The sequence below is a fragment of the Protopterus annectens genome, chromosome 12.part0 (genome assembly GCF_019279795.1).
Source record: "Protopterus annectens isolate FY-2018-M chromosome 12.part0, PAN1.0, whole genome shotgun sequence".
Classification (NCBI taxonomy): Eukaryota; Metazoa; Chordata; order Ceratodontiformes; family Protopteridae; genus Protopterus; species Protopterus annectens.
In genome coordinates, this window is record NC_056746.1 from 1,077,145,092 (window position 1) to 1,077,289,270 (window position 144,179).

A 144,179-nucleotide genomic window follows, 5' to 3' on the forward strand; every position below is an offset into this window, starting at 1 on the left:
CGTATGATGGAAGGCAAGTAATTCTTCCACATTACTTTTCCACAAAAGGAAAAGGTCATCGACAAAACGTCGATAAAACTTTAGACTTAAACTCCTTAGTATCAAACAAAACAGTATTCTCCCAGTGTGCCAAAAACATGTTAGCATAGCTGTTCGCGCAAGGGGTTCCCATAGTGACCCCATCACACTGGGAGAAAAAGTCATTATTGAATATAAAGATATTATTCTCTAATACTAATTCTAAAAAAAGTGTAATTAGATCTATTTGAACTGAAGACAAATCACTACGCTGCTGTAAATATTTTTGCACAAAGTGAATACCAAGTTCATTAGGTATCACTGTAAATAAAGATTGTACATCTAAAGTTACGAACAGGATACCTTCTAAATCATTAAGACCCTTAACATAATCATAAAGGTTGATTAAAAATTGCTTAGAGTCACTAAGTATAAATTCATTAGAGTTAATCACTGGCCTTAAATATTTTTCTACATAAACAGAAAGGGGTTCAGTTACCCAACCACCACCCGCTACAATGGGTCTTATAGGTGGGTCAGTTGGATTTTTGTGCACTTTAGGTAGCCCCTGAATTATAGGAATAAGTGGATTCATGACAACAAGATATTCATAGGTTTCTGTAATGTCTCTTTTGTAAATTTTTCTTCTCTCTGTAAACTTATGGAGTTTTTCTCCCCAGGACTTCGCTGAAAACGAACACTTGTTGTCCAGTAGGACTATCCTGGAAAACAAATGTTAAATAAATAAATAAAATGTGTTGTAGGCTGGTATGAGCCTGGCAGCATATTACCATTACTAATGATGATACCACAATATAAGCAAAAACATGATTTCAGCAACTGGCTGTTTTTCTGGTGTTGTTTGTCATTCTAAGGGGATTCAATATTTGTAAGCTTGGGAGGACATGGTCAGCAGACCATGTTGCTTTGCCAAGGATGGTCTGCACCTTTCCCATCTAGGCATTTGAATACTGCTTAAGTGTTTATCCACTCCCATAGTGCCTTTTTTAGGCAATGCCAAACTGACAAACCTACTGACATAACAAAATCAACTCAACAGAACCTCAAGGTGTTACTGCTCAATGCCAGGAGCCTAAATAAAAAAAAATTACACTACCTCCAAGCCCACATCACACTTGAGAATATAGATGTCTTTGCAGTTACTTTGACATGGTTTAAAGCTGCAGTGAGTACCCCAGCAGTGCAAGGTTACAGTGGCTTCCACACGTTTAAACCGGTAGCTGCACAGACAAGAGTTAAAAGTGGAGGTGCCTCAGTATACATCAATAACAAGAATACCTCTAGGGTGGTCAGACAGAATGATGTCTTGGAGTTCCTCCACATGCAGATCACTATAGATAAAATCCCATACCATATCCTAGCCAGCTACAGGTCACCTTCCATGTTCCAAAAAGCTCACAATGCATACTTGGACCTCCTGGAGACACTTACCATCCAACCCTAATCATGGGAGATTTTAATTATCCCTCTATAGAGTAGAAATTCTACATAGGCTCAAATCTACAGGCACAGAGATTCCTGGACTTTGTAAATACAAACACCCTTGACCAAATAGTGAATATGCCCAGTGGAGCCTCCAACATACTGGACCTCGTGCTCACAAATATGAGAGAATGCCGAATGTCCACCAATGTGTCTTCCTCCATGGTAAGATTCAACCATAAATTTGTGTCCTTTGAAATCAAAATCAACTCTATAATCCCATTAAAAACAGTTACAGTTAGGAATTATTCCAAGGCAAACTACCTGCAATTATGTTATGGTTTGTCAAAATTCAATGCTCCCAGACCCTGAGAACACACCAGACTATGATGAATTGTTATCAGAAACTCTGTACAGCCATGTCAATAGCTGTATAGCAGCTGCTGTACTTACCAGAAGTAAGTCCAGAACTAGCCCTGGCAACAAACCATCCTGGTGGCATCCCAAATTAAACAGAATATACAACAAAAGGAAAAAAGATACGGAAAAAATCAGGAAGAGTAATTCCCATAAAGATAAAAACTCCCTCATCAAGGTAAATAGGCAACACAGAGGGCTAATTAGGTCAAGCAATGCCTTTTTTGAGGTTAAGATATCCTCCCAGGTGAATGATTACCATAAGGCCTTCTACAGCTATATCAGAAACCTCAAGGGCAGTACAAAGCAATTGCTGAACTGGTGGTTAATGGTGACATACTCACTGAGTCTGTTGATATAGCGAACTTGTTATTGGACAAATTAAGTTCCAGCTTTATTCCCCCTTTCACCCCCAACTATTCCCCGATAATACCCTCAAACAACCCCTCCAACAGTAACCACGGAGCATGTACTGGCTGCACTCACTAAAACCAAGAATAAGGCTTTAATGGGCCCTGATAACATCCCAGGATGCCTCCTGAATAATCTAAAATATGACGTATCAGGATCCATGGAGTCATTATTTAAGTAAATTGTTAAAACAGGCTTTGTGCCACATGAAAGGAGTACTGTGAAGTCAACCCCCTTCATAAGGAAGGATCTTTAACAGATCCTGGAAACTGCAGACCCATTAATATGACTAGTCTTATTTGCAAAGCCATGGAAAGAATTATGGAAATTATCAACAAGGACATAAAAGACCTCCAAATACTGGATCCATCCCAGTTTACTTTTGTCAACGGAAGGTCATGCTTACTGAATCTGGTGGACTTCTTTGAAAAGATTGATAAGGCAATGGGTAAGGGGAAAACTGTTCATACTGTATACCAAGATCTGGCTAAGGCATTTGATAAAATACCTCACTTGGGCATTGTCAACAAACTTACAGAACTAGATAGAAATCAGTTTATAACATCCTGGATAGCTAGCTGGCTCAATGATAGGACTCAAGAGGTTAGAATCAGTGAGGCCACCTCCACAAAGAGTCTGGTCACCAGTGGAGTTTCCCAGGGCTCTATGCTAGGCCTAGTTTTTGGATGTCAAAGCCAATGTCAGAGGTTTCTGGATAACAAAGTTTGCAATGTTTGCAAACTGGAAGCAGTCACTGAATCCCCCCAAGATAAGAACACATTTCAGGAAGTTCTAATACAGACAAATACTTGGTGCCAAAGCCATGGACTAAAACTCATTACCAAAAAATGCATTACAGCACCTTTGGGGAAATATGCCACTATGGGTAACTACATCATCATTAAAATACCCTTAAAAGTTGATTCACTAATCAGGGATCTAGGAACTCATGTAAATAGTAACCTAGCCCTTGACCAACATGTGTCCAAAGTAGCAAGAAAATCCTTCTGTGTTGCTCAACTTATAAGCAAAGACATGGTATCTAGGTCCAGAGAGGTCAAATACCATTATACTCGGCCCTCATCAGGCCCATCATAGAATATAATGTCCCCTTTGGTATGTGCCTGACACATGCAGCAACTGGAATGTCCACAAGGATTCCTTCCAAAAAGAATACAGGTAGTAAATATAATGGCCTATGCTGATATCCTCAAAGCCCGGTCACTTTATTCAATAACAAGCAGACATCTGAGAGGTAATCTTTGCCTGGCATGAGATGCATCCCTGGATGCTGTTTAGATGAATCTTTTGCACATCTGAAAAACAAACAACGTCAGAATGGTTTACTATTGAAATGTCAACGTCGGAATGTACGCCTATGAATTATTTGAACTACAGATGTTGGAATAGTTCATATGTGTACATGCTAAATGTTCGAATGTTATATTTGCGAATGTACTGTGCATTCGCAAATATAAACATTCGAAGGGATGTGCAGAGATTGTGGTACAGTGCAGTTAGGGAAGTACATCTCTTTCCTCAGTGTAGTGCGATCTCGGAGTTGGAATATATAGTTAGGGGGGTGTGGGAGGTCCCTGCAAACATGGGATGTTAGATGTAGGAGTTCAGAATTTACGGCAAGGGTGGAATTGTCGTTAATTGTCATAAAATGTCGAATTCGACATTTTTGAAAATTACTGCACTTTTACGACTAACTGAACAGCCATAAATCTGCAGTTTCGATATTTATTGTCAACATTTAGTACAAGATTTATGTAAACCCATCAGGACTGTTAGATTAAAATACCTACATTTGTTTGCAACATAAATAGGACATATTGTAGAGACAGACATGTTTCTCAGAAAATTCCCATTCTCTGTAACAAGCTCCTCATCCATGTGAAACAGAGTTTCTCCTTATCCCTATTTAAGTACAACTGGAACTAATGGATGGGTAATCAGATATTCACCCTTGGTCTGGCTCCTATACCTCTGATGGACAGAGACAGTCAGTAAATCACCACTATAAATTAAATATAAGTTAAATGTCTGGGTCATTTTGGGGTTGCACAGCCAGGATTTTAAGGGCCCTAGTGATCATTAGTCTAGTATACACCTATGAACCTATGAACTTATGAATACCATCTAAATTAATTTCAGGGTATGAAGTTACCTGGATGTTACTAGCAAAATTTATGAAGAACTAACAGTATCAGGCAAGAACATGGACACACCAGGAGTTTCAACACTGACACCTTTAATAACCCAAATGTATCAGATTTATGTAAAAGCAACTAGTAAAAATGTTTTTGTCTTGTTAACAATGTAGGATTTCCTCAGAATCATTCTACATTAAATTAGAATACTTTAAATAAGGCAATCACAATCATGTGTAATGTAAATAGCTCTTAGAAAATAATGGCTTCCTGTAGATGTTGGAAGTAAAACCACTCTTATTCTTAAAAACATAAACATTCATATAATTTATTTTATCATTATTATAAGAGTGGGTGAAGCTGAAAAATCAGTAGAATTGTTTAAGTATTCCACAAATTCTGATATTACTGCTTCATAACTTTTCCATATGATGAAAACATCATCTAAATACCTTAAATATAAATGCCAATTTAATTGGAATTTTGAATTCAAAATAAAATTATTCTTCCAGCTCTACATTACTTGGGGGGGGGGGGGCTCATTGCTACTCCCTTTTTCTGTGTGAAAAAATAATCTTCAAAGTATATTAAATTATTGTCTAAGATAATTTCCATCAAAACCATTGATAAATTAATCTTTAAAGCCGACAAAAACTTACAAGGTATAAGGGCATCATGAAATCATCTCAACATCTTTTTGGGATACTAAAAAACAAATATACAATCTCCTGGATTCTCAAAAACTTGCACGGCATGCAAGATCGGTGCAGGAGCTCAAGCAGGCAATATGTCTGCTGTGCGATCCAGGAATAGCTTACAGAGGCATGCATGAGCGTTCCTGCACTAATCCTGCATGGACAAAGCCCTTGTATGCAAATCACCCCATTTGCAGAAGAAATCCATTTAAATGAGGTGAATTTGTAATCCAGGAAGCTTGCAACCATCCATGCAGGACTAGTGCAATCAGCAGAAATGTACTTGGTTAGTAACCGAGTACATTTCTGCAAAATCCAAAATGGAGCTATGCTAGCTCCAAATAAAGGCTGCATATCATGTAGTAAGCAAGCCAATGGCCAAGTATAAGGCCACTGGCATTGCAAACAATACAATTTTTTTTAAAAATCAACTTTTTACTTCATACTGGGCATGCCCATACACTTAAACACATGAAGGCCATGTCTGCAAACACCAGTGGACCAGACATATCTGGCAGTCGCAGTTGTTAGTGCAGACACTCATCAGTATGCACCACTCATGCCTTACACACACAGTGGATAGGAATACAGACATATATGTAAGGACAACACACTATAACAAGCCAAAGGTAGATGGACATAGATGTGTGGAAGAGGGTGACTATGACAAGGAGCCATCCAAGCCTGTCCCACCCAGCACACAGCCAAAGAGCCCCAAACACATGAGGTGCAGATGCCACTCACTGCAGATACTAGCCACCAGTATCGGTCAGCATCACAGACTATGTGGTGCACGTGCCAGCTGTGCAACATGACTGTACAAGGACGCTGCCATCTAGCAACTGTATACACGTATGTGTGAAATATGACCCTGTGTGTGCCCGCATGTGGTTTGTCAACCCCTAGATGAATGGGAAATGGCCCATGCACACAGAGTGCCCTCCCCATAGCCCTACTATGACAAGCCTGCTGAGGTCATCTAATGTGAAATACACCTTTGGGAGAGTTATAGCCTAGTAATCTACATGGCTCATCCCATAACTGCATACTGCTGTAGTATGATAAGCTAGTTAGGTAGGTGTTCAAATCCCAGACTTAGCAACTGTGTGTGTCTGTCTGACTGTGAAGAGAGCAATGCTCTTTAGGGTAGCCACACTCCAAACACTTTAAATACTCAACCTTGGCAAGGCTGCTGATGTCATCCACCTAGAAATACATCTCTGGGAAGATTGTAGCCTAGTAATCTCTATAGCATGTCCTGTAACTGCATACTGCTGTCATGTGATAAAGTAGTTAGATAGGTGTTCTAATCCTAGACATGACAAATGTGTGTCTGTGTAGAGAGCAATACTTTTGTTGGGTACTCACACTGCCTACAAGTCATATAATCAACTTTGGCAAGGCAGCTGATGTCATTCACCTAGAAATACACCTCTGGAAAGGTTATAGCCCAGTAATCTCCATAGCACATCCTGTAACTGCATACTGCTGTAGTGTGATAAAGTAGTTAGGTAGGTGTTCTATTCCCAGACATACCAGGTGTGTGTGTGTGTGTGCCTGTCTGTGGAGAGAGCAATTCTTTTTAGGCTAGTCACACTCCCTACAATTCAAATGCTCAACCTTTGCAAGGCTGCTGATGTCATCCACCTAGTAATACACCACTGGGAAATTGTAGCCGAGTAATCTCCATAGCATGTCCTCTAACTGCATACTGCTGGAGTGTGATAAACTAATTAGATAAGAGTTCTATTCCCAGACATGACGTGTGTGTGTGTGTGTGTGTGTGTGTGTGTGTGTGCAGGGAGCAATGCTTTTGAGTCCATTCACAGACACTACAACCTCCAATGGTACCCTTTGACAAGTGTGCTGAAGGGACAGGCCAGTAATCTCTGTGGCACGTGCCATAACTGTGTACTGCTGTAGCATGATAAACTAGTAAAGTAAACATTCTAACCCCAGCCTTGGAAACTGCATGTGTCTGTCTGACTCTGTGTAGGAGGCAATGCTTTTTAGGGTAGGCACACCCCCTACAATTTAAATGCTTTACATTGGTAAGGCTGCTGATGTCATCCACCCCAAAATGCACTTCTGGGAAGGTTGTAGTCCAGTAATCTCAGTAGCTCATGCCATAACTGCGTACTGCTGTAGTGTGATTTAGAACTCCGGTAGGGTTCTATACCCACCTATGATAGTTTTGGATGTTTTGTGTGTGTTTCGATGTCTGTGTAGGGAGCTATGCATTAGAGGCTAGTCACACTCAATACATTTCAAATGTCGTACTTTGGCAACCTGCTGATGTCAGCCAATCTGTTATACACCTTTGGGGAATGAGTCCTCTAGTAATCGCCGTGGTGCATCCTATAACAGCTCCATGCTGTAGTGTGTTATAGATGCCTGTTAGGGGTTCTATATCCACACATGTTGGTTGTGGATGTTTTCTGTGTGTTCCACTGTCTGTGTAGGAAGCAATGCAGGCTAGTCACACTCAGTACATGTGAAATACCCTACTTTGGCAATCCTGCTGATGTCAGCCAATGTGATATACACCTTTGAGGAAGAAGTACTGCAGTAATCACCATGGCGTGTACTATAACTGCATAGTGCTGTAGTGTAATAAACTAGTTAGGTAGGGGTTCTACTCCTGGACATGACAGGTGTGTGTCTGTGTGCTTGTACCTCATATCCTGTGTGGAGGTGGGTGTGTGTGTGCGACACCTGGGCCCAATGTGCAGCGGGTTTTGCAAATTTCTTATATGGTGGCCCTAGTACATATCACAATGTCCACTGTACAGGGATAACAGCTGTGAAATAGCCGAGAGGCTAGGGTGCATACATATCCATACCCATACATGTGGCATCAAGGCCAGGCATCCCCAGTATTACCCAGAGCATACTCTCAACCCATGTGTCATACACACACACACATGCTGAGGCAACAGCCAATATGTGTATAGTACACTGCATATTGGTGACTGATAGCAACTATGGTATGAATGCAGTGGCCTACAGAGGACATGGCACCCTGTCCATCAGTATGACAGGCACATAACTGCAGACAGTGCGCCTTCAGTATGTTTCCCACTGGATGCCTGCAACAACTGTGGTTCCATCAAATGTGATCCAAAAAGGACATACCATGCCTTACACAAATGCTCTGCATGGACAGATGCCACTGACACAAGGGAATACTTGTAGCATGCTATCAATGTAGGTGCAGGGTCAACCTGCTGTCCAGTACCTGGCCCCACCACATGAGGGCGGGACTGTCACATCTGATGATAATATTCTGTGTACACAACATGGACAAGACAAACCAGGTACACTTCCACATGCCACTGTACATGAATATGGGATGTGTGCACATTCCAAACATCATCCATGTCATGGCATATAGAACACATACATGGCAAGCATTGCACAGCACTGGCCATGCACAATAGTAACCCAGGTGACTGGATGGTGAATACTATACCTGCCTGTGTGGGCCATTCCAGACACATCCCTTATCCATAATGCAGACCATTCTCATGTAGCCTGATGCCAAGATATACCCCTCACCTACCCTTGTACAGCTGTCTGGCACCATCAACCACTACACACCCATGAAACAATGCACACATGCATGCCAGTACTAGCACCCTGTGTCTGTGTGTGTGGTGTATGATGCTTCCGACCACAATCACACCCAGTACCACCCCCATTGGCATACTGAAGCATGCTCTCTAATGTCAGACACTATCATGTACCCTTTGACCATAGAACCTCAGGATAACCCCTGTGGGCCAATTGATACATATGCATTACTGTATTGTGGCAAAGTAACTGGTTAGGAAGTGTAATTGCTACTCTGCCAAGTATGGCAATGTGTATGAGTCCCTTAGAGAGTGTGGCTGTGTTGATGTTGACACCTGTTCATGTGGACAGGCTGGTGTGCTACACCTACTGTATCGCAACAGTGTTGCAGATGTCACTCACCAGCACATATACGTCTGGACAGCTCACCAACATGTAAGCTATGTGGCGCATGCAATAACTGCATACACATGTGATAGTTATGCATAATCAGTCAGGTGTTTGAAACCCTGTACTGGTAGGTGTGTGACACAAACATGCATAGGTTTTACTCACCCACACCTTCCCTGACATACTTTGTCTATGTCTGTCCCTCTCACACCCTTTCCAGTGGATGTGGGATGTACACCTGCTTTGCTAGGCAGCAGCTTGTGTTTTGTAAGTGATGGTCATGATCAGCTGATGGTCTTTGCACCAATTGCAGTCTTCCTATAGCTGTGTTCATGTGGAACAGCTGTGGTAACATTCCCATAGCCAATTGCATGGAACACACTCCAATATCTAGGAACATCATGTTGGTTTTGGCCCTTTACATTCACTGTGGGCAGGAACTAGATCTGTTGTTTGGTCAACAGCACCTCAGATGGATTGTGGATTCACCTCTAACAACATACATTGTGGAAACAGGGCAACACACAGGAGAGGGATGTGCCTGACCTGACTACAGACTGTAACTGCTGCTATACTGCATGTGGAGTAATGTTGGTTTAACAGTGTGTGTGTGGATATGGCTGTCCTACATGTTGTAATACCTGCCATGTCAGTTCTATGTTTATGAGGAATCTGCATCTGCAGGGTCGTTTGCAGACTGGGCAGTGTGTTGTGCCCTTGGTGTCATGAGTTTCCCACAGAGCACGTAACTGCGAACTGCAGAAGGTAGTGTGAGGATTGCAGTCTGTAGATGGTGAAAGTCGCGACAGTTACTGACTTCATATCCCTCATAGGACACATGTTGCAACAAACCCTGTTATGACAGTACACGTATGAGGTTATCACAGCAACATGTCAATATTGGCTCAGTGTATGTGCTTCCAGCCACAACTTTGTCATCCTTTGTACATATAACTGCAAAAACAGGAATGCAGGCAAGAGGGCTTGAGGCATGCACACAGTAGTAGTTTCCAAAGTTTATTCTTCAGACTTCACTTCAAACAAACAATAAAAACAATAAAAAAAAAGTAACCATAAAGCACTACTGTGTGCAGTACATATTTGTTTTATTTGTTTTACAAGAAGTCGGATTTTTAAAGAAGCATACAATGGGTTAATTGTTATTTCCTGCTTACCTTGGAGGCGGGCTTGTCTTTTGCTTAGAGGAAGTTGATGTGGTTTAAATTTGTATTTACTGTTTGAAACATTCTTGTTGCAACTGTCTGATGAAGTCTCACTAAGGGGTGAGATGAAAAGTGCTTTATGGTTACTGTTTTTTATTGTTTTTATCATTTGTTTGAAGTAAAGTCTGAAGAATAAACTTTGGAAACTACTACTGTGTGTGTGCCTCAAGTCCTCTTGCTTGCATTCCTGTTTTTGCAGTTACCTGTTTCGGTATTCCAAGTTAACCTTTGTACGTATGTCGTGCATTAAGAGGTGCATATGTGCTGTGCACCATCATTAGTATCATCATATCTGATAGCAAGCCAGTGAGATATGAGACTGCTACACATGTTATGTACAGTACGGGTAATATTTGATGACATTACCAGGACATTCCATGGTCGTTTGTACAGTACTAAGGTCTGTGTAACTTTGGTGAATGTCGACAGTGTGTGTATTGTTAACATGTTCTTTAGCCTGTGTACATACTGTGGTAGATGTCATTTTTATAGGTCCTGCCCTATCTGATGTTACATGCTGCTCCACTGTATATTACCATAGTGGTTTACATGTTTGTAGGGCCACACACACACATGTCCCATACCACAGACAGACAGCAGACCACACCGTGTAGCAGCCCAGTATATGTATGGTTAGTCTGTGAGTGGCACATATGAGGATGGTGTTGAACAGATAGTCCATATACTGTACTTTTATGCTAGCTTACCATATGTGGCTGTGTTCACATTGGATGTGATTATGCACCTTCACACAGGTGTATCTTACCCTGTGCTGTAACATGCATGCAGAGTCTGCTATATATGCAGGTACATGTGCATTCCCCCATAGGAAATGTTGGCCAGTGTTGAGCCAGTCTGCCTGTAGCCTGCACAGTGCATTGTAACATGTCTAGCAGCTTAGTGTACTTATCCAGTGAGATGTCATGTGGAGATACTTGCTGGATGTATTGCTGCCGGGTCTCCCTTAACGGTCATGTATGTCAAACAGAGCAGTGGGATGCTGTACAGATGTATGTCAATATCTAGTGGGTAGTATGTGGCCATGGCACCCCTGTACCAGTGGTTATGTGTCAGGCCAGACAGGGGTGTGTAAATGCATAAGCTATGGTGGTATATGTATACCAGTCATTATGTGTTATACCCATTTACATGGCTGTTAACATCCATATTGTCATGCATGGTACACATGTTAAGCACTAAGGGGTTCTCTGTATACCTCTGGACTGTAAAGTGTGATATAGAATGTCCACATATATTGGCCAATATCTGTGCTGCAGTCCACAGGGGCATTACGTGCTAGCATTGGTACCTTAATTAGGATGTCCTTAGGATGTCTGTCAGTAGCCAATGGCACACAAATGGAAACCAGATGTGACCTCCCACACACACCATGTCTGTAAAGCCATGTCTGTGAAGACAATCCCAATTACATTAGCAATAGTCTACCAATTTACCTGCTAGACATACCAGACATCCACTTGCACTACGATGTTGGGACTGTAGGGGCTGGGGTAGGTCTACACTCCATGTCCAGGACATATGGTGACAATATCTGTACATATAATCATCCAGATATATATATATATATATATATATATATATATATATATATATATATATATGATTACACATATACATATCGACATATATAGATGAGTATGTATATGTACATAGATATACATATACACACCCAGATATATACATATACAGAGTATTATATGTCTGCACATATTCAGATAGTGATACATGTGCACATATATGTATGGATATCTACAGATATATCGACAGTAGTAGGTATATCGGTATAGATATGTATGCACATATAGTCATATATATATATATATATATATATATATATATATATATATATATATATATACCAACATAACTAGGCATATCTGTAAACATAGGATGTGCATACATATATAGCTATATACACATATATATATATGTACATATATGCATACCTATATATACACATATGTATAGATACATATATGTATAGATATGTATAGATATGTACATATGAAGAGATGTACACATGGCCATATATATGTAGCACTATACAGGTGTGTATACAGACATATGTATGTGTATACCTGTTTATGTACATATAGACATAAATACACCTATATGTATACAAACATATACCTGTCATGAGTAAACGTCATGGTTGCATATACCCTCCCACATGTATCCCACCGTATGTATCTGCTATGCATACATTATGATAAAACAACATATGTGATACAACAGTCATATTAATGACAAGGACTACACAATCTAGGATGTAAAGGCAAGTGTTCACTACCACTCAATTTGGGTAATGACAGCTGTATTGGTAACACAACAGCTGTCCCCACAGTGGTCATGGCATAGTGGTCATGTGTTGTGACTTCAGTGTAAAGGGCCCTGAGTTCATGACCTGTAAGGGCTGCTCATTATGTTGCTGGGCAGAACAAGGTCTGTTGGATACAGAGTGGTTAAGGCAGTGTATGTGCAATGTAGGCCACACACGTCAGTATCATGACATTGCTAGGTAGGGGTCCAGTCCCATTGTTGGCAAGTAACAGTGTGCATGTATGTGGATGGGTCTACATCCGGTTTCAGGGTATACACGCCTCAGCGGGCCAGCTGTCCATGTGGCACAGGCAATACCCGGTATAGTAACCTGTGACATGTGTTTGACTGTACCCCAGATATGTCACTGCCATGGTGTCAGCACAGTGACATACCCCATTGTGCAATATGACCACAGACCATCCTCGTGCTGAAATATGTACACCTACAACACAATTGCATATCAGTTTAGAGACCACAACCAAGCAGTGTTACTAACAGCTAGATGCCATCATTGCTGGATAGCTACACTACCTGCCAAATATGCCTCACACTCTACACCCTACAACATGTTACACTGCAGGACTGTGGTACACTGGTGTACAGTCACCATGTGCATCAGAACCATATCAGCCTGTCCCTGAATTGATGGTATGGATGATAGGGATGGGGCACAGGTATCATCATATGCACAGGGTGTGGTGTTGGTCTGCCAGAGGCTGAGGGTGGGCCATACATTTGACACCATGTGTGTGGATGAGGGGTGTACTCTGGTGAGCTGGCTGAGGTGATGTGGTGTATGTAGGTACGAGGTTGCCCTAGGTGTGTTTGCATAGTGTGTGGGTATGCATGCACACAGTTCTGCCTTGTGGTTGCCCTACATAGGTGTTTATGGATAGCTGCAGACTATACCTGGCAGGGTATGCAGTTCAATGCCTCTGGCCACAGACACGTGGACTGTGCCTGCCAGGGGTTCTGTAGGCACATGCAGGTACAGGCGTTGAAGGGATATTCTCACCTGCTGATGACATTTGTCCGCTGGTACCACATCCCTCCTGGGATTGGCCAGGACCACATGCACGTGGCCTGCTATGGTGTGGTGTGGTGTGGACAGCACACTCCCCACACTGCCAGGGCTGCTACTGCCACTACGGGAGCCCCTTGGTGTCCTAGCACATCCACACTGAGTGCCAGCTAAAAAGAGGAAACAAAGCTGAGCCAAACCACCATGGCTGCAAAATCTTCAGTTTAATGTATAAAACACACAGGAAGAATAAGCACTTTCATGATCTCACTGACCGCTTCATCATACTGAATGTATCAAACACAACAACCTTCTTTTAAGCACATAATTAATCACACATTAATCAATTAAACAATTAACAAAATAGTCATGAATTTATATACATAATATATACATACATATATATATATATATATATATATATATGTATATATATATATATATATATATATATATATATATATATATATATATATATATATATATATATAGCATAAAGATATGTTAAGTGCCCTGGCTTTCAGAAAAGGCTTAAGTGAGGCAGTCTCATTAATCTCTGGTGGTGTATGAGCATTTAGCCTAAGAATCCACCTCTGTTCTGCTAATTCCATTCTATTTTTGATATCCCCCCTCTTATTCCTTCATCTAAAATTTCTAATACAAGGAATTTGAGACAATGTGATATTCCTTCAGTCTCAACATGTTTAGCCAGAGCACTAGTTTCCTTCTTATTCTGGATGTCCCTAACATGTTCCTGAATGCGCTCCTTTAGCATTCTGTTGGTCTTCCCAACATAGAAGACTTTACAAATGTATACAATTTATACAATTCCTTTAGCTCCTTTTTCAATTCCCCTTCTTACGGCACAAAGAAATCAATGAGTAAACTCATATAGTCATAACTCAGTTGTAAGTTCAATTGTTTAATTGATTAATGTGTGATTAATTATGTGCTTAAAAGAAGGTTGCTGTGTTTGATACATTCAGTCTGATGAAGCGGTCAGTGAGATCATGAAAGCGCTTACACTTCCTGTGTGTTTTATACATTAAACTGAAAATTTTGCAGCCGTGGTGGTTTGGCGCAGCTTTGTTTGCTCTTTTTATCTTGTTTCTAGCTGAAAGCCGTATCCTTGGTCAGATATCTGGTTTTATTTTTACTTTCTTCGTTCAAATTTGTGATTACCAGACCTGAACATGGCTGAAGGTTCTGATTTAGAAGTGGAGCATGTATTAGCTGGCAGTGTTGTTCTACAAACACAAGCTGAATGGCTTGACCGGATTTTATGTATGGAGGTGAATCCGTTGGTGAACCAACCTGTGTTTGCTGAAGACAAAAGAGGGAATATGGATGTAGATTTACAGATGCGCTTTAGAGAACACTTCAGAGAATATGAGAACAAACTATACAAATTCAAGCACTGCCAGTGGCAAAGGTTCCACTTGGAAGCTTCTCTACATTATAAAATTGTTCCTAGAGGGTTACGTGTATTGACAATGCCTACATATGGTGATTCATTCCCCGACTTGTTAAAGAAATGGCAACAAATGAACTTACAACTGAGTTATGACTATATGAGTTTACTCATTGATTTCTTTGTGCCACAAGAAAGGGAATTGAAAAAGGAGCTAAAGGAATTGTATATGCGCCTGCAAGCTACATATCCTGCTGACATCATTTTAGATAAAGTGGATGTGCTGCATGAACAGATTTTTAGTTATGAAAAAGTCTTCAAAATGGGAAAATGAAGAAATTGCAATGGGACATGAATGATTTTCAAAGTGGGAGGGTCTTTGCTTGGCCTAGACTGCCTGCCATGAGTATTAGCCAATCGAATGAGCAGCCTGTTACTCAGCAACCAATCGTGAATGCAGGGGAGGAGGAGGAAGTGATTTCACATGTAAATATGACCATTACAGAGATGGCATCTACCTCAGATACTGCACAGAGTGCTGCTAAGAAGGGACAACATAAGGCCAGTAATATCAACGAAGCAAGAAATAAATGAGAACATAATATACAAACAAATCCTTTTTCCGAGGATTCGAGTGGAAAAAAGGGGACATCAATTATACTGTTCCAACTACAGAAAGCGTTACTCATCAAAGAAAGGTCAAGGAGCCGAGGGAGAAGGGGAAGAGCTCCACAACTGCAAGAAGTGATGGGAACACAGCAGAGGGTTACAAGGAGCCAAAATTCAAAGGTTTGGTCCTGAACATTTCTAGCATATCTTTGACTGATGCACAGTTACTATTACTAGGCAAAGGATTGTCTTTTATTCCGTGCAAAAGATTGAATTAACTGACATTTTGCAGGAATTAAGATTATTTGGTAGAACTCTAACTTTGAAAACTATTTTTAAAAATACTAATAATGATTGTTTTAACTTTGCTAAGCCTAGTACGTTTGTCCTTAAGATGCATCCGACTGTTAATACTTTCATTACAATTTGTGATAATGAGATTAGAAAGATCTTTGATAAAGGTACAACACCTAACTATTTTAATATGGGTAAAGATGAAAGTGATGCATTACTTGAGTTGAAATCTTTACAGTCTATTGAGATTAGGCCTGCATACAAGGGGGAGGTGTTGTAGTCCTTGATAAAGATCTTTATGTGACCCAGATGCATTTATTGTTGTATGATACAGCCACATATCAGCGAATAATACGATTGCAAGGAAAGGTCATTATCGATAGGATTTTTGTCATGATATTTGACCTATTTATCAATGGAATGATCTCTGAAGAATTATTTAAATACCTTACTGTGGATACTCCCTTATATCCGACAATTTATGGACTGCCTAAGGTACATACAAATTTAAAGAATCCACTTATGAGGCCAATTGTCTCTAGTAAAGGATGGGCTACTGAACCCTTGTCAATTTATGTAGAAAAATGCCTACACCCAGTACTAGAAACCTGTGAAAATATACTTAAAGACACCAAGTCATTCTTCCAGGAATTATATAATAAGACCAGGGGAATTTAATGTGATTTTTTATTTGTTACTTATATAAACATATTTTGTGATGTTTTCAAGAAAAATTGGAATATCCTGAATACAGTTAAAGAATTAGAGGGGATACTAGACGATGCACCTAATTTCTATTGTATCATTATTCACTGTCATCCCTAATAGTTGGGGTATTGAAAACATCCGAAGTGTATTGAATGGTAAACAGTATTATATTAATGACAAAGTGAACCTGATATGCTCACTACTGGAGATTATTTTAGAGAATAACATTTTTATCTTTAGGGAACAGTACTAACTCCAAATGACTGGCGTAGCGATGGGCACACCTTGTACCAACAGCTACGCCAATCTTGCGTTAGTTGAGTGGGAATGTGAGTCATTCTTAATGAATGAAGAGTATAAGAAAAACTTGATTTGGTATACTCATTTTGTGGATGACATGTTCTTTTTGTGGGGGGGCATGCAAGGAGAACTTGATTTGTTCTTGGAATATTTACATTCGACCACTAGGTTTCTAAAGTTTACCTGCAATGTTTCAACAGATGAAATTGAGTTTTTGGACATGAGGGTGAAGAAATCAGATATCCTTGGAATACAAACTAGTTTGTATAGGAAACCTACTAGAAGAAACACATTGCTCCATAGAAACAGCATGCACCTGCATTTTATTGGGAAGAATGTAGTGAAAGGACAGATCATAAGGGTAATGAGATTACATAATGATGAAGCACAAATGAAATCGGCAGTGGATACACTTAGAGTAGATTTCTCAGAGAGAGGTTATCCTACACATATATTTGATGATTATGTGGCTGTAAGAGGAAGGCATATTTTTAACATAGGGAAGATAGTATGCCTCAGATTAAAAGAGAAGGAAGGAATAAACTCAGGTTTCCACTCACTTATGCTAGTGATATAAACATATTTTGTGATGTTTTCAAGAAAAATTGGAATATCCTGAATACAGTTAAAGAATTAGAGGGGATACTAGACGATACATCTAATTTCTACTTTAAGAATAAGAAATCCTTAAAACGTCAACTTTGTTATAGAGCCCCAGGATGTAGATTAAGTATCCTTTCTCAGAGAAAGGGTACTTATGTTTGTAGGAATTGCTCTGCATGTAAATATCTCTATTCTTGTACAACTTTTGTGCATCCGCATTCACACTTTGAGATACATGCTAGACACTATGCTGACTGTAGAACAAGGAATATAGTCTACCTTGCATTTTGTGAAGTTTGTAAAGTCTTCTACATTGGGAAGACCAACAGAATGCTAAAGGAGCGCATTCAGGAACATGTTACGGAAATCCAGAATAAGAAGGAAACTAGTGCTCTGGCTAAACATGTTGAGACTGAAGGAATATCACATTGTCTCAAATTCCTTGTATTAGAAATTTTAGATGAAGGAATAAGGGGGGGATATCAAAAATAGAACAGAATTAGCAGAACAGAGGTGAATTCTTAGGCTAAATGCTCGTACACCACTGAGGATTAATGAGACTGCCTCACTTAAGCTTTTTCTGAAAGCCGGGGCACTTAAACACTAGGTTTAGCAGAAGAGAAGCATTATTTTACATCATTTTTAACAAATATCCTTATGCAATATATATATTTTTTATATTATGTATATAAATTCATGACAGTTTTGCTAATTGTTTAATTGATTAATGTGTGATTAAATGAGTATGTGCTTAAAAGAAGGTTGTTGTGTTTGATACATTCAGTCTGATGAAGCGATCAGTGAGATCATAAAAGTGCTTACTCTTCTTGTGTGTGTTATACATTAAACTGAAGATTTTGTAGCCATGGTGGTTTGGCTCAGCTTTGTTTGCTCTTTTTATCTTGTTTCTAGCTGAGAGGCATATCCTTTGTCAGGTATCTGGTTTTATTTTTATTCTCTTTGTCAAAATTGAGTGCCAGCTGCTGGTGTTGCTGGCCCACGTCCATGCAGGCATCATTGAGGGCCATCATCTCATCATGTCATCTATCTGCTTGCTCGTTAGAAGCACGGATGGCAGCCGCCACTTCATGGAGGTTGTCACCTATAGCTGCGAGTGCAGTCCTCTGCAGCCTAAGGCCCTGTCTGGTGTAATGCTCAATACGTGCCTGTGCCACCATTACAGCCTGGAACATGCTTCTGCTGTTTGCAGCTATGTTTCCTATGCCAGGGGCATAATGTCCAGCAGCCCTATCACGAGCATCCTGGGACATCTGCCTATATGGCAGCCTGCCGGACATCCGGCTATGCCTGCTGTGACTGGACACAGTAGGCATGGCTACCACACTTTCCCGTGCACTGCCACTGAACGCCAGCTGTCCCTCTGCTATGGCCTCTGGTGGTGGGGTGTGTATAGGCACTGTAACTGTGTGTGGGAGTGGAGTGGCTAAAAGGGGGATGTCAAATGTTGGTGCATTGTCGGTCCCTGACAACCCCACCTGTGCCTCACCATTATCATCATCATCATCATCGGTGTCTGTATGGACACCTACATCAGACTGGGTGCAGGAGGGACCCTAACCCACCTCGCCATCTGTGGGGGAAAACAATAACTGCACTTTAAAACCTGTACAGCATTGCTTAACAGTATACACACACACACACACACACACACACACACACACACACACACACACACACACACACACACACACACACACACACACACACACACACACACATCTCCATACTACCTACCTGTCCATGGATTTACAAGCAGCCTCACGTATATGTCCATGTGTTACCCCATCCTGCATCACACTTGTTAACACACACACATTGCTACCACTCATTAACCTCACAGTCCTCTAAATGCCCACACAAGCGGCCAAAACACAAGGCCTGTTGCTACATTACCTGCCTGACCTGTGTGTAGTGGAGTAACACCGCCTCAATGCTGTCATTCAGTATGCACCCTCTGTATGGCCGGAATGATGTGCATGGCCCCTATTTGTGTGGGCTACTATGTTGTACCCATAATAGCTCCCACTGGTGTGTCATGTGTATGTAATGCTCAGTACATGCCAGATATGCTGCTCTGTCGGCCCATCATATGTCAGCTGTAATATGTGGATACACTCCTTGGTGTTGGCTATTACTTCCTCAATGCATCTGTAGAGCTGCATATGTGGGCTGTAGGTGACCTCTCCGCTGATAGCAATATTAAGTGTGTACCTGGAGTCTACCTGCCCTTTGGATGCCTGATCTAAGCTGCATGCCATATTATACTCTTTGCTGTCTGTGAGTACATGAGGAACTCCATGTCCATGTACTGCATGGTCCCAAAGGGGGGTACAGCCATATGAACAGCCCACAATCACACATGTGCATACATGGCCACACACACAAACACACACATGCACACACACACATCATACATGCATCTACCTCCCACCACTTCACCAGAGTGACCCTGCAGGCAAACTAACTAACCACCAGGATGCGCGCGCACACACACACACACACACACACACACACACACACACACACACAGGTGAGGTTGCGCAATGATCGTACACACAGTCCTCCAATTACCCATCTGCCAATATGCAGAACATATGGTACAGAACAGCATGCAGTTCAGCTATATTCACACCATGCTAGCAATGATATACATGTGTATGATGCATGTGTTGTGACTAGGCGATGCCCCTTCCCCTGGATACCTCTGCACCCATGTACACATAATTGCTGTGCACCTGTTCTGCACTCTGCCATATATTGTGCACCCCAACTCACAGGTTCCCAACCCATTGCGGAATGTGTAGTACCATGTCAGTTATGCGAGCTGTACCTCTCAGCAACACATACCTGGGATGATATGTGGACTGTTGTCATTGGTGAATCCCGGATGCCTGATTTACAGCTGTCAACATCAACAGACCATGTATAGCCAATGCAGAAATGCTTACACTGTACTACCATACATCAATCGTAAATTCACACAATACTACTACATCTGGACATCTGTTTATCACTACAATGCAGCAACACAATATTTGTATGACATATCAGATATGCATGATCTACCTGTACCACTGCGGATATTTACACAACAGTGGTCTATTGATGTGCCCTGTGTCTTTACCTGCACGGTCCTCAGCTGTTGTGTGGGTGACACTCACCTCCACGAAGGGGTCCAGTGGTTGATGGTGTTCTAGACGGGCAGGTGCCATGAGGCTGGCCAGGAGATCCTCCACATGTGTCAGGGGGGGATGAATGGCATGGCCCCCCTGTGGCAAGGTGATCCCCCTGGACTGCGGCAGCACGCCGACGGGAATTGCGAAGAAGGTTGCTGCAATGATGCTGGACCTGCTCATAACTGAGGTTATACAGGCCAACATCATTGATCCTGTGGATGAGATTGTTCCACAGGGCGGTCCACTCCTGCTGTTCTTGTGTTGTCCTGCCAAATAGGACCTGGTAGTGCAGAACCAGGTGGTTTATGATGACATCATTCTCCTCCGCAGAATATGCCGGCAGCCTGATGTCTGCCATCTTGCCTGAAAAAACATGAGGATGGGAACAGGCCTGAGTTACTCATATGGCAAGGTTACCACAGTTCATAATACATATCTATGTCACCCCCCCCCCACCATATCTGCTTCAACAGACTATACACACAACTCATTAGGTATGGCTACAGCTTAACTACCATTTGGACAGATTGTGTAGTATACCAAACCTTCTGCTATATGATTGTAGCCATGTCCCCTGTGTGGACACTAACATTGCTCATTGCTGGCCTGTTACAGACTATTCACTTACATGTCATTGTCAGGGCCACTATGGTTACATATATGCCAGTGGTAGGGCTGCTCTGATTGCTGCACATCTGACAGTCTGTGTTGTAGGGGGCTTCTATGCATGCTGTTGGATATGTACCAGGATTGTGTAGACTATTAATACCAACATATGTACTATGACAGTGAAACAATAACATGTATATGTTCCATTGGCCAGGTGATCCACCTCTCCACACCCATCTGACCAGGTTACCTGGCCACATCACATGTGTGTGCCAACCTGGGGCCTCCTCGTGTACTGTTACAGCTATACCATCAGGTGGAGCCACCCAGGGGATGTTGGCCCCCCCCCCCCAGGGCACTCACCAACACGTTCTTGTCCTCTGAGCTCAGGTCTAGGGTCTGTTCCATACCAGGCTCCACAGACACATGAGGGATGTGCTACATCAGTCTGAGGCACCCAGCACACATTCACACGAACAACATACTCCTCCTGTTCAGCCATCAGACCTGGCACCTTCAGGATGTGGATTGCTGTTGTAAGTGGCAGTTGGTGGGAGCCTTATTCCCATTCATATTGGGGACTATGGGGCATCCACATCACGGACCACACACACTATCCACGGTGTTTACCCACCACATGTGTCACATACCACCCCTGTAGACTGTCCTCTATGTCTACAAATCCTGACCACCTCCAAGTGTGTATTTGCCATACTTCCCCATATTCCCATTGCATACTTCACAGACGGGGGCATTGTGGTGCTAGGACAGGACTAACATGTGACATACCTGTCCATGGTGCACACACTGCCAGCTGTAGATATCTGTGTGTATTGCTATGTGTGCTGCTGCCTCACACATAGCACACATCACTGTGGTAGTGATATAGGGAACATGTCTTTCCACACATAACTGTTTGTGTGTGTGTTTGTACAGATGTAGACATTTGCATATTGGTATTTATCTATATGTGTGTAGATATATGTGACTTCATATATATGTGCACACATATATATGTCTACACATGGGTATATGTATATTTCTGGACATACATGGTGATATACATTTATCCTTAGATATTAAATCTGTGACATATGTACACATATGCATAACTATATGTGGGGTACATTCAGACATCAGCTCCACAATCTCACGACACCTCCCTGCACAGCTGCACTGTTCTGCCTTGCTACAACACAGACAGGTGCCACATATGAACATGGCCTGACATTGGTGGGGTATATGTGGGACCTGTTTGCAGGTAACTCTATTACACACCTATGGCATTCTGGCATGCTACATTACAGATTCACCTGGCTATCCTGCCAGTGGCGGTCCATGGCTCCCACATGTCCATCATACTGGCATTACTTCCAACACTGGCTATTGGCCACGTCATATGCATATTTCCCATTACACAACACACACTATGATGGCTTATGTCCTGTCTGATACTGCTGACCTGCACAGTTAACAACTACGGCCCACTACCCACAGGGACAAACACTATTGTCCATAGCAGTTGTTCAGTTGACCATCATCACAACAACACCTGCTGGCATATATAACACATTCCACATCATCTGTCACAGTACTATGGACCAGGTACTACATTCTAATACATGTACATATACTTCACATACCTGTTGTGGGAAATATGTATTACTGACTGTCAGCTGCATAGCTGGCTGCGTTTTCAGCTGTAAATGTTCTTTGCGTTTTTTTATTCCTGTTTTTTTTTTTTTTTTTTCTTGCTTGCTTTCTCTTTCCTGTGACTGGATTGAGCTGTTTGGGGTAGACTGCAGCCTGGCTTTAGTAGGTAATGCACTTGATCAGGTGATGGCCTCTGAACCAGTCAGTGTCCTACACTTGCTAACTGCATGCAGCTTGCTGTGTAGTACTTCCAATTGCCATTGTAATGGCAACCAGCTACTATATATACCTACATCATGTGGGCATGGTCCCTTTACCTTTCCTGTGTGATGGGCATCCTTCCTGTGTGTGCACATCAGTGTTGCAGACATCAGGTAGCAGTACCTCTTCCAGGGGAACCTGCACACTTAGGTCAGCTACATATTTGTAGGAGGATCCAGAACTACAGACAGAGTGTGAGTAGAGTTGTGTTATGCTTTGTATAGTGCTGGTGTTACAGGGTGTGTGTGTACATACTGGTTTACCTTGGAATGCAGTCTGTCTGCATAGCTCTCAACTGTGGACCTATCCTATTGGTGGCCAGAGGTGTGTCTATCATGTTTTTTTCTGTCCACCACACTGGTCCTCTGTCAGGTATATCTTTGGCAGTGTGTGTGTTGAGTGCTATGAGTACATGGCTACATCCATTTATGTTTCTAACCTCAATTCCCTGGTTAAGGGTATGTTGCAGACTATCCTGTAAGCAACTTGCTTAGTGTATGGTAACAGTTTCCCACATATGGGCCTGTGTTCCAGCCTCTGTCCTCCACCTACATACCATGCTTTCCACATATGACATGATGTCAGGGGTTGTTCTGTAATGGGCTGTGTGTATATCACACTGCCATTGCTACCATCAGTCCACTGCTGTTGTATCCCCCACACATACAGTGGTGCTGGGGCCATATATTTGTGGGCTTCACCTACACAATACATGTGTGTCCTTATGCACTCCAGAGGCCAGTCTATGTAACAGTGGTATATGGGCCTGTATTATTGAGTCTAGGGGGGATGCACCATAAATTACCTAGGCTGTTACAAAATGTGGTGTATCAGGGGTGAGCTGCCTTAAGGTATCTGTATGTACAGTACCATATACTTCACCTATATTTACATTGCTCACATATATTGGGTTAATGCAGGCCTATTGCCTCCTGCCATACAAGACTGTTCTGTTTGTCAGTGTGCTTGTGATGGTGTCAGTTATGCCTTGTTATGTAACAGTTACATCCCATTTGGTCAACTGAAGTCTTCAACACCATAGTGAGTTTGTACAGAGTGTAGATGGAGGCTGCTGAAATATACACCTGTATTACATACTGTTGATTATTTGGTATCCTGTGGCCCAATCTGTCTTTTCTATTGTACAATATGAAGACACTTGACTGGACAGCAACAGTTGTGAACCTTTCCAGACTACTGTATTAGTATCACTGTTTCACATTTGCATTACTCTGATTTTATGGATATCAGTGTCTGCACAGCTATATGACATGGCATGTAGAACTGTAATAGTACACAAATAAAGGTTTTCTATTTCTGCAAAGCTGTGGGGGGTGTTTTTCCTATGATCTCTCTGCAGGTATATGTTGCAGGTGAAGATTGTAATTGTATGGGTGGCCCATACAGTGTCCAGTTGTTCAGGTGTGAACTGTAGGCATAGTGGCTGTTCCATATTGTGTTCACCTTCTACATATGTATCTTACTCTACATATCTATGTGTGTGTCTTTGTAGTCACATGTATAAATATATCTTTGTGTGTGCGTGTGTGCGTGTGTGTGTGTGTGTGTGTGTGTGTGTGTGTGTGTGTGTGTGTGTGTGTGTGTGTGTGTGTATATATATATATATATATATATATATATATATATATATATACGTATATCTGTATCTGCATATATGTGTCTGTGTATATGTATCCTGGGGATGTTGATAGCTTCCATATTTTACATTTCCTATGTGATCCACACTGTACTGCATGATATATTACCAATACCAGCCTGACAGCATACAGGTGGGTTGTAGTACTGTTTACATGTTGTGCACATGTCATGTCAGGTCCTGCTTATGGGATCTGTAACACTTTAGTGTATTGCAGGGCAGACGTGTTTGACTGTGGTGGGGGAGTATGCCTATTTGTACATGGCGTATATTGTTTGGGGCATCTCAACCCCATTAATGGTGCATGCGGACATATTTGTATTTATCAATCTACCATTGCTATCTACAGATGTGTGGCCATATATATATATATGTATATATTTCTATGGCAATATATACATATATATATATATATATATATATATATATATATATATATATATGTCTATGGATATATTTCTATGGATATATATATATATATATATATATATATATATATATATATATATATATATATATAGATAGATAGATAGATATCTACTTCTATTGATATGTTGTATCTGTTTAGATATTAATATATTTACTCACACACATACATTTACATGTTGGAATATATTCTCTGTACTGCTGAATGACTGGGCTGGTTGATATGTTTGGAATACATCAGGGTTATGTATATCTAACATGGCTTAGTGGTAAATCACTTTGGCAATGGTGTATGGGATTTTGTGTTCAAGCCTAGCAGAGGCTGTTTATTTTGTTGCTGGGCAGAACAAGGGCTGTTGGATACAGAGTGGTTAAGGCACTGTTAAGCAGTTGTTAGTGGGTTTGGGTGGAGGTAAGCAATGCTAACCTGCTGTTACATCTGCTTACAGGGTGTTAGCTTCAGATTTGCTTAACCAGTGTAGGCATTGCTTACTGCCATGCAAACAGGCTTAAGTCCGCTTACTAGTGCTTACATGTGCTTACTATTGCTTATTTGTGCTTAAACTTGCTTACTAGTGCCATATTCATTCTGACACTGATACTTCACATGTGCATTTCTTGCAGGACTCCAGTTCATAAATATATGTTATTTAGCAGGTTTTGCAACAAAACCCTTGGTTATAACATGCTTTGCCATGTAAAATAGACTGTGCTCCAATGGAACTCGAACCGGGAATGCCTACTCATTGGGCGGATGCTCTGTCCACTACACTATTGCTGTGCTGCTTCATTTGCATATATCTTCCATAATGTCATACCCATGGTTCCTTCCCCTGCTCCCCGAGCTCCACGTACACAGCAACCATCCATTCTCAAGTTGCTAGCCCAACCATACCACACCTCCACACACTGGCCTCTCTCCACATCTTGGTACTCATCCAGTATACTGTCTCAACCCAAGTTTCTTCAGGCTCTTCATCCATTTAGTCCATGTACCTATGAGCCTTCCCTTGTTCATCTTTCAAGACACATGTAAACATCAGAGTGACTCACAATTTTTGGTTCGTCCTGCCAGGGACAGACCTGCTTTTGTGTCAAGATTAGACTTAGCTGATCTACACTGTTTCTCCCACTGGTAGCATCCTGCCAGGGGTTTGAGAATCAGAGGTTTGCTCACACAGCTGCCCAGACTCATCTCCCAGTTCTGCGGAACCGACGACCCAGGTTTGACATTCTGAGCATGAAGCATGCCCACACGCCCCCTTGACGTGCACCGCTTTTTATTATTCTCTTAAGTATTATGCAAGACTACTGTTCTCGCAGTATGATTGGACAGGCACTGTTTTTATGATACACATAGACTGCTCAAAATACTGTATTTGAGCAATGAACAAATGGTTCCTTGTATTAATCTACATAATTACATACATTTCCTATACTGTTGAATGACTGTGCTGGATAACATGTTTGTGATAGCAGCTGTATGTGTATCTGCCATGGCTTAGCGGTATCTCACTTTGACTATAGTGTGCAGGGTCTGGGGTTTGTAACTTAGGATCGCAGATTATTTTGTTGATGGGCAGGATGAGAGCTGTTGGATACAGAGTGAGTAAGGCACTTTTAAGCAATTGTAAGCGGGTTTGCACTGGTTTGCGTGAGGGTAAGCAATGCTAACCTTCGGTTACAGCTTCTTACACTCAGCTTCTACATTGTTAACCAGCGTAGGCATTGCTTACCACTGTGCAAACAGACTTAAACCCGCTTACTGCTGCTTAAAAGTGCTTACTCCCGCTTACCCCCATGCTAATTTCCTTAACAGAAAAGAAAAAGGGGTTGATAGGTAAGTGGTGAAAAAAGGGGCACAAAGAGGGAAAGACAGTAGGGGAAATAGCCAGGGATGTGCAGGAAGGCTGATAGGAAGGTCCATAGCTGGCCATTTCTTCTACAGCAACAGCTGTGCATATACACTGAATTTGGAGGTAGGTTTGGGCACTCAAACCCCTAGGTGGGGGTGAGGACAACAATAATAGGTTGTGATGCCAATTAGACCGGATTACATGCCTACAGTAGGGAGCTGCTACCATGTGTTATTTGGTGTTATTTAATGGGTTTTGCAACAACAAAACTGGCTATAATGTGCTTTTCCAGCTAAAATAGACTGTGCTGCAGTGGGACTCGAACCGGGAATGCCTGCTTGTTCGGTGAATGCTCTGCTCAGTTCACACTATTGCTTACATCCATGAGGTGGTCCAATTAGAACCGCTCCATCCAACATCTGCATGCCTCGACCCATAATTTCATACCCATCATTCCCCCCGCTCCTCCTCCACAGCAATCATCCTTTCTCTGGATGCAGGTCGGGTCTAACCACACCATTACACACTGTCCACTATCCACTTATTGGGACCCATCACGTACATTGTCTCGACCCATGGATCATCTGGCTTTCTCAACCTTGTAGTCCGAGAACATATGTGCCCTGCCATTGCAGATCTGTGTAATGGCAGGAACCCAAATAGCTATCAATTTTTGGGTTGTCCCACAAGAGACGTTCCTGTCTTTGTTCCAAGATTAGACTTAGCGGGTCCACAATGTTTCTCCCACTGGTTGTATCCTGCCTGTGGTTTGGGAAGCAGCGGTTTGTTTACTTTGTGTGTTTGTTTGTATGTCTCACCTGTTTGGCTGTGGGGGGGTATTGGTACATGTAACATGTATGTTGATTGAGACCCCTCACCCCCACTGGCGGTGCCTGTGGTCATATATGTCATTCTTATGTGCTGTATCATATCATAGATATATATCTGTGTATACACACACACTCGCACACACACACACACACACACACACACACACACACACACACACACACACACACACACACACACACACATATATATATACAACAAACTAATGGGCACAGTATTTTTTCATATAAGGGGTGGCGTAAGCCACAAAAATTTGGGCTAGGCTTATAAATGCCTTAGGGCAGATAGCCTAGTATAAACCTATGAACCTATGAACCTATATATATATATATATATCTATGTGTATGCATACATATATATATATATATATATATATATATATATATATATATATATATATATATATAAAACGACATATAGATGTATGGATGTCTGCATATGTATAGATCTATATGTGGATATTTATATATATATATATATATATATATATATATATATATATATATATATATATATATATATATACATATGTAATACAGAGAGGGAGAGGTATATATCTATTTAGTTATAGATATGTATGCACACACGATACATCTACATATTTAGCTACATGTCCTGTAATGTTGAATGGTATTGCTGGATGCTATGTTTGTGGACACATCAGGGTTATGTATATCTGCAGTGGCTTAGTGGTATATCACATTGGCTGTGGTGTGTAGGCTCCTGGGTTCGAGCCTTTCAGGGACTGTTTAATTTGTTGCTGGCCAGAACAAAGCCCATTGGATGTGGAGTGGTTGAAGCACTTTTACGCAGTTGTCAGCGGGTTTGCACAATGGTAAGCACTGCTAACTTCCAGTGACATCCGCTTACACATGGTTAGCCTCATTATTGCTTACTCTGTGTAAGCACTGCTTACTGTCGTGCAAACAGACTTGCACCTGCTGACTCGTGCTTATTTATTCTTACTACTGCTATATTTTAGACAGTAATAGTCTACTGGTTCTTGGGGTGGTGGCGAATTTGGCAAGTGTATGGGGTTATCATTCATTACACAGCTTACTACTCCTGTTCACACATATATGTTATTTATTAGGTTACACAACCAAATATATTGATCATAACAGTGACATGACACGGAAATGGAATGTACTGCAGTGAGACTCGAACTGGGATTAACTGCTCGTGAGGGGAACACTCTGCCCACTACAATATTGCTGTACTGCTTCATTTGCACATATCCTGCTTTTTATCCTCCTTTTGCTATTTCAGCTACATTAACCATAGATAAGCGATGGGCATGCCCGCACACCTATGGTTAGCTTTAATTGGATTTTTAAAGACATAAAGGGGTTTCTTCTTTTAATTTATATGTCCTGTTGCTGTTGTACACATGGGGGTCTGTTGGTGGGTATATGAGGACACCTATGAGCGATCTTGCTCATTTCTTAACAGCTTCTGCTGTTCGACATTACAGGGGTGTGTTTATTCTGAGAGCTCTGCTCTCAGACACGCCTCCTGCAGTCGTACACACTCTGTGTAAGCCTAGGAGCTCGGCCAGCACACCTTCATTACTATGCATGGCATACTGCCATCCTGCTCCTAAATGAGCGCTTCCATGCAGGACTAAGCTAGTCCAGCATGGGAGGTTAGTGAATCTGGGGGAATGTCTGATAAGAAAACCGACTTATCATATACTCCATTGTGAATCTTACCCAAAAAATCCCATGAATCTTTCAAAATACAGAAGGGATAATTGAAAATAGGTTAAAGTGTTCTGTCAACAAAACTGCCACTGGATGTGTTTTTGAATCCTGTGCAGCAACTATAGGGCAAAAAGGTGATACTTGTATACTTGTATGCACCTTAGGAATACCAAAAACACTAGGGACATGGGGGTTGTTGTTCTTTAACTAATTATGCATTATTGGGGTAGTAGTACCCTTTAATAATAAGTCATTCAATAATATATCTTTCTATATGCACATTGATTTCATTAATTATTGCCACAGACTATTTCTCACTATTGTGCAAGATCATAAAAATCTCTGAAATGTAATCAATATTGTCAAATATAACCATTCCCCTACCGTTGTCCAGTCTCATAACTCTTTTGGAAGGGCTCTGGGAGAGAGATAATAAAATGTCTTTTTCCACTTTTGATAAATTGGTTTAATACTATCCTTTATGATTATAAATATGTTTATAAATGTCATTATCACAAGCTTTTTTGAAGGCTTGTACCAAGGGATTGGCACTGGGAATGAAAATACTTTTCTTTTTAAATTTTTCAAACTGTATACTTACCAACTCTTGGCTATCCCTATAGTTGTAGACCAAATTAAGTTTTCTAGTAAAAATTTTTAGTTCAACCAAACAATCCCTTACATCAATCCACTTAGTTGGAATGAAAGTAAAACTTTTTTCAAAAAGACGAAAATGGTTTACCCTGAGCTCTGTATGGCTATAGGTAAAAATATTACAGCAATTATGTCTCAACAGCATAACATCCATCATGTTCTTTGAAGATGGAAGAGTAGGTTCATTTTTTTCCTCTCCCCTGCCTCCCCTTTCATAGCCGACCCTTGACTCCTCTGTATCCTTACATAGGAAGTTGTTTAACCTTTCCCCAAACTCCGACCAAGATATTGTTCGCCCTGTTATCTGGATATAAGTTTTGTAATCTGTCTGATTTCCTTGGGGGAATGCTAAAGGGTAATTTAAATCATAGTCACTCTCTTTGTCATTTGCTATGGTTGGTTCCCGTAACCCTGTTTCATCAGATACAACAAGTGTACTTACATTATCAAGGCAATTAGCATTCATCTTAGATTTCAACACATATGCTTTATTTTCAGCATAATCCTTCTCATACCTATCATGTTTTTTTTTGTGAGCTTTAATGGCATTGCATTGTTTATTCAACCTAATAATAACCAAGTCATAATTTTGTTTATAGTTATAAAATAATAAATATTCAGTAATTTAAGAATTAAGTAGCTTAATGTTGTGTACCATGCTAGCCATTTGTTGTTCATTGTATTTAATGAGAAACTGCATGTGTTCTAAACCATTTCTTTTAAAATATTACCAAGCTGAATATAACAATTAGATTCAGGTTGAATATCATTATGAAAACAATTACGTCTTAAACCCTTGGGTAGTCTATGTGCACATATAGAGTCTTGAAAAAAGGAAAGAAAAATACATGGTCAAGTTGGAAAATGCAGTTTTTGCAGATAAATAAAGAATGGGTTAATATATATCTATATATATATATATATATATATATATATATATATATATATATATATATATATATATATATATATACAGTAAAATCCCCATTATCCGGGACTCAAGCAGCTGGGACTGTCAAGCAACCTGCATTTGATTGGCTCGTATGCCGGCATATGGGCCAATCAAAAATTGCAAAGCAGTGCCACTTCTACTCAGTGCAGAACAGTTCTGCATTGAGTAGAAGTAGCTACGCTTTGGGATTTTTGGTTGTCTCGTATACAGGCATACGATCCAATAAAAAATCCAAAAGGGGAGCCTCTTCTGTTCAATGTGGAACAAAGGGCTGTTCAACACTGAACAGAAGATGCTCTGCTTTGTGATTTTTAATTGGGTCTTATGCCGTTATATGAGCCAATCAAAAATCACAAAGTATATCTCAAACAGCCGGAACATATACTTAACTGGCATCTACCAATCCTCATGGGTGTCGGTTAAGTGAGACTTCACTGTATTTCTTAAAATATATTCTTAATATTACAAAATATTTTTTAAATAATTATTTTATATATATATATATATATATATATATATATATATATATATACATATATATATATATATATATATATATATATATATATATATATATATATATATATATATATATATATATATATATATATATGTTTTGTATTATTGCTATATTTATTTGTTCAAAAAATTTATAAAGTTTTTTCCTGATCTTATCTCACACTATGTTTAATCTGTTTAGTTTGTTTATTCCAGTTTTCAAATTATAGTTCAACCTCATTTCCATTTTTTATATGTTTTATCTCTCACCTTAGTTAAGTACTTATGGAAATATATCCCCTAGTCCTCATGTGTCAAGATCTTGGTGATAAACATTTTTTTTCATCTTTTGCATTCAAACAATTTCCCTTTCAAAACATTGTCTCATTCTTTCTGCAGTTTTTTCATTGAATGCATCACTGCAATTAGTTTTACATAGTGACTATTTTGCTTATTTATAGTCTGTTATTAATCTTCAGTGCACTGATTTATATATAGTTTGGCAGAATTATCTAGCATTAACTTCACTTTTATAACCCTGTTATCACTGCACAGAAACAGTAGTAAAACCTGACATGAAGTAACAGTCATTTTCTTGGGAACATAAGCAACGTCCTGTATGTTCTGTTCCCTGGTAGGATGAAGTGATTTTTATTATAGCAGAAGCAAAACAGAAGTAAAAGCAAATTATTAGAAAAAAATCGCACATTATACTGTACAATACACCAGATTTCCTTGTCTTTTTACCTGACACGCAAACATGTGCATTTTATATCAATATATATATGTGTGTGTGTGTGTGTGTGTGTGTGTGTGTGTGTGTGTGTAGTACATTGAGTGACGCCAATATTCACTGAAAAACTTGATAAAGATGTCCCTAGCAAAAGACACAACCTTAACAGTGCTAAGGGTGCTTAATAAAAATGTGTCCAGCACACCTAAGTGCTGTTACAGTCAGGTACTATGCTAAGGAATGATAGCAGACAGTGGTGGCTGACAAAGAATAGTGACTGGAGAAGCTTCGGTCTGCTACACCTATGAACAAAAGGTACAGCATCTTATTTTTAGCCACACTTATAAACAAAAAGTAGAGCAGAAAGAAGTGTCTGATACCTATGAAAGCTATCAGTTGTAGAGATGGCTACTATGCCTGCTGTCTATTTGACAATGCTACGTGTTTACCAGCTTTCAAAGACTTTTAAAGCCAATAAAACAATTTGCACTCCTCCTTTTTGTTTTTTAACTGGTAGTCTATAGAGCAGACAAGGCTCCATGTACTACAAAGAATTTACATCATGTCTCTAATTGTAACTAGAACCGGATCACGGTCAAAAGAATTTACATCATGTCTCTAATTGTAACTAGAACTGGATCACGGTCAAAAGAATTTACATCATGTCTCTAACTGTAACTAGAACCGGATCATGGTCAAAAGAATTTACATCATGTCTCTAATTGTAACTAGAACCGGATCACAGCCAAATTGGGCATTTAAGAAGGTAATGAACCAATCCCTCCATACCTATTCTATGACTTGGCTATCCCTCCCCAGTTACCATAAACACTGCTGAAACCTGTGAATGTGGACACTATTTTCTTCTTTACTTTTACTCCTACAGTGATTGCAGATGTTTGGATTTAATTTAAAACATTTATTTCAAATTCTATAGCGCAAAAGTTGATAGCTATTTGCTAAAGAAAATAATATAGTCTCACAATGAAAACAGACTTAGCACGAGCAACAGAACTCTTCTCTGGCTTGAAACATACATTCATTGAAACTACATTGAAACCCACATTCTTAGACAATACATCTGGGCAGTGACGGAGTAAGTGTAGGTTTTGGGCTGTTTTCAGACATTGGACCCCACCTGTACACATTTTTAGGACTATGCATACATTTCTTTTATTCACCTTCCTGATTGCATTAAATGATATTCTTTGTGTAATATAACACCACTTGTTAGAGTGTGTTTTAAATTTGTAGTTCTGAACATTTTTCCAGTAAACAGTGAAACAAAACATATGAAACAATAATGACAAAATTACTCATTTGATAACATTTCAACCATGAATGTCCACTGAAACTGCTGTCATTATTAAAGATGACATTAGTAGATGACATATAAAGATGACATTAGGGCAACATGCTAACAATGAGGTTTGAGGCTTGCTGTCTTTGCAGAAATCTCCTGCGAGGTCCTAAAGCCCTGCTGTATTTATTGAAGTCTAATGCTGGAGCTTGTTTTATTTAAAGAAGATTTTTTTTTTGTTTTATATTTTATAGTAAATCTGTCCCCAGCCAACATGGACCCCCCCCCCCCCAGATAACACAGACCCTAGGCAGCTGCCTAGGTCATCCAGTGCTGAATCTGGCTCTGAATTCATAACCAGCTTTGTGTGTTCTCAATATAGATGGCAAGATTCACCTCTAGAAAATTACTCTTGAGGTGAAGTTTTTGGCATTCAGGTCTCAAACACATAGTAAGCTTGCTATGATCAGAGACCAGATCATAATTCCTTCTGTCCGTCTCTCTCTCTCTCTCTCTCTCTGTCTATGTTCAGGTTTCCTATAAATACTTCATGAACTTTAGTTAGTTAGTTAGTTAGTTAGTTAGTTAGTTAGTTAGTTAGTTAGTTAGTTAGTTAGTTAGTTAGTTATTGATCCATCGTTAACCAGTTTTGTCACATTTTGTGATATTTAAACTGTTACTTCAGACTACATCATAACCCAAACTGAAAAGCATTGTAACAAACAGCTTGAATCATTGTCAGATCTCTAGAAGTTAAGCAAGATGTCCATGTTGAAGAAGACATAGATTCTACAGCTTTAGCGATAAACTATGTAGGAGTCACAGAGGAAAGACTGATGTGGGTATGATGCATGGATATATGGATATGAATGTTGTCTTTCAGCATGCAAAAGAAAAGAGATGATTTTCTTTATTTTGCTATGGACACTGGTTGGCATTGACTATTACACCCAGCAGTGAAGCTAGCACTGGAAAACTGGACAGTTTTAACATTGTCTTTTAGTGTAATTCATAGGCAGACTGCAAACATGGTTTGCACAACAGCATTTGTGTTTCAGTTTAAGTATGCAACACTGCTGGATTGAGCCACTGCCAATGTCTCAAGGTGGAGAAGGTGGTTGACACTTGAAGGCTCGAGACACCCTCAGTATCTTATCACATGGATGTGGAGCTTGACTGGCTGTTTATCTGTGGACTATGTGGAGTTTATGAACAGAGTTTTTTACAAGTATTGTAAATGCATTTCACTAGTGACAAACTCATTTACCCTGCATGGTAGTTTCCTGAGGATGGGTATATTCAATGGGAGAATTGGGTGTGATCTTTTTATATGGAAACTCTTGCACTTCTGTTTTGATGAATCTGAGATGACATTAAAAGTAGGGTAATGAATGTCCACTTTACAGTGGCTGTATTAACAACAGTTATAACTTAAGAGTATGGATCACTGACTCATATTAGTGGTATCCAGAGTACAGATAGGGAGATTTTGGACACACCTACATAGGGATGCTGCCAGGAATTTTACTGCCCCCACACACATACATACAGAATTCCTGGCAGCATCCCTATATAAGAATGCTGCTAGGAATTATGTGCATATATATGTGAGGGAGCAGAAAGATAAAGTGAAAATCAAACTATGTCAATAGGCAAGTACTAGGAAATCAGTCTGCAGACTATTAAAAACCTAGCCAAAACCCCTATTCAAAATTTCAAAAAGTTTCCTCCAGTCTCAAGGACAGCAAGACAAGATAGACCAGGGGAGAATTTGAAGCTGCCTGTCCCATTATCTAAGTTTACCTTGAAGATGTTAATGGGGCTTCTCTGCTTGACGTATTGTAGAAGTTTATCCCAGACTGGGATACACCGGGATATGAATCCATCCCAACAATGTGTATTATTTATCTGTTGATGAAGGTTTAGTTCCTTTAACTGACTATTTGAAGTATGATTATTTCTGTGAAGGAATAGGAGGCGCAATCAGGTTGGATCTTTCCTGGCTTGAAAGGCCAGACATTGATCTCCACAGAGGAGTCTGTAAGATACTGAGTACAGAGACAGACCAACAGGCCAAGCAGTCAGTCCTAATAACTAAGATTTGTGAGGCCACTGATCATTTTAATAATGAGTCTCTGAGGTCTCTCACATTGAGTGATATGTTTAGATAAACAACTACTGAAAGGTGCATCATATTCAATCTTGGATCTGATGAGATATAAATAAAGGGAAATTAAAACTTCTTCCCATCTAGTGCAGATATCTTTGGAAATTAGAAGAGCCAGGTAGAAGGCTTTATGAACTACTGCAGAGAAATGATGGTCAAACAATAAGGAATTATCAACAACAGTACCCAGATACCTTATGGCAATGTCTAATTTGAGGGGTGCGTCATGTGTATGGTATGTGAAAATGTTTTGTTTACCAAAATGAACTATGCATCAGTGCACTTCCTCACATTTATTTTGAGACTATTGTCCTTACACCAGCTGTTAGCATTGTCTATCCCATGCTGGAGCAGCTATGAGTTAGTGGAAGATTCACAGTTATCTGCAAACTTTGATAATTGTAGGCCAGGAATGTTAGACTAAATGTCTGAAAACTAGATGCTAAATAGGAGAAGGCCCAAACACTGAGCCTTGTGGTGCACTGCTACTAACCATTTTGCTTTCAGAGGTGACACCTGCAACTGTAATCACATGAATTTTGTCAGACAGCCAGTTAGCTATCCACTGTACAACATAAGGCTTTATATACTGATTTACAAATCTGTCAATAATTCCTGCAACTGGAATAGTGTCAGATGTCTTGGCCAGGTCTAGATATAGCATAACTGCTATTCACTGTTTTGGTTCCTTTTTCAAAGAAATTAATATGGTTAAAGAGATAGGACCTTACTTTGATAAAGCCAAATTGATGAGTATCCAGAATAAAGAAATTTTCAATGTCTGAATAATGAAGTCTGATATACTATGCTCTGTATAGAGCTATTGATACTGATATGTCTGTAGTTACCAAGGTCTCTGGTTGGTCCACCTTTGTGTAACAGCATTACAATGGTTGTTTTCCAGGTTTCAGGAATGTAGCCAGACAAAAGGATTCAATTACAGCGGTTAAGTAGGGGTTCATATAGGGCTTATTTGGCATTGATAATCAGCCAGCGGTAGCATTGTCACCTCACAGCAAGAGGTTCTCCCGTTCAATTCTCGGTTGGAGCGCCTTCTGTGTGGAGTCTGCATGTCCTCCCCATGGTCGAGTGGCATTCGAAAGACATGCGTGAATGAGCGTGCATTTGTTGAAGGTTGGGCATCGGGCTGGCACTCCAGCACCATAAAAATCTACTGCCAATCATTAGCGGACCAGAGTTCCGCTGTGGCAACCCCTAACCGAGAAAAGCCGAAAGAAGAAGAACAGCAACAATCAGCCAACCTGGTATATTATCAGGGCCCATGGATGAGGTGTTCTTAGCTTTTGATTGGGCTGAGTGAACTTATTCCACAGTAATAACAAGGGGTGGCTGGGATTTTGGAATCTGTGGAATAGCTATAACTGCAATAAAATTGTCAGCTAGGATGACATTAACTATTTCCTTTGGGTCAGAATATGCAATATTATTGTGGACTACCATCAAACATTTTTGGATGTTAGTACTTAACTTCCTGACACAGGTAAAGTAAGATTTGCAGTTATTTTTGTTTTTAGGGGCTATTTTAATTTCATACTCAACTCTGAGCTTTCTGATAGTTCCCTTAAACTATTTACTAGTTTCCTTAAGTGTATTCTTAGGGTAGGTAAAATGAGATTTTCTCTTGCTATATCATTTGTCTGTATGAGTATTCCATATACAGGTTTGTTTTTAAATGTCTCATTATATTTGTTGCAGACAGTGGATGCCTTATCAATACAATTATTTAAGTGGCAGTAGAAGACAGAGGCACAGGTAATGTTATCCATCACAGCAAGATTGCAGAAGAATTTATTCAGGCTGTCAAGTGACTGAAGAAGATATTTTTTTGAGACGTCTCTAGACACAGACGTATTTAAATGGGAACTACAACTAGTCTTAAAGGAAAAGGTCGCTAATCTGCAGTTTGATTTAACAAGACAGGATGAAACGTATAGAGATGTACAAGAACTGGCCATATTTGTGAGGACTAGATCAAGGATACTGGAGTTTGTAGTAGGATGGTTAACTATTTGTAAAGGAGAGATAGCATTTATAATGTCAAGGAAGCATTGGGCATGCTGACCATAGCCAGTTTATTACTGGATAGTTGAAGTCCCCCTGTGTAAAAGTGTTAGGTTTAATGGGAACTTCAGCAAATGAGCTAACTCTTTCAAGCCTTTAGCACCTTTTTTGTATACTTCCAATTCACAGTCATGCCTCCTTATAGCATCCAGAACTTTTTGAAGTCTGCCTTCATTTACTAAGTGACTTATCAACTAATAACAGGCAATATTAGGAAGTTCAAGGCATTATTAACAAAATGACACCAAGAATGTCAATCTAAGATGTCCCACAGTAGAGCAATTAACTACTGTCCATCACTTACTCTTATATTTTCATACTTGTGTTCATAGTTTTATAATTGAGAGGCCTATATGTTATTGTGGGGTATGGTCTGATATGCCATGGTAGGAGACATGAACATTCGTTGTCAATGTCCATTTATATGACACTGTACCTGACATATTGCTAGTTGTTTGTTAGTAGTTATGAAAATAAACAATATTTCTACATGTACTTAATAGTTCAAAAACAACTGACTTACAAACTGTTGCGTGACATCAGACAAAACCTTGGATGTTGTTGAATTAAACATTGTTTCACATTTCCACTGTAAATTGCAAACATTGAGAGATATTTATTGTTATTTATACTGCTAATTATATGATTACACGTGTTTTCATATGATTACACGTGTTTTCATACTTCTGTAAATATCTCAATAAATATGCACTCACAGAGGAATTTTTTCTTGTCATGTAAAAACTTAAGTCTGGTCTGGTTAAAAAAAAACATTCTAACAATATATGTCTATGTTATATAGTTTTCAAGATATGACAAATTGTGAAAGTTTAGCAAAAAATATAATTTTGGGTTTGTGTGCATTATCATATAGTATAGTACTTATTGAAAGTCTATGAATGCACTTACTATTAACACGGTGAAGAATACTTACTGATAACATTGTAATTTGTACATTTTTAATAGGTTTTATTGTTCACAAAATATTTACTTTTGTTTATCTTATCCTTTTTAAGTTGACTTTTCATAAAATGCTCTGGGATGCAAGATGTGTGTAGGCTGCTAGAGGAGTGACATTCCACACCACGTTTGTGTTAATGAGCTAAGATAGCTGTTGTGCTTAGAAGGGCACATAGAAGGCGCTCTGTAACCAGCTATTAAGTGGTAATTAGTCTTGTTGATGGTTAGTTGGGTATCTAAGAGCACACATATGGTGTTTTGAGGAATTTGTCTTGAGGTAATAGTATTCTTGCGAAATAGAGCTATTCCCCATACAATTTCCAATTCCAGTGGATTTAAGACATGATAGACACTATACTCAGGAATGGAAGGAGTACTTTTGGTGCTCTGAAACCATTTCTCTAACTACATATATAAACTGCAGGACAGCCTCAAGTTATGGCATTTTTTTTCTTTTGGTAAGACTCCTGCATTGATCAGAGCTACATTAATGTGTTTAAAATTAGAATGTACTAGGTTGGAAAGACTTTCAGATGAATACTGCTTAAAAAAGGCTGCATGGGGGCAGCAAATACTTTAGCCAGTAGAGATAAAGGGGTTTATAGGTTCATAGGTGTTTACTAGGCTAACGACCACAAGGGCCATTTTAGGCCTAGCCATGCAGCCCAAATCTCTGACAAGTTCTGATACTCTTGATAAGTGTAAACAGGGGCTTAGGAGATAAAACATTTACAAGCTAGGGCCTGGGAAGAGCCATTTACAGACTGTCTGTGTCCATTATAAACATAGGTGCCAAACCAGGGATGAATTTCCTGTTCCCCATCCAGATGTCCAGGTTGTGCTTGATTTGGATTAGGGAGGAACTCTGCTTCACATGGATAGGGAGCCTGTTCCTGAGACAGGATAATCTCTGAGATACATACCTGCCTCTCCAGGAGGTCCTATTTATATCACAGGCAAGGTTTAAGTGTTTAGAATGGGTAATTCTGGTGTTGTTTGTTTTGTGGATATGCAGGAGGTCCATCAGAGTAGGGTCTGACAATGCCCTGTATATCAGGCATAGATCTCCCCTCAAAAGCCTGCAGGAGACAGAATACAGGGATAGAGCCTTGAGGTGGTCTTCACAGGACATTTTACTTAAGCTCTGTATTCTTTTAGTGAGGAACCTTTGTGGACATTTCATTTGTTGGATATGCCTGGTTAGGTGCTCACCAAAGGGGGCATTGTATTCAATGATAGGTCTGATGAATTCCAAATATACTGGAAGAAATTACTTCCTTGAACTTAGGTGCCATACCTTTGTTTATAAGTTGCACAGCATAGAATGATTTCCTCACAGCTGTAGACATGTGATGTTCAAAGGCCAGATTACTATCTATGTGTGTCCCTAAGTTCCTGACTACTGAGTCAACTCTAAAGGGTTTATTGTCAATCCGATAGTTACCAGGGCTAGATGACTTCCCAAAGGATACTATTATGCATTTCTTGGCATTTAGTTTTATTCCAAAGCTCTGACAACAGTTGTTTGTCTGTGTCAGCCCCTCCTGGAGAAAATTTGTGTCAGTGTGGGGTTCAATGAGAGCTCATAATTTGCAATCACATCTGCAATCATATAACAAAACAATACAGGTTAATAACTTACACTTGGTATAAGGCAGAGGGAATTAATTAACTGGACTAGAAAAAGGTGATACTATAGGATATGGTTAAAGGCTAAAAGAATATGAGTTCTGAATGCAATACAATAGTATTAACAAGAGCCAATATATATATATATATATATATATATATATATATATATATATATATATATATATATATATAAAAGTTACAGAAATATGTAGAATCAGTAGGGTGATCAGTAATAAGTGGCAAATTTGAGTCAAATGGCTTTACCCAGTAAGCTAAGATAGTCTCTACCTAACTAGTAAAAGCAATGAGCAAAAGTTACAATTAAATGTATGTTTGTGTTAATAAATTATGATGACATCACATTTTCATAGTACAAAATCTATAGTATGAGTCAATTTTAGCTTTTTGGTATGAAGGTGCAATGAAAACGAAAATATTGTAGAGTCTGTTAATGACTTGGATGAATATTCAGTCTGGAGTCCTTCATAAAATATATGACGATTATAGGCACAAATGTATTACATCTTAAACATATAACATTTAGTTATAAGGAGGGCATTGGTTTACATGGTCAGACTTCACAGTTAGGCCAAATTAGAAAAACTTAGATTCCTCTAGGCTAGACTATAATTAACTGCAAGATGGCTTTTTCTGAAGAAGCTAAACTTAACCTTCACTTCCAACATTCTGCAGTATTCAGACTGACTGAACTCTCACAGGGTTAATGAAATGTCTCTGATGTGAATAGTTACCTGACCCTGTTAATACTTTTTACTGCTTTAAAGTTGCCCACTTTAGTGCTTTTTGTAGCTTGACAGTTACTGAGCAATTAAAGAACTTTCTTTTTTTCCCTTAGTTATAGAAATCCTACAACAGATCTTCTTCTTTCAGCTTTTCCCAGTTAGGGGTCACCACAGCGGATCTCCTGTCCACTCATGATTGGCAGTGAAGTTTTGCGGTGTTGAGTTGCCAGCCCAGCGCCCAAACTTCCACGGAAGGCACATACATGCATGCACTCACACCTAGGGCCAATTTAGAGTGTCCAATTCACCTACAGCATGTCTTTGGGATGTGGGAGGAAACCGGAGCACCCGGAGGAAACCCACGCGACCAAAGGGAGTACATACAGACTCCGTACAGAAGGCACCCCAGCCAAGGATTGAACTGGAGAACCTCTTGCTGTGAGGTGGCTTTGTACTGCATGGAAACTAGAACTTTATCTCAATTCCAATGCATACTTTAAAATCGTTATAAAAGATTAAAATGCATCCTTTATAACCTCATTAGCACACACAAAAGTTTTTGGTTCATTGTGTCTCTAGAAAAGTGAACTTTTTATTTATTTGTTTATCTTCATATATATTCCACACATACAAGCATTTGCACACTACCCACCCACAACCTCACACACACACACAAACACACACACACACACACACACACACACACACACACACACACACACACACACACACACACACACACAGACACAGACACACACGCACACACGCACACACGCACACACACACACACACACACACACACACACACACACACACACACACACACACACATATACACACACACAGACAAGCACACACACACCAACACTTTATAAAATAAAAATCAATAAGATTTTCTGGTGATGGTGGGGCAGCAAGGTGGCTCATTTTCTGAACAAAATAACCTGAATATGTATCTTGTCCAAATTTAAGAAATCTTGATCTCAGTTGAAGTCAACATTTTAAACCATGAAGCACAAAGCTGAGAAAGGTTCTCTTAAGGTTAGATGGTATTAATAAAATAACATTAGAGTAGGCTGAAACCATAACTATAGATAAAATTGCATATTTATACTGTAAACAGTACATCATATAACATACTGGCATGCCTTAGTAAAATTTTGAAACAAAATTATGACTATTGTGAGATCAGAAGCATAGAGAATTTACTTGATAGCAATACATTCTTCTGTGTTTTATGAGCAGTGGATTACTTTCTCTCTCTCTCTCTTACTGCTGTAGAAACTCTGAGTTTAGGGTTTCTTAGTCTACTGAATGGCAGGGCTGGTGCTAGCATTTTGGGTGCCTCCTGTGCACTTCCCTTCTAAGTATCACTCTGTCACTGCCACCCCCATCCATCCTTTTAGTTAATGCTGGAAACCTTTAGGAGTAGTATGCACAGGCTGACCTGTAGCTACAATGCCTGTGTACAGCGCTATGTTGGCTCATCTTACAAAGGGACATTCACAGTCACTGGCATTTAGATGCAACACTGATACATTACAACAACACTATGTACTGGGCCAGACATAGGTGAAATAGCACCCTAGACACTGCCTACTGTTTCAGCCCCCCCAAAAAAATACACATCCTGCATGCTCCCCACTGTTTCTCCCCATCTTGGGTTCCCTACACCATGCATGTTATTTTGTTTTATTCTGTTTCTCACATTGTACCTTTCTCTTCAGCTTTATCAAGAAGCCATAATGTTATATATCCTCTGAATTGCTTTTTAAGTTTTTTTTTTTTTTTTTTATTTTACTCAGCCTTTTCATCCAATGATGGCCTGAATATAAATTATGATTAAAGAAAGAAATTCAGTGTTGCTTTTCAGCTTTAGTTTTTCCTTGCATCCTTTCAACAGACATTTCCTGACCAAGACAGCACATTAATAACCATTTAGGAAATAACTCATGCTGGGAGCCCCAGAAGCCATAAGGGTTATAGATGCTCTAGAATGTATTTTAGAACATTTCCCAACCTTTCAATCCAACAGTGGCATAAACAAAAACCATGTGTAAGAAAAATAAGTTCAGTCTTATGTTTTTCTTTCAATGAAAACATAATGTGTGCCCAAGGCTTAATATTCAAAGTTGACAAAATAGTAGCTCACAGTAAACTAACAAGACAGTTGTTATGAGGATACATAGATCCTGTCTGGAAATACTGCCTGCCTCCTTCATCCCCCCTAAAAAATAGTCACTGCCTGTGCATCCCTCTAGTATTAGACTGGAATGAAAGCACAGACTCAAATAGTCAGTCACGTATTTCAAGTGACTGCTCACATACATATACATGCCTCTGCACTCCTCATCCCAACCCCCAAAGGCAGCCACCTGCACACATGCCTGATGTCTGGTTGTGAGAAAAGTGAAAAAATAATGTTCGCAGTAATGTATTCTACTTTGTTGTTCCCAGACAGTACACTGCCCCAACAGGAGCTAAAGTAGCTTTCTTTGTACTTCTCTGGGGTCTGTGAGAAAAGCAAAGGAAACAATGACCACACAATCTCCATCCCTCCACATAACCTACAGCAACTTTCTGTCCACACACATCTGAGCAGGGCTGGTTTTAGTACAGGTGTCATTGACAGCAGAGACCATTATCAGTTTTATCATAACAGTATCCTATCACAGCTCTTTTCAGGTTAAAGGTGTAATCAGAAAATTAAAGTGTTTTTTTTCTCCTCATTTTCCCCAACTAGAAACAGCTTTTGTGGGGCCTCTATGCAGTCAAGGATGAAGAAGAGAGCACCTCTCTATCCAGTTATACAGTCTGGGAAGTGAGAGCTACCAGATTCCTAGAAGTTCTAAGTGTCTGAATGTCTTTTGATATATGCTGTGCCTTACTTTTGAAATATAATTACTTGTTAGCTGCAGTTTTTACTGACGTGTTTTACCCACATGTGTGTCCTGGCATTATTGGATATGTGCACTGATAAAAATCAGTGATATTTTTTACACATACACACACACACACACACACACACACACACACACACACACACACACACACACACACACACACACACACACACACACACACACACACACACACACACACACACACACACACACACACAAGCATATGTCACAGCAATACTAGATTTCTACTTATTTCAGCAAATAATACATTGTGCAACACTGGTATTGCCATACCAGATTAATAACTGCTATTTAGCAGTCATCAAACAGCAGAGGTAACTCACTTTTATTTACCTCATTGAGGAGTAAACGGATACCTGTCACTGTCCCTGATTTCACAGATATTCCTTGATTTTGCTTCATAATTTTTCTCTGTCCTTCATAAAAAAAGTTTTATTTGCTGGTATGTAACTCATTCAAAATTACAGACAGTCAATAAATCCAGACATCATAGCTGTATACTTTTTATTGTCCAAAAAATGCAGGCTGATGCAAAATGTGTTATTCTAGTAACTTTTTAAGTGAATTAGAGTAATGTTTAAAATGTGTTCCCATTTTGAACCTTCATTCTGCTATTATTTTGGGACTGAAAATAATTCTTCAGGAAAGATGATGAGAGTTATTGTATCTGGTGTTTTGTCAGTATTTATTAAACTCCCTGAAAGAGAAACCATTCCTGAATATCAGAAGCATTAGCTCGTCTTAAAACCCAAGGTTTGCACTGAGATCAGTCACTCTGGGCTGTTGGTCTCTCTAGTGCTTACCTTGCTCATGTTCATTATCAGCTTTATCCTAAAAGCATCATATTACTGTCCTGTTCAGGTAAAGAGTGTAATCAAAACTACATTTTCTTCCTCATTTTTCCCAACCAACAGTAGCTTTTGTGGGGCCCCTACACAGTCAAGGATGATAAAAAGGCCTCTGAAGCCACTGGTACTGCAGGAACCTAAAGCTGGCTGTGTTGTTAGTTTTAATGGAGAGGATGTCCACCAGCAGGGTTTAATTAAGCCAGGGGCATTATATCAGTGGTAAAATATTTAATGGAAGTGTGAAGCCTGTCACTTGACAAAACACTGTTGCTATAACTAAATATCTTTGAATTTTGAAGGAGATGTAAATAAAAGTTATTATTATCCACCTGGTTTATTAAGCATATAAGAGTGCTGTACTAAATTTTGTTGGTTTAACAGACATGTTACAAACATATCAAGATAAGATAACTTGCTGTGGTTGGGGCCCCCAAGGACCAGGGGCCCCCCCAGCGATCGCAGGGTTTGCTGGAGCCTAAAGCCGGCTATGCTGAATGGACCAGACAACTAAAACAAAAATAGTGCTGTATATCTGCCTATGCCATACTTTCCATACATTGCTAATTTTCATCCACATTTTTCCTCCAAGTTTGAAAGTTCATTGTGCATTGTTTTATGGGCTCAAATAAAGACGGCACACTTTGTCAAAATATTTCTGATTTGGAGTCTATTCAATGATCTACTGAGAAAAGATAGCAGGGATCTGAAATCTACATACAAAAAAAAAAAATACATATACTAAACCCCTTGGAATGAGACATCTTCCTTGCTTTGAACATGACAGTTTCATTTGTGAATCAATGTTACGCAAGTATGTGATACCCCAAAAAACAGGAAGTTATAGCATTAGACAAGAACATGGTGTTTGCCAAAGTAATTTGTTAAAGGACAAATGAAGTCGTATTACATACTGTGACTAATGCTTGGGCAAATAAACAAAACAAAGCACTTTTCATATTGTGACATGCACATTAACTGCTTTAAGTAGATATGAGGTGTATTGTGTTAAACAAACTCTGGGAGCAAAATGCTATTCCAAAAAATGTTATATTATCTTTTATTTTCCACATCAATACTTGTACCTGATACAGCATGACAGAACAGGAGGTACCTGTTCAAGTTGGATGGGCACAATTCTGTTAACTCTGAGGTTGGATTTTAAATAGCTTTTCAAATGGAAGATTCATTGCCAATACCATGTGACATAATATCACAGACATATGTCCTGGAATACTATTTTAAATCCAGACTAGATCTAATATTTTTAGGTACAATAGCTATTGTGTTGTTACTTTAGAGGAATTTCTAACAGCAGACGGTATTACTCATACTAGGATTCTAAAGCTCTGTGGCCAACATCCATAGAAAACTGTCTTCAACAAGTCAAACTAGAACACCGCACATTGATGGGTCTAACACTAATGTAATCACCCATCCACTGCTTCACATTGGTAATCTGGTATTGGTATGATAACATTTCAGCACATACTGCATGCCCCTCTCTGGAATCTGGTATTGATATGATAACATTTCAGCACATACTGCATGCCCCTGTCTGGCAGTGCTGACTGCAGATTGGCAATACAGGATTTACTTTACTTTGTTACAAAAGTTATTTGTTTATCCATTCATTTGTTAATCAGGCTGATGCTCGGTCATTAGCAGGTATTTGGGAACCCACTTCCACAGGTAACTAGTGCTCCTTTGTTGCTCTTGCAGGGTACTGTATGTATAAAGTCCACATGTAAAGAATGTACCATAAATCAGGATCTTAAACCCAAATTATTCTTTGCTGAAGAGGTTTTATAGATGTTCCTTTTCCAAGCTGCTTTGTTCTGTTTCATTAATATCTGTTTCATCATATAGATCTCTGTGTAGTCTGACTAATGAATGATTTTTAACAATAAGGTCCAGTCAGTTCTGCTCTACCCACTGTCTATTTCCCTAAGGACCATGCAGTGTATAATACCACAAGTATATCACATCAGTCATATACATCCAGACTTTAGTGCAAAATTAAAGAGTGGCTGATTGTTTTTTCTGACTTAGTTCTGCGCCCCGTTGCATATTTATAAACAGCATTCCTGCAAAGATGTCCATTCTGAGCCACATTTTAATGTTTCATTTAGCAGATAAAAGCAAAGCCAGTGGTAATAGATTAGGTAAATGTCAGGTAACATGACAGGAAGTAGCTAATAGCATAAAGTTCTATAATCGACCAATGGATAACTAGGCATCATAGATTTCCCATCTTGAACTGGGCATTTTCACTTTTTTCAAGTCATGTGGAAAAGAAACTGAAAAAGAGTATCTACTATTACATGCATTACCAAAAGTCTTCAGTGTGGTAAGCTGCAAATGTGGATGTAAGTAGTCATTGCAGAGGCAATAGGAAAATTCAGGGGTCTATGAGCAGTGTATTAATATGTGTTTAGTACCAAAGATAAGACAGGTATGGGAAGAGAAAGGAGGAGGCATTGGACTTGGTATGATGGGATGACCGAACCTGTTATTCCCTAAGCGTAAATGGACCTTGTGGTATTATATGCCATGAACTGTAGGAGACATTCAAAGAGCTAGTCAGGAGGGGTTATGGTGTCACATACCTTGTCACCAGAGTACTATTTCTATCAGCCATATCTGGGAAATTATACTGAAGATACAGGAGCAGTAAGAAGAATGCAAATGAAATAGTGTCAGAACTGTAGTAACTGACTCACAAGAAAAGATCACTAGAGCTCTAGACACGTACAATGAAATACTGAACATTTAAATGTAGACTGAGCCCTTCAATTTCTCCCCTTTTAATTTGTTCAGTTTCTCCTAAAAATCCATAAGCCAAAAAAGAACAATAGGATGAAACTTATATAGCTACCCTAGCTAAGAACAAACTCCCATTGAGCATTATAAATCTTCCCTTCACGCAAAGCTTCAAAGAAGCACTAACCAAAACCTTACTAAAAATGTAGCTTTGCACATGCCAAAGCCTGAATTCTTTGCCTGTGTCTATTTCTCCACCTATCCTCACTGTCTTATCCTTACACTATCTTCTTCCTTCTATCCTTCCTGTCTTAACTCAGCTTTTCCCTCTGCTCCACCCCACTGTTTTTCTTCCTGCCACGTCTTTCATCTAACTACTTTTAACTGCTACTAGCCTCTCCTCCTCTTCCTACTGTTATAACGGTTTTGTTTGCACCACAGTCTGCAATCTTCGTAAGTTGTTTGACATGTTACTGAAATCTAACTAAGTCTGTCAATCTTGTATTTAAAAACTCTTGTATGTATGTTTAAAAACTCATGTATGTTAAAAGTCTTGTAATTGCTGCTATCCTCTGCTTGTAATTTCGAAACTGTATCAAGATGGGCTTCCCCCTGGGTCTCCACTGAAAATGGGCTCTTGCCCAGTCAGACATATCCAGTTAACGAATATCAAAATAAATAAAAAATAAATAAATTCAATCTCTTCATGGCAGAATGTAGATTGTGCCATAGTAGGGATGAGCAGCAAAGAGTAAAATACAGAAAAATGATGACAGCAGCCACGCATAGTGGATTTAGTAATATTAATTCATTTTCAAATGATGGAGATCAACCCACAAATAGAGTTATTTGCCAGTGGAAGCAAATGATAAGAACACAGCAGAAAACTCAAAGAGAGCATTCTGTTAGCTCAAGAAAAAACTGTGCAATTAGCAAGAAAATGGTATGACAGTATTTGTCTAGACAATGTACACAGGCAAAGACTAGTCATTCACCATTTTGCAGAATATAAATATCAAATGTTCCTCTTCTGATAGCAGGTTGCATGATATGGCAATGCAAGCATAACAGGAATATCACATAACTAACTGTAAGCATATGTATTTTCTTTATAATTATACACAAATGCCCATATTTGTAACATATCTGATGAAATATAGATAGCATACCTGCACATTTAAAAGTATTCAAGCATAAATATATGAGTGACTTCATGGCTAAGATTAATATGACTATTGCTTAACTACACCATCATAGTGCAGGGTGCCTGCTCATGCAGATTTACTTTTAACATTAAGACACAGTCTTAATGCAAATAGTGAATTCCAGGAACATTTGATAAACAGTAGTTGCATCCTTCTTAAAGGAATGCTGCATCTGAGCAAAATGCTGGACTGCATTCACAAACAGGCGTGCTAAAGCCAATAACATCAACAAAAAGAAGCTCATAAAATTTCAACATATTGCTTAAATAGCACGGACTCTTCATAATTCTCTTAATGGCCGGTATGTGTTCATTTTAACTAATTGAGGTGGGCTTGCAGACTGACAATGGCTAGGTTCCTTGTAGGAGGTCAGTAAAGATGCGCTAGACTGGTCATTTCCACATATTATTTACAAGGGTCATAGCATGAGGCACCTTTGGGACTAAATAAATGTTTAAAACAATATGTATGAATTGCAAATAGTAGGACGTGTCATTTCTTTAACATTAACACATTCTCAACCGAACAAAAATTCAATTCAAATTGGAATAATAAATCAATATTTCACTCCAGAAACAAAGTCACAAATACCACCTGAGTGTAGGAATAAGGGCTTCTGAGTTAAGGGTAATGTAATGCTGGTGCAAGCATTTCACTTCAGGTAGAAATGCTTGGATGTCCAGAAAAATAGGAAATAACTTCACTACAGATTCAATACTTCAATAATGGAATGCAACAAAATTTGCTTGTTAATGTTCTCTACTCAGCTAAAAAGTCCTGCTTAGAAGCATCAAATAGTAAATGTACAATGCACCTGCACATCCACAGGAAAATATTTTTATGCAGCGGACAAACATTTATCACTTCACCACTTCATTTTATACAAACATCAGGGGGATGTTGTCATGTAAACACAGCACACAGTCCAATGGAAATTACCACTGGATGATTATTTTGTAAGTAAGCTGCAGTACAAAAGTCACGAACCTGCATTTTGTCAGATGTCTAACATAAGGGAACCAGTGACTGCTCACTAATAAGGATTTTCGGAGACTTTTTATTCAGCCAAATCAAAAAGAGGCCATCTATCTTGACAAACTATTAACTAACCACTCCTAGGCCTAGCACTGGTATGGCCTATAAGGGAAGCTGTATTACAGAAAACAGGGATTCAGATATTGAACTCTGTGCCCACACAAACACATTTTTAATGGACTGAGCAAATAAGACTCCAGTCAACTAATGCTGCAGGTAAACCTTTTTGTTAGTAAATTTGTCTGTATCAGTTAAGGCAGACCCTCCCACAACTCTGATGCTTACATTAGTCTTTTTGTGGGTCCAGTCAGTGCACTAGCTAATGTAAGAAACTACCATAGGATTTAACAAGATTTTTGTACTTCTGAAGACACAACCATATCACTCAACATGTTAAAGCAACACTACATGGCTTAACTGACCTTCATGGGAGGCAAGCCACTGTTACTATATAGTTATGGTCACCTAAAGAGTTGCATAGATCTTAGACAGGCAATGCTATGACAGCCTGTCTATTTTTCCTAATTTCAGATAACAGCCAGATACCCTTTTACCCACTCAAGCAGTTCACTACCTTTTATCTCAAATAATTTAAGAAGACTAGCTGTCACTAGGGATTTTGACATGTTTATTATGTTATCATTCACTGCGTTTTTTCCTCTTTGTTTAGGACTGAAAGTGAAAATGCAGAAGCATATCCCTTTGGGTACTAATACAGAACAGTTACAATCTGGCATTCCATGGCTAGTTGTAACACTGAACAGAAGTGTGTACTTCCATCATTCTATCAACCCCCACCCCTTTGTTTTATCATTTTTTTTCCCTTTCTACAACAGAAAATAGTAACCATATTAAGTGGAGTACACGGAGGAAATTAGATTTACAGGAAGATCACATTTCAAAAGAAATAATGATGTTAGAATTTTGCTGCTGTATATATTTAAAGTATTACAAATAGAGTTTTGAGTGAAATCCGCAATTGCTTTCAAAGTCAATATCTGTGGAACGGAAGGGTTTCCATCTGCTGTCATTTGTTATGCATGCTAAGTATGTACCATATGCATGATGTTCAGTTATAAGAAGAAAAACTACAACTTGGCTTGTCTTAAACAGCTTTAAACATGAAGTTCAAGTCAGGATTTCTCATGGCAGCAGTTGTACAGTCCTCTTGAGTAACTATAGCATATAAAACAAATTAGCCCAAAATGCAGACAGACTAAGAGAGTTTTGTCGACTCAGCCCACTACCCCTGAATTATGTTTCCCTTCCTCTACCATAATGCCTTGCCATACATTATAGTATTCATTCTTTCTGCCTATACTGCTAGTTACTATCACCCAACCTTTCAGACATACATCTTGATTACTAGGTAGCACAAAGTCCTTCAAAGAACACCACTGCATCCACAAAATCAATCCTCCCATACTCTATATTAAATTGTCTTTTGGCTTTTCCCGGTTAGGGGTCATCAGAGCAGAACTCCGGTCCGCGAATGATTGGCAGTTGATTTTTACGTACCAGCTTGCCAGGCCTGACGCACAACCTTCAATGAAGGTACGCCTATTCACGCATGTCTCCACGCAGAAGACACTCTAGCTGAGAATTGAACCAGACAGCTTCTTACTGGGAGGCGCCAACACTACCGCAGCACCACCACCGCAGGTCTAATCCTTCCATACTCTATTGTGTGCTTAATAGCATTTGAGAGGAGTGCATTTTCCTACATCAGGTAGTTCTGTAGCAGGAATAGAACAAAGCAAACGTTTGCAAAGCTACTTCTGCATAATGTGCAAAAAACAAAAGGGGACACAGAGAAAGAGACTTGCTGTGGGGGGTGATCATTTCTTAATTTAGATCTTATATGAAATACTAAAATGACTTATTAAGAAAAATAAGTCAGAAAACGTGAATAGGAGAGGAAGCAAATGAATATGACAACTTAAGGTACTAAAATGTAATTTCTGAAGGGGAAGTAGAGATTAAGCAGAATTATTGCCAAAGAGTAATAGAGATTAGTACAAATGTTTTTCTTGTGCTGGATACATTAAAATCAAAGTACTATTACAAGTAATGTAGTATGATAGCTGAGGTATATAATTGAGACCAGGCCTGTCTGTACTCCAGAAAAAAATAGAACAGCTTCATTTTATATCCCCCTACTTGGGACAGAACAACAATACATGTCCTGTCTTATCACAACAAAATCAGAGGCACTGATAAGATTTTGTAGGTATAGATATGATTCTGGCCTAGATTTTAGAAAAAGAAACATATATATTTAGAGTGTGTGTATTGATAATACAAATGGAAAATATCTAATAAATGTTGCCTTTTCTAACAATATGAGTTGAGCAAATAAAATATGTTGTCAGGCTGCAACAGATGGTATTAGAAGGACTACACAGCCCCATCACATGCAGATATAGATGGTCCCTAAATTAAATGCAAACTCCAGCCTCATTTAAAGAGAAACAGCCTATATTGTTACTACTCATTTATCCTGCTTTACAGCTACCATGTACTGCTATAGGTTGACTGAACACCGGAGGGCTGTCCCACTACTTTGACAGAAAAACTTCTTCAGGAAATAACACATCGTGGTGTACTACATTTTCATGCTGATTGTATGAAGAAGCACTCATATGCTTTCAGGTAATTAAATACTTGTTTAATGTTGCCAAGACAATGGCACAGAACATGTTTAACTCAAATGCATTCTCCTGACTCTGGAGGCATTGATTTCATTCACCCCAAACATGAAATCCTCCCTTTTGTAATCACTGCACAGCAGTGAAATGAGACCGATGGTGGGGGGTACACAGTGATGCTCGGTTCTGGTCCTAGATACACTGAAAAAATGAAAATATTTGGCCAAGACACTTGGAATTGTACATTTTCTGTGCTAGAATATTGATGGCTTGGGATAGGAACTCTATTTCCAGTTATTTGTTCTGTATGACTGCAAGCCAGTTTATTAAAGGTTATACACCAATACAGCTTTCACTGACCACAGTAACCATTCTAACGTTTTGTAGACTACAACCAATATCCTTAAAAGCAGCTGTGTAGCTCCACCCAGACTTCCACAGTGTACAATTCTAAACAAACAAGCTTTCTTTCTTACTTACAAAGGACATAGTCTTGTATAGGAACACTGAAAATACATTTTTAGATGATTTATTACCTCTGTTCTAGCCATAACACTTGTCAAAATGTGAATGGCTGCCAGTTACAAGGTGTATAGAAAAATGTGACACATGGCCAAATCCACCTCTATATGATGCCATTAACAGATGGAACCTGAACATAGAACGTTTGCTGCAGAAGATGAGTAGAAGAGAAGTGATGGCATAATTGTTTCTCACCTCTGACAGGGAATTGAATCCTGTCAAGATGTTTATTTCCCCACAGTAATACTATTTGTTTTATACACCTTGCAAAGCACGTGTTCTGAAGGTTGTTGTTATTTATTTTATTTATTTGACATCTGTAGACTAGGAACGTCCAAATGAGGTAGAGTCCTTTTTCAGTGGAGGCCCAAGGAGAAAAGCTCCACAACAGCACACAAAATTGTTACAATAATAGCAATAATGAGAACAATATAGAGTGCAGTGTACAAACTGGTTACAAAATATTGCATATGATATGAATGCACATAAAAACAAAAGAGAGCATTCATCTGTGAACAATACAGAAATTTAGAGTAAAGTACTCTGATTACAGAAAGTAGCATCTGATGCAAAAGTACAGAACAAGTGAAAAAAAACTATCAAACTATTTATAGGTCGCTATCCTAATTGTTCAAATATATATATATATATATATATATATATATATATATATATATATATATATAAAATAAAAAAGTGGTAAGATTTATTACTCAAAGTCAGGGTGGAAAAAGAGACAGTATAAAAGTTAGGTGAAGAATTTGATGGAGCAGTTAAAACAAGGTGAATTACAGACTGGATAAGTGATAGGGTTCAAGCAGTAGAGTGATTAAAGGCAGAAGTTAGAGAGGACAGAGAGAGAGTAGGCATGGGGGAGTGTTGTTTAGCGCGGAAAAGTTTATACTAGGCTTTTACAGTGGGTCTATATCATATGAGCAAATCACACAAATTGCGAACGCTCATAATATTGAACGTACCGGACCTCGAACTTTCTAGCCCCCCACATCCCCCCCTAAATATATATTCCAACTCTGAGATCGCACTACAATGAGGAAAGGAAAAATATCCCATTCTTCACTGTACTGCAATCTCAGAAAAAGCACTTTGAGGTCTGGTGCATTCGATATTATGAGCGTTCCCAACTTGTGCAATTTGCTCATATAATATAGACCCTTTTACAGTGACATGTCCAGCTATTTAGCCGGTATTCTTTTGGAGCTATTTTGAATTTGTGTACCTGAGGTATTCTTCTGATGGAGAAGGGTAGTTTGTTCCAGGCTAGGCCAGGAGAGTAGCTATATAAATTTTGGCCTATTGATCTTTTGGGCTTATATATTTCCAAGTGCTGTTGGTCAGAGCTCCTGAGGGTTCTAGAGGGAGTATATAGAGAGATGAACAAGGAGATGCCTGGGCAGGAAGAGGGCTTGTTGAGGATGGAATGAATGATAAGAGGTTGAGAGAGTAGAAGCTGGTGGGGGAACTCTAACCAGTTTAAAAGTTTCAGTGAGTGTCAGTGATGGGAGTTTGAAGTCTGATTTGCCGTGAAGCTGGCTACTTTGTTGTAGTGGTTTCAAGTTTAGTTAGCAGGGAGGATTGTAGGTTAGTTAATATTTGTAAAGTGTATAAAAGGCTAGGGAGAAGGTAGGCATAGGGGAGTCTAGAGTCTTTTGTAAGGATTTTTTTTATTTCTGTGAAGTGCTTAGTTTTTGGTGTATTTTCTTTATTCAGTGGTGGACATGCAGGTCAAATTTGAATTGATTGCCAATGATAGCTCCAAGTAGTTTGGTGTGCATTTCCACATTTATAACAGTGATTGAAAAGGGAGGTTTAAGATGTGAGAGAAATTTTGTAAGGAATAGAAGAAGCTTGTTTTTTAGGGGGGATTAAGGATGAGTTGGTTATTTTGGTTATTAGAGAGACAGTTTTTGATAGAGCTGAAGGAGTTTTGTGTAAGGGTGTGCAGATCAGGGAGGGAATCACAGAGGGAGATGATTGTAGAGCCATCAGCATATTGCATGAGAGAAGACTGAGGACAGGATGTTTTGAGGTGATTAGTGAAGATGTTAAAGAATAAGGGACCAATAATTGACCTTTAGGGAACTCACATTTTGATAGTGAGAAAGGGAGAAAGTGAGGAGAGCCATTTAACAGGTTACTGTCTGTTGGAGAGATAGCTAGAAAACCAAGAAATGGATGAACTGGAAAGAGTAAGGTCGGAGAGTTTGGAGAGGACCAAGTGGTGTGAGACAGTGTCAAATGCTTTAGAAAGGTCTAGAAAGAGAAAGGAAATGAGTTTTTTGTTGTCTCCTCCTAGAGATAGAGAATGGGTAAAAGAGATAAGGGCAGTAGTAGTGCTGTGATTTGGATGGAAGCTGTGTTGGGTGGAAGTGAGTAGGTTTTCTTGGAGTAAGTGGTCCATGAGTTGCTTATGTACACATTTTTCGAGTATTTTGGAGTGGGGTGTTAGAAAAAAAACATGAGAGAGAACCAAATCCAAGCTGTGGTTTCTAGACTAGAAATCATAGCTTGGTTTTGGCTCTTTCTCATGTTTTTTGTTCTAATAGTTCTGGCATGTCTGCCAAAGTGGATCACCACCAAAAAGCATGCAAATTTTGAGGAACCAACTTTATGTAAGCCCCCTGTACTTTGAATTCTGAATTATTTTGGAGAGGGATGACGATATTGCTACTGGCCAGTAGTTAGGTAGTTCTGTGGAGTTACCTCCTTATGGATAGGTATAGTTAAAAATTGTTTCCAGTGAGGGCATACTGGATTTGTGTATAGAGTGGTTAATAAGGATGGAAATGGTGAGAGCTATGGTGTTAGCAGCTAGCTTAAGGAAGAGTAGAGGTAGGTTGTCTACAGATGGAGAGCATGGCTTAAGCTTGTGAAGGAGATTTTTATGTAGCTAATGTTCATAGGTTCATAGGTTCACAGGTAATTACTAGGCTATCAGCCCTATGGCCAATACAAGCCTAGCCAAAAGGTACTCTGGCTTTCACCACCCAAGAAAATTATTTTCCTGTGCCCCTGTTGATCAGAGCCACAGAGGTGATCCCTGGGGTGAATTTCCTATTTCCCATCCAATCATCAAGATTTTTCTTGAAGAGTGCTAATGAGGTGCTTTGTTTGATATAGATAGGTAGTTTGTTCCAAAGTATGGGAAGTCTCTGGGACAGGAATCTATTCCTCCAGCATGTTCTGTTTATTGTGGTGACAAGGTATAGGTCCCAAGAGCGTGAAGCTCAGAGGGATTGGGATTTCTTTAAGAGGAGCATGTCCAACAGTCTGGGTTTGACATAGATTTGTATGTTAGGCAGAGATCGCCTCTGAGTAGGCGATATATGATGGAGTAAAGCTGGAGTTTTTTGAGACGGTCTGCATAGGGCATCTATTTGAGGCCAGTAATCCTCTTTGTGAGGTATTTCTGTGGCCTTTCCAGTTGTTGTAGATGTCTTGTGAGGTACATACCAAAATGGGCGTTGTACTCTATAATGGGTCTAATGAGTAATGAGTAGAGGGGAACAATGATCTCTTTTTTCCTGGATGAGAAATGTTTTGTGATGAGGTGTGCCACGTAGAAGGATTTTCTGACTACTGTGGTGATGTGATTATCAAAGGAGAGACTACTGTCCACCTGTGTCCCAAGGTCTCTTATCACACTTTCGGTTCAAAAGTAGACTACCACCTATGTGGTAGCTCATGGGTACAAAGTTTTTACCAAAGGGGATGACAATGCACTTTTTGGCATTGAGCTTGAGGTCATGGCTTTGGCACCAGGCATCTTTCTCATTGAGGCCCTTTTGTAGGATGTTCACATTGTTAGGAGTTTAATTAAGGCTCCTAATTTGCAGTCATCTACAAACTCCATTAGCCAAAGACCTTCTGTGTTAGCCTGTACTTCAGAAAATTAAATACCAAACAGGAGAGGACCCAGGACTGAACCCTGTGGTACTCCACTTGTCACTGGTCTGAAGTCAGATTTGGAGTCTGCTACTTTCACAGTGTGGGTTCTGTCAGTAAGCCAGTTGACAACTCATCTTGTGACATAGAGATTTATACTTGTTTAGTGAGTTTATCTATAATTCCAGAGTGGGGGGTGGTGTCAAAAGACTTGGCGAGATCTAGATAGGCTGTGTGAACCACCTTACCCTTGTCTATGGCTTTGGTGACTGCTTCAAAGAAGTCAATCAGGTTTAGGAGACATGATCTGCTTTTTTACAAACCCAAACTGGGTGGGGTCCAGAGTTTGGATATTACCAATGTTTTTGTTTATAAGTTCCATGATGATACGTTCCATGGCCTTGCAGACCAGGCTCGTTAGGCTAATGGGGCAGTAGTTCCCGGGGTCCATGGTGGCTCCCCCTTTGTGAAATGATTTCAGAGAAAAGGAGTTGTTTTAGTTTGAGGTGATGGGAGAAGGAGTTAGACGTCTGCATACATTTACTGATAGAGTCAATGATGTAGGAGTTAAGTATAGTGGCAGTTTCTAGAGGAGTGTTATTAGGACATGGGTTAAGTGTTGTGGGGTTGCCCGGGTGAAGGATTTGATTGATAGTGTTCCAGAATTTTTTAGGGTTACAGAGATGGGTTGTCTGGGGATTTGAGTAAAAGTTTTTTTTGTCATTGCTGACTTGACTTTTGGTGAGGTTATGGAGTTCTTTTTAGGTTTGGTGGTGGATGGAGAACCTTGTCTTAATCCAGAGTTTCCAGGCATTGTCTCTTTTGAGCATGAGGGAGCAAGTGGATTGGGCTAGCCAGAGGGAGCAGAAAGATTTAACTCTAATTTTCCTTAGAGGAGCAAGAGAGTTAAATGTGTTTATAAAAATGTTGAATTTTTAAACTGCATCATCTGGAGGTAGGTATGTTAGGAAGGACCAGTTTATGGAAGAGAGCGTGTTGTTGAATATATCAGGGTGGAAGTTTGAGAGATTACAGCAGTCTTTGAATTTGTGAAACCTAGGAATGTGGGGAGGGAAACTTTGCATGCAGATTGGAGAGTGATCACTATTGGAATAAGGTAGAAATTTTGGGTGGTGGTATAGGTTAGGATTGGAAACTAGGATCCAGGAAATGGTATAACAGATGGTTGTTTTTTTAAGTGACTTGGAGTGGAGATAAGTTGTGAGAAGCTATGTAGGTTAATGCTTGACTTGGGGGAGTTGGAGGTTAGGAATAGCCAATTTATGTTGACATCTCCTAGCAGAGTGATTCTGTTGGGCATGTTGTATGTGAACCAAGAGTGTGAACCAGGAGACAATGTGTTCTAATATTGGAATATCATCACCAGGGGGTATATATGTTAAAGCTATTGTTAGTATTTTGTGATAATTAAGTTTACAATTAGCAGTTAAGAGTTCAGCAGAGTGAAACACAGTGGATAGGTTGGATGAAGGGTCCAGGTTGAGGTGTTTGGAGTATATTATAGTAACTCCTCCTCCTTTCTTATTAGGTCTGTCAAGGTGAAGGATGTTGTAGCCAGGATGAGAAATTCATTGTCTAAGATGTGAGGTTTGGGCCAAGTTTCTGTGAGTGTTATTATGTCAGGAGAATATTTGTCCATCCATGTATGAAATTAGCTGATTTGGTTAGGAATGCTGTGATTATTAATAGAAAAAAGGTTAAATGCTTAGAGGGAGAGTTTGGGTGGTGGGAGACAGGTAGTTTTAGATGTGGGGTTGGAGAGGGGGCCTGGGTTGTGGTATATTTCACCTGAAAGGAATGTGGTATTGTAGGGGTAGAGTTAAGCAGAAGGTGTGAAGAAATGGAAGTGATAATTTTTGTTTAGCTTTTATAGGGGATGGGGGTGGAAGGAAGTTATGATTTTGGGTAGAAGTGAGCTGGTGGTGAGAAACAGTGAGGGAAATATGGTGAATGAGTTATGGGTTTGTAGATCTAAGGAATTGTGAGTGGAGGTTGGTGAAAGATGTAGGGGAGTGATTGGTGAATGATAAGAGGAGAGGTAGGATAGGAGAAGAAGAAGAGGTGTGTAGAAAAAGGTGAGAAGCATGTTGGGGTTGTGGAGAGTGTTAGTGATGAGAAGATTTAGGTGTGTGGAAAGATATGGAAAAGAGAGCACAAGTGTAGAGGTCAGTGAGTGTGTTAGGTAAGAGATGAGTTAAGAGTTTTTGGTGTAGCAAGGAGGTGACTTAAAGGGGAACAGTTAGAGAAGGGAGAAATTTAACAAAGCAAGACAGTTAGACTGTCAAGAGATAGAGTGTTAATGAAAAAGGGGTGTATAGTTGGTGGCAAAGGTGGATAGAGAAGGATGTAGAGTACTGGTTGACTTGGAAGGAGAATGTAGATAGGGTGATGTGTGGAATGAAGTAAAAAAATAGTGGTTGGAATGAAGTGTGTGGGAGGAGTGTAGAGGAGATGCTTGTTTAGTGGGAGGAGTGTTTATTGATGAGTTGAGGTAGGGAGGAAGGGAGGAAGAGGAGGTGCTAAATGGGAGGGCAAAAACTTTGTTAGCTATAAATGTAATGCATTTAGGGGTGGGTGGGAATGGGGGTAGGGTAGTGGAGTGTAGTGAGCCTGAGCATAGCAAGGGTGAATGGAGTGGGCTGGAGCAAATTGCAGGAAATCTGATAGAGTACAGGAAAAAAGAAATGGAAAACAAAAACAGTCAGAGAAACAGTAGTAGGGAGAATAGGTGGTAAACCAGAAAGTTTAACTGTTCAGTAACCAGGCTAAATAAGGTGAGTGTGTGAAATTATGGGAAGAAAAGAGAATGTGGGGGCAAGGAGGGAGTATAGTGATGTTATTGTAGCTAGTGGGATAGAAAAAATACAAAATAGTTAAATGGTAAATGGAAGGGAGGAAACAGGGGAGCAGGAGGGTAGGGTTTGGTTCAGTGGTATGCTACAGCTGTAATTTAAACAGGCTAAGGTGCAGAATTATAAACAGAAGATTACTTCCATTATCAAATATGAATTATATAGTTTTAAGTAAATAAAAAATATCTCATATAAAAAATGGTCATACACTACTGCACATGTTACGCAGTCGTCCACCTCATTAGTCACAGCATTATCTGCTTTTTATACCATGCTACATTTATAAAACTGTATATGCATGAGCTAAATGCATTTGCATTGACAATCTAAATTCTCTCTATAGGGCCAAACACTTCCTGATAGATCAAGTAAGGAATACGATAGCAGCAACATACCCCTTCCTTCTCTGTTATATGCTTCTCCTATTCTTACAAATATCAAAACTACATATAAAACTAAACTAGCTTGCTGCTACTACAAAATAGCTAAATTTGCAGCCAACAAAACCTTATAAAACACTCAAACTTCCTTGCATTAAAACAATTAGCTGGCTTGAACTCCCAGACCAGTTGACATACATTGCCCACAACTTAATGTACTCTCCGAATGAATGCTCAGCATTACAAAATACTCTACTGTACTATTCACCCCCAAAAGACTTTTGCTTTAGTAATAAACTCATACTATGTATCAGTAAGACATTCAACACTGTTGGAAACTCTGTCAACTCCCATTATGTGAAAACTCTGGAATGAAATCCCCACACAGTTAAAACAGATAGAAAACATAAATAGTTTCAAACCTTTGCTTAAACAGCACCTATCCAAAGATGGCTGTGTTCTTCCTGCTCACCTGGCCAGATTTACCCAGGTTACATTTCTCCAACTCTTCAAGCCACTTTGTTTCCCAATATGTTATACCTTATCACTACTCCTCATACTGTACTAATTTCCTAAACTTTTACTATTCCTCTTTCTTTTACACTTCACCACTAACTACAATTCCTTCTCTGTCCATTTATCTTCCTCCTTATTTCCATAGGTTTTTCTTTCATATCTTTCCCTGTCATCCAATTTAAGCTGTCTGCAAATTATTGTTAACCTCAAAAACACCCCAGTTTGATCATTTCCCTGCAGCTACCATGCTATAAATCCATTAACTATTGCTGCATTTTATTTTACTATTCAATAATTAGCCAGTATATGTTAATTTATTTCTTGTTTTTTTGTGTTAAATGCTATGTTCATGTAAGAAATGCTAAAAATCATGTAAATAAGCTCATGTATAGAAGTTTTACCCTGCAATTATAAATGTGCATCATGTGTAATGTGTGACTTTAATGTGGCTCTTTTCTCCCTGAGCCTCCTCTGAAAATGGGTCTTACCCAGTCAGATGTTTCCCAGTCAACAAAGACAAATAAATAAATAAATCTTAGCATCTGTGTTTGATCATGTCCCTTACTAGATTTTTAAGATATTTTACCATACTTCCAACAACTCTCTGTAAGTTGTAGTTTCAATTTAGGTCAACATTAGTAGCATAGTATAGTGTAGTACAGTATAGTATAGTATAGTATAGTATAGTATAGTATAGTATATACTGAGTTATTGTCAGTACTATTTGTAGTATATACATAATCCTGTCAGTTTAAGGAAATGGATGTAATGTACAGAATGAGAATATCACTTTAAGATCAGTACCCATATGGTTAATGTATATGTCGGGTTTCATAGGATACTTCCCCAGGATGAGATGGAAATTGGTCATTTTAAATCAGTACTCGACTGTAGTTAAAAAATTTATATAAAATAAAATAAAATAAAATCTGCAGTAGTTATGACCATGATGGCAAAAAGTATAACTACATCCAGACTGGCTCCTGTATATCTGTGTTATGCCATTTTTTGGTAAGTTTGTGGTAGTATTAAAAGGATCAGCACTTCACAACCTTATTTAATATAAAGCTTAATTAAATATTTTAAACATAAAAAAATAAAATGCTGTGCTCTGTAAGCAGTTGCCATGTATCAGGAGCTCAGAGCTTTAGGCAGATGAGGTCTACAGCATTAAAGATATTCCCTTCTGTCTGGATTAGGGATCAAGAAAAATCTGACACTGCAGAAGACATCAGAAATGAGGATTCACAGATGTGCGATGTGGCCACAAAAAAGGTATTGTTTCTTCCAAAGTGAAACACTGTTATTTTAGTACTTGGCTGGGGTGGCTTGTCAGTGACTAATGATGAATAAAGGACACCCAATAAGCTAAAATTATGAGCTGTAAACTTCTGGCAGCATTTCCTGTCATGAGAGGATACAATAAAGTTTTAAATTTCTACATATGACAATGTAATTCACCTACCATGTTCAGCTGAATGTAATGAAACACCCATTTCAGGTGCCTGTAGGTTTCTTTTGCAAAATCATACCTTTGGCAGTTAAATGATCTAAGAGATCAGCTCTGTGGAATAGTTTTAAGTTGTGGTTTGTCTGATGCAATATTGCAACTAATCTGAAAGAACATTTTCTGAATGCACATAAATCTGTCTGTTAAAATAGCTAGGCCTGCATATTATCCACGTATGTTATATTTCTCTGCTCTATATCTCTCTCTGTCTTTCCATATCACTTTTGGTACCATTATGTGTGCATTTCAGAAGAAAGGCATAAATCTAATGTAAGGACTGGTGCTAAGAAATGTTAGAAACAATGCCTTCCAGATGATTCACAGGAAAATCAGTCCAACCATACAATTAGGTCATGTCAAAAGTTCTTCAGTGGATGACATTGCCTAATCAGATTGTAAAACTGCATACTATATACTCTTACTTCCAACAGAAGACAACAAGTATTGGCTTCAGTCTGAACCTTTAGTCTACACAAAAAAATCCTATGAAATAGGAATTTAGCTCTATCCAACCAGTTTCTCCCTGTAACCCTACATTGCTTTGATATCAACAACTACCCATGCATTATACTATAAATGCTGCATGAATGGGGCTTGATAATATCCCAAGATGCCTCCTTAATAGAGTAAACATGACATTTCAGTGCCTCTAGAAGCACAATTCAGTCATAGTCTCCAAACAGGCTTTATGCCAAATGAATGGAATTCTGCAACTGCATATCTTGCTACATAAGGATGGGCCATCCACAAACCCAGGAAACTACTGTGAAGCAAAGTTCTTCCTGGCACTTATTCAAGTGAAACTTGGATCAGTGGATGGGGAGACATGAATGTAGCTCTTATCTGGCACCTTTGTCTTTATTAGAGAAAGGAAGCTTGTGAATGCTGGGCCACTCATGCCCATGTTTATATTCCCTGCACATAACGTATGGGACCAATACCTTTCTAATATTTCTTGGAAGCATGGTTAGGCTGAAAAAGGTCCTTCAGGGTCTTTAGCCTAGTATTCTCCTGTGATAGTATGATCCCATAATATGCTAGAGTTGTCATGTGAAATAACAATTCATATACTGATCTTGCTCATCAGATTATATGGCACTGCACCATAAGCAAGTATTAGAATTAAATCATAGGATTATATTGCTATCATAAAAAAGTAGCATAACATCTTAATTGATCCACCAAGTCTAGCAGAAGCAGACATGGCTAATAATGAAGACATGCCAGGAAATGCACTATTGCTATCTGGAAAATCTCTTGTCATAATCACAATTGCTCAGAAAATTCAGGTTCCATCTTTCTTTTTTTCAGGTATGTTTGTAAATTTCTGCTTTAGGCTACCTGTCACTGATTCTTCACATCTCCGAGGTGAAGACAGTTCTGAAGTGTGCAGATGTCTTTTACTGCATCCCGACAACCACCCTGCTTTGTTCTTGATTATGTGGGATCGAAACGTACCTATTTGTTTAATGATAGCAGCTTCTTGTTGCTCTAATTGTGTGTCAGTTGGGTTTTGTAGTCTCAAAACTTCACCTGGTTGAAGTGTAGGTAGTGTTTTGGCTGTCCTCTCATAGCAATTCTTCTATAATTGAACTCTTTGCAAACTAGTTTAATGCTTGGTATCTACTGTGTATGCAGCAATACTGATGAGGCAGGCAACTTTGTTTTCATTCTCCTCTTCATCAACAGTTGAGAAAGTGACAACTCAATAGGTCAGAGCCATAACTGTCTCATCTAGCACTTGGTATTGACCCCATTATAGCATCTTACCCCCTCAGATCTTCAAGTGAAAAAAAAAAAAATAGAAAAAGACCATTCCTTTAGTCTGGCCCTCTTGAATGGATGGTCATCCATTTTTCTGAAGAGTGCTTGACTGTCACCCTTGCCATAGCAGGCACCACACTTGGGTATGACAATTCTAATGGCCACGGGCAACACTTACTTATTTCCATTGCAGCGATGTCCAGTAGGACAGCCGCTGTGGTTCCCACAGTTTCACAAAGTCCCTATTCCCATTTGTCTTTTTAATAGCAATGTCTAACTGTGGCCATTCTTGTCATAGACATCATCCATTCATCCATTTATTGGCTCTTCACATTGGAAGTCATATCAGAATTACTATATATGTTCTTGAAGTATTACAACATTCTGCATACTGTGCACATAAAACCCTGACACTGCAGGGCCACATGGTAACCTAAACGGCATCCATGACAAGGAAGATTCATCCTGATACTGGAGGATGTAATGTTTGACTCCCACCAGTCTGCTACCCACATGCATGTCTACCAAATCCACCTCCCATGACACTTACACCTGTGGTAGTGCTGCTGCCTTCAGTCACTGGAGCTAGTTCAACCAGTGCAAATGATGAAGACTGAGCTCATCCCCCCATGGCCTGTGTAGATATTAATATCTTATCCACAGTATAGTCAAACAGTGCACTATAGTGCATAAACAGGGTGTATTGATGAATGCATATGTTTTATTTTGCTTAATCCGTGTCATGGCCCATAGTTGTGGACCATAGGCCACTTTTTTGTCAGTTCCTCAAAATATTGGGCACTCCTCTTCCTTTGTATGGGATGCTACTACAGTCTGTTCTTCTAACAACTCTGCATCCAGTTCTTCCTTTGTTACTGCAATAAGTTTGTCGAGCAGTTCTGTGATGTTCTCAAGCTGCACTTGTTTCCATACTACTGTATTATGTAACAAGATGCACCATACTGCTGTATTATGTAACAAGATGCACACTTCGAGCAGCTGCTAGAGGACTCTGGTGCATACAACACTGTGCCACCAGATGTACTTAAGCACAGAAAACATGTTTCAGGAGTCTGAATATGTGTGACAGTGCTTCATGTTTGCAAATACACTGTGTTGTATGTTATCATGGTCATATTCTGGGGGTGTCTGATGGGAGCCATCAGGGGTCTATATCAGCATTTCGAAAATGTAATAGGTTGAATCACTAAATGTCGAACTGAAATGATTGACCTATTACATTTTCGAATGCCGATAAAAAAAAACCAAAAAACAAAAAAAAAAACTAAAGGGTGTAGACAGGGGGGCAAGCCCCCCTGCACCCCTCCCACCCCCCGCTACTTAATATACCAACTTCGAGACCGCACTACATTGAGGTAAACGGAAATCTCCCCTTACTGAGATTTCCGTTTACCCGTTTGACGTTCTGCCCTTTCGGCATTCTCGATGCGACAATATCAAATTTGATATTGTAAGCATTCGAGATGCTGATAGGGACCCGCCGTCAGTCATGGTTTCAATGCATGTCCTGCATCACAGAACAGTGGACACCATCATGAATGACCTGTCACCTACTTCAGTGAAAACAGCATGTCCTGGTCTATGTAGCTGGCAAAGGATGTAACTACCAATTAGAAAACCCTATTGTCTGGACATGTATCAGATGAGGGAATCCTGGAAACTAATTAAATCAAAGCCAACCACATCCAATGAAACAATAAAGCAACGGAAATCAACTGCAGTTGATCATTTATTAAAATAAACGCATACTCAGTAAAACAAAAACCATGAACGTATTCAGTACTTGGTTTTCATTTAAACAACTTCATCAGATGTGGGCTGTTACAAATCAATTCATTAATTCATAGTATTTATAAATTTGATTATCCAATAGTTTAATAAAAACCGTTAAATATGCAAAATATGAGAACGACACATTATATACTTTTATTATTAAGAAAATAATGAATATATTTAAAAATATAATAAATATGCATTTTAAAATAGCATTTAAAAAGAATGTATATACATATATAGTTAAAAAAACTTCTACTTAAAATGCTTGTGTGACAATAGACAAAGGGTACAAAGTAGTAGAGATAAATAAATAAAACATATATGGCATGGCTGCACAAAATATAAATGTATTTATATAAACATATACTTAAAATATAGTTAAACACAAAAACTAGTTATCCCTGCTGTTGCACACTTCACTGGTATGTGAGAAAGGCATGATGTTCTACGCTTCTATAGCTTTGCTGCCCTTAATTTTAAAAGTGGGGCCAAGGACACATGGTCATTTAACCCTGGCCTTTTATTGGCTTCTAAGGTCAATTGCCACCACAATTCCCTATATTCTATTGATTCTTCCCACATACCACCTCTTTTTTCCTTATTGATTTTTTCTATAACATAAAACCTGAAACATGCATCATGACATTCCAAAGTGTGTTTGTATAAAGCATTATTGTACTTCTTAGTCTGTATGTCATAGGTGTGCTCTTATATCCTTTTCTTAAGCTTTCGTTCTGTTTTTCTAACATCGAAAACCTGACATACTTGACACAAAGCTACATATACTAACTCACTAGTTTCACAATTGTGATAACTTTTACTTTTTAAGGTTTTATTTCTACATTCCAACGCAATACTTTCTTTGTTTGCTATATATTCACACTGCAAGCATCTACCACATTTAAATGTTCCTAATCTCCTTTTATTATTACCTTCTTTAACTTTTTTATTTCTTTGTAAATGTTCTTTCAGATTCATTCCATTTTTGCACACCACCTTAATCTTTTCTTTACTTACTATTTCCAGATCCATAAGCGTGACAAATTTACTCCATTCCTTATTAAATATATTCCTCACTATCCTCAAACTATCAATATTCGAGTATTAGGGCCTTGTCAAAACTATCTGCCTTATCACCATCTTTTGATAAACTTACATCATTTTTCTGGCCCAGAATAGGTTTGCATCTCCCACTCCTTTCTTTAAAGACATCTGTTTCAATTTTCATCAATAGACTATCATTATAAACTCTTTCCTTTAACATCTGTTTAACATAGCCTATCTCATCTAAAAAGTCATTGTCTTTAGAAGTCACAAGGCTAGATCTAATGAGCTGGCCTTTTACGATGTTCTGTTTATAATGGAAAGGATGGGCACTGTTCTAATGTAAAAGTGAGTTGACATATGTGTTTTTCCTATACACCTTAGAATAGAATATTCCACATGCCTTATGAATTTCAACATCCAAGTATTGTAGTTTATCTGGGGAAAGGTTATATGTAAATTTTAGAAAATTGGTACTTGTATTTAAAAATCCAATAAAAGCATGCATTTCTTGTTCAGGCACAGTCCACAAAATACATATATCATCCAAAAATCTTTTGTACAAATACCAGCAGTGCTTGTACATAGATCCCAAATCAAATTTTTCCTCCCATTTGGCTAGGACTAAATTTACATATATAGGTGCACAAATCGCCCCCATCACCGCCCCTTTTATTTGGTGGAAGAATTCTCCATTGAAGTATATATAGTTATACCTCAATATTAATTCCACCAACTGCAAAATTAGACAACATTCGCCCTAGTTAATGATCCATCTTCATAAATGATTTCTTGTAGTAATGTTAAGCCTTCTTTGTGGGGTATACAGGTAAACAAATCTATAATATCTACAGTAAGGAAGCCATGTTTCACGTCTGCTATTTCTTGTTTAAGACATCTTAACAAGTCCCATGAGTCCCTTAGAATAACTTGTCTCTTTGACCACAGTGGTTTAAGTATGTTGTCCACATATTTGGCCAAAGGGGTAGTCTTTGAACCCTCTGCTGAGACTATTAGCCTTAATGGTGGATCCTTTTCATTCTTATGTATCTTTGGAATGCCAAAGATAGTAGGGATCTTAGGCCTCTCAACAGTTAAGTATTTTAGGGTTTTCTGATCAATAAGACCCTCATTAACCAAATCTTCCAAGACAAAGTCTATTCTCCTATAAGAGATGTTTATTTCATTTCTGGAGACACTTACATATTTATCAGTGTCCCTTCACATCTCGTTCATCTTAGCTTCATAGATTAACATATCCATGAAAACAATCCCCCCACCCTTATCAGGTTTCATTACTCTTATGGTTCCATCATTACTTAATTTGTTTAAAACTTGACTTTCCTCTATGGAGATGTTCTGTCTGTATTTAACTTTACTAAAATTATTTCTTATTTCCTTTTCTATTACATTTTCCAAGTTTTTAATTTGGGGGTGGAGTGGAGGATTAAATGTGCTTTTCCTTGCTAGACACGTATTAAGATGCATTTTTGGCTGGTTAAATGTTGTTGTTGTATCTTTCGGCTTTTCCCAGTTAGGGGTCGCCACAGCGGAACTCCGGTCCGCTAATGATTGGCAGTAGATTTTTACGTACCGAGTTGCCAGCTCTGACTCACAACCTTCAACGAAGGTACGCCCATTCATGCATGTCTCCACACAGAAAACGCTTTAACTGAGAATCAAACAGAACAACGTCTTACTGTGAGGCGACAACGCTACCACAGCACCACCACCACAGTTGATTTTTCTCATAAACATTTTTATGTCCATGAGTGTTCTTGCTAAATCTCCCTTTTTATTCGGAATGAATTTAATACCTTTTGATACGAGAGAAAAATGTTCCTTTTTTAAAATGACATTACTAAAATTATAAATAGTAAAACCACCACTTAAAAATTTGTAAGGGTTAAGAACATCTTGTTTAATAAAATCTAAGCCTAAGTCGGAGAGGGTGATATTTTCATTTGTTAATACCTCCCCCTTCTTCCCATTCCCCGAAAATGTGTATTTTGATACTGGTGTTGTTCCTCTCTATTTCTGATCCTTTTGGACCTTCGTAAAGGTGGATAATCAATAACATCATCTAACTCACCAATCTCTTTCCTCACTCGGGCATGCTCAGAATAATTGGTATTGTTGTTGTTATTATTAATAATCCCATTTCCACTTTCTTCTTTGTCGCCCCACTTCCAAGACCTGTTACTAGTTTTTGGTGGTGGATAACTCACATCATTTTTATAATCATTTAAGTCCCTTTCTAGTTTTTAAATTTTCCTTTAATTAAATCGTCACACTGAACATCGATATCTTTAGTAATGTTATTATATTTTTCTCTTTCTGAAGGAATAGTAAAAATTAAATCACCTCTTATACTTTCATTCAAACTCTCTATATCCTTTAATAATTCATTTCTCAATCTCACATTTTCATCAGTAATACATTTTAACACATCTAGCCCACATCTGTTAAAAACATCTACCAAAGTTTTGTGAAACAAACTGCCTGGAATTACATTGTTAAGGTATTTGTACAGTCTCAGTCCTTTAGACACAATCACTTCATTAACACATTCTTTTAAATACGTATTCTCTATTTCCAGGCTCTTAAATTTGTAAAGTAGTTTCTGAAACTGCATTAGCTTATTCTTATATGACCCTGAAATAGGGCCAGGTTGCACTGTTTTGTCTTTGAAATCTTTTGAAAAACTGACCTGTAACCAGTCCTTCAGCTCGTTTTTACTACGCTGGTCATCACCACAAATTGTCTTGTTTCCTTGTCCTGGTCTTATTGACCCCCCAGACATTCCATTTCCACCATTTAGTGAACTTGAAGTGTTTTCACCTCTTAGAATGGCTGGGGTTTGTCTAAAGTCTGTTCCCCTCTCATTATATAAATCATTAGGATCCACGTTCCTGGTAACGTTGTCAAGTCTTTCAGAGTTACTTTGCGTATTAGCATTTGCTGCAATATTTCTGCCCCTCATATTTACTTCCTGGTTCAATCCACCTTGTAAAGCTGCAACGATAAGGCATATAGTTTAGACAAGGCCCTAATACGCGAATATAATGATAGTTTGAGGATAGTGAGGAATATATTTATTAAGGAATGGAGTACATTTGTCACATTTACGGATCTGGAAATGGTAAGTAAAGAAAAGATTAAGGTGGTGTACAAAAATGGAAAGAATCTGAAAAAACGTTTACAAAGAAATAAAAAAGTTAAAGAAGGTAATAATAAAAGGAGATTAGGAACATTTAAATGTGGCAGATGCTTGCAGTGTGAATATATAGCAAACAAAGAAAGTATTGTGTTGGAACATAGAAATAAAACCTTAAAAAGTAAAAGTTATCACAATTGTGAAACTAGTGGGTTAGTATATGTAGCTTTGTTTCAAGTATGTCAGGCTTTCTATGACGGAAAAACTGTATGACAGCTTAAGAAAAGGATATACAAGCACAACTATGACATACAGACTAAGAAGGACAATAATGCTTTATACAAACACTCTTTGGAATGTCATGATGCATGTTTCAGGTTTTATGTTATAGAAAAAAATCAATAAGGAAAAAAGAGGTGGCATGTGGGAAGAATCAATAGAATATAGGGAATTGTGGTGGCAATTGACCTTAGAAGCCAATAAAAGGCCAGGGATAAATGACCATGTGTCCTTGGCCCCACTTTTAAAATTAAGAGCAGCAAAGCTATAGAAGTTTAGAACATCTTGCCTTTCTCACATACCAGTGAAGTGTGCAACAGCAGGGATGACTAGTTTTTGTGTTTAACTACATTTTAAGTATAGGTTTATATAAATACATTTATATTTTGTGCAGCCATGCTATATATGTTTTATTTATTTATTTCTACTACTTTGTACCCTTTGTCTATCGTCACACAAGCATTTTAAGTAGTTTTTTTTAACTATATATGTATATACATTTTAAATGCTTTTTCGAATGCATATTTATTATATTTTTAAATATATTCATTATTTTCTTAATAATAAAAGTAGATTATGTGTCATTCTCATATTTTACATATTTAATGGTTTTAATTTAACTATTGGATAATCAAATTTATATCATTAATTCATAGTATTTAAATGAATTGATTTGTAACGGCCCACATCTGATGAAGTTGTTTAAATGAAAACGAAGTACTGAACATGTTCATGTTTTTTGTTTTACCGAGTATGCATTTATTTTAATAAATGATCAACTGCGGTTGATTTCCGTTGCTTTATTGTTTCATTGAACGTGGCTGGCTTTGATTTTATTAGTTGTTTTTTACCTCGTTCATGCCCATATTTGGGAATCCTGGAAACTGCCTACATGGTATCTAGACAAATTGCACAAAATACTATGTGCTTTGCATATTACATTGCAGTTGATTTCATGTGGAGCAACTGAGACTTTGATGGCAAAGAAGGTCCAGTCAATGGCCCCATGGATATCAGGGAAATGACTTCTAATTAAAAAAAATGGTGAATATGTGATACATTCTTTTTGGGGGTCATAATATTGCTTGAAGTTGTCCTTAATAACAATTTGATCTGCCTGTTGCTCTTTAGTAAAGTGAAATATATCAAAAAGCTTTATGGCATCATCTGAAGCAAGATTAAGAAATGTGCTAACTTGTACCTGCTTGCTTTTTTATGTTATGCAAGACATCATTCTGAAAAGATAAAAAAGTTACAACTATTGTTTATACTTTCCTTCCAATTTGCCCAGTTTGATCAAAGTTACTGGTAGAGCAAGGAGAAATACAGGTGAAATGCTGACAGAACCACTTGTGCAAAAGGAAAATACTGTCAGGTTGATTTGCTGAAGCCCACAGATTTTCCACTAAACTTGAAATACAAGTGACTGGTTCATTTGAGAGATTTTGTTTCTTTATTCTTTTGCGGCTTATTTCAACACTTTGATGCTTTTTATTGAAGAAAAAAAATATTTTAGTTGGTTGGTTGTTTAGTTTAACCTACAATTCTTCATTTCATTTCATTTTTGAGTTTTGACAAATGGCCTAGTCATAACTTTTCATCAGTTGCAGTATTTCTTTTTATCAGTTTATCTTTTGGCGATAGCAAGGATGAAACAGATAAGCCTTTCAGTGGAGTACTTTGTCAGCTTTGTTCTACCAGCTGTTAAAAGTCAAATCTATATCCTAATCTCAGATAATGTGACATGTGACTTCTTTCAAAAATATTGTCAATTTACTATACAAGTAGACAGCTCAGGTACACAGGAACCAACCTGGAATATTCATATTTTTTAACAGCCATGACTACAACTCCTGAAAAATGAAGAACTGAGGGTTATGATTTTTGCTGATAAAATGGTGCTCTCACTTGATCTATTACACTAGTGCTGAAAACATGCAAATAAAAACATTGTTATCAAAAGGAATGTCAGAAATTGTGTTTGATAGACAAGTAGTAGCTGTAAATGATAGCAGAGAAGGGCAATAATTGTGTAATGTGCTGTGGGAACTTGGTGAGATAGATGGCAGTTGGAAAGGCATAACAAAAATTAAACAGGATGACACTATTCCGGAAAGCTCTTATCTTCTCTTCACTATTCAATCAAAGGATTTCACTGATTGTGGTCCCTAGTCCAAAGAAATAAATAAGTTAGGTGTCAGGGAATGTGAAGCAGATGATCACATGATCACAAATGGGTTCCAGGACATGGATGTGGGAACTATAAAAAAGTGAAATTGCCATAGACATCTACTAGAAAATGTTATAGTGTCATTTTACTAAATATAAAGGTGGGAAGATCATACTACACACAAGTAAATATGCTATGCTCATCTTAGTGATGGCATCTGTAAACAACTTCAGTGTTATACAATGATAGAAGATTTCTCTGGTCTGGACATGTCAAATTACTTTGGAATACTGTTTTATATGCAATGCAAAAAGAGGAGACAATTATCTCATTAAAGTGTAGCAGAACTTTAAAATCCATCTATGTTTACATACTCATCAACATAAGGCATTAGAGGGTGAGATATTTAAGGGTAAATATACTTCTTATATGGTCACGTTACATGACAACACCACAAAACTGCTAGGAAAATCCTCATAACTCATGTCATTTTTTAATCACCTATTATTGATTTGAAAATCTTTGGTAGCTGGGCAGTGACACTGATTTTCTTGCTAAAATAACGTACCACAACTAATATGAATTAAATTAATTCAAAATTGACAGCTTCTGTATATGAGAAGTATATCTCACTTGATTTCAAAAAATGGTTAACACAATTCCAAATGAATGCCATTGTTATGGAATGAAATTGTTCAAGGGTCTTGGTCTACTCAGTACAGATAATATTTATTCTCCTTTCCATTTGGGTTAAAAATATAGTTTGGCAGATTCTTGCCAACTGAAGAGCCTTTATTATTTCAGACAGTAAATTTTAAAAGAATGGAAAAAGTTTTCTTTAACATTTCTTTAATTACAGAATCAAAGAAAAACTCAGTAAGTAAAATTTGTAATAGCTGTTGAACTATTACTGTATATCTCCACCCGAGAGAGAGAGAGAGAGAGAGAGAGAGAGAGAGAGAGAGAGAGAGAGAGAGAGAGAGATGGAAAATATGCAGTTTCAAATATAAGCACAGCATATATCAAAACCAGAAACCTGACTTGCTCACACACACACACACACACACACACACACACACACATATATATATATATATGTATACACACACACACACACCTTTTTAAGCTTTGTGGTTGTGTTTATTTACACAACTTGCAATGATTTTATGAACTTGAGCTGCATTATGCTGTGTAAAATTGTTAGCAAATATTTTTATTTCATTCTCAGCCAAGAAACAATAGTCAGTGTAGTTTAAATCTATCTATTTAGAGCTATTTCCATTTTGAAAACTTGGGTTATACCTTGCTCTAATTAAAGCTATGACAAAAATAAATGTAAATGTTTCTTTTGAATCAGACAGTAATTTGAGTTTCTCTTCAAAAATAAAAGTATGCATTTGCCTTTTTATTCTTCATAAGGTTCTGCACACAATTAATTCTGATACTTCATTTTGATTCAGGAGCAATTGTTCGTGAGGAATTGTCATTCAAGGAGCATTCAGACAGTTTAATAATATTACAGTCATGCTATATAGCGGATTCCTCCACTGTATGGACAATTTATCCCCGAATCTATGTCTAGTGTGTGACTCCAGCATCCTTATGTCACTCTTACTATAAAGAATTTCAGCAAATGAAGGCAACAAATGTAATCATTATTTGTGTTTCAGAAGTTACTAGGTAAGGGAACAAATTTTACTTTTTTACTTCATTAAATTGTAGATACACATAAGGCTAGACTTTTTAAGCTTCTCATTCACTGTTTCCTATTGGTAGAACATTACAAATAAAGACAAAGAATTGTGATAAACTACAGAATAGACGTGAAATAAAACAGGAGGGGAAGGAGTTGGTGTGCCTGACATCTGTGATATGTTGCTACTGCTGTTCATGGTACTTCCTCTAGGTGGCATATTCTATCTCAATCACCATGGCTGCAAAAATACTGATAAGAGTAGTGTTACTATTTATAGCTACAGTAATGTCACTGACAATCCCTTGTTATTGAAAAGGGCAGAATGATTGGACGTCATTTAACTGTTTTTTAATTTTAACCACATTTTATTACTTATTATCTGTCCCAAACATTCTACTTACGGTTCACCAAGATGTTAGCTTGGAGGCATACTCCGATGACTATTTAGGATTGAAGGTTAAAGGCAAAGAGTTCAGCTATCCATAATATCAGAAGGCAAAGGTGCCCATACATGTCGCCTGATACAAATGGAGGAAAAGAGCTTCTTTTATTCTAGATTTTCTGGATAGAGGCCAACAAGCAGAATGTTAGCAAACAAATGTATTCACATTTACAAAAAGTTCCTAAGTCATTTAGTATGCACCCCTATTTGTAGAACTTCCATGTTCCCACCATCATAAATTTTTGCAGGATTTTTGCAGAATTTTAAACAGTTTAGTTGGAATTCCATTACTTTCTGTAGCCTTTTTATTAGCAAGGCTTTTGAGGATTAATTTAACTTCAATGTCCAGAATATTTGGTTGCAGATTAGAGAACGTCCCACCATATATATCTGGTCTATATTATATCCTCGAACGCTTAAAAAAGCGAACGCTGATTGATCAAACTTATTTTCGTGAAACTGCAAAATATCGAAGCAGCAGAAACTCAAATTTTTTCCTAGGGAAAGAATTTGGTTGTCCGTTTCTGTTGCTTCAGTATTTTCAGTGTTATGGTGGAAAGTTACCGGTCGGATTCAGGTAAGTGTGTGATTGTGTGGATGTGAGTGTTAGGGTGATTTAGGTGAGTTAGGGTTAGGGCACGGGTTAGGTGTGTGTGCGATTGAGTGGACATGAGGGTTAGGGCGGATTTAAGTGAGTTAAGGTTAGGGAGCGGGTGAGGTGAGTGTGCGATAGTGACGGACCTTAGGGTTAGGGTTTGGGTTAAGGTAAGTGGGTAGTTAGTGGTGTGTGCATAGTTTAGTGTAGGGTTAGGTATCAGATTTTAGGTGTATGTTTGTGGATTTCTGTTTGGTGTGCTTGTGTTGTGTGTATGTGTTTTGGATCAGCGATTTTTTTCCCTGGGAAAAAAATCGCTGATCTGACAGTTCGAGATTGTAAGATTTCACTTAAATTAGGTCGATCAATCAGCGTTCGCTTTTTTAAGAGTTCGATGATATAATATAGACCCTATATATCATATGTCATGGTCCCTTCTCATATATTTCTGTATATTCTTCCTGCTCCTTCTTAGTATCTTCTGTATCACTAGGTTGCTCCCGTCTTTGTCTTATATCATATCCATGTTTGCCTGGACATCTCCATTAATATCACCCGCCTTCTTGAACAGCACTCCCGTCGTTTCTGTTCTATTATCTTTTTCCATTTCTTTGCACTGATTATTTTATATGTGCCTCCTCCTCTCTTATTGACATTTTTTGAAACTCTGCATTCTGTTGCATTCTGCTGCTGCTATTGCTGTTCAAAGCAGGCGCCAAACCATTTGCGGGCATACTATGTAGGCCAGGAAAAAAAATCCTTTCATGGCTTCCTGTCTGATGGTAAGTAACCAAACAATTTCTGCTCTAACATGCAAGAGGTATAAGGAAAATAAATCAGCAATATGATGGGACAAGGTGGCTGACAGGCATGAGGGCCAAAATTACCTGTACAGACACATAGCTTTATATCTGTATCTTCATCTAAATCTAGATACAGATCTAGATGTAGATATAAATACAGGTATGGCAATAGATGTAGATATCAATATAATATATGTGCTTGCACTGGAGTTAATGTGCTGAACTTTCGTCCTTGAGAAATAGCTATAATTTTAATGCAATTATGTTTGTTGTGTTTAAAATTAATTCTTATGGTCGGACACTTCAAGTTTTGGCTAGGTAATGAGTGCAGATGGCTATCAGTGCTGTAAAATTCACATTTTGAATTTATGAATAATACATTGATGTCTGTATGAATGAAATAAAAATTTATGACAATGAAATATTCATAAAAAATAAATACAATTGTGGTCGACTCAGACATTGCAGCCATATTGCATAGTGTTCCCACTGAAGCAATGACTTAACAAAATGATGTTGGGGCTTCTATATCCTTTGACACTAAATCGATTAAATTTAAAGCATTTTAGCTGTCATATCAGTCTTAGGGGATCTGAAAAGGATTGCTGTGCAAACCAACAGCAGATCACCATTCCTGAGCTGCCCGTGGCCAATGTTCACTCAAAGCTGAAAGGGGCAGAAATTCAGTCAATCCAAGCCCAAACAAAGTTACAGTAAGATAAACTTTTTAAAAGTAAATCTGCCAGGGGGAAGAATCTCCGCTTATCTGATCTAAAAGAGGGTGCTGAAGGTGACAACATGCTTTTTCCCCTGACCTCATAGATATTTATCATTTGACATTTCGAAACCAACATTAAATGCTGACAGGACACATCAAATCTTATTGTTGGCCAATAGCTACATTCATTAGTCATCGGATTTGATGCATTCAGAAAGAAAGGAATAGTGCTGAAGAAAGCATAGTCACTATGGTCATTAAGATGGCATAACGGCTATTTTATTGCTGTCTTTTATAAGACATCTTTTATTTATTCATGTTTGCATTTGGATTCCTTTCATTTGCATGGTTGGGTTGCTCTTTCTCAGTAGCATCATGCCTCCCATAAGTGCTCTGTTCAGCCCAGAGTCATATACCTAGGAAACTGCCCTTCAACACAGTCCTTCTGGAGACTTGTGGGTGCAGACGTTCTGATCCTGACCTGAGGTATGGAAATGAAAGCTGTAGACCATCCACTTCCCCCTGCCACCTCTAGGGAGTTCTGTAGTCAGCAGAGTGTCAGACAAGGGGGTAATGGTGAAAAACCAGAAAGCAACCACAGCTACTTGAAAGGTACTTTACTTTCCTCAGGTGGCAGCTCTTCACTAACCAATGTAGTTATGCCATCCTTGAGGCTGTGCATTTTGTGAGGCTACTGGAACATCTCTGCAGACCTTAGGACAGTGACACCTCCATGGCTACCCACAGTCAAATTAGAGGAATGAATACGGGGCAGATATTTTCTGCAGCTTCAGTAATTTACTATTGGTTTCCTGGAAATATAATGTCATGTACAAGAGAGATTTTTGGATGAACATTGACTTATGTGCAATATATCGATGACTTGTTTTTCATTTGGCAAGGTGAGGAAGGTGAGTTGCAAAAACTTACTGCTTATTTACATAGTTCTACATTTTTTTTAAAGCTTCAATGGACATAGGTTCATAGGTTCATAGGTAGGTACTAGGCTATCGGCCCTGGGGTCTATATAAGCCTAGCCAAAAGTTCCCTGGCTTTCGCCACCCAAGAAAGTTATTTTCCTGTGCCCCTGTCTAGCAGAGCCACAGAAGTGATCCCTGGGGTGAATTTCCTATTTCCCATCCAATTGTTGAGATTTTTCATAAAGAGGGCTAATGAGGAGCTTTGCTTGACATAAATGGGTAGTCTGTTCCAGAGCATGGGAAGTCTCTGGGACAGGAATCTATCCCTTCAGCATGTTCTGTTTATTGTGGTAGCAAAGTTTAGGTCCCTGGAGCATGTGGCTCGGAGGGATTGGGGTTTCTTTAAGTGTATCATGTCCAACAGATCTGGGTTTGACATGGCTTTGTATGTTAGGCAGAGGTTGCCGCTGAGTAGGCGATAAGCGACAGAGTAGAGCTGGATGTTTTGAGACAGTCTGCATATGGCATCTGTTTGAGGCTGGTAATCCTCTTAGTGAGGTATTTCTGTGGCCTTTCTAGTTGTTGTAGATGTCTTGTGAGGTACATGCCAAATGGGGCGTTGTACTCTATAATGGGTCTGATGAGGGATGAGTAGAGAGGAACAATGACCTCTTTTTTTTCTGGAGGTGAACCCCTTTGTGATGAGGTGTGTCATGTAGAAGGATTTCCTGACTGCTGTGGTGATGTGATTATCAAAGGAGAAACTACTGCCCACCTGTGTCCCAAGGTCTGTTATCACACTTTTGGTGTTTAGTAGGCTACTGTCTATGTGGTAGTTCATGGGTACAGTGTTTTTCCCAAAGTGGATGACAATGCACTTCTTGGCATTGAGCTTGAGGCCATGGCTTTGACACCAAGCATCAGTCTTAGTGAGGCCCCATTGTAGAATGTCCACATCATTAGGCAATTCTATTATGGCACCTAGTTTTCAGTCATCTGTGAACTTCATTAGCCAAAGACCTGCTGTATTATCCTGGACTTCTGAGAAGTAGATGCCAAGCAGGAGAGGACCCAGGACTGAGCCTTGTGGTACTCTACTTGTCACTGGTCTAAAGTTGGATTTGGAGTTGGCTACTTTCACTGTGTGGGTTCTGTCAGTGAGCCACTTGGCCACCCATCTTGTGACATAGGGATTTATGCCCAGTATAGTGAGTTTATCTATAATTCCAGAGTGGGGAATGGTGTTGAATGCCTTGGCGAGGTCAAGATAGTCTGTGTGCACCACCTTACCCTTGTCCACAGCTCTGGCGACTGCTTCAAAGAAGTCAGTCAGGTTTAGGAGACATGACCTACCTTTTACAAACCCAAACTGAGTTGGGTCCAGAGTTTGGAGGTTACCTATGTCCTTGTTTATAAGCTCCAAGATGATATGTTCCATGGCCTTGCAGACCAGGCTCGTCAGGCTAATGGGGTGGTAGTTCCCAGGGTCCGTGGTGGCACCCTCTTTGTGGAGTGGGATAACCATAGCTGTCTGCCATTCAGTAGGCACAAAGCCTGAAGTGAGGCTATGACTGAACATGATACTTAGGTAGGGTGCCAGTTCGTTCTGTAGTTCATGCAGAACATAGACTGGGATGTTGTCAGTTCCCATGGATGCTGTGTTCTTGGCTTTGGAGAGTGCGGTCTTTACCTGTGCAGCCATGATTACAGGGGCTTTGCATTCTTCTGGTATAGTGATGGGCCCTTTGGGGGGTGAAGGGGGGTGAAGTTTGCACTGAACCTATCTGCCAGGATGTTGACAGTTTCAGTTGGTTCTGTATATTCAGTGCCATTGTGCTGTAGCTCAGAGCAGATCTGAGTGTCGCCATTGAGATTTTTGACATAGCTGTAGAATGCTTTGTGGTTGTCTTTAGAATCAGTGGCAATTTTATTTTCAGAACTAGGTTTGGTGGATTTTATGAAGGATCTCAGCTTCTTACTGAGGCTGACCAGGGAGTTCCTGCAATCAGGGGATTTTACTCTTTTTTGCAACAGCTTTTTCCTTCTGTTGTAGTTTGTTTATGGCAGGGCACCACCAGATTGGATTCCTTTTTTGGAGGAAAGCGTCTTGGTTCTGTTGGGGATGGCACGATCCATACACTCGTGTATATGCCTATACAGGTCATTTGTATAGGATTCAGCAGTCATACCTCTATTTTCTGTCTGTATGGGTGTTGTGAAGCTTGCCACTTCTGTCTTAAGAAGCATGTAGTTGGCTTTGGAGAAGTTTTTTATGCTGGTTTCCTTAATGGGGGTGGGGGCGGGATATTTATGTCTAGGGTGATTAGCTTGTGGTTGGATCTGACCAGCAATTAGTTGACCTCTGGCGTGGAACATCAGTTGCCCATATTGACAATGACCAGGTCCAGGATATTGCTGCCCCTGGTGGGGGCATGGATAAGCTGATCCAGGGCATTGGAATTTATGAATTCCAGAAAGTGTTAAGCAAATGAGTTAGTACATGAATAGTTTTCCCAGTTGATGGTGGGGTAGTTGAAATCTCCCATTATTAGGGAATTGGGCTGTACCTTAATATTACCCAGTATATCAAGTAATGTGGAGTGGGCATCCTGGGGCATGGTGAGGGATCTGTAACAAGCTACAACCTGGATTTCAGTCTTGCCCAGTGTTAGTTGCACTTGGATAATTTCAGATACATTATGTTGAGCATCTAGCCTGGAGGTGTGGATATCCTTAATGAATATGGACATGCCTCCTCCTTTAGTGTTTTAGTCCAGGTTAGGTGGCCGAAAGGTGTGATATGGGTTATAGCCTGGTAATGCAGGGGTGCTCTCTGGAGCCTTGAACCAGGTCTCCATCACTGCACAGATGTCGATGTTCTCCATGTTAAGGAGTGCCTTGAGTGAGTGCATTTTGAGGTTTAGACTTCTAGCATTGAGTAGCATTACCCTCAAATTTTGCTTGCTTATACCTGCTATGGTGGTGAGTTTGTCATTTGAATCTTGCCTAAAAAAGACACTATAGGCATGGCAAGAGCCTTAGCCAGTATCCAGAATCCAGGGGTGACAGGTGCATGCCATCTCTGGCAAAGCATTGTGGTCTGTCGATAATGTCCCAGGCAGACAGACACTGGATCCCTTTAGAATGACACCAGAAGCTTAGTCAATTGGTCAAAAAAGGAGATAAATAATTTTATATGTTTCTCTTCAAACTGTAGACAATGATGGTAGCCTTAAATCTATTGTTTTTAGAAAGTCTACACATAATTCATTTATTTATGCTTACAACTGTCATCCTAAATGTCAAAGAAAACATTTTGAGATGGCAAGCAATTTAAAATATTAAAGGTTATGTTTGATGACAAAGATTGTAATTCGGAGATAGAAGTGTTAGAGAACTTGCTCTTGGACAGAGGGTATACAACCACTGTAACAGACAACCTTTTTAATAAGATTAAAAGCAACAGGCACACACATTTTGTTCCAATTGTTAAGGCAATTACAAAGGAGCATTTAGTTTAAGGACAGAAATTCAATTGTAATGCTGCTTTTTTATGGATTATTTGGTAGATGCCTACGTTGTCAAATGTTCTATTTCTGACAGCTGGAAAATTCTTTCCAGGCTAGCAGAACTGGTGGATAAATAGGGCAAGGTCCACAATTTGCTTACAAAAGAAATGCTCATTTAAAATCAATTTCTGAGTCTGATGCTAACATTAATCAGGAGATCAAATACACACAGAATGTTAAGGGTCCTTCTCTGAATTCAGAAAACGAGGTCTGCGGTCACAATAAAGTGCCTTCTGCATGTTTGTCAATCTATATAATTGTGAAAAATGTGATTCAGAGATGGCTTTGTATGCAATGAGGAAGATTTCATTATCAGCTAATTTGCATGTCTCTGAATTGCATGTTTCTACCATCCACGCTAAACGCACATTGTGGCAGTAGTGTCCTCTGGCAGCCACATGTTGTGTGCACTATACCGCTCAACTATCCTAAAGTTTTTTAGAATGTTCCTGATGTTGCTTCATATATTTTCTCTGTCTCTCATAAAATTTTAGATGTTCTGGTAAATCACTGAAAATTTCAATCAGTCAGTAAGGCCACACATTCGAGTTGTATACTCCTTACTGTTTAGAAAATGTATGTTAATACAAATCCTAACCCCGGATTCACTAATCTTCCGTGCACGGAAGCGGCAGTTTAGGAGGAGGACGGCAGCGCACCATGCATATTAATGAAGGCGCGCTGCCTGATCTTCTAATCCTACAATGAGTGTGGATGAGTGCAGGGGGCGTGTCTGAGAGCAAAGCTCTCAGAATAAATATGCCCCTGCAAAGTAGAACAGTAGAAACTGTAAATAAATGCGCAAGACCCCACCAACAGTCCCCCATGTGTACAACAACAAGACATAAAAATAAAAAGAGGTAACCCCTGTATTAATTTCTAAGACTCCGAGTACAGCTAACCGTAGGTGTGCGGGTGTGCTCATCGCTTAGCTATGGTTAAAGCAGCTTAAAAGGCTGAAGAGGATAACAAGGAAGATATATGCAAATGAAGCAGCACAGCAATAGTGTAGTGGTCAGAGCATCTGCCTACCAAGCAGGCATTCCTGGTTCAAGTCCCACTGCAGCACATACCATTTTCCATGTGAAATCTGTATACGAACATTTATTTACATTTTATTGCTGTATAACCTACTAAATAACATTTAAATGTGAACTGGGATAGTGCATTAAATGCACATGTGAAGAGTCAGTACCGTAATAAATAAGTCAGCAGTAAGCAGGCGTAAGCACAGAATAGCAGTAGTAAGCATATGTAAGCACTAGTAAGTGTGTGCAAGTGCGTTTGGGTGGGGTGAAGCACCACCGACACAGATTTAGCAAAGGAGAAGCTAACTGCGTGTAAGACACTGTGACCAGAAGTCAGCAGTGCTTACCTCTGCGCAAACCCGATTACAACCGCTTGAAAGTTCCTTAAGCACACCGTAACCAACTGCTGGTGTCACATGTGACTCTGTGTACACTAACGGATTCAGTCGTAGGTATAGCAAAGCATACGTGGCACACAAGGTTGGCCGGTATGCACATGAAACACAGTATCCAGCAATACCAGTCAACATTAACGGATATGTAGCTAAAGCTATAGAGGTATATGTGTTTGTATAAATACCCATAACTATATAGATATATACCTCCCCCTCTCTGTAGTACAAATGTATACATACATACATACATACATAGACAGACATATAAATAAATACCCACATATACATATATACATCCACATGTCGTTAGTTATATATACAGCAATATATATATATATATATATATATATATATATATATATATATATATATATATATATATATATATATATATACATATATATATGTATATGTATATATATATATATATATATATATATATATATATATATATATATATATATATATATTTATATAGATATAGATATATGTGTGCATAGATATATAGCTATGATAATATACAGCACTTAAGAATGACATAGGTTCACAGGCCATGCCAATGGAGGTGAGGGGCCCAAGCAAGAAACGTGTAACATGTAGCATGAACCCCACAGCCGGACAAGGGAAACATACAAACAAACCCACAAACAATGTAAACAATCCACTGCTCCCCAGACCACAGGCAGAATACAACCGGGCGGGGACACAGTGAACCCAAGAAGTTTAATCTTGAAACAGAGACAGGAGCGTCCCTTGCAGGACACCCCAAAAATTGTCTTGTTATAGGAGAAAGCCCGTGCAATGACATATCAAGGCGGGGCGTGTACATACCTGGACTACAAGAGTGGGAAAGCCTGATGACCCATGGGTCGAGACAACGTACGAGATGGGTCCCGTGAAGTGGAGAGTGGGCAGTGTGTAGTGGTGTGCTTAGACCCGACCTGCACCCAGAGTAAGGATGAGTGCTGTAGAGGAGGTGCAGATGGTGGAACTATGGGTATGTAATTATGGGTCTAGGCGTGCAGGTGTTTGCTGGAGTGGGTCTATTCGGACTGCCCCAGGGATGTAAGCAATTGTGTTCATTGGGCAGAGTCGCCACCCAACAAGCAGCCACTCCTGTTACAAGTTCCACTGCAGCACAGACTATTTTACATGGCAAAGAACGGTATAACCAGATGTAGATGTAAATATGTAGAGGTATGTGTGTGTATATATACCCATAACTACAAGAAGATATACCTCTCCCTCTCCATAGTACAAATGTATACATACATAGACAGAATATATATTAATACCCACATATAGATATATACATATGCAGACACCCATACATCCATATGTCGTTAGATATATATATATATATATATATATATATATATATATATATATATATATACACATATGTATATAGATATGTAGACACACACACACACACACACACATATATATATATATATATATATATATATATATATATATATATATATATATATATATGTGTGTGTGTGTGTGTAAATATACACATATGTAGCTAGGATATGATACAGCAGTTAAGAATTACATATGCTCACAGGCCGTGCCAATGGGGGTGAGGGGTCCAATCAACAAATGTGTAACACGTAGCATCAACCCCCCAGCTAGACAGGTGAAACATACAAACACACAAGAAAAGTAAACAAACCACTGCTTCCCAGACTACAGGCAGGATACTACCAGTGGGAGAGACCTGCCAAGTCTAATATTGAAACAAAGATAAGAATGTCAACAACATATGACAACACAAAAATTCTATGCATTTCGGGTTTCCAGCCATTATACAGATGTCTAATGGCAAGGCACGCATGTTCTCAGACTACAAGGTTGGGGAAGCCTGATGATCCATGGGGTGAGACAACATATGTGATGGGTCCCGAGAAGTGGGGAGTGGGTTGTGGATACTGGTGTGGCCAGACTCAACATGCACCCGGAGTAAAGAAGAGTGCCGAAGAGGAGGTGCGGGTGGCGAACTATGGGTATATAATTATGGGCCTAGGCGTGCAGGTGTTGGCTGGAGCGGTTATATGTGGACCACCCCAGGATTGTAAGCAATAGTGTACATTGGGCTGACTCAACACCTAACGAGCAGCCACGCCCGGTACAAGTCCCACAGCAGCAATGTCTAGTTTACACAGCAATGGGCAGAATAACCAGATATGTTGTTGCAAGCCCACTAAATGACACCAAAGAACACATGGTCACAACACCCCCACTGTAGGCATGTAAGTTGAACTAATTGGCATCACAAGGTATTATTGCTGTCCCCACCCCCACCCAGGGGTGTGAGTGTCCAGACATACCCCTAAATGTAGGGTATATACACAGCTGTTGCTGTAGAAGAAATGGCCAGCTGTGGATCTTCTCATCAGCCGCCCTGCACATCCCTGGACATGTCCTCACTATCAGCTCCTCTGTGTGGCCCAATAACACCACCTACCTATCAACCTGTGTCGCATTCGTAATAATGTTCACAGTCACAAGTAGATGACACCCACCACACAACTATATTGGCAGAATCTGGAACCCCCAACCCAGGTTTATTACCGCAGCTGTCCCAGACTACACATGTAAATAACACATGAAGGGAAAACCCAAGCACACTTGGATCACCACCTGGCAAAGTCTGCCACCCCACAACACTCCAGACCCCTACACCAACTACTGACACTGACACCTCCTGTCCTGCCTCACATACATATCCCAACACCCTGCAAACCTGCACTACCGCTCCCCCACCAATCAGTTAAATGGCCTACTATACAGTTAAAATGTCCCCCCTCCACCTACCTGCCTACACCTCCACTATTCACATCTACTCTACAACACAGGTATGGCATAACTAAACCTAACCCAAATACTTGAGTGTAGCCTAACCAGACATGCTAAACTGGAATTCCACTTAACCTTCGTGAACAGTCATACCTGACATATACACCTGACTTAAGCATGTATAATACTGACATGTACATGAAGTAGTGCGGGGGTATGCAGCAGCAAGCAGGAGTACGCCTGTGTGGGCGGTGGTATGCAATGCCCACACTGGCTAAGCAATGTGGAGTCCAACCCAGTGTAAGACGCAGTAACCAGAGGTCAGCAAGTCTGAGCCTAGCGCACAGCAGTGCATACCCACCTACACTTCCCCCGCAGTACCTTAGGCATGCTGTAGTCTACAGTCCTCTTCGTGGCCAGTAACAACATAATCAGCACTCCCAGCCCCCCCCCCCTGCACATTATAGTTCAAGTGAGTTACCATGAAGGCATGGCAGATATACAATCAGCTGCTATCACAAACATATCATCCAGCACAGTCAGTCAACAGTATAGGAAATGTATGTAGGTATGTACATTAATACCAGCAAACATGTGCACAGTACTCAGTCACAGTAGTCCGAGCAGTCTATGAGTACCAATGAACAGTGCCTGTCCACACATACTGTGAGAACAGTAGTCTCATAAAATACTGAAGAGAAGAATGGAAAACGGGTCACGGTGTGGGGGCGTGTTTCATCCGAGGATGCAGGAGATGAGGCTGGTGTGAGCAAACCACTGCCTCTGAAAACCCTGGCAGATGCTACCAGTGGGAGAAACAGTTTAGACCAGCAAAGTGTATTCGTGACACAAGAACAGGTCTGTCCCTGCCAGGACGCACCAGACGTCATGGGTCACAATAATGTTTCCACCAGTATCGTAGGTGGATGAAGGGAAGGTTCAAACGTACTTGGACTAAACTGATGAAGAGCTTGCAGAAGGTTGCATCGAGACAGTAATATGGAGGAATACCGTGGCGTGCAGAGAGGGAAATGTGTGGAGGTGTAGTATGGCAGGGCTAGCAACTGCAGAATGGATGGATGCTGTGTACGTAGAGCTCGGGGGCCAGGGAAAGGGAGCATGGGTATGACATTAAGGTAGAAATATGCAAATTATGCAAACTGCAATAGTGTAATGGGCAGAGCATTCGCCTACTGTGCACACATTTTTGGTTCGGGTCCCACTGCAGCACATTCCATTTACTATGTGAAATATGTATATGAATATTTTTTTACATTGTTTGCTATATAGCCTACTAAATAACATTTAAATGTGAACCTGAGTACTGCATCAAATGTGCATGTGAAGTGTCAGTGTCATAATTAATAAAGCACTAGTAAGCAGGTTTAAGCACATGTAAGCATATATAAGCACTAGTAAGTGTGTTTAAGTGCATTTGCGTGGGGGTAAGCATTGCCTACACAGATTAAGCAAAGTAGAAGCTAACTGAGTGCAGGAAACTGTAACCAGAGGTTAGCAGTGCTTACCATCACGCATACCCACGCAAACCCATGTACAACTGCTTTAAAGTGCCTTAATCACTCTGTACCCAATGGCCCATGTTCTGCCCAGCAAGAAAATAAACTGCCTCTGCAAGGCTCGAACTCAGGACCCTGTACACTATAGTCATAGTAATCAACCAGTAAGCAATCATAGCAATACAGATGAATGAGGTATCAGCAAACTAATCCTCACCACAGGAAAATCAAGCCAAATGTGAACTGAATCTATGCACAATGTGAAGTGGTATAACCTGCTACATACCATAAATATGTGAACTGGAGTACTACAGTAAGCATAGATGTGAGGTGTTATTGTAATAAAGTGTAGAAGTCCCCGGGTCACCATACAGTGTATGTACACATGAATCACGGATACCAGACACATATATAACCTGTAATGAAGAATTAATCACTGCCAAAAGGCAAATATAGTGCAAATTAACTGTTAAGCAATGCTAACTGCAGCACAGCTCAACTTAGTAAGAGTAAGCAATGTGTAGGAGAGCCAATCCAATCTGCCTAGCGGTATACCACTTTAAGCACTGCCAACCTTAGGTAAGCAGGTGTGCCCATAGCTTAGCCTTTTCAAACCCAGCCAATTATGGAAAAGTGTGGGTAATTGGCCGTATTTAAACCACACAGGCGGGAATACGTTCCATAACTGGTTGTAGCTTCCTACTGTAGGCAGAATGGCTGGCGTGGGTGAAGGCACTCATTTTAGAGCACAGTGCTGGGGCATCCAGGAGTCAAAAATTGTGGTATGGCTCCTGTTAAACTACCATGAGGAGAGACTACTGCAGGGCCAGTACCAGGGCTCACAGTATAAAACGGAGGCCTGGGACAGTCTTGCCCATGACCTTACCAGTGCCACAGATATCCCCTGAACTGGTGAGCAGGTCAGGCACCACCATGCTGACCTGAAGTGGCAGAGCGGGGGATATACTGGAAATGTGGATCTAGGAGTCTTGGCAGATGGCTAATGTCCCAGTACTGAGTAAGTACTCATTCCACTAAGTAGTTAGGAATTGCCTAGCTTGCGTATACTATGGATAGGTATAGCTAATTATCACTGTATTCCTCTGACAGCTGCAGATGAGTGGGCTGTGAATCAGCAAGCCCATGATGCTAGGTTGCAAAAGCTGCATTGCGAGGCAGGTTTGCAATTAGTCTGCATGTACTGTCATAACAAATAAATATAAGAGCCTCAAAAAGTGTTGTACCAGTAGAAATAAATGTGTAATAGTCTGTGAATAAAGGTATAACCCCTGGAGTGCTTCTGTTTACTCTTCTGTCATATGTTGGCGAACTGTTGCATACTATAAATAGTACTGTTGTATTTTAAGCAGTGTCACTCACACTGTGGTATGCAGATAAAATGTGTATGAAGTCCTGCATAACAATGTTGGAAGTGTCAAGAGGTCAGTCATATTGTACAAGTGAGGGAGACTTAGAAAGAAAACAGTAGAAAACTTTACATCAGCTCCCTGATAGCACAGTGTACTGTGATGTTAGCTATAATTTTTGTCACACACAGCAGGGGTTTGAATCCTGGGAGTGCTACTAAGTTGAATGCATAATCATACCCCACGACGGTACAGATTTTGTAACAATGTTCAGATAGAAAGCTGTATGCATAATTACACCCACCAACTGTACAGAATTTGCTAGAATGTTCAAATTGAAAGTTGTTTGCATATTCATAACCCAGAACTGTTCCAATCTGTCCAGCATGTCCAGATAAATGGCCCATATCACCAGCCTGGTACCCTGTTCCCCTGAAAAATCAGTGTGATGATCCAAGAAATGTAGGCAGCCATTAAAGAAATATAACTGATAGTCAAACGTGTACATAGTCATAGAATGTATATGAAAACAAACCTGTCATTCTAGCACCTCACCCAAAGTGTATGACAGTAATTCTCAACATATGTTGCATTAACACCTGCATGTTGTCACGCCTGTATGTAAGACAAAGGTCACGTATATAATAATCTATAAACATACCAGTGTACAATATAAGGCCATTGGGTAGTGTAATAATACATGTAAGGGAAAGATCACTGCGGTGACTAAGAATGTTGTGAAAACTACAGGGATATATTAATTGTTAATAGAACTCTCTCTCTCTCTCACCACTACCATATGTGCAAAATAACCCAATGACACTCCTCAACTGGTATGTGTACACTCTAAACATTTGTTGGGACATATGTTCTAATGGTTTATGAATATTCACATTTGTTTCTATGCATGTGCCATGTTAAAATACACCCATATTGGTGGCCTGTTGTCATCAATGAAACCTGCATGCTCTTGTAATGGCCACTGTTGTTCCATATATGCATGTGTTCTGCTTGCTCTGCAACTGTGTTAAATCTGGTATTTTGGGTTAATGGAAATACCTATGCATGCTGTTATAACTAATCCTGAATGCTGTTGACCGTTACTAACCCATATCTGTCATAAACCTGCTACAACATAGCTTGTATGGGAAGGCCGGTTTCAGCAGACCCACCTGTCCTACCTCAGCTGGCCATGGCACCGGGCACAAGCACAGCTGGGGCCCAGCATGGGAACTCCTCCTCAGTGGGACCTGCACCACCTTCGTGTGGAACCACTGCAGGGGATGAGTCTCGCCCCCCCCCCCTCAGAGCAGGCGCGGAGGGGAACCTGTCACCCATCAACATGTCCGGGCCGTGGTGCATAGGGAGCTCAATCTGGAGTTTTGACACTGGCTACGCCAGCTTGAGGGCTGAGTGGCACAATTAGAGGGTGAGCCTGCCCCTCCTACACAGCCCCCAGAACAGCCACCTTTGGGGCCATGAAGGTGCAGTGGTGATTGCCTTTGGGTGGGGACCTCAGTCCCACTGTTTTCAGTTGGGGGCTCATGGGCTTGTGACTTCCAAACACTCCTCCCTGTCCAATGTTTATACCCCCCACATATGTCATATACCACCCCTGTATGCATCTTGTTTGTCTTGTCTGTTAACCTACCTTCCCAAATCTACCTACAACCCCCTCCCCAACATCCCACTCTCACTTGAAAAATAAAAAAAGGGCAATCTGTTCCCACAAAAAAATCATGCTCCATACATAGCTTTCTGTTTTGCACACATGTCCACTGGACACATAATCTGGTCTAATTGGCATCACAATTAATATATGTTGTCCTCACCCCTCTCATAGGGGTTTGAGGGTCCAAATTCAGTTTATATGCACAGCTGTTGCTGTAGAAGAAATGGGCAGCTATGGACCTATCCTATACCCTTCCTGCACATCCCTGGCTATTTTCCCTACTGTCTTTCCCTCTTTGTGCCCCTTTTTTCACCACTTTCCTATCAACCCCTTTTTCTTTTCTATTAAAGAAATTAGCACAGGGGTAAGTGGCAGTAAGCACTTTTAAGCAGCAGTAAGCGGGTTTGTGCAGATTTGCATGGGGGTAAGCTATGTCTACACAGGTTGAGCAATTCCAAAGATGAGTGTGAGAAAACGTAAGTGGTGGTTAGCAGTGCTTGCTGTCATGCAAACCTGCACAAACCCTCTTACGACTGCTTAAAAGTGCCTTAATCACTCCGTATCCAATGGGCCGTGTTCTGCTCAGTAACAAAATAAACAGCTCTTGCAAGGCTCAAACCAAGGACCCTGCACACCCTAGACAAAGTGATGTACAACTAAGCCATGACAGATACACAGAAATTCAATGTTGTTAGAAACATATCATCCAGTCCTGTCATGCAACAGTACAGACAATGTATAGCAACACCTAGATGTCTGTGTGTGTAACTATATTAAAATCTAAACAGATACAACAGATCTATATATGTGTGTGTGTGTGTGTGTGTATATATATATATATATATATATATATATATATTTTTTTTTTTGTGTGTTTTGTTTTACTAACTCTATATACATATATATCACTATATATGCACATATGGACATGCATATGCCTAAATCAACACATATATGTGTCTACACCTATATGTCTACATATACACAGCACGTTACATATGTGTATGCAGATATATATCTATGTAGGTATATACGGACATAGTTATATATATGTTAGCAAATATATATATATATCTAAATAGGTATATATGGCCATACATCTGTAGATAGCAATGGCAGATTAACAAATACACATATGTCCACATGCACTGTTAATGGGGTTGGGAGGTCCCACACACTATACGCCATGTACAGATAGGCATCCCCCCCACAGCCAAACACGTGCACCCAGCAATACACTACCAAGTACAGTCTGCCTCCCATAGGACATGTAATATGTGGAAGCCATCAACATCCCCAGGATACAGATACAAAGACACATGTATGCAGATACAGATACACATATATATATATATGGGTCTACTTCTATTCACCAACATCCCATTTCACTGAAACCCATTTCACTGACAAACTTTCAAGGTGGGGGGCTTTGCCCCCCACACCCCCCAAATGTGGGGGGCTGTGCCCCACACCCCTAACTATATATTACAACTCCACGGTCGCACAACAGTGGGAGGGGCAAATCCCAGGTTTTTGCCCTGATTACTTTTGTCAGTGAAATGAGGCTGTCAGTGAAATGGGTTTCAGTGAAATGGGATGTTGGTGAATAGAAGTAGACCCATATATATATATATATATATATATATATATATATATATATATATATATATATATATATATATATATATATATATATATATATATATATATATATATATATATATATATATACACACATACATGTGACTACACATACACACACAGATATATGTACAGTAAGATACATATTTAGATGGTGCACACAATATGGAACAGCCACTGTGCCTACAGGTAACACCTGATCAACTGGACACTGTATGAGCCACCCATACAAAAGTCAATCATTGCCTGCAACACATACCCATGGAAAGGTCATAGGAAAGACACCACACACAGGTTTGCAGAAATGGGAATCCTTTAATTGTGTACTATAACAGTTCTATATGCTATGTCATATAGCTGCTCAGATACTGACAACCATATAAACAGAGTACTGCAACTGTGAAACAGTTATAGCAATAAAGTAGTCTGGAAAGGTTCACAACTGTTGCTGTACAGGCCAAGCCCTTCGGATTGTACAATAGTGAAGACAGACTGGGCCATAAGATACCAAACAATCAACAGTATGTACTGCAGGTGTGTAGTTCAGCAGCCTCTATCTATACTCTGTACAAACTCAGTAGGAGGTAAAGACATTTTGTGATCAAATGGGTTGTAACTGGTACATAACAAGGCATAACTGACACCATCATGAGCACACCGACAAACAGAACAGTCTGTATGGCAGGAGGCAGTAGGCTTGCAGTACCCCAATTCATGTAAGCAATGTCAATATAGGTGAAGTATTTGGTACTGTACAGCCAGATACCTTGTGGCAGCTCACCCCTGATACCCCCACATTTTGTAACAGCCTAGGTCATTTATGGTGCTCCCCACCTAGACTCAATAATACAGGCCCATATATCACTGTTATTTAAACTGGCCTCTGCAGTGTATAAGGGCACATATGTATTGTGTAGGTGACGCCCACACATATATGGCCCCAGCCCCACTGTATGTGTGGGGGATACAACAGCAGTGGACTAATGGTAGCAATGGCAGTGTGATATACTCACAGCCCACTACAGATCAACCCCCAACAGCATGACATATGTGCACAACTTGGTATGTAGATGGAGAACAGAGGCTGGCACACAGGCACATATGTGAAACACTGTTGCCATACACTAAGCAAGGTGCTGGTGTTACAGGACAGTCTGCAACATACCCTTTGTCAGGGAATTGAGGTTAGAAGCAGAAATGGATGTAGCCATATACTGATAGCATGTAACACACACACTGCCAGTGTAATATCTGACACAGGACCTGTGTGGTGGGCGGACATCACATGATAGGCATACCTCTGTCCAGCAAGATGATAGGCCCACAGTAGTGAGCTATGCAGACAGACTGCATTCCAAGGTAGACTAGTATGCACACACACACACACACACACACACACACACACACACACACACACACACACACACACACACTGTAACACCAGTACTATACAAAGCATAACACAACTCTACTCACAGTTTGTCCATAGTTCCTTCTCCTCCTACAAATATGTGGCCGCTCTGAATGTGCAGGTTCTCCTGTAAGAGGTACTGCAACCTGCTGTCTGTAACACTGATGCCCACACACAGGAAAGATGTCCATCACACAGGAAATGTAAAGGGACCACACCCACGTGCTGTAGGGATTTATAGTGGGTAGTTGCCATGACAGTGGTAATCAGAAGTAGGCCACATGTGTAATTATATATATATATGGCTATCTGGATAAGTATATGTACATATATTTCCACCATATGTCCTGGACATGGAGTGTAGCCCTACCCCAGCCCCTATAGTCCCAAAGTTGTAGTGCAAGGGGATGTCAGGTATGTATAGCAGGTATATTACTAGACTATTGCTACTGTCATTGGGATTGTCTTCACAGACATGGTGCATGTGGAAGGTGACATCTGCTTATAACATGTGTGCCATTGGCTACTGACAGACATCCTAAGGAAATCATTGTAAAGTACCGCCGCTAGCATGTCATGCCCCTGTGGAGTGCAGCAGAGATATTGGCCAACATATGTGGAACTTTGGACACACCCTGTACAGTCCAGAGGTATACACATAATCCCTTAGTGCACAACATGTGTACCAGACCTGACAATATGGATATAGACAGCCATGTAGATGGGTATACCACATAACGACTGGTATACATTTGCCACCATAGGTTTTGGATTCACACACTCCTGTCTGGCCTGGCACATAATGACTGCTGGTACAATGTTGCCATGGACACATACTACCCACTAGATATTGACATACATCTGTACAGCATCCCACTGCTCTGTCTGACATACATGACTTTTAAGGGAGGCCCGGCAGCAGTACATCTGGCAAGTATCTGCACATGACATCTCACTGGGTAAGTACACTAGGCTGCTAGGCATATAATGATGCACTGTGCAGGCTACAGGCAGACTGACTTTATACTGGCCTACATCTCATATGGGGGAATGCACATGTACCTGCATATATAGCAGGCTCAACAGCCATGTCACAGCACAGGGTAAGATACACCTGTGTGAAAGTGCATAACCACAACCAATGTAAACACAGCCACAGTCACATATGGTAAGCTAGCATATTATTACAGTATATGGACTATCTGTTCTACACCATCCTCATATGTGTCACTCACAGAATGACCTTACATATACTGGGCTGCTACACAGTTTGGTCTGATGGCTGTCTGTGGTATGGGACATGTGTGTGTGTATGGCCCTACAAACCTGTACAGCAAAACGGTATCATACAGTGGGGCAGTATCTAACATCAGATAGAAGGGGAGCTAGAACAATGACATCTACCACAATCTTTATGCAGGCTTATGTACATATTAACAATACACACACTGCCAAAATTCACCATCACTACACAGACCTTAGTACTGTACAAACATCCACAGAATGTCAAGGTTATGTCATGAAATATAACCCCTACTGTACATGACATGTGTAGCAATCTGATATATCACTGGTTTATCAGATATGATAACACTATTTATGGTGTACAGCACATATGCACCACTTCATGCATGACATATGTACAAAGGTTGACAGAGGTGTGGCTGACAGCACATACACAGGGCCAGTATAGACATGTTGCTGTGATAACCTCATATATTTACCATTGTAACGGGGTTTGTTGCAACATATGTCCTATGAGGGATATGAAGTCAGTAACTGCCATGGCCTTCACCATCTACAGACTGCAATCCTCACACTGCATTCTGCATTCCACAGATAGATGCACCGTGTTTACCACATGAAACAAAACGCACAACACTGCCCAGTCTGCAGATGACCCTGCAGATGGGGATTCCTCATATACTTGGAACTGACATGGCAGGTATTGCGACATGTACGACAGGCATATCCAGGCAAACACTGTTAAACCAACATTACTCCAAATGCAGTATAGCAGCACTTACAGTCTGTAGTCAGGTCAGGCACATCCCCCTCCTGTTTGTTGCCCTCTTTCCACAGGGTATGTTGTTAGAGGTAAATCCCCAATCCATTTGAGATGCTGTTTGCCAAACAACAGATCTAGTTCCAGCTCACAGTGACTGAAAAGGGCCAACACCACCATGATGTTCCTAGGTATTGGAGTGTGTTTCCATGCATTTGGCTATGGGAATGTTACCACAGCTGTTCCACATTCAATCAGCTAAGGGAGGGCTGCAATTTGTGTAGAGGCCATCAGCTGATCATGAGCATCACTTAAAATACACATGCTGCTGCCTAAGCAAAGCAGGTGTGGTCCTCCACATCCACCAGAGAGGAGGTGGGGGAGGCAGACAGAGCCAAATACATGTCAGAGAGGGGTGGGAGAGTAAAATTGAAGCATGTATGTGTCACATGCCTACCAGCACAGGGTAATAAAACCCCAAACAGCTATGTAGTGCTATCACAGTTCGATGCATTTATTGGATGCGCCACATGGGTTACCTGCTGTGGTGCACTCAGAACATATATGTGATGGTGACTGACATCTGCAACAGGGATATGGTAGATATACGGTAGGTGACATACACCTGCCTGTCTGCATGAACAGGTGCCAGCATCACACACTCATACAGGAACACACACACAATGACACACTTGGCAGGGCCAAGGTGCAACTCATCACTAGAGGGATTGCCACAACACATCAGTGTACAGGTATCACATGCACCACACGGGTCATAGGGAGGTCGTATTGGCAGGGAGTATGAGGAGATGTCAGACATCAGACAGCATGCTGCAGTATGCCCTGGGAGGTTGTAGTGAGTGTGGATGTGGACAATACGCACCATACAACACACACACGAACACATACAGGGTGCCAGTTCTGACATGCATGGGTGCATGTCTGCAAGGGTGTGTGGTGGTCAACTGTTCCAGCAGGCTGTAAAAGGGTAGGCGATGGGTATACCTTGGCATCAGGCCACATGACAATGGTCTGCATTGTGGCTCAGGCCTGTAGTTTCTGCATTTGCCCACAAAGGTGGGTATTGCATCCCCCATCCAGTCACCTGGTTGACTATTGTGTGTGGCCAATGCTGTGCATCACTTGCCATGTATGTGTTCCTTAGTCCATAACATGGATGGTGTCTGGGATGTGCACACCTCCCACATACATGTACAGTGACATGTGCTACTGTACCTAGGGTGTCTGGCCCATGTTGTGAATGCAGATTATCATCAGATGTGCCAGTCTTTCCCACCTGTGACAGGAACTGGTAATGGGCAGCAGGTTTACCCTGCACCTACATTGATAGCATGCTAACAGCATTCCTTGATGTCAGTGTTAGCTGTCCATACAGGGCATATTGTCAGGCATGGTATATCTGTTGTGAGTCACATGTGAAGACACAGTGGGGTTGCTAACTGTGATTGGCTGGCCTTGATGTCACATGTATGGGTATGGCTTTGCACCCCAGCCTCTCAGCTAATTTACATCTGTTATCCCTGTATGGGTGACATTGTGATATATAGTAGGGCCACCATAAAAGAAATAAGCAAACCCCCCGACATTGCCCATGCTCACACCCACCTCTACACAGGATACGAGTTACACAAACACACACACATGTCATGTCTGGGAGTAGTACCCCTACCTAACTAGTTTACTGCACTACAGCACTACACAGTTATAGTACACGCCAGGGACATTACTGAAGTACTTCCTTCTCAAAGGTGTATTTCACAATGAATGACATCAGCAGGATTGCCAAAGTAGGGCATTTGGACTGTACTGTGAGTGAGTAGCTTATAATACATTGCTCCATACACAGACATTGAAACACACACAAAACATCCAGAACTGCCATGGATGGAGATGGAACCCTACCACAGTTCTAAATCACACTAGAGCAGTACACAGTTACAGGATGCACTACAGAGATTACTGAGCTACGACCTTCCCAAAGGTGTATTTCTAGGTGGGTGACATCAGCAGCCTTGCCAAAGTTGACTATATGAATTCTAAGGAGTGTGAGTACCCTAAAAAGCATTGTTCTCTACTCAGTCAATGACACACAGATTCACACATAGTTGCCAGGTCTGGGGTTGGGACATCTACCTAACTACATTATCACACTACAGCAGTATGCAGTTATAGGATGCGCTACGGAGATTATTGGGCTATAATCCTCCCAGAGGTGTATTTCTAGGTGAGTGACATCAGCAGCCTTGCCAAAGTTGAGTATATGAATTGTACTGAGTGTGAGTAGCCTAAAAAGCATTTCTCTCTACACAGTAGGAGACAGATATGCACACAAACACACACTCACACAATTGCCAAGTCTGGGGTTAGAACTACTACCTAACTAGTTTATCACTACAGCAGTATGCAGTTATAGGACGCACTATGGAGATTACTAAGCTACAGTTCTCCCAAAGGTGTATTTCACATTGGATGACATCAGCAGGCTTGTCATAATACTGCTATGGGGAGGGCAGTGTGTGCATGGGCCATAACCCATTCATGTAGGGGTTGACATGCCACATGCGGGCACACACGGGGTCATATGTCACAGGTACGTGTATACAGCTACTAGATGACTACTTCCTTGTACAGTCATGTTGCACAGCTGACACGTGCACCACATAATCTGTCATGCTGACAGATATTGGTGGCTAGTATCTTCAGTGAGTGACATCTGCACCTCATGTGTTTGGGGCCCATTGGCTGTGTGCTAGGTGGGACAGGCCCGGGTGGCTCCTTGTCATGGTCACCCTCTTCCACACATCTATGTCCATCTACCTTTTGCTTATTATAGTGTGTTGTCCTTACATATATGTCTGTATTCCTATCCACTGTGCGTGCAAGGCAGGACTGGTGCATACTGACATGTGTCTGTACTATGAACTATGACTGCCAGCTTTGTCTGACCCACTGGTGTTTGCAGACATGGCCTTCATGTGTTTAAGTGTGTGAGCATGTCCAGTATGACCTTACAGTATGTTGTTGACTGACATTGCCTTCATTCTTCTGTGTGTGTGAGCATGCCCACTATTGCCATCTGTATTGCACGTATGGATCAAGTCTAGGTAGTTTGTACTGCGGTACTGACCTTTGTGTTGTACACCGACAGGTTGCATACTGTGTCTGCTGGGTATCCATCAGTCATTTGGCATTGACTGTTGCTACATTTCTGCATAGCAGGGGGGGGGGGGCACCAGACTGTTTCTACATTTCCACACAGGAGTGGGGGCCACACCTGACTGTTACTATAAGTGTACGTTGGATGGAGGGGCACACCTGACACTTGTACACATTTGCTAGGGCTGTACTGGTATGTCAGGTACTCCATTTCAGTCTGTAGTCTTACCTATCGTGCTGGCTAGAAGCATGCCAGTGTACTACAGATCTTAGCTTTAATTACCTACATATTAGTTTCTGACTTCCTAGCCTTCACAACTTACATCCAACTGCTTGGCCTGCTGTAGTCTGCCTGTGTAGGCCTCAGGGAGGGGTTACCCATAGGGCTCATTCAGATGCCATAGTACATTGTTTGTTTGTGTTTGCCTACACCTGTCCTGCTGGCTGAGACTGTTGTTGGGTATGTAAACCTTCCTGACAGGCATGTGTGGGTCTTATGGACACACATGTCACTCAGCCCATTTCCTGCAGTGGGTTTTGTCACCCTGTGTAGTACTGGCTACTACGGCGACTCCAGTATGTGTTACAGATTTCATGGGGCCACTATGGGTGTCTACTGTCTGCTGCCTTAACATTTGGCCACCCAATTCCCTTGCATGCTCACATCCTTACGATCACTACAGGTAACAACACATTCTACTCCATTTGGTAATTGGTAGGTTGATTGACTTACCTTGAGGGTGTGCCAGACTTGAGGATGGTGCTGGAGGGCTGCCTATATCAGATGCACATAGTACATTCCCTATACATGGTTGAGCAGTGTCTTGTTTGGCATCCCTTTTACTGTCTGTGCGAGTCAGAGAGGGTGTCATTCTCTGTGTCCCTACTGTGTCAGTGCATATGCTGTGTTGCCTCTTTGCCAAGGCCAGGGCATACTGGGCACACCTCCTTCTGCCTACTGGGGCAGGCTCAGGTTGTTCCTCCTCTGAGTCACTCTGTGCCTGTACAGGCCTTGGCATTGGTGGTGGGCTGTGTGGCCCTACTGCAGCTGTTTCCTAAGGATCATATTGTATAGCATAACACATACCATAACAATTTGGGTACATGTAGCTGGTGAATACTGCAAGGCTCCACTGAATGTGTACAGACACTGGAACCGTGACCTGAGCATCCCAAACACATGCTCTATTATATGTCTGGCCTGTGCATGTGCCTCATTATGGTGTTGTTGTTCAGGTGTGATTGCATTTCTGATGGGTGTCTTCAGCCATGGCTCCAGTGGGTACCCAGTATCCCCCACTAGGTGACCATAGGGGATGTCCACATTGGCAAATCTGTGGTACAGCTGCATCAGATGCCATATGTGTGAATCGTCATAGCTTCTAGGGCAGCCAGCACACACATTCATTATAATGCCCTGGGCATCACATACGACCTGGCAGTTGATGGAGGGGATGCCCCTGCGGACGATGTAGGCCCTACCCTGTTCACAGAGTGGTGCTTTGATGCATAAATGCATGCAGTCTATAGCACCCACTGCCCCAGGGTATTCTGCTGTTTGTGGAAGAGATGCACATTGCTGGTTAACACCTCACGTGTGTTGAGGAAATATACGTGTTCACTGGCATGTGCTGACATGGCATCCAGGAACTGGTGGAATACTCTGGATGCTGATGCCTGTGACATCCCCATGATATCCCCAGTTGTGCTTTGGGTGGTCCCTGTGGCTAGTATACCTAGGCCTACCCATACCTTGGTATCCACTGGGATGGGTCCCCTCGGCCAGTTTGGTGTGTCAGGTGTGGCCGGCACAGCTCAACAATTTGCTGTAGGAGATCTCTGTCCACCCTATAGTGCTCCACTATCTCCAGCTCATGTAGCCCCTGGTAGGTTACCCTGGGTCTGTACACTCTTCTCTGTCTCCTCACTGTGGGTTGTTCAGCAGCATTCACATCCTCATCACCCTCAGCCTCTTGCACATGTTGTTCTATGTTGTCTGCTGCAGCCCTTCTCATTTGTGTAGGTTTGTTTGTTAAAATTTTCCCGCGTGTATACACCAGTGGTGAAGAGTGTGGAAAAACCAGAGGGGAAGGTGTTTGCTTAGTTTATAGTAGTGTTCTGGGCTGGGCTGGTCTGCTGCCTGTGTAATTGGCTGATTCTGATACATTTCACCTGTCAGCTCAGCTAGTTCTCCGTGATTACCTTCCTACTGCTGATTTCCCTTCCCATTGCCTTCTTGTTTAAGCCCTGAGGTGCGCTGCGCAAACAGAGTGCTCAAATGTGCACAGAGCTGCTATTTCCTTGTTTAACTTCTTTTTTTTTCCTGTAAAACCCGATGCGCAGCACACCCGCTTACACTTTGTAAAGAGTGCTAGGCAGGTTTAGACACCCCCCTAGCTTAGCTGTGCCACAGGGCTCCAATCCACTTACAGTATGCCTGACACCCCCATGATGTCATCTATATCCTAGTCTTGCACCCGGCTATTTATACTCTTAGACTCTTGGGACCTGCCTCACACCCTGGGGAAAACAGGGATTCACTATCCTTCACCTCATTTGCATAGGATTGCCTGCTAATGCATAGTTACATGTCCCACACTGAGCCTCTACCATTAGCAACCATTACTCACTGACCAGGTTGTCTTCTGCCTGCCATTGACTTGCATGGCAGACTACTGCTTTTAGTTAGAATGTTTACTTTAGGTTTATTTTATTATTTTCCCCCCAATCCCATTTGCATGCTGCTGCCCTATGCTTAAACAGGCGTGATCGGCGAAGAAAAATAAAGTTTTTTTTTTTTTTTAAACATTTTGCAATGCCAATGGCCTTCTACTTGGCCATTGGCATGCTTCCTCAATGATGTGCAGCCTTTATTTGGAGCTGTCATAGCTCTGTTTTGGAGTTTTCAGTACCATATTCAGTTACAAACCTAGTACATTTCTACATATTACGCTAGTCCTGCACGCCCTGATTCCTGCTTCCTGTCTGGCATATTTACCTCATTTGCATGGTTTAAACTTGCAAATGGGTGATTTGCATACGGGGGCTGGGGAAATGCAGCAGTAGTGCTACAGCGCTCGCGCACATCAGACGTGCACATATGTGGATCGCTCGGCTGCCATATTGCCGAAATTTCATCTAACACTAATAATACACGCCGTGCAAGCTCTTGTGAATCTGGGGGCTAATGTTCTTTTAACTTTGTAAGTTTTGAGAAATATTTAAAAAAATGTATCTCAATGTGATAATTTATTCCCGCATTATTTTTGGCTTTGCCCATAACTTTTGAAAGGAGTGATAGACACATTCTCCCAACACTCACACGCAGACACACACACACACACACACACACACACACACACACACACACACACACACACACACACACACACATGCATGTAAATCCCTGGACTGAATGATGTTATTAGTATTTTATTTTAAAACGCAGAGCAGCCAAATTGCATTTTTTAATATCATCTTTTATCATGTTTTTATTTAAAATCAGCCATTCGCTGTAAATGATCACCTAACATTGTTAGTGTGTGTGTTTCATTTGTCATGAGGTTTGAGAGAGGCAGGTGTTTAAAGTGAGGCAATTTGTGTTTGCCATTCTGATGAAATCTTGTTGACATTAAAAATGAAAGCAGTAAATCTTTTACAGGGGTCTACAAATCGTCTCCAGTTTTTGCTGTGCTTATTTTGTTTATTAGATAAATGGCTACAGTGTACACTAATGATACATACATAATATGTATCCTTAATCTGGAAGGATATTTCAAAATGCAAAACACTTAATATGATAGACAGAAACTGTCCTTACTTCAGCATTCTTGATACACTTTGAATGCAGAGATTGAAGTAAAGGCGCAGGTAAAAATAAAAACCTTAAAAATGGAAAGGAAGATGTAGTTTATTATATGATCTATACCATAAATGGTGAAAAAAGTAAGAAACAGTATTAACATTCTGAAATAAGTGAACACAGCACTCTGCTGCCTGACCACACACTCTATTAAGTTGCATACTGAAAATTAACATAATAAGCTATTAAAACCTTAGTGGAACTTAAGCTATGACATGGTTAGAAACTTTTGTTTGGTACAGGGTTTTCTTTTTCAGAGGATATCAAGATCAAACATCAGTTCAACAGATATAAACATAAGCTTCAAAGAAGCTCGTTATCAATACATATTTGTGCCTGCAAGCTGTTTTATTTATTTGCTAATTACTTTTCTGGTTGGCCATAAGGACTATTTTAGCCATATCTCAAAGAAAAAAGTACAAGTACATAATACATAGGTAGCACAATACAATAAAATACAGAAACAATGATATAAAAAACTATGCCATACAACATTGCTAAAGTCATCAAGCCACCCCATGAAAGCTATTAAAGGGAATTAACCTTATTAGTCTTCAATATAAGTAAACTAGACAGCTTATTCTACTGTCACTACTCCTGTTATAGAACTCCTTAATTAACTCTCTAATTAAACTTACTATTCCTGCTATAGAACTCTTTAATATTACCTTTCTCCCCTACACATCTATACTAAAAGCTCACCCTCTTATGTCTTATGATAAGTAGATACAAAAAGTGCCTCTTACCTACTCAAAGCTTGTAGAACACAGTCTCAATATATAACTGATTGCCTCTCAGCCTCTCGTACCTACTACGTAACTCCATTTTTGCTCTTTTGACTCTCTCTTCCTGCTAATAGTTTATACCCTTCCTCTAAGTAGCCTGCCCCCCCACTTTGTCCCGGTACTTTCTGTCCCACCCACCCCTCTCCCCTCCCTATTAACTAAGCTAAACCTATAAATACAGGTTAGGACTTCAGGCGCCATTTTTAAATCCCCTTGCGCTAGTTAACAACCCCTTGTCCTCTGGGCGGTGTGCGGTCCGTAAGTGTGTTTTCTTTGTATGATGTGTAATAATCTGTATAATTGAACAGCTTTGAAAGCATTTCTGATAGCCAAATAGGCTCATTGTTATTTAAACTGTGATAACTTTGTTAAGCTATGCTGCCTAGGTTGAGTGTGTTTCTCGCGTGGTGTACCATCTGCTTTGAGGGTATCCTCTGTATTTTATGCATTACCAGAGCTGCTATTCACTACTGAGAGCTTCTAGTAGGTTTGTCCGGTTATTTAGTTATCGATTACAGACCATAGCATTCCTCGCTGTGATCTAAACCAGTCGTGCTCCTATCTTGAGCTCTGCTATATGGATAGCACTCTAATATGCTAAATAAGAAATAGAAGTATTTTTCTCCTTTGCAGCTACTCTACTTGCTAACCGGAGAGGTTTTAATTAGAAATTTGCTTAAAGCCTACCGAGAGCTTCTAGTAGGTTTGACCGGTTTTTAATTGTTGATTATAGACTATAGCATCACTCGCTGTGATCTAAACCAGTCGTGCTCCTATCTACTTACTACCCAGAGAGGTTTTAATTATAAATCTGCTTACAGCCTACCGAAAGCTTCTAGTAGGATTGACCAGTTATTTATTTGTTGATTATAGACCATAGCGTTACTTGCTGTGACCTAAACCAGTCGCCCTCCTATCTTGTGCTCCGATATAAGGATAGCACTATAATACAGTAAATAAGTTATAGATGGTTTTTTTTCCTTTGCAGCTACTCTACTTGCTATCCGGAGAGGTTTTTATTGCTTATAGCCTACTTTTATTGTGCTCAGGCACAGAGCACTGTACTCTTTCACCTATTTTAACCTTCAGTTATTTTTACTAGGCACATAAACACGGGTTTTTTGCAATCTGGGCTAGTATTATTGACCTGCATGTTGCAATTGGCTCACACAATTTAATTTGGAAGCTGTGTTCTGAAAAGCACTTCTTGGTTTATGTGATGTGAAATGCATTTGGGGACATTACTGCTGTTTTAGCCTATGTAATTTAACTAGCTATAATAAAAAAAATACCTACTAGCTCATGCAATTAATTGGAAGCTGTGTTCTGAACATCTTAACTTAGATTATCTGATGTAAAATGTACTTGATTACATTATTGATGTGCTAGCCTGTACAAATTACTTAGCTATAAACCAAAAAAAAAAAAATTACCTTACCACATGCTTTTTCTGATTGAAGTCTAACTATCTAGCTAATAGTTTTGGAAAAGGTTTAAGCTTATATTCTGGGCTGTATGCACTGTAGTCCACAGGAAATGTTCTACTGAATATAACATTATTACATGAATGTGAAGGTTGTACCAACTGTAAACCTGTTGGGTTCATTATTTTTTATCATTAACTAACCCTTTATAGGAATTAGGAATTACTTGAATGTGACTGTAGTAGGTAAATGTTTTTTCTTTTTTCTATGAGCCACACAATCAGATGTTTAGGAGTCTATATGCTGCCCACCTGTGTTGAAACTGTACTGTGTCTTACACTCCACTCAACTACTGACTTGCACTCCTCCTCACCATTTCACCTCCCACTTCTGCATAGACTTTAACCTAGTTGCCATCTTATAATTTACTTCTTTCTGTCTCTTTTTCAACATTTAAGCCTTGTGCTTGAGATAGAGGCTGTCCCCCTATCAGCAACCTTGCAAGGTAAAAGAAATCCAAACAGAACAGAAGGGAATACCCAACCTGAAAGCCCTATGTGAACTACCTAGACTCTCCTCGTTCAGCCTCACAGTGTAGGTGACAACCTACAATTATTTAGGTATTTAACTATAAAACTGTGAGTGCTTTAAAGTAGAACTAACTGTAAGGGCCAGCACACCTGTGGACCTACCCTTAGGCCATCTATTAATATCTTACTTTTTCATCCTTTACCTCATATCTTAGTAAATTTAGTGTAATTCCCTACATATACCACTAGATGGGCAGCAGAACACAAGGCATGTAAAGCTGTTTCTTACTGCCAACCAAACTCCTGTAGCTCTGTGGACCAGCCATTCTCAGTTATCCCTGTTAATAGTCTTACTTCAAGTAATTACCCCCCCCCACCCCATGAAAGATATTACAGGGAATTAACCTTGTTAGTTTTAAATAAAAATAAACTAGACAGCTTATTCTACTGTCACTTAATACTCCTGTTTTAGAACTCCTTAATTAACTCTCTAATTAAACTTACTATTCCTGCTATAGAACTCTTTAATATTACCTTTCTCCCCTACACATCTATACTAAAAGCTCACCCTCTTATGTCTTATGATAAGTAGATACAGAAAGTGCCTCTTACCTACTCAAAGCTTGTAGAACACAGTCTCACTGTATAACTGATTGCCTCTCAGCCTCTCTCAGCTGTGACCCGCTCCATTTGCCCTGCAGGCTCACTCCGCACCCCTACCCTACCCCCAATTCCCACCCACCCACAGTGGTCCTAAACTTATACTTCTTTAACCACACCCTCTCTCCCATCCAACCAATCCCATTCACCAACCTTTTCAGAAAATTAACCACACCCCTACTTTTTATCTATCAGTTACAATAAGCCACTCCTTAAAGTAATTTACCATATACCTTTTCTTTTAGCTAAGCATTAGTTCCCTTCTCTCTACGGTTTCCTTATCCAATACCTCCTTTTTTTCTTAATTTCATACTCAACTCCTTAAACTTCTGATACATAATCTCAACAAGATGCCTTTAGTAGTAAAAACTAATATAACCAAATTAATATTCATAGCTATACTTTCAACTGTCCTCACCTCTGCCTACCTCCTCACCACCTTTGAAAAACTGTAGTATTACCATTTTAACTACTCTCTAAAACAAACAGCAATACACACTCCTATACTCCCTAATAGTCAGACTAATATCACTTCCATTCCCAGCTACCTACTACCTAAATACCATAGACTCTCCCACATTAAATACAATAATAAGTAAGTAATAATAAGTAAATAATAATAAGCTAGTAAGGCAGAAGTCCTTATCACCAGATTTCAAATCAACCGAAATAAATCTTTATATATCATCTGTATCTACCTACTGCCCAGTAATAATATCAGTACTATAGAGGATATTCTAAGCTAGGTGTCCTCAACTTACCCCCAAGAAAAAATAATACTTGGTGATTTTAATACTGACTGGAAAGTTGTCAACGCTGATAATCCTACCTCCCATATCAACCTTCACGGCTTTAGTCAAACTATCACCGCCACAACCAGAATCAATAAACCAAACAAAAAAGAGAGCACCTTAGACTGGATACTTATAAATAGACAGAAACAAGCTTACAAGGTAGGAACCCTGCCAGACGATGTAAGTGATCATACTTTCACCTACATCATAAGGCAAAAAAATGATATTTCAAACCCTCTCACATATAGGATTGCATGTACCAACAAACACTTTAACCCAGATTTATTCCAAAATGAACTTAGTGCCTGTGACTGGAACCCTTTAAAAACTCTACCACTGAAAGAGGCTGTTAAGTATCTAAACTCTAAATTCTTATCTAGCCTTAATAAGCACGCACCCAAATGGTCCATCAGAATGAAGTCCAAACCAGCCCCCTGGCTTTCTAAAGAAACCAGACAGAAAATTTTATTTAGGAACAAGTCTTGGGCTAAGTGGAGAGCTAACAAAAATATCTCTGATAAACAAATTTTTAGGCAGTTGAGAAATAGTGCAAAAAAGGCAATACTTACAGACAAAAAGAACTACTACTGTAAACTGCAACAAAATCACCAAAACAATCCCCAGAAGTTCTGGTCTAGTATCAATAAACTCCTTTTCCCAGGGCACTCTCGTACACCTACCCCACTTGAGGCAGATCCAAATACCCCCCATCAAACTGCCAATGCCTTCAATACCTTCTTCACAGAGACCATACAATCACTAGCCAGTCAACTAATCCCAGACAACTAACTCTATATACATATATATCACTATATATGCACATATGGACATGCATATGCCTAAATCAACACATATATGTGTCTACACCTATATGTCTACATATACACAGCACGTTACATATGTGTATGCAGATATATCTCTATGTAAGTATATACGGACATAGTTATATATATGTTAGCAAATATATATATATATCTAAATAGGTATATATGGCCATACATCTGTAGATAGCAATGGCAGATTAACAAATACACATATGTCCACATGCACTGTTAATGGGGTTGGGAGGTCCCACACACTATACACCATGTACAGATAGGCATCCCCCCCCACAGCCAAACACGTGCACCCAGCAATACACTACCAAGTACAGTCTGCCTCCCATAGGACATGTAATATGTGGAAGCCATCAACATCCCCAGGATACAGATACACAGACACATGTATGCAGATACAGATACACACACACACATATATATATATATATATATATATATATATATATATATATATATATATATATATATATATATATATATATATATATATATATATATATATATATATATATATATATATACACACACATACATGTGACTACATATACACACACAGATATATGTACAGTAAGATACATATTTAGATGGTGCACACAATATGGAACAGCCACTGTGCCTACAGGTAACACCTGATCAACTGGACACTGTATGAGCCACCCATACAAAAGTCAATCATTGCCTGCAACACATACCCATGGAAAGGTCATAGGAAAGACACCACACACAGGTTTGCAGAAATGGGAATCCTTTAATTGTGTACTAGAACAGTTCTATATGCTATGTCATATAGCTGCTCAGATACTGACAACCATATAAACAGAGTACTGCAACTGTGAAACAGTTATAGCAATAAAGTAGTCTGGAAAGGTTCACAACTGTTGCTGTACAGGCCAAGCCCTTCGGATTGTACAATAGTGAAGACAGACTGGGCCATAAGATACCAAACAATCAACAGTATGTACTGCAGGTGTGTAGTTCAGCAGCCTCTATCTATACTCTGTACAAACTCAGTAGGAGGTAAAGATGTTTTGTGATCAAATGGGTTGTAACTGGTACATAACAAGGCATAACTGACACCATCATGAGCACACCGACAAACAGAACAGTCTGTATGGCAGGAGGCAGTAGGCTTGCAGTACCCCAATTCATGTAAGCAATGTCAATATAGGTGAAGTATTTGGTACTGTACAGCCAGATACCTTGTGGCAGCTCACCCCTGATACCCCCACATTTTGTAACAGCCTAGGTCATTTATGGTGCTCCCCACCTAGACTCAATAATACAGGCCCATATATCACTGTTATTTAAACTGGCCTCTGCAGTGCATAAGGGCACATATGTATTGTGTAGGTGACACCCACACATATATGGCCCCAGCCCCACTGTATGTGTGGGGGATACAACAGCAGTGTACTAATGGCAGCAATGGCAGTGTGATATACTCACAGCCCACTACAGGACAACCCCTGACAGCATGACATATGTGCAAAGCTTGGTATGTAGATGGAGGACAGAGGCTGGCACACAGGCCCATATGTGAAACACTGTTGCCATACACTAAGCAAGGTGCTGGTGTTACAGGACAGTCTGCAACATACCCTTTGTCAGGGAATTGAGGTTAGAAGCAGAAATGGATGTAGCCATATACTGATAGCATGTAACACACACACTGCCAGTGTAATATCTGACACAGGACCTGTGTGGTGGGCGGACATCACATGATAGGCATACCTCTGTCCAGCAAGATGATAGGCCCACAGTAGTGAGCTATGCAGACAGACTGCATTCCAAGGTAGACTAGTATGCACACACACACACACACACACACACACACACACACACACACACACACACACACACACACACACACACACACACACACACACACACACACACAGTAACACCAGTACTATACAAAGCATAACACAACTCTACTCACAGTTTGTCCATAGTTCCTTCTCCTCCTACAAATATGTGGCCGCTCTGAATGTGCAGGTTCTCCTGTAAGAGGTACTGCAACCTGCTGTCTGTAACACTGATGCCCACACACAGGAAATATGTCCATCACACAGGAAATGTAAAGGGACCACACCCACGTGCTGTAGGGATTTATAGTGGGTAGTTGCCATGACAGTGGTAATCAGAAGTAGGCCACATGTGTAATTATATATATATGGCTATCTGGATAAGTATATGTACATATATTTCCACCATATGTCCTGGACATGGAGTGTAGCCCTACCCCAGCCCCTATAGTCCCAAAGTTGTAGTGCAAGGGGATGTCAGGTATGTATAGCAGGTATATTACTAGACTATTGCTACTGTCATTGGGATTGTCTTCACAGACATGGTGCGTGTGGAAGGTGACATCTGCTTATAACATGTGTGCCATTGGCTACTGACAGACATCCTAAGGAAATCATTGTAAAGTACCGCCGCTAGCATGTTATGCCCCTGTGGAGTGCAGCAGAGATATTGGCCAACATATGTGGAACTTTGGACACACCCTGTACAGTCCAGAGGTATACACATAATCCCTTAGTGCACAACATGTGTACCAGACCTGACAGTATGGATATAGACAGCCATGTAGATGGGTATACCACATAACGACTGGTATACATTTGCCACCACAGGTTTTGGATTCACACACTCCTGTCTGGCCTGGCACATAATGACTGCTGGTACAATGGTGCCATGGACACATACTACCCACTAGATATTGACATACATCTGTACAGCATCCCACTGCTCTGTCTGACATACATGACTTTTAAGGGAGGCCCGGCAGCAGTACATCTGGCAAGTATCTGCACATGACATCTCACTGGGTAAGTACACTAGACTACTACGCATATAACAATGCACTGTGCAGGCTACAGGCAGACTGACTTAATACTGGCCTACATCTCATATGGGGGAATGCACATGTACCTGCATATATAGCAGGCTCAACAGAAATGTCACAGCACAGGGTAAGATACACCTGTGTGAAAGTGCATAACCACAACCAATGTAAACACAGCCACAGCCACATATGGTAAGCTAGCATATTATTACAGTATATGGACTATCTGTTCTACACCATCCTCATATGTGTCACTCACAGAATGACCTTACATATACTGGGCTGCTACACAGTTTGGTCTGATGGCTGTCTGTGGTATGGGACATGTGTGTGTGTATGGCCCTACAAACCTGTACGGCAAAACGGTATCATACAGTGGGGCAGTATCTAACATCAGATAGAAGGGGAGCTAGAACAATGACATCTACCACAATCTTTATGCAGGCTTATGTACATATTAACAATACACACACTGCCAAAATTCACCATCACTACACAGACCTTAGTACTGTACAAACATCCACAGAATGTCAAGGTTATGTCATGAAATATAACCCCTACTGTACATGACATGTGTAGCAATCTGATATATCACTGGTTTGTTATCAGATATGATAACACTATTTATGGTGTACAGCACATATGCACCACTTCATGCATGACATATGTACAAAGGTTGACAGAGGTGTGGCTGACAGCACATACACAGGGCCAGTATAGACATGTTGCTGTGATAACCTCATATATTTACCATTGTAACGGGGTTTGTTGCAACATATGTCCTATGAGGGATATGAAGTCAGTAACTGCCATGGCCTTCACCATCTACAGACTGCAATCCTCACACTGCATTCTGCATTCCACAGATAGATGCACCGTGTTTACCACATGAAACAAAACACACAACACTGCCCAGTCTGCAGATGACCCTGCAGATGGGGATTCCTCATATACTTGGAACTGACATGGCAGGTATTGCGACATGTACGACAGGCATATCCAGACAAACACTGTTAAACCAACATTACTCCAAATGCAGTATAGCAGCACTTACAGTCTGTAGTCAGGTCGGGCACATCCCCCTCCTGTTTGTTGCCCTCTTTCCACAGTGTATGTTGTTAGAGGTAAATCCCCAATCCATTTGAGATGCTGTTTGCCAAACAACAGATCTAGTTCCAGCTCACAGTGACTGAAAAGGGCCAACACCACCATGATGTTCCTAGGTATTGGAGTGTGTTTCCATGCATTTGGCTATGGGAATGTTACCACAGCTGTTCCACATTCAATCAGCTAAGGGAGGGCTGCAATTTGTGCAGAGGCCATCAGCTGATCATGAGCATCACTTAAAATACACATGCTGCTGCCTAAGCAAAGCAGGTGTGGTCCTCCACATCCACCAGAGAGGGGGTGGGGGAGGCAGACAGAGCCAAATACATATCGGAGAGGGGTGGGAGAGTAAAATTGAAGCATGTATGTGTCACACGCCTACCAGCACAGGGTAATAAAACCCCAAACAGCTATGTAGTGCTATCACAGTTCGATGCATTTATTGGATACGCCACATGGGTTACCTGCTGTGGTGCACTCAGAACATATATGTGATGGTGACTGACATCTGCAACAGGGATATGGTAGATATACAGTAGGTGACATACACCTGCCTGTCTGCATGAACAGGTGCCAGCATCACACACTCATGCAGGAACACACACACAATGACACACTTGGCAGGGCCAAGGTGCAACTCATCACTAGAGGGATTGCCACAACACATCAGTGTACAGGTATCACATGCACCACACGGGTCATAGGGAGGTCGTATTGGCAGGGAGTATGAGGAGGTGTCAGACATCAGACACATGCTGCAGTATGCCCTGGGAGGTTGTAGTGAGTGTGGATGTGGACAATACGCACCATACAACACACACACGAACACATACAGGGTGCCAGCTCTGACATGCATGGGTGCATGTCTGCAAGGGTGTGTGGTGGTCAACTGTTCCAGCAGGCTGTAAAAGGTTAGGTGATGGGTATACCTTGGCATCAGGCCACATGACAATGGTCTGCATTGTGGCTCAGGCCTGTAGTTTTTGCATTTGCCCACACTACAGCAGTACACAGTTACAGGATGCGCTATGGAGATTACTGGGCTAGAATCTTCCCAGAGGTGTATTTCTAGGTGAGTGACATCAGCAGCCTTGCCAAAGTTGAGTATATGGATTGTACGGAGAATGAGTAGCCTAAAAAGCATTGCTCTCTACTCAGTCAGACACACACAGATTCACACACAAACACAGTTGGCAAGTCTGGGTTTAGAACACCTACCTAACTACTTTATCACACTACAGCAGTACGCAGTTACAGGATGCACTACAGAGATTCCCGGGCTATAATCTTCCCAGATGTGTATTTCTAGGTGAGTGACATCAGCAGCCTTGCCAAAGTTAAGTATATGAATTGTACTGAGTGTGAGTAGCCTAAAAAGCATTTCTCTCTACACAGTAGGAGACAGATATGCACACAAACACACACTCACACAATTGCCAAGTCTGGGGTTAGAACTACTACCTAACTAGTTTATCACTACAGCAGTATGCAGTTATAGGTCGCACTATGGAGATTACTAAGCTACAGTTCTCCCAAAGGTGTATTTCACATTGGATGACATCAGCAGGCTTGTCATAATACTGCTATGGGGAGGGCAGTGTGGGCATGGGCCATAACCCATTCATGTAGGGGTTGACATGCCACATGCGGGCACACACGGGGTCATATGTCACAATTACGTGTATACAGCTACTAGATGACTACTTCCTTGTACAGTCATGTTGCACAGCTCACACGTGCACCACATAATCTGTCATGCTGACAGATATTGGTGGCTAGTATCTTCAGTGAGTGACATCTGCACCTCATGTGTTTGGGGCCCTTTGGCTGTGTGCTAGGTGGGACAGGCCCGGGTGGCTCCTTGTCATGGTCACCCTCTTCCACACATCTATGTCCATCTACCTTTTGCTTATTATAGTGTGTTGTCCTTACATATATGTCTGTATTCCTATCCACTGTGCGTGCAAGGCAGGACTGGTGCATACTGACATGTGTCTGTACTATGAACTATGACTGCCAGCTTTGTCTGACCCACTGGTGTTTGCAGACATGGCCTTCATGTGTTTAAGTGTGTGAGCATGTCCAGTATGACCTTACAGTATGTTGTTGACTGACATTGCCTTCATTCTTCTAAGTGTGTGAGCATGCCCAGTATGGCCATCTGTATTGCACGTATGGATCAAGTCTAGGTAGTTTGTACTGCGGTGCTGACCTTTGTGTTGTACACCGACAGGTAGCATACTGTGTCTGCTGGGTATCCATCAGTCATTTGGCATTGACTGTTGCTACATTTCTGCATAGCAGGGGGGGGGGGCACCAGACTGTTTCTACATTTCCACACAGGAGTGGGGGCCACACCTGACTGTTACTATAAGTGTACGTTGGATGGAGGGGCACACCTGACACTTGTACACATTTGCTAGGGCTGTACTAGTATGTCAGGTACTCCATTTCAGTCTGTAGTCTTACCTATCGTGCTGGCTAGAAGCATGCCAGTGTACTACAGATCTTAGCTTTAATTACCTACATATTAGTTTCTGACTTCCTAGCCTTCACAACTTACATCCAACTGCTTGGCCTGCTGTAGTCTGTCTGTGTAGGCCTCAGGGAGGGGTTACCCATAGGGCTCATTCAGATGCCATAGTACATTGTTTGTTTGTGTTTGCCTACACCTGTCTTGCTGGCTGAGACTGTTGTTGGGTATGTAAACCTTCCTGACAGGCATGTGTGGGTCTTATGGACACACATGTCACTCAGCCCATTTCCTGCAGTGGGTTTTGTCACCCTGTGTAGTACTGGCTACTACGGCGACTCCAGTATGTGTTACAGATTTCATGGGGCCACTATGGGTGTCTGCTGTCTGCTGCCTTAACATTTGGCCACCCAATTCCCTTGCATGCTCACATCCTTACCATCACTACAGGTAACAACACATTCTACTCCATTTGGTAATTGGTAGGTTGATTGACTTACCTTGAGGGTGTGCCAGACTTGAGGATGGTGCTGGGGGGCTGCCTATATCAGATGCACATAGTACATTCCCTATACATGGTTGAGCAGTGTCTTGTTTGGCATCCCTTTTACTGTCTGTGCGAGTCAGAGAGGGTGTCATTCTCTGTGTCCCTACTGTGTCATTGCATATGCTGTGTTGCCTCTTTGCCAAGGCCAGGGCATACTGGGCACACCTCCTTCTGCCTACTGGGGCAGGCTCAGGTTGTTCCTCCTCTGAGTCACTCTGTGCCTGTACAGGCCTTGGCATTGGTGGTGGGCTGTGTGGCCCTACTGCAGCTGTTTCCTCAGGATCATATTGCATAGCATAACACATACCATAGCAATTTGGGTACATGTAGCTGGTGAATACTGCAAGGCTCCACTGAATGTGTACAGACACTGGAACTGTGACCTGAGCATCCCAAACACATGCTCTATTATATGTCTGGCCTGTGCATGTGCCTCATTATGGTGTTGTTGTTCAGGTGTGATTGCATTTCTGATGGGTGTCTTCAGCCACGGCTCCAGTGGGTACCCAGTATCCCCCACTAGGTGACCATAGGGGATGTCCACATTGGCAAATCTGTGGTACAGCTGCATCAGATGCCATATGTGTGAATCGTCATAGCTTCCAGGGCAGCCAGCACACACATTCATTATAATGCCCTGGGCATCACAAACGACCTGGCAGTTGATGGAGGGGATGCCCCTGCGGACGATGTAGGCCCTACCCTGTTCACAGAGTGGTGCTTTGATGCATAAATGCATGCAGTCTATAGCACCCACTGCCCCAGGGTATTCTGCTGTTTGTGGAAGAGATGCACATTGCTGGTTAACACCTCACGTGTGTTGAGGAAATATACGTGTTCACTGGCATGTGCTGACATGGCATCCAGGAACTGGTGGAATACTCTGGATGCTGATGCCTGTGACATCCCCATGATATCCCCAGTTGTGCTTTGGGAGGTCCCTGTGGCTAGTATACCTAGGCCTACACATACCTTGGTATCCACTGGGATGGGTCCCCTCGGCCAGTTTGGTGTGTCAGGTGTGGCCGGCACAGCTCAACAATTTGCTGTAGGAGATCTCTGTCCACCCTATAGTGCTCCACTATCTCCAGCTCATGTAGCCCCTGGAAGGTTACCCTGGGTCTGTACACTCTTCTCTGTCTCCTCACTGTGGGTTGTTCAGCAGCATTCACATCCTCATCACCCTCAGCCTCTTGCACATGTTGTTCTATGTTGTCTGCTGCAGCCCTTCTCATTTGTGTAGGTTTGTTTGTTAAAATTTTCCCGCGTGTATACACCAGTGGTGTAGAGTGTGGAAAAACCAGAGGGGAAGGTGTTTGCTTAGTTTATAGTAGTGTTCTGGGCTGGGCTGGTCTGCTGCCTGTGTAATTGGCTGATTCTGATACATTTCACCTGTCAGCTCAGCTAGTTCTCCTTGATTACCTTCCTACTGCTGATTTCCCTTCCCATTGCCTTCTTGTTTAAGCCCTGAGGTGCGCTGCGCAAACAGAGTGCTCAAATGTGCACAGAGCTGCTATTTCCTTGTTTAACTTCTTTTTTTTTCCTGTAAAACCCGATGCGCAGCACGCACACCCGCTTACACTTTGTAAAGAGTGCTAGGCAGGTTTAGACACACCCCTAGCTTAGCTGTGCCACAGGGCTCCAATCCACTTACATTATGCCTGACACCCCCATGATGTCATCTATATCCTAGTCTTGCACCCGGCTATTTATACTCTTAGACTCTTGGGACCTGCCTCACACTCTGGGGAAAACAGGGATTCACTATCCTTCACCTCATTTGCATAGGATTGCCTGCTAATGCATAGTTACATGTCCCACACTGAGCCTCCACCATTAGCAACCATTACTCACTGACCAGGTTGTCTTCTGCCTGCCATTGACTTGCATGGCAGACTACTGCTTTTAGTTAGAATGTTTACTTTAGGTTTATTTTATTATTTTCCCCCAATCCCATTTGCATGCTGCTGCCCTATGCTTAAACAGGCGTGATCGGCGAAGAAAAATAAAGTTTTTTTTTTTTTTTTTTAAACATTTTGCAATGCCAATGGCCTTCTACTTGGCCATTGGCATGCTTCCTCAATGATGTGCAGCCTTTATTTGGAGCTGTCATAGCTCTGTTTTGGAGTTTTCAGTACCATATTCAGTTACAAACCGAGTACATTTCTACATATTACGCTAGTCCTGCACGCCCTGATTCCTGCTTCCTGTCTGGCATATTTACCTCATTTGCATGGTTTTCACTTGCAAATGGGTGATTTGCATACGGGGGCTGGGGAAATGCAGCAGTAGTGCTACAGCGCTCGCGCACATCAGACGTGCACATATGTGGATCGCTCGGCTGCCATATTGCCGAAATTTCATCTAACACTAATAATACACGCCGTGCAAGCTCTTGTGAATCTGGGGGCTAATGTTCTTTTAACTTTGTAAGTTTTGAGAAATATTTAAAAAAATGTATCTCAATGTGATAATTTATATCCACATTATTTTTGGTTTTGCCCATAACTTTTGAAAGGAGTGATAGACACATTCTCCCAACACTCACACGCAGACACACACACACAGACACACACACACACACACACACACACACACACACACACACACACACACACACACACACACACACACATGCATGTAAATCCCTGGACTGAATGATGTTATTAGTATTTTATTTTAAAACGCAGAGCAGCCAAATTGCATTTTTTAATATCATCTTTTATCATGTTTTTATTTAAAATCAGCCATTCGCTGTAAATGATCACCTAACATTGTTAGTGTGTGTGTTTCATTTGTCATGAGGTTTGAGAGAGGTAAGTGTTTAAAGTGAGGCAATTTGTGTTTGCCATTCTGATGAAATCTTGTTGACATTAAAAATGAAAGCACTAAATCTTTTACAGGGGTCTACAAATCTTCTCCAGTTTTTGCTGTGCTTATTTTGTTTATTAGATAAATGACTACAGTGTACACTAATGATACATACATAATATGTATCCTTAATCTGGAAGGATATTTCAAAATGCAAAACACTTAATATGATAGACAGAGACTGTCCTTACTTCAGCATTCTTGATACACTTTGAATGCAGAGATTGAAGTAAAGGCGCAGGTAAAAATAAAAACCTTAAAAATGGAAAGGAAGATGTAGTTTATTATATGATCTATACCATAAATGGTGAAAAAAGTAAGAAACAGTATTAACATTCTGAAATAAGTGAACACAGCACTCTGCTGCCTGACCACACACTCTATTAAGTTGCATACTGAAAATTAACATAATAAGCTATTAAAACCTTAGTGGAACTTAAGCTATGACATGGTTAGAAACTTTTGTTTGGTACAGGGTTTTCTTTTTCAGAGGATATCAAGATCAAACATCAGTTCAACAGATATAAACATAAGCTTCAAAGAAGCTCGTTATCAATACATATTTGTGCCTGCAAGCTGTTTTATTTATTTGCTAATTACTTTTCTGGTTGGCCATAAGGACTATTTTTAGCCATATCTCAAAGAAAAAAGTACAAGTACATAATACATAGGTAGCACAATACAATAAAATACAGAAACAATGATATAAAAAACTATGCCATACAACATTGCTAAAGTCATCAAGCCACCCCATGAAAGCTATTAAAGGGAATTAACCTTATTAGTCTTCAATATAAATAAACTAGACAGCTTATTCTACTGTCACTACTCCTGTTATAGAACTCCTTAATTAACTCTCTAATTAAACTTACTATTCCTGCTATAGAACTCTTTAATATTACATTTCTCCCCTACACATCTATACTAAAAGCTCACCCTCTTATGTCTTATGATAAGTAGATACAAAAAGTGCCTCTTACCTACCCAAAGCTTGTAGAACACAGTCTCAATGTATAACTGATTGCCTCTCAGCCTCTCGTACCTACTACGTAACTCCATTTTTGCTCTTTTGACTCTCTCTTCCTGCTAATAGTTTATACCCTTCCTCAAGTAGCCTGCCCCCCCACTTTGTCCCGGTACTTTCTGTCCCACCCACCCCTCTCCCCTCCCTATTAACTAAGCTAAACCTATAAATACAGGTTAGGACTGCAGGTGCCATTTTTATATCCCCTTGCGCTAGTTAACAACCCCTTGTCCTCTGGGCGGTGTGCGGTCCGTAAGTGTGTTTTCTTTGTATGATGTGTAATAATCTGTATAATTGAACAGCTTTGAAAGCATTTCTGATAGCCAAATAGGCTCATTGTTATTTAAACTGTGATAACTTTGTTAAGCTATGCTGCCTAGGTTGAGTGTGTTTCTCGTGTGGTGTACCATCTGCTTTGAGGGTATCCTCTGTATTTTATGCATTACCAGAGCTGCTATTCACTACTGAGAGCTTCTAGTAGGTTTGTCCGGTTATTTAGTTATCGATTACAGACCATAGCATTCCTCGCTGTGATCTAAACCAGTTGCGCTCCTATCTTGAGCTCTGGTATATGGATAGCACTCTAATATGCTAAATAAGAAATAGAAGTATTTTTCTCCTTTGCAGCTACTCTACTTGCTAACCGGAGAGGTTTTAATTAGAAATTTGCTTAAAGCCTACCGAGAGCTTCTAGTAGGTTTGACCGGTTTTTAATTGTTGATTATAGACTATAGCATCACTCGCTGTGATCTAAACCAGTCGTGTTCCTATCTACTTACTACCCAGAGAGGTTTTAATTATAAATCTGCTTACAGCCTACCGAAAGCTTCTAGTAGGATTGACCAGTTATTTATTTGTTGATTATAGACCATAGCGTTACTTGCTGTGACCTAAACCAGTCGCCCTCCTATCTTGTGCTCCGATATAAGGATAGCACTATAATACAGTAAATAAGTTATAGAGGGGTTTTTCTCCTTTGCAGCTACTCTACTTGCTATCCGGAGAGGTTTTTATTGCTTATAGCCTACTTTTATTGTGCTCAGGCACAGAGCACTGTACTCTTTCACCTATTTTAACCTTCAGTTATTTTTACTAGGCACATAAACGCGGGTTTTTTGCAATCTGGGCTAGTATTATTGACCTGCATGTTGCAATTGGCTCACACAATTTAATTTGGAAGCTGTGTTCTGAAAAGCACTTCTTGGTTTATGTGATGTGAAATGCATTTGGGGACATTACTGCTGTTTTAGCCTATGTAATTTAACTAGCTATAATAAAAAAAATACCTACTAGCTCATGCAATTAATTGGAAGCTGTGTTCTGAACATCTTAACTTAGATTGTCTGATGTAAAATGTACTTGATTACATTATTGATGTGCTAGCCTGTACAAATTACTTAGCTATAAACCAAAAAAAAAAAAAAAAAAAAAATTACCTTACCACATGCTTTTTCTGATTGAAGTCTAACTATCTAGCTAATTGTTTTGGAAAAGGTTTAAGCTTATATTCTGGGCTGTATGCACTGTAGTCCACAGGAAATGTTCTACTGAATATAACATTATTACATGAATGCGAAGGTTGTACCAACTGTAAACCTGTTGGGTTCATTATTTTTTATCATTAACTAACCCTTTATAGGAATTAGGAATTACTTGAATGTGACTGTAGTAGATAAATGTTTTTTCTTTTTTCTATGAGCCACACAATCAGATGTTTAGGAGTCTATATGCTGCCCACCTGTGTTGAAACTGTACTGTGTCTTACACTCCATTCAACTACTGACTTGCACTCCTCCTCACCATTTCACCTCCCACTTCTGCATAGACTTTAACCTAGTTGCCATCTTATAATTTACTTCTTTCTGTCTCTTTTTCAACATTTAAGCCTTGTGCTTGAGATAGAGGCTGTCCCCCTATCAGCAACCTTGCAAGGTAAAAGAAATCCAAACAGAACAGAAGGGAATACCCAACCTGAAAGCCCTATGTGAACTACCTAGACTCTCCTCGTTCAGCCTCACAGTGTAGGTGACAACCTACAATTATTTAGGTATTTAACTATAAAACTGTGAGTGCTTTAAAGTAGAACTAATTGTAAGGGCCAGCACACCTGTGGACCTACCCTTAGGCCATCTATTAATATCTTACTTTTTCATCCTTTACCTCATATCTTAGTAAATTTAGTGTAATTCCCTACATATACCACTAGATGGGCAGTAGAACACAAGGCATGTAAAGCTGTTTCTTACAGCCAACCAAACTCCTGTAGCTCTGTGGACCAGCCATTCTCAGTTATCCCTGTTAATAGTCTTACTTCAAGTAATTACCCCCCCCACCCCATGAAAGATATTACAGGGAATTAACCTTATTAGTTTTAAATACAAATAAACTAGACAGCTTATTCTACTGTCACTTAATACTCCTGTTTTAGAACTCCTTAATTAACTCTCTAATTAAACTTAATATTCCTGCTATAGAACTCTTTAATATTACCTTTCTCCCCTACACATCTATACTAAAAGCTCACCCTCTTATGTCTTATGATAAGTAGATACAGAAAGTGCCTCTTACCTACTCAAAGCTTGTAGAACACAGTCTCACTGTATAACTGATTGCCTCTCAGCCTCTCTCAGCTGTGACCCGCTCCATTTGCCCTGTAGGCTCACTCCGCACCCCTACCCTACCCCAATTCCCACCCACCCACAGTGGTCCTAAACTTATACTTCTTTAACCACACCCTCTCTCCCATCCAACCAATCCCATTCACCAACCTTTTCAGAAAATTAACCACACCCCTACTTTTTATCTATCAGTTACAATAAGCCACTCCTTAAAGTAATTTACCATATACCTTTTCTTTTAGCTAAGCATTAGTTCCCTTCTCTCTACGGTTTCCTTATCCAATACCTCCTTTTTTTCTTAATTTCATACTCAACTCCTTAAACTTCTTATACATAATCTCAACAAGATGCCTTTAGTAGTAAAAACTAATATAACCAAATTAATATTCATAGTTATACTTTCAACTGTCCTCACCTCTGCCTACCTCCTCACCACCTTTGAAAAACTGTAGTATTACCATTTTAACTACTCTCTAAAACAAACAGCAATACACACTCCTATACTCCCTAATAGTCAGACTAATATCACTTCCATTCCCAGCTACCTACTACCTAAATACCATAGACTCTCCCACATTAAATACAATAATAAGTAAGTAATAATAAGTAAATAATAATAAGATAGTAAGGCAGAAGTCCTTATCACCAGATTTCAAATCAACCGAAATAAATCTTTATATATCATCTGTATCTACCTACTGCCCAGTAATAATATCAGTACTATAGAGGATATTCTAAGCTGGGTGTCCTCAACTTACCCCCAAGAAAAAATAATACTTGGTGATTTTAATACTGACTGGAAAGTTGTCAACGCTGATAATCCTACCTCCCATATCAACCTTCACGGCTTTAGTCAAACTATCACCTCCACAACCAGAATCAATAAACCAAACAAAAAAGAGAGCACCTTAGACTGGATACTTATAAATAGACAGAAACAAGCTTACAAGGTAGGAACCCTGCCAGACGATGTAAGTGATCATACTTTCACCTACATCATAAGGCAAAAAAATGATATTTCAAACCCTCCCACATATAGGATTGCATGTACCAACAAACACTTTAACCCAAATTTATTCCAAAATGAACTTAGTGCCTGTGACTGGAACCCTTTAAAAACTCTACCACTTAAAGAGGCTGTTAAGTATCTAAACTCTAAATTCTTATCTATCCTTAATAAGCACGCACCCAAATGGTCCATCAGAATGAAGTCCAAACCAGCCCCCTGGCTTTCTAAAGAAACCAGACAGAAAATTTTATTTAGGAACAAGTCTTGGGCTAAGTGGAGAGCTGACAAAAATATCTCTGATCAACAAATTTTTAGGCAGTTGAGAAATAGTGCAAAACAGGCAATACTTACAGACAAAAAGAACTACTACTGTAAACTGCAATAAAATCACCAAAACAATCCCCAGAAGTTCTGGTCTAGTATCAATAAACTCCTTTTCCCAGGGCACTCTCGTACACCTACCCCACTTGAGGCAGATCCAAATACCCCCCATCAAACTGCCAATGCCTTCAATACCTTCTTCACAGAGACAATACAATCACTAGCCAGTCAACTAATCCCAGACAACTCAAGCCTTCCCACCACCCTACCTGGCACTCTACTAACATTCCATCTGCAACCCATCTCTACCACTCTCCTGTACAAATTCATCCAAAAACTTAAGCCTTGTACTCCTTCTGCTGACCAGCTACCATCTGAATACCTGCAAAAATCAGCCAAAGTAATTTCCTACCCTATATCCATCCTCATAAATAGAACCATTAAGGAGGGAATCATTCCAGACATCTAGACAATCTCTCATGTTATCCCCCTACACAAAGGTGGTAACTCAAATGATTACTCTAACTACCGGCCAATAGCTCTTTTATCACCCTTAGCAAAAATTATGGAAAAATGCATTCACCAACAACTATTAAACCATTTATCTCAACATAACATAATAGCAAACTGCCAGCATGGCTTTAGGCCATCACATAGCACCACAACTACCCTATTATCCTTTACAGATGCCATCAATAGAAATCGCAATAAAAACAACCTTTCATCTGCACTCTTTATTGACCTCTCAAAAGCTTTTGACATGGTAAACCATGCCCTTCTTATCAACATTCTTGAATCCCTTTCCCTTGACTCTCTGGCTGTTAAATGGTTCAGGTCCTACCTTACCAATAGGCAACAGGGAGTTCTCTGGGAAAATAATATATCAACCCTTCTGCCATTCACCCTCGGAGTCCTTCAGGGCTCTATTCTATACTATTCTAGGTCCACTTCTTTTTAAACTATTTATCAATGGCCTCCATGTAGCAATTCCACAAGCCACTTAAATTCAATATGCAGATGATTCTACACTAGTATGCTCAGCAAACTCCCCATCAGAACTACATTATCTAACTCAGAATGTATTTAACATAGTTGAAACATGGTTCACAAAATGTTGCCTCCTTCTCAATGCTAAAAAAACTAAGCTCCTTCTCTTTACACCCACCAGTAAGTCCTCCCCCATAAATTTCTCTGTCATTCCAATAATGGCATGATTATATTCCCCAACTCTACCACTAAATTGTTAGGAATTACTATTGACAATAACCTTACATTTGACAGCCACATAAATAACACCATAAAAACTGTCAACAGAAAAAATAGGCTCCTTATATAGAATCAAACCTTTCCTAACCCCAATAGCCAGAACCAAGATTGCACACTCCCATTTAATCTCAACTCTTCTGTATGCCTCACCCATATATACTAACCTAAAGAAAAATAATCTTATCAAACTAACAAATTCCTATAACAACATCGCCAGATTTGCCACTGGCAATCCCTTTAGAACTCACCACTGTCTGAATCTAATGCAGCTAGGCTGGCTTGAACTTCAAAACCATCTGATAGTCTCCCAACTCACCATTGCCCACAAGATATTTTATCAACCTAACAACACTCCTATACTCTCCAATCTCATAATCCCCTACAAAAATCTAAATTCCCTACTCTCTTCTAGCAAACTTCTTGCTAGCATAAGCAAGTCTAACAACATGACTGGAGATTCTCTGTTTTCCAACACAGTGGGAAAAAACTGGAGCCTACTGCCTAATGAACTAACTTTACTTTCTTCATTGCCTCTCTTTAAACAAAACCTGAAAAGACACCTCAAAACACACTGGTTATGCCCCTGCAGTAACCCTGACTAACCTTCTGCTTTCACTACTGATATTTCCTCCTCCTACTAAATTTATCAAAACTTTAATGCACACCCCTTTGAAGCAGGACTGTAACTGGTGAACACAATTCAACATACTGGTGTAATCTATCCTGTTTGATGTTCTGAAAGTCCTCATGAATCATACTGTATAATAATTTATCCTATACTTTTTGTCACTTTTACTAGTGTAAATACCTACTTTATTTTATTATTACTTCTTGTACTGTTTTATTGAAATCCTTTCATTTACTATGTAACAACATTGATTTTTAATTTTAATTTCTATTTTTTACTACTGGAGCTTTTCTCCCCGGGCCTCTACTGAAAATGGAAATATATCCAGTTGGACTAGCCCGGTTAAAAAATGTAAAATAAATAAATAATAATAAATAAAACATGTATTTAGATTATTGGATCAGATTACTTGAAATTCCACTGAGCATAAATCCTTTTATTGGGAAGAACAAGGTTGCAATAACATTATGGCTGATGCAAACGTTCAGAGTGAAAAAGATCTGTATACTGCATGTGGGAAACCATTAAATTCAAAGGTTTAGACAGACTAATCACTCCATTACAGGGAATCTAAATAGCTGGAGAATCCAGTGATTTGCATAAAGTAGGGTGTAACAGTTTGCTGGAAGAATATAAACCTCTACAAATAAATAGGGTCTTTATTATATCATCGAATGCTTAAAAAAGCGAACGATGAATAATCGACCCCATGTAAGCAAAAGCTTACAATCTCAAAAGCTCAGAACAGCGATTTTTTTTCCAAGGGAAAAAAAAAATTTGAAAGAATACATAAAGTGGGGGGGCTTTGCCCCACACCCCCCTACTTAAATATACCAACTCCGAGATCACACTATAGTGCTAAAATGGCAAAGTAATGGAAGCAGCCAAACAAATTCTTTCCCTGGGAAAGAAATCGCTTAAAAGTCGTTTCACTATTTAGCCTTTTCATTGTTTTAAGTTCGACCAAGACACATTGGATAGAATGCGTCTTTGGTCATCTAATAGGAACCCAAATAAATATCACCCAGATTCCATGTTTCAGAGAAGTAAAAGTGATGCTAAATCCTCAGATACATCATACCTAGAGAATCTCTTTTGATCATCATGCAACAGTGGTTGTCAGGAAATCCTTTTATTTATTCCAGCTAATTGCCAAAGGGATATCATCAAGGTCCAAAGAAGTAATTGCTCCCTTATACTCAGCATTGATAAGGCAAAATATCAAGTGCAATGCTGCCCTTGGGACGTATTTCACTAAATATATCAAACAGTTAGAAAGACCTCTAAGATTCCTAGCCTAAAAGTTCTCAAGCCTTAAAGTCTCTGAGCTACCAGGAGAGACTAGAAGCTCTATCCCTTTATTCAGTGTCTTATTAATTTTTAAAGGTAAAGTTCTGCCTCACTTACCATGCCTTTAAAGACTTGATTGTCCTGGACCTCCTATTTCTTTGTAAGTCAAATATCTCCACCAATACTAGAACCAGGACCTACATCTTTATCAATAGATAAATAAAACACAACAGAGGGATAGGTTTATAACACAACACCTCCCTAATGATTGTTAGTGTCCTCCTGGAGAAAAGTGGTGGTGTCTGGGGTGGGGGGTACTGACAAGGTGAGAATGGACATGAGACTCAATGACCCTGAATATCTATGGATCTATATAATATGCTGAGGCAAAGAAAGTGTTATATCTCATTGCTTATCATAGGCAGCATAGAAAATACAAGGCTTTTTGATATGAGGCCATGTGTGCATTGACAATAATCACCCTCAGGCTCTTTCAACCTTTTCAAGTAGGACTAGGTCTGTAAGTCCTGGAGTGTATTTTATGGTACCTATCCAACTGTCTGAGCAATGTTTGGAGGGAGAAAAGGAATCACACTGCTTGACATGCAAGTGGAGTCTGTGTTGTAAAGTGGGTAATGAACCCCCACTCTCCATTTAGTTTTATTTATTCCCTGATGTATTTTCAGATCTCTCGTTAAAGTGTTTGCTGTACTGTTTGACACATCAAGAAGACAGAGGTCTTGGATAATGGGATTTCTGAGGGTAAGTTTAGCAAAGCATAGGTCTCTCCTCAAGATTCTATATAACACTGAGTACAAGGGGAGAGGCTGTAACTTTTCTTGATAGTTAAGATGTTTGAGGCCAGAGATTCTTTTTATTCATTTTATTAGGAACTTGAACTGTTCTTTGAGTTTTTTGATATGTCTTCTGATCTTCATGTGAAAGGATCCATTATATTCTATAATGGGTCTAACCAGGGCAGAGTAGAGCAGAACAATAGTGTCCCTAGTTTGTAAGAGATGCATTAGGTAATTAATTGTGATATATTGCTCAGTTTTCTGTCTGCAGTTATTACATGGTGATCAAAGGAGATGGTGCCATCTACCCAGGTACCAAGGTTTGTGATGATAGACTCATTGGAGAGTGGGATGTCCTTAATGTAGTAGGAGGTAGCAAATTGATGTTTTCCTAAAGAGATGATACTTCATTTCTTAGCATTTAGCTTGAGCCCTTTTTCAGTGCAGTATGTGCCAGTGTCTGATAGGTCAGTTTGAGAAGAGTTTGTATAATTTGTTGATATGTATGATGCCCCTCCTCTAGGCCAGTGATCAAGGTGTCTCAATCCTTACCATGGACACTGGTGAGGGATGTTCACTTGTAATAGAAATAGATACACACAATATTTCCAGATGCAACTCTCTGCAGCAAGCACAATTTCCCTTAAGAACACACAAGGAACACACTCCCATCCTGGGGAAGGGTTTCTCTGTCTCTTACCAGGCCCCAAATAAGAACCCATACTGACCACAGCTGTAGAGTTGAGTCCTCAGCTGAATATTGCAAGCCAAGTCCTCCACCACCCTCTCTGTGAAACCAGTACTCTGTGTCCCTGCTCCAAGTAGCTGACACAAGCACTGTTTGAGATTTGATTTTCAAACACACACACACACACACAGACACACAGACACAGACACACACACACAGACACACACACACACACACACACACACACACACACACACACACACACACACACACACACACACACACACACACACACACACCTGGGAAAGGCTGGCACAGATTTACCAGCTATGTCCCCTCTGCCCAGACTATAAGGTAGATACTGCCATCAGAACACTCAAAAGCCAGCTGCTCTAAGCCTCTTACAAGGGTACACAATTATACTGAGTAGAATTAATACTAATACAAATGGTAGTGTTTAATCAGTGCAGCAGCCTGTCTCAACTCATGTTTCAGAAGCAGCCACAGTGTCATCAGATAAATGTAAGTACTTTCAAAGGTTAAAACATTCTCTAAAAGGCCAGCCACAATGAAATGTTTAAATATATTTACTAGTAAATAATAAAAGAAAATAAAAGACTAAATATCTATGTACAGTAAACACCAGCGTTTCAATCACAGGAAGTATTAAAAATAACATAGATGTATAGATTCACACAGATACACAAAAACAGTACTTAACTAATCTCATGATATCTTCCTAATTGATCTAAAGAATTAGTATTCCCTGGTTAGTTACTAAAGCAAGGCAAGATGATGTGGGTGACTGGGCTTCCTTCTTGCCAGGTTTCACAAACAGTCTGCCCTGAGAGTACTGTCTCATCTAGTTTTAAAACATTTCAGTGATGGATTACAGAATGACATCACATAAATCTGGTTAGCTGACTTTGGTTCCCACACTACCCCCTTTACTAGAAATTGAACCACAATCTAGCACCTATGTATCATAATACACACACATAGAGTCTTGGTAAGATGTGTTACAGCATCTCGAAGCTATAAAACCATTTCAAAAACTTCCACCCTTCCAGGGTAGCAATTATTTCACCACTAAGGACAATACCGTAAGATTCCTAATCTTGGTTTTCACAGACATTTTGTCTCTGGCTATAATCATAAATGTAAGTTACAATCTCGGCCTAAACCAGGTAATTTAATTTTAGACTATTTTTCAAAGATTAACCTTTTCTCTTCCAGTATCCTCTGTTGCAATTTATTCATTTCAGTAATTACAATACAGTCTGACATACAGGTGCATTTCTTTTCTGTCCAGCAGGGCCCACTATTGGTACATTTTTAACACAAACAGCTTTACAAATACATTTTCAGCACAACCACCTGTAGAAATCAGTTTGATATACAAATGACATATAATTCTTTACAAAGCTCCAGCTAGCTATGCTGGAATATGTTACACATCCACTGCCCTACTTCTCCTGGCATAGCTGGCAATACCTCACATCTTCATATCTCTCCCCCTTTGAAGACTCAAGCTACTTTCTCAAGTGACCCTGGAGAGCCATTGTTTGAGAGGAATGAGCCTGTCTGGGAATAGCTTAACCCATTCTCTGTCTTGAGAACCCATCTGCATTGGCATTGCTGACCCCACTACAGTGCTGCACTGTCATGTCATTTACCTGCAACCCTAGGGTCCACCTTAATAACTTGACATTTTGCTGGCTGGGTCAATGTAGCCATAGATCTCCTCAGACTCCTCCTGCCACCCACTGAAAATACTCAGCACCAGAGCGTCCCTATCATTGTAAGGCTTCACCATGCTAATGTGGTACGATTTGTGCCCCTGCCTCCTGCCAAGCAGGTTTACCATATAGTTAACATCAATGACCTTATTGCCACTTTTAAGGGTTCCTCCCAAGCTGCCTGCAGTTTATTGTGTCTGACGGGAATGAACACCATAACCTGATGCCCCACAGCATAGTCTCGGGCTAGAACATTCCTGTCATACCATACATTTTTCTGCTGTTGGGTTCCTATCAGGTTCTCCTGGGCCAAGCCCATGAGCTCCCTAAGCCTTTTCCTGAAGTTTAGGACATATGCCACAACAGACTCCTTGTGAGATTCACACTCACTCTCCTACTCATCATGAATTAAATCTAAAGGGCCCCTCACCCTATGCCCATAGAACAACTCAAAGGGTGATAAACCTGTGAATTCCTGGGGTACTTCTTTGTAGGCAAACAGCAGATGTGGCAAATATCTGTCCTACTGTCTCTTAAACTGGTCTTCAAATGCCCATAGCATGGCCTTTAGTGTAGAGTTTAACCTCTCCACAATACCATTAGTTTGAGGGTGATAGGGGGTGGTCTTTAGGTTCTTCACCCCACAGCACTCCCACAGACCAACCAGCAGGTCTGATATGAAATTGGCATCTCTGTCACTCACTATTTCTCTTGGAGATCTACCTAGCTGAAAATCTTTAACAAAGCATTTCCCACCTTCTCTGCCTTGATGGAGGACAGAGCCACCACCTCAGAATATCTAGTAGCATAATCTACTACCACCAGGATATACTCCTTCCCTGTGGAATTTGGGTTACTTAGAGGCCCCACAACATCCCTAGCTACCCTCTGAAATGGCTCCTCAATCACAAGATTAGGCATCAAAGGAACTTTGACCTTGTCTCATTTCTTGCCTACTTTTTGGCACTTCTCACAGGTCTAAACAAAATTCAAATCACAAACTCAGAAAGGAAATAAAACAAAGGCTAAACAAATGACGCCAGTCGGTTAAATCCAAAACTTTTACTTAGTTAGCGCTTTCATGCAGGACACTACCTGCACTTCTTCAGACAAAGTAAAATGAAGCACCTTACATTTTTATATGGTACAAGGTGCTTAGACCAAACCCACAATTAATTGAATAAATAAATTAATTCATCCAATTAAGTCAACAATGCAGCAACCACACAGAAGTTGACTTTTAAAAAATATAACATCCATCACAAATGTTTGTATAAAATTATTCATATACAAATTCATCACAACCAAACATTGCCTAACCTTAATTCCATTATATTGTTATAAAATATAATAATGAATTATAAAAATATAAACAATCCAAATATAAGTTAAAAATAAGTTTGTTTTATGTTAAATTGAATTAAATTAAATTTATCTGTTCTGTACTATATTTAAGAATATTGTGCAAAACCGAATCTAAATCTAAATAAGCACCAAAGCAAACCTTTTTAGTTGTTAACAAAAATACAATAGATGTAATATGTAATTTTTGAACTTTAAATGCATATAGATTTTCTTGCAAGAATGTAAAACTATCTAACCAAAAGTTTTTATATATATGTTTTTTTTTTTTTTTTTTTTTTTTTCCTCACAGGTCCTTTGATACCCTTTTACATCCCTTGCAATCCCAGGCCAATAAAAGTTCTGCATAATACATCACTTTGTATGCTTTATGCCCATATGACCTGCTGTTAGAAGTGCCAGACAGTAGACTCTGGGTACTACCGACTGCTGTATTACCTCACCCTCTAGCTTTCCCTCAGGGGTCCACTCTCTATACAGTAACCCTTTGTTCCAGTATATAGACTCCCCTTTTCCTTGATAATCAGGTGCCTGCTTAGCTACCCCCCTCAAGTCTTGTAAAGTAGGATCCGAAAGCTGAGCCTGTCTCAACTCTACCTTTGTGACCCTTCCCAGCTCCCATTCCATAGGAAGTCGGGTATTCTGTGACAGCTGTGCCTCACTGTCATCTGGGTACTACCAATCACCTCTGTCCTTGCAGTCACCCTGTATAAGGAAACATCAGTACCTACCAGCAGCTGTGGCCCACCTTCAGGCTCACTGCTACAGGGTAGGCCACCTCACCAGCCCTGGCTTCAGATATGGGCTCTTTCTGGGTCTCCCCAGGCTACTAGCCCCAGATGCTTGTTTCCAACCCTGACTGCATGTAACTGCATGCACACAATGTACTGCATTCCCAAATCATTCCCTATCAGGAAATCTGCAGGGATATCCTCAAACACACCTACTTGCTTGCTTCCTCTTCCACCCTTCCTGTCAAGGTGAACCCTGGCCAAAGGCATTTGGAATGGGGCCCCTCCTAAAGCTCTGACTGGAGTGGACTGCTCAAGCAAGTACTGCTCCTCTTTAAGCACTGCAGGCTTCACAATACTTATATTAGAGGCTGTGTCTCTCTTAGCAGTGGCCTGTTTTCCACTCACTAAGATAGGATATAAACTCTGGTGATAGTCTGGTACCCCTGTTGTCTCCAGACAACTTACCACTGACCTACTGTTGTTCCCACTTTTTGGCTTCCTCATTTTTTGCTCCCCACATTCCTTCCATGAACGTCTGTATACTACATGGCCCCAGTGGTTACATTTATTTATTTTATATTTTATTTGCAGTTTGTTGACCAGGAAAGTCTATTGGGCCAAGATGAGCCCTTTTTCAATGGAGGCCTGGGGAGAAAAGCTCCACAGTAAAAGCATTTACAAAAATTCAGCAAGATATAGTATATACAATAATCAATATAAAAAATGGTGCTATAAGTGCTCGAACCAAACCAAGAAAAATAAAAGAGCACAGCGTTGCGAGTCCACAATCCTTATTTAATGTTAAAAAATAATAAAACAAACAGGTTATGCGCTTTCATCAATTAGTTCTTCTTCAGAACAAATTGTCATTGTGAATTTTCCATTTAAATACAAGTTGCTGGTCTGCCATTGGTTCTAAAACAACCAATTCCATTGATGGAAAATAAACATACTGGAATATGCAAGCAGGAGTTAGGTGTAAAAAAAACAGATAATTTCATAGGAATAACCATATCCCCATAACATAAGCAGAAACGCATACAAGAGTATTGTCACAAAAGCATTTAGATATAGCAAACATTGTTAACACTACTAGACTAGATTTGCCTTTTCTTTAAGAATTGGCATTATAGTAATATGCTCATTAAGCCCTGGTGGATAATCAGCAGCTAATCTTAACTGCCACAGTAACTCTTTCTTGTATAATGCATTTTGCCAATCACCACCCCTTGCTTCAACTGTTACAAATTCAAGTATACCAAACTTAAAACATAAATAACCATTGCATACAATGCTATGCTTATATAAAGCATTAGTATCTTTTTTATTTTTGATATCATAGAGGTGTTCATATATTCTAATTTTAAACATTCTCTCTGTCTTACCTACATAGAAGGAAGAACAGGTATTGCAGATGGCTATATAAACTAACTTGTTGGAACAACAACTACCACTTTTTAAGAAAACATGACTTTTATTTTTATTATCAAGGGAAACAGAAGAATCTTGTAATATATATGAACAATAGGAACACCTCCCACATGGTCTACTTCCACATCTTTCATCATGTTTAGTACTACAACCAAATTCTGTTATTTTTTCTTTACTTCCTTTCCATAAAATAAAAATATCGTCCAAAAATCTGCCGTAATAAGCAACATTAGTGGAAAACAACTCATTTTGGAAAACATACTTGTTCAGTATTTAAATCTGACTACAGATTATCTGAGGTTTACATATCAGTTTGATGAACAAGAAATTAACTTTTTAGATACTAAGATTATTAAAAATCAGAATGGTTTCATCTCCAAAATCTACCGTAAAAATACATTTTGTAATAATTACCTACATTATACTAGCCATCATCCTATTTATCAGAAGAAAAGTATTATAAAGGGTCAAGCCATAAGAATTGCTAGGATGACAACTGTGAGAGACGATGTTATAACAGAATTTGGAAATTTAAGGGAAATGTTTCTAAAAAGAGGGTACCCAGGTGACTTTATTGAGCCTATACTTATGGATGTTCTTGATAAATGGGGTAATATTTATGTACCTTTATTGGGCACTGGTGGGGATAACATTCAACACAAACCTCCGGAGACAACAGTGCAGTCTGTGCCCAATTTTCAACAAGCATGTGTAGTGCAGTACAATCCTTTATACTCCCAGATCAAAGGAATTTTGATAAGAAATTGGAACGTTTTTAAAACTAATACTGATATTTTTCATACCTTGGGTGACAAACCCATCTTTTCTACAAAGGTGGGGTCCAACCTTAAGTCTTTATTAGAGACAGGTAGTGGTTGTAGTACTAAACATGATAAAAGATGTGGAAGTAGACCATGTGGGAGGTGTTCCTATTGTTCATATATATTACAAGATTCTTCTATTTCTCTTGATAATAAAAATAAAAGTAATGTTTTCTTAAAAAGTGGTAGTTGTTGTTCCAACAAGTTAGTTTATATAGCCATCTGCAATACCTGTTCTTCCTTCTATGTAGGTAAGACAGAGAGAATGTTTAAAACTAGAATATATGAACACCTCTATGATATCAAAAATAAAAAAGATACTAATGCTTTATATAAGCATAGCATTGTATGCAATGGTTATTTATGTTTTAAGTTTGGTATACTTGAATTTGTAACAGTTGAAGCAAGGGGTGGTGATTGGCAATATGCATTATATAAGAAAGAGTTACTGTGGCAGTTAAGATTAGCTGCTGATTATCCACCAGGGCTTAATGAGCATATTACTATAATGCCAATTCTTAAAGAAAAGGCATATCTAGTCTAGTATTGTTAACAATGTTTGCTATATCTAAATGCTTTTGTGACAATACTCTTGTATGCTTTTCTGCTTATGTTATGGGGATATGGTTATTCCTATGAAATTATCTGTTTTTTTGCACCTAACTTCTGCTTGCATATTCCAGTATGTTTATTTTCCATTAATGGAATTGGTTGGTTTAGAACCAATGGCAGACCAGCAACTTGTATTTAAATGGAAAATTCACAATGACAATTTGTTCTGAAGAAGTTATACTAATTGATGAAAGCGCTTAACCTGTTTGTTTTATTATTTTTTAACATTAAATAAGGATTGTGGACTCGCAACGCTGTGCTCTTATATACAATAATCAGGCAAGAAATATTGCCAGGAGATAAACCAGTAACACCTCCTGAGACTAAAGGTACAAGCGACTACAATAAGTAATATAACAGTTAATATAATAAGTACAAGCACAAATCATTAGTAGTTAGAACATAATGTTATACAAAACTGTTGAATTACTCAGGCAGTTTAACATGTGTAAAGAGAAGAAGGTATGTTTTGTATATAGCAGGTAGCATAGCCACCTAGGTTGAGGTATGCAAAATTAATCGGAGGGGGGGTTAGGAGGGGTGAGAGCAGGAGCATTCCCAGTTAGAAGAGAGATATGAAGGAGCAAAGACTTGAAGGAGGAGTGATTTATTGTAGTACATAGATGGGGAGGAAGTAGGTTCCATTTTCGAAGAAGGGAAAAGGAGAGGAGAAGTTGTCCTGGGCTGCGTGTAGGTTTGTGTATTTCAAGGAGGTTTTGGTTATTAGATCTCAGAGTTTGATCAGGAAGGTACACAGTGAGGATGGAGGAGAAGGAGGGACATTGTGATGGTTTGAGAATAAGAGTATGGGCAGTAGTCAGTTGAAGATAAGAGAGATAGTTGGAGAGTTCCAGCCAGTTCAAGGAGTGTAAGGAGTCACAGTGGTGGGATGAGGATTTGAGCTGGTAGCAAACTTGAAGATTTTATTGTAACAGGATGCCAGTTTAGTTTTGAGGGTGGCTTGCAGATTAATAAGGAGAGGAGCTCCGTACATGAGGGAGGGAAGGAGGTATGTGGTGGAGAGGGTAAGTTTAGTTGCAGACGATAGGAAGCGATTGTGTCGGTAGAGCATTCCTAGTTCCTGGTGGGGTCTTTTGATGTTGGTTTGGAGGTGAATGTCAAATTTTAATTGATCATCAATAATGACACCTAGAAGTTTAGTTTGGGAGACTATTTCAATGTGGTTTTTGTTTTGGCTTACTACGGGAAAGGCATTTGAGTATATTTTGAAATTCATAGAAGGAGTAAAGATCATAATTTTGGTTTTGGATGCTTTAAGGGCTAAGTGATTATTGTGCATCCAAGTTTCAGTACTGTTAAAGGCAGTTTGTGTTATATGCAAGAGATTAGGGTGGGATTCAGCAGAGCAGATGATGGTTGCGTCACCTGCTTAACAAGTTTGGCATTGGGCACGCAGAGATGGAAGTCATTTAAGAAGATATTAAATAGAAGAGGGCCCAGGATAAATTCTTGGGGGACACCAGTCACTGAGTAAGGTAGGGTGAGGTGCAGTTATTCCTTCTGACAGCTTGCTGTCTTTCTGAGAGATAACTAAAAAAAACAGTTTAATGAGGAGGGAGAGAAATTAAATTGGAAGAGCCGAGAAATAAGAAGGCTATGGGAAATTGTATCAAAGGCCTTAGAAAGGTCTAATAGAGCAGCAGATACAATAGGTTCAGAGTTGTGGGGATGATTAATATTGTCAAAAAAGGATAATAGGGCTGTGGTGGTGCTATGTTCACGTCTGAATCCATATTGTGTAGGGGTAAGCAGGTGGTTATCTAGAAGGTGGGATAAGAGTTGAAGGTGAAATATATTTTTCAAGAAGTTTTGAGACAGGGGAGAGGATGGCTATAGGGTGAATGTGTGGGATGTCAGTATTATTGCCACCTTTGTGCAATGGAATTATAAAGGTATTTTTTCAGAGGAGGGGTGCATAGGATTCTTGAATTGAATGGCTAATTAAAATACAGATAGAGAATGCTATACCATCTGCAGCCAACTTAAGGAAGTTGGTAGGAAGGCTATCAGGAGCATTGGAGCATGGTTTTTGCTTTTGGAGGAGTTTTTTTATGGTGGAGACATGGATAGGTTTAAAGGAGAAGGGGCGGGGATGAGAAGTGTGAGAGGTAGAGAGAAAGGGGTTGTGGGTTGTAGAGTGGGGGGAGTGGTGGAGGTCTGAGGGAAAGAAGTGGTGAGCTTGGCTATGGAGTCTATGAAGAAGGAGTTACATTTGGTGGCTATGATGTGGTCGGGTGAGCTAGGATTGGGGTAGGGGTTATCTTTTCTACCAGGATTAAGGAGGGTAGAGATGCTTGTCCAAAACTTTTTGGGGTTAGACTTGTGGTTGTTTTGAAGCTTGTAGTAATATGATTTACGGTCAGAAGTAATACATTTTTTAACTCTATTACGAAGTTGTTTTTATTTGGTGAGAGTTGGATGTTTTATGTTTTTGGTAAAGTTTCCAAGATTTTTCTTGGGTGTGCATGAGGGTGAATGTTTCTTTGCAGAGCCAAGGGGCAGTAGCAGATTTTACTCTTTTTGTTTTTGGAGGGGCAAGGCAATTTAACAGGTTGATGAAGGTAGTGTTAAAGTACATAGCATCGTCAAGAGGGAGAGTTTTTAATGGGTTCCAATTCATCTGTTTTAAGCTATCAGAAAAGGATTGTGGGTTGAAGTTTTGGAGGTTGTGAGTTTGAATATAATTGTGCTGTAGGTGTAGAAGGAGAGCCATAGACAAAGGCAAGAAGGTGATCGCTAAGTGAATCGGGCAGAGTGCCATTGTCAGATATATTGTTGGGATGGGAGACTAATATCCAGTCCAGAATGCTGCCTGGGGAGTTGTCCTTTTTAGGTCTAGTAGGAGAGTTGACCAATTGAGAGAAATTGTATAAGTTGATATTTTAGGAAGAGGACTTTGACGAATAGAGGACCCGTTAATGTTAATGTCTCCTAAGGTTATTGTTTTGTTGAAAATGTTAGTAGAAAACCAAGAAGGGATGTCTTCCAGAAGGGGGATATTATTTTACGGGAGGGATATATAGAGCGGGTCTTAAGATGTTTTTATGGTTATTGATTTTTAAGAGGGCTAGGGTGATTTCAGCTGTACCACATTTAGATATATGGTCAGTATAAGGATTTACTGTTAGGGAGGAGGAGTAAAGTAAAGCTACTCCACCTCCTTTCTTTTGAGGTCTGTCGTTTCTTATGATTCTGTAGTTGAGGGGTGATTTCGGAATCTTTCAGATGTGGTTTCAGCCAAGTTTTGGTGATTGCTACTATGTCAGGGAGATTATGGATGAGTCAAACATGGAAGGTAGGCAGTTTATTGCATAGACTTTGGGCATTGATTGTGGTGAAAAGTAGAGATTTATGAGGAGGAGAAGCAGGGCTAGCAATATGATTTGGGATGTGGATGACAGGAGGTCCTGGGTTGGGGTGAATGTCACCTGAAAGAAGGGTAGAGATAAGGTTGAGGATATGGCTTAGGAGTTTTGTGGTAACAGTAGTATTGGGGTTGAATGATAGGAGGCATAAAGCATAGGGATTGTGAGGGGTGGGGTGGTGGTTTGGGTAGGAGAAGAGCTTCATGGTAAAGAGGAGAGAGACATTGGTTTGGTAGAGGTGAGGAGAGATGTAGGGGGTGTAGGAGGGTTATTTATTGTAGTGTATAGAGGTTGTGTGTAGGGGAGGGGAATAGATAATGTTAGGTAGACAGGTTAGGTGGAGTAGAAGGTAAAGGGAGAGGCGAAAGAGTATGTGGAGTGTGAAAAGTGTAGGTCTGATGGACATGTTTATAGTAGTATGGTAAAGGAGAAAGTAGTAAATATAGGTAGGTTAAGTGGAGTAAGTTGTGTTATGATAGGGAATGTTACAAGACAGGTTGGCTTAGTGGTTATGTAAGGAGGAGCAAAATAAGAAATTTGGAGGAGAGTGTGTATTTTGGATTTAGTAGTAAAGTGATAGGATGAGAAGTAGAGGGAGTGGTATGGAGGTAAAGGTAAGGAGGAGTCTAGGCTCAGGAGGAGGGGAGGTAGGTAGTTTAAGTGTGTGTGGAGTTTGGTGTGATTGGCATAGAAAGCAGTGGGAGCGGCTTAATGGCTATAAATGTGGAGATAGTGGGGGAGGGTGGAATTTGGGGGCAGGATAGGGGAGCAGAGTGAGCCCCAAGGGCGAATGGAGCGGGTAGAGCCAAAAAGAAGTGATGTAGGAGATGAGAAAGTCTACAAAAAAACATCAGTGGAAAGTAGTCACAGGTTGGAGTCTATGACTTCAGGTAAGGCTAAAGAGAGTACTGAGAGGTAGTAGGTTGAGGTGACTTTTATTTGGGTAAGAGTACTACAGGATAAGATTGTAGTCCTTAGGCTAGAAAATACAGAAAGAGACAGTTAGTAGGGCAGTATTGATTCAGTTCGAATTTAAAAGTTGGGGTGGGGGAGTGCTGCCACCTAGTGGCTTATTTATGTTAGGAGAGTCTTAGGAATGGCTGGAAATACCAGTAGAGAGGAAAGGCTATGGATGGGGGAAAGTAAGGGGTAGGAGATTGCCTTCTGATAGCCAATGTGCACACCGTCTGCAAAGCCACGCAAGAATTATGAGATATAACCTATGGAGCGGGAGCTTAACGTACACTTGGAAGCAATCCTGGGATGGCTTGTAACAGTTCAGGTGCATGTCCAGTGAGGTGGAGGAGGCCAAATCACAGTTTAGCTTGTTGGGGAAGGAGAACCTGCGGCAGGGATGTTAGCGATCTGTAATGAAGAGGCAAAGAGTTAAAAATAAAAAACTACAACAGACAGCAGTAAATAAAGAAAGGGTGGGAAGCCTAGTAAGAGAGAGAGAGAGACAAAGATTGACTAAGGATTGCAGGGAAGATTCAAGGAGTATAAAGTTAAGTGCAGCAGCTTTAAAGTTCTTCACGACACATAAAAAAAAAACAAATCAGTCAAGATGATAAGGTAGATAGCAGTAATATTAACAGCCAGACGCTAAGTACAAGTAATAAAACAGTCACTAAGGCAAATATAAGGCATTTTGTAAGCAGATTTTAACTACAACTATCCAATGTTCAAGTTTGATGAATGGGACATTAAAAGCATGCTCGGTTTAAACTATCGACGTGCAGATGCTAAACACAATTAATAAAACAGACACTATGTAAATATAAGGCATTTGATAAGCAGTTTTCTAGATGCAACTCTCCAATGTTCAGTTTGATGAATGGGACACCAAAAGCGTGCTCAGTTTAAACTATCGGCATGGGTTATGTTCTAGCCCCACATTTAAAACATTTAAACCTTGAGCCTGGGGGTCTATATTAGAACCTAGAAAGTGTACTTATCCAAATACATAAACGCCAACATGTCTTCATCGAACCGCAGAAACATCGATCGTCCTGAAGTGCGAAATCTGAAACGTCAAATCGTCATGGTTGGCCATTCTGCGGTATAGCTCCGTATGGTAAGTGTGTGGTAGTTATGGACCTTAGGGTTAGGGTGCGGGTTAAGGTAAGTGCATACATGGTAATGTATGTGAGATTTAATGTAGGGTTAGAAGTAGGGTTTTGTTAAGTGTATGTGTGTGGATTATTTAGTTTGTTTGGGTATAGCTTCTTAAGGTAAGTGTGTGATAGTTACGAACCTTAGGGTTAGGGTGCAGGTTAAGGTAAGTGCATACATGGTGGTATATGCAAGATTTGGTGTAGGGTTAGTAGTAGGGTTTAGTTTAGGATTAGAAGTAGGGTTTTGGTTAGTGTATGTATGTGGTTTATTTAGTTTGTTTGGCTAGGTAGTATGTAGCGGGCGGTGAGGTGGGACAACTATGATGGTTCAAGTTTTTGAATTTCATGGTTTAGGGCGTTCGGTGTATTCACGGTTCGTGGAATATGTGTCGGTGTTTTAGTATTCGGTGACTAGGGCTTTTGCGCTTTTAATATAGACCCAAGCCTGGCCATATATCTGAACTAGTGGCTTCCTCTGTTACCGGTAGACTCGTTTGGGGTGGTTTAAGTTGCCCACCATGGGTTTCCTTATATCCATGTGCAACACTGGGTATCCCCTTCTTATGGAGTGATGCCCTGCTTGCTAAGAAGAGATGCCCTTTTCTCCCCAGCTTATCTGCAGAGTTTTCCTGTCTGCCAACCAGATTCTCATGTCCTCAGGCAATGTGCTAAGAGCTTGTTCCTCACCATAAGGTCTGCCAGCCTTTCAAACATTGTGACCTGACATCCACTTATCCACCTATGGAAATAAGTGTTTAACTCAACAATATAATCTCATACACTTTCATCTGCCTTCCGTCTATGCTCAAGAAATTTTTTTTCTGTAAGCTTCAAGTGTTAACTTAAAACATTCCAATAAACATTGTTTTACTTTATCATAGTTTAAAGAATCAGTATCAGACAATTTAGAAACATCAGTTACAGCTTTACCATGGAGTAAAGGGGTCAGGAACTGTACCCAGAGCCCTTGGTCAGCATTATACTGTTTGCATACACTTTCAAATATGTGAATAAAACCATCAAAATAATCGCCATCTGTAAACTGTGGAAGAAATTTACTGACTGTTGTTGCTTCAGGGGTTCATTTATTCCCTTCCTCATTCCCTCCATGACCCTGACAAAGAGTTAGCATCTCCCTGTCATGTTGGCACTGTTTCTCATTTTCTTTGGCCTCCAAACACCGCAGTGTCTCTGCTGACTCTAATTCTATGTTTTTCTTGCTGCAGTCTCTCATTTTCTTTAGCCTCCAAATGCCACAGTCTCTCTGATGATTCTAATTCTAAATATTTGGCCTCCAGTCCAAGGTTCTTTAACTCCAGATGGATTTTTAGGTCCTCTGAGGAAAAGGCGGACCATATGAGTTTTGACAACTTGGTCCATTAACCAATTGACATAGAACCCCAAAATATGGGTGAAGACAAAACTATTGGGGCGAAAGGTCCCAAAACAGGGACAGATTTTAAATATTGCTTTTACAAACTTAGAAAATTGCTAGAATAAGTTTTGCATTAACATTCATTTTCTTAAGAATATGAAGACTAAAACTCAAAAATATGTCAGTATTTAGTGACTTCAGTCAACAATGATTTGCCAGACACCACAACTTTTATGAAAGATGGACCAAAAATATGAGGCAAAAACTGGAACATTCTGCAAAGGGCCCTGTAACCAGTTATAATTGTAGTTCTAACTTACCTAGTGTAAGTCAGAAATTACTTGGAGGGCTATGGGGTATCACTTTGATAAGGAATAAATCCCTGACAAAAATTGAGCTATCAACATCATTTTCATTTCCTGTGAAGCCATAACAGGCATAAAACCTTGACACAGAGGGGAAGTGATGTCATTGCATTTGAACCATGTCTCAGTCACTAACACAATTGTGGACTTGTTCTAAATGCAAAAGGCCCTCCAGGCCGGACAGTTTATTATTTAGATTCCTAGTATTGAGAAGGAATGCCTTGATGTGGTCTAATTTATGGTTTGATTTGTTGGTTAGTTTAGGGTGTTCATTGGATGAACGCTACCTAAAAAAGGCACAGTGGAGTTAGCAAAGGCTTTGTCCAGTATGTGGAATTCCTGAACAAGAGGTTTAGACCATCACTGGCAAAGCAAGTGGGATTGTCGATTATGTTGTCCCAGGAAGACACATACTGTACCCCAACCTGGAATGACACCAGCTACTTCACCATTTGTTGAAACCAATCATCTTTTCTTTGAATCTAGGCATAATTTTCACTGAAGGGAGGATACCACTCAAGACCAGAGTCTTAGTAGGAAGTACCAGCAAGTCTTTCCGCATGTCTTTCATGTTTTTTGTACCAGATTCTGCCCTCCAACATGGACTACATCATAGTTACATTTACTGGAGAACAGGGTGTGAAGGGCTCTTGAAATTCACCAGTCATAGCTCCCAATGCACAAACTCTAATGACAGGACTGTCTGAAATTCATTGAACTGGAATAAACAGAAATTATAATACAAAGAAATAAAGTGTAGTAAGTTCTAAGAAGTGAAATCGGTGCACATTACAGAACATCTCTGGAGCAAGAAATTATTGTAAATGTAGCAACATTACTAAACAATAAAGAGTATAAAACTATGGAGTTAAAGTGATATAATATACAGCCATATTTACTTTAAAATGTTACCTGATAGGAAAACAATAATAAATTCATTTATCTTGGAAGGAGTGCAATAAAATCAGTTCAATAATACATAAAAAGCCAGCTGGGAAGAAATTGTTTACTTAGTGAGAAGAGCTCTTGAGTATTCGGGTAGTATTATTCTGGAGACTCCAAACAGTTGCAGAGTAGGCCAGTGTGACTAAGATGTAGTTTGAAGTAAGTTTTAAAAGCAAGGAGGTTGTTTGCTTTTTTGTCTGATGGTGAATGGAATCCCGTGTCATAATTTACCAATGCATGTTATATATAAGTCCCAATCTGCGTTGTTGTATTCTTGTGTTAGTATAAGATGCTGATCTTTTGATTAAAGGTTCCTTTTTGGTTTGTGCCATTTTATTATATTAATGATGGCTGGGGTGTTTGAGGAATGGCATAGTATTTTATTTATTTATTGTTTTGCCATTATGAGCTATATATGTGATAGCTGATGTAGTAGCTGTAGTCAATTCAGGTCTTGCAGGAGGAATGCAGTGATGGGTTTGGTTTGGGAAGTTGGATACAAATTATTTATGTTATTGTAGCACTGTTCAGGCTTCTTCATTATTGTAGTTTGATGATTTTTGAAAACTGCAGATGCGTACAGCAGACTTGTATTCCTTTGGCATGGATGGGGATAAAGCTCAAAGAGTAAAAAGAGATATAAAAATGAGCTCAAAGCTATTGTCAGATCAAGTAATAAGGTCTCCAGTTAGCCAACAATGCTCCGTGTTGGAATGCGTACCATTAGTTACGGACATTATGCCAGTCAATGACTAGACCAGAAGCCTTGTTTCACATCAAAAAGGATTTCATAACTGATGACATGTGCCTCAAGGGAGTCAGTAGATGCACATTTTGAGTAGACTGACTTCAGTGGAGAGGGCTTGACAGTGCGTTGATGGTGTGGGGCCACAAATGAATTGCAAGCATGAAATAACTAGTAAAAATGTTTATCTAAGCCAAGTTTTCCCCGAGTTGTTTAGACTAGTTGTAAGGAGATGGCCATAAGCTTATGTGGAGTACAATGTAAGAAGAATATATGAGAGTTTCACCATTAAAGAGAGGGGGATAGGATAGGAATCATGCCACCCCTTGAACATCATTCCATAAAAACATTGACAGTAGCATGGAGGGATTGAAAAGCTATATCATAGCAATATCCAGTTTGCAAGTGGTTACACTGTTTCCTAGAAGTAAGATAGATGAATCCATTCCAGAACTGTTTAGGACAATCGCGCTGGGAAATATATTTGTGACACAGAACGCTTAAATACCATTATGTTATCAACTCATGATGTCAGTCCTGCCAATGTGGGAGGCAGGATATTTAAATTTACGCTAGAGATCTTCTCTGGACTTTACACTTCAAAAGACTTTGCAACTTGGAAGTATGTCAAAGAAGTTTTCTTTTACATACATGCTTCTAATAGTCAAGTGATTTATTTAATATTCTTATTTGTTAGTATTTTACATGTATGGTTTTAATGGTAAAATGTTTTATTTATTATTTTTATTTATTAATGAGATAGGTGGGCTAGTTCAAGGTTCATTTTTGGCCATGATTTAAGTCGGAACGGCAAAGAATAAATGCAAATGGTGCGACAAAAATCCAACAGTTCATTCAACATTGCATACAGCAGTTTTAAAAGTAGCACTTAAGGCAATCACAGTGCAAAATATAACACATTTCAGTCACAGTTACAGTACAAACAAATGTGATAGTTATAATACTGACAAGCGTGACCACAGCAATAAGCGTTCAGAGGAAAGTTGCACAAATATACTGAAAATATAGTTAAACCTCAAAAATAATAAAGCAGGTAGTTCCATGTGAAAAATACAGTGATGGAATTTATCACCCACTTTTCTCTACAGCACTGAAATTTATAGTGAATAGGAAAGCAACTATAAATTTAGAATTTTAGAAAACTGTTGATTAAATCATTCAGTGCTAAAGTGTCTGAGATCTGTCTGATGAGATTGAATATAATTGGTTATGAAAGATTCCTTGGAGAATGAATATATCTAAGTCGAAAAAGGTTCTAAGGTTTATAATGGAGCTAGCTACCCATGTCTTTTACTTAAAATAAGCAGTTGTCACTGATGAATGAGGAATACACAGCGGAATATACAGTGGAGAATGATATATTGTGAGGTGCCTTCGTCCGAACTTACAAAAAAGGAAGGTGTTATTGCTTTTGCTGGTGTAAAATCTGATATTTTCCCCACAAAGAACTGAGTAAAGGTAAATGTTATGCAGTCCTTTGTTAGTCTGCAGTGGAATACTAGCAC